This window comes from Pezoporus flaviventris, unplaced genomic scaffold, assembly GCF_033815535.1.
Source record: "Pezoporus flaviventris isolate CSIRO_AGI_PZ_B2104156 unplaced genomic scaffold, CSIRO_AGI_Pfla_v1 ptg000023l, whole genome shotgun sequence".
NCBI lineage: Eukaryota > Metazoa > Chordata > Aves > Psittaciformes > Psittacidae > Pezoporus > Pezoporus flaviventris.
Genome location: NW_026892571.1, coordinates 9,516,110 through 9,639,315, shown reverse-complemented (window position 1 = coordinate 9,639,315; position 123,206 = coordinate 9,516,110). Strand labels below are relative to the sequence as shown.

The 123,206-nt window shown below is 45.9% G+C and overlaps 2 protein-coding genes across 4 annotated transcripts; both read right to left on the bottom strand.

Moving 5' to 3' along the window:
* Positions 1–1,616: 1,616 nt before the first annotated feature.
* On the bottom strand, positions 1,617–48,535 carry STK10 (serine/threonine kinase 10). Its single transcript, XM_061456664.1, has 20 exons — positions 48,392–48,535; positions 48,135–48,309; positions 36,031–36,195; positions 21,272–21,320; positions 18,856–19,005; positions 17,494–17,566; positions 16,583–16,777; positions 15,544–15,625; positions 14,410–14,544; positions 13,332–13,874; positions 9,499–9,629; positions 7,425–7,548; positions 6,005–6,184; positions 5,686–5,778; positions 5,397–5,526; positions 4,887–5,011; positions 4,206–4,394; positions 3,773–3,898; positions 3,382–3,495; positions 1,617–3,266 (listed from the first exon to the last, which is right to left on the bottom strand). Exons 1-20 carry the CDS (start codon positions 48,484–48,486, stop codon positions 3,126–3,128), a joined length of 3,015 nt encoding a protein of 1,004 aa, XP_061312648.1. The 5' UTR covers positions 48,487–48,535; the 3' UTR covers positions 1,617–3,125.
* A 13,152-nt stretch (positions 48,536–61,687) lies between these two features.
* UBTD2 (ubiquitin domain containing 2) lies at positions 61,688–112,215 on the bottom strand. 3 transcript variants are annotated; one of them, XM_061456656.1, is made up of 3 exons: positions 112,046–112,215; positions 82,427–82,663; positions 61,688–62,259 (listed from the first exon to the last, which is right to left on the bottom strand). In XM_061456656.1, the coding sequence occupies exons 1-3, from the start codon at positions 112,113–112,115 to the stop codon at positions 61,862–61,864; spliced, it is 705 nt and encodes a 234-aa protein (XP_061312640.1). In that variant the 5' UTR covers positions 112,116–112,215; the 3' UTR covers positions 61,688–61,861. The 3 variants fall into 3 exon arrangements, with proteins under 3 accessions (XP_061312640.1, XP_061312641.1, XP_061312642.1); XM_061456657.1 differs by lacking the exon at positions 112,046–112,215 and adding an exon at positions 96,149–96,292 and having other exon boundaries at positions 82,427–82,665; XM_061456658.1 differs by lacking the exon at positions 112,046–112,215 and adding an exon at positions 94,501–94,521.
* Positions 112,216–123,206: the final 10,991 nt, after the last annotated feature.

Below are 123,206 nucleotides of genomic sequence, written 5' to 3'. Positions count from 1 at the left end.
CATAACAAAACCCCAAATCCAAGTGCTCCTCAGCTGAGGACAGAGGGAGGCATCTCCTTATCGCACCAGAGCAAGGGAGCTGAGGCATTTGTCCGGGATCTCCTGTTAAAGCCAGGCAAGCTAATTAAAAAGGAAGGAAAAAGCCACGGGTAAGTGGTTCGCACCCTTCAGATGACAGGGTGCAATACTCCCTCTTCACCAAGCAGGGTCAGCCGAGCACTGTTTTAACACACAACGAAGTCATTGAGAGAACAACTGCTTCACCCAAGGTCTACCGGAGTTCAGGTTCACAGCAAAGATGTTATTGACACCGAACTGCAGCAGAAGTGTTTCTGAAGCAACCAGCTCCATTTTAAAGAACTGAGAGTTCAGCCTTGCACAGTTCACACGCCAGAACTGGTTCTAGAGATTTCTGTCAGTCAGCAAAACCTAGAAGCAAAGCTGGTCTGAGGCCACAGCCGGTGACCAGGCAGGAAATCAGACACATGCGCAGGTTTCTCAGTCTGTTACTTTATTAGAAGGGTCTTTACATCATAGTGGTGGCCCCACTGGAGGCACTTTAAAAAAATACTAAGAAAACCTTTTTATTCAAAGCCATATTTTTTATATGGCGTCCCATCCCCTCTCAGAAATAAGCTGGGTTTATTCACGGCTCCTTCTACAGAGGAAACAACAAAAACATCCTCTTTTTAAAGGGGGGGAAATATAACCACCCTGTAAACATGACAATCAGAAGATGTGCTCCCCTGCCTTCTTCTAGGAGAGAGACATGATGCTAGGGCCCTGGCACACCCAGTGAGGGAACAGAGAATAGGGATATGGCAGGGGACAAAACCATTCCCACCCTCTGTTAGAAAAAGCAAAACTGTAGCTAGCTCCAGGCTGCAGATAAGGGGGACTGGAGAAATGGACAACTTTCCTTATGTCTGCACAACACCCAGAGAGAGCTGATACTCCCTGGGCTGGTGAAGGCAGTGAGATCACACGAAGGACAGGCACTGGGTGCTGATTTCTGTGACAACAACCACGTCTTAGAATAGCTCCAGCCTGACCCCAGTGGGACCAGGAACAAAACCACTGAGGCTGCTATAACACATTCCTAATGCAACTAAAAGGCCTAAACCAGCACATGTCCTGGTTCGGGAACAACCCTCTGTATTTGTTAATTTTACATCAGTTCCCAACGTTACATACTGAAAAGGCACAGTCAAATGCTTCTGGAGATGGCACAGGCAGTCCTTCTAGGAGGACAGGCTAGTTCCTGAAAAGCTGCTATGCAGTGTGGTTGCAAAGGCTCCCAGACATTAGATGTCCATGTAGGCTATGCTTATTAATAGATATTAATGCTGTGGATTCAGAGGAAACTTGGAATGGCCCAAATGGATGTAGTCTTGGTAGTCTGCAAGAAGCTTATAAATACATGTTATCAACTCTAAATGGGTAGCACAGTCCCCAGATAAAGAGGTGTTAAAAGACCCGGGGACTGACTCCTTCAGCTAGGTATCTAGATAGCACATCACATACCACCTTCTCCTGAAAGGTCAGTGTGTCACTAAATCAACATATGAGGCTTGAAAACAACTTTTCTTTTTCTTTTCTTTTTTTTTTTTTTCCCCTTTTTAAAAGAAGAAACATTTTTTGCTTGCTAGGGAAGCAAACCTAAACCAAACTTGTCCAAAGATCAACGGAGAGAAAAACAAGTGCTACCATACACTTTTTGGTGGTGTAAAGAAGGTGTTGTTCCGAGAGGTCTCTGTCCCCCCACCTGGGTCTGTGCTCTGGGTTGTACCCAGCATCTCAGCCAAGCACTGCCTTGTGCAGGTGGAGGACAGCAGTCCAACAGAGACACATCACCATGGAGCAGAAAGGACAGAGGGCTGGACCTGCCGCCACTTTGCCAAGTGACTTTAAGCTGAAAGTCAGGGGAATCATCTGAGAAACTGCAGCACATCTTAAAGAGATGAGACAGCAGTGGAGAAGGCGATGCTGAGAGTAAACAAGGCACAGTAACCTGTCTTTGTACCTCCTCTTCCTTTGTACACCTTGCTTCAGGACTCATTTATTCCTTCCAAATGATGCTTTGCAGCCCGTAACCCTGACTGCAGAGTGGCCAGGCTGGCTGACCCATATGGCCCACACATAGAGAACACTTCAAGTATCTCAAGCACATGTGTGACCATGGGTTCTGGCAATAACACCCCTTGGCCCCTCACTTGTCCTTACCGAAGACACATGACTGTTGTCAATATCTCACCGTGCCACCGCAGGACTGAACACCATTACAAACCTCCGCCTCTGCACATACTCATATACTTCTTTAAGAAACAAAAGCCTGCAGCCAGCTGAACAGTTTAATTATGCCATAGTCCAGCCTCCAATAAGACAGTGTTAGCTCGATGCCAGAGGGACTATGGTGCTAGTAATTATAGCAAATGAAGAAGCAGAAGCATCTTTGGAAGGATGTCCAGATGGTCCCCATTCTGCACAGTCTGTACAGGGAGGAAGAGGAAAGAAAAACCCAAACCTCTCTCCTCAAAGGCAAAAAAATATCCACATCACTGTCTCTCTCCTGAGCAAAAAAGGGGCCACAGCAGATAGAAATAGTTCTAAGGCAAGTGTTAAGGGATCACAAGGTCAAGGTTAGCCTAAGACAATGCCAAAGCTGCACTGCCCGAGACTTGTCCTTACAGAAGAGTGGGAGGAGGAGCAGCCACAGTGAAGAGAGGCTGATAACCCCTGTGCAGAGGTCAGGAGCCATCTCCCATTTCTCCTGTTCAGAGCAGTTATTGCTTCAGCCTGAGCTGACAAGCCCAGTGAGCACCAGGCTCACGTGAGAGGTGACGCATCCAGTTAACAGTGCAAATACAGACACAGAAAGGGTCCTGCACGGCTTCTCAGCCTGGAGCTGTGCTGAGCACGCCAGCTCCTGGGAAAGCCACCAAAACTTCCAGTCAGCATTCCCAGTGCAGGACAGGCCACGTTTATCCCAGACAGAGCTAGAAGACAGGAGGGTGCTCTTGTAAGAAGAGACTGCTGAGGGGGTGGATCTTCCAAGTCCAAGTTGCCCCTCTGCAGCCCAGGAGGACACAGCAAGTGCCAGCCGGTGGCCTGCCAGCTGCAGGGTGTTACAAGCTCTCTGCAGAGCTGAATGGGACGAACTTGGCATGTTTAGTTGGGGATGCTGGCGTCTGTCCATTCGCCTCCTCACTCAGCTTGAAGAACATCTCCTGCTCACGCTTCTTCTGGTTCAGCTCATCCTCCAGGGCCTTAAGCAGAAGGGAACACACATAAGAGCAGTATTTGAGATTGCACTGGAGCTACAGACACTGTCCCCTCCAACCAGCCAAGCAGAACACCCTGCTCATGTCAAAGAGGCACTACCTTCTTCCGCGGCCTCAGCTTGTCTCGCCACTCCTTCATGTGCTGGTTGTGGTTCTCATCCAGGGATTTAAGCTTCTGGGTTTCATGCTCAATCAAGAGGTGACACTTTTCATTCTAAACACAGATTAAAAAGCAGAACACCCATTAAGCATCTAGCAGTTCTAGACTTTGAATCCTGTGGTCAAACAGGACTTGCATCAGCCAGAGGCATTCAGAGCTCTGAGCTCCAGGGCACATGTAGGCACAGCCACAAAAACCTCAAGGCAGATCAAGGGGACATCATCCAGTTCACTGACTGTCCTCTGCTGCCACTTCTTATGACCCACTCCCTGTGCTGGAGCAGAAACAGCACACAGGCAGCTCAGAGAGACCGAGCCATGATGGACAGTACCTGCAGCTGCTGGAGCTCGTTCGTGTTGCTCTCACACTGGGCCTGCATGTCCTTCATCTGTGTCTCATGCTTCTGCTGCTGGTGCAGCCGCTCGGCTTTTTGCCTCTTCTCTTCCTGCTGAGCAAACTGAAAGAGAGAAAAGCAGGTGCCCATGTAGGCAGCATTGCTCTCATCTCCAAAGCTGGATAAGAGACTGGCCAGCTTGCACTGTTACACGGGAAAGAAAGAACAACCCTAAGGATGCTCCCCAACATTGGTCGTAACAGAAGCAATGCTCAAAACCACACCTGATGCCACAAAAGGCCTCCAATTCCCTGCAGTGGGTTAGAAATTCAGGACCAGTTGCCTTTTTCTAGCTTCCCTTTGCCAGGAGGCCAGCAAAGTACTTCACCCCAAACCAAGCCTCAACTTGGTGCCCTTTCCAAGACCTGACCTGTTTAATCTTCTCCCGTTGCTCAGATGCACTCCCGCTGGAGTGGATGTGAAGGCTCTTCTTGTACATGGCCATGCGTGTCTTCCCTTCGCTCCTCTGGATTTTGGGGAGCCGGGCTTTCTCCTGCTGCTGCCGAACTTTCAGCTGCTCCAACATGCGCTGGTTGTATCGCTGCATTTGCTCCCTTTCCTGCAGTGGCAGATGGATGGGTATCAGAGGCGGCCAGCAAGAAAGTGCTGAGGACACCAAAAGGAGTTTGAGATCACATCTGGAATTGCACAGTGGTGGCTGGTGACAGACAAGAGGTAAAGGGCAGCTACTGAACATGCTATGAAAGCAGAGAAGGGGCTGGAAGGGAGCAGAAATGATCGAGATGTGCCAATCTCCACTTGCTGCTCTGAGAATCCATCATTCCACATACTGGACAGTGACAGATTTCCAGAAAAGACCCCAAATTCACAACTGCTTCTTGCACATTAAATGCATGCAGCACAGAATACGTGTCCCAGGCAAGTAGGCTGACCCGAGCATTACTCTAGTCCCTTTTCACTAATAATGACCAGGTCCCTTAACTCCTAACCCACCCTTACCCACTTACAGCCTAGAAAGGAAACATCCCTTCTGGGGACACACAGGCACCTTGCTGACCAGCACTGGCATAGGAAAGTGCTAACTCTTCACCTTCTCATGCTTCCGCAGCAATTCATGCCTCTGAAGGAAATACTGGTCCTTTAGCTGCTGCTTGATGAGCTGGTGTTTCTCCTGTTGCTGAAACTCTTCGAGATCCCAGATGCACGCCTCCCGGTCTGAGGAAGGGAAAAAGGTCAGGAACGCACCCTGGCCCCTCAGCTTAGTCACACAAAGCATCCCAAGCACAAGCAATCCCTTACACACAGGAGCAGTGCAGCAGATGTGGGGGGTGATTGTTCACCTCTTGTTTTCCAAGAGAAATTGGTGGCAAACCATACTGGAGAATCACTTCTTGCAATTATGAAGCCTAATTGGTTCATATTTGTAAAGCACTTTGAAGATTAAAGCACTAAGTATTATTATTGTTAAACATTTAGACAGGATCTGGCAAGGCTGGTTTATCCAAATCCCATCCTGCCAGCTTGCAACTCTGTCACAGCATCTGCTGCGTGGGAAGGACCAGTGTTGGATAAACCCATCATTACAGCCTTTGCCACCCACCTCTCATGAGCTGCTGCTTTTTGTTCAGGCACTCGCGTTCCTTGTCGCAGATCTCTCTCTTGTTCTGGGCAGTTATATTCTTCATGGCTTGCTCCAGGTCTTCCTTCTGCTTGGCCAAAAACTCCTGTTCCTGGAAGAAAACAGCAGTAGCACCATGAGCCTTCTTTCTGCTTCAACTTGAAAAGCATCTGGTGGTGTTTTAAAAACTGCTAGTCCCTAAAAAAAGGATGTTTCTGTCTATTGTGCACTTCCCAATCTTGGAGTCATGGCAACCTTCCCTCAGCCTTACCATGGTTTGTTTTTTCTGGGCAAAGTCATCCATCTTCACCTTCATGTTCCCTTTGCGCTGCTGACGTGGCAGCTTCTCAACCTCATTCTTGACCTTTGGGAAGGGAAATGAGACTATCAGCGAGTAACTTTAGGTCAAGGACAACTCCATCAGATGTTGCTAAACAGCTGGATCTCAAGCAATACCCAAAGAAAAGCAAGAGCTTCCTGCTAAAACACCAACTGCTTCCCTCTCAAGTTCTGCTATGGAGAAATGCTGAGCCTGGAAGAAAGAGATGCAGGAAACCAGCTTTCCTCCTTCCTCCTACCCCCATTTTTACCTCCTTCTTCATCTGCTTCAGCTGTTCCAGGAATTTGACATGGTCCCGCTCCTGCTCCAGGCGAATGCGCTTGGCCTCCTCTCGCCGGCGCAGCGAGTGATCTTGTTCCATCTTCTCAATCTGCTGCTTCTGCTGTCGTTCGAGGTTCTCCAGTTCAGTGTCATAGAATTTCTTCTTTGCCTATACGGGAAGGGAACACAGGTCAACCTCAGCCTCCTCGCCTCTTCCTTCTGAGAAGTTTGTGAATTTTTTGTGGTTTTGTTTGTTCTAAAAGAAGATAAAAAAAGGGACGGAGGCTTTGCATGGACTGAGCCTCTTTACTAAACACAGAGGAAGGAAATTTCCATATAGCACCCCATGCAGCCCACAAGGCAATGCCAGCGCTAGTGTGAGCAGAAAGTGCTTCGGAACTTGTTCTACTGGTGATGCCTTTCAAGACTTCTGCTTATGTCCTGATTGGCAACATCTCACTGGGACCCATAGCCCTGGGTGAGCACCAGACAGCGAAGATCATGCAGAACAGTTCTTTCACTGCAGACAAGGATTTCCAAGTTTGAGGGCACTGCGCTCCGACAGCACCCTTGGGGCCGATCCTCCCTGTGAGCTGAAGGGATGGAGCACCTGGGTGTCAACAAGAGCAGGCTGCAAACTGCCCCAGGGAGCGGGTAAAGAAAGCAGGTTTGGGGCTTTTGCACATCACGCTGTAAGGTGAACAAGTCTCACAAATGGGAAGTGACTTGCTGAGACGGGAATTCACAGACCTGGCACGTCAAGACTGTAGGAATACAACAGAGCACACGAATGAGCTATGGCTCCCAGCCTGCTGCAAGAGGCTGTGGTTCCCAGGCACACATATGAGGTGAATTAATAAAAGGGTATTTAAAAGATGGCTCATGAAAGTGTTAAAGGGACTTGGCTACAGCATTATTTTACTTCAATGGAAGCTGCCCATGCAGGGACTAAATATGTAAGCCCAGTTTATTCAATTTACACTCAGAGACTTGCCAGAGTTCCTGCTGTCACATGCTGGCCACACTGCTTTCTTAAGGTTTTTTTTTGTGAAATACAACAGCTCTAGGAACTGTTTCTCACAGTAGCCATGAACAGATGTACAAGAAAAAGATCATTAAAGCGGGAAAGTCCGGAACAACCCTTCCCCTGCTACATCCTGCCAGCAGAGGTACTTGGCGCTTGCAAGCTGAGGGTTGCATATGCTTAATGCCCACAAAAGCCTCTGTCCTCCACAAACATCCCATGCCCCAGATCCCAGAGGGCTTCCTCAGCAGTCCTGCTCCCTCTGGACATGATGCCCCAGGACTGCTGCAACTCAGAGAGCATCACCCTGCACCAGGGTTTGCAAGGCAACTGTAGAGGAAAAGTCAAATGAGCTGATACCCAGGAGCTTCCCCCTTCCACGTACCACCATTTCTTGCTCAAAGCGCCTGAGCATCTGCTCCAGCTGCAGCTGGTGTTTGCTGTTGAGCTGGGCCTGGTTTCGGTGCTCCTCCTTCTGAAGGAGACGCAGTTCCCGCAGCTCCTGGCGCCTGTTGAGGGTTAAAATGGAGAAGGAGAGAGAAGCAGAGAGTCAGACAAGGTCAGGGGCATGTGCCCGAGTGGAGACGGCAGAATCAATAACCAGAGCACTTCAGGGGGAATGAGAGCTGTGCAGCCATCCTGTAGCACCCTGCCACTTGCACTCAGCACAGGCAGGAGGTAAATGCCAACTGACTGATGTGCTCTCAGGCTCTGTGACACTGCGAGGAAGCAGGATGCTAATTACCATAACTGCTGGCAAACCATCAACTCGCACAGGTAAGGCCTGTTAGCATTCACTGTGTGTGAAATAAGCCCTGTCAAAGCTCCTAAGGTAATTCTACATGCACTACTCCCCAGCCAGCACTGAAAACACACATTCTGCTAGCTGGGTTAGTGCACACTGGTCTTCAAAACACAGCTCAGGCCAAGCTGGTGCCGTTCTGGCCTGGCCCCTGTGCTCTGCATCCATTCTTGCTCACACCCAGGTGGCAGAAGAGGCAGATTTCCAGAATTCAGATCTGTCACAACACTGCATCATTCCCCTCATCAAGCAAAAAGGAGCCTCTGCTCAGACAGTTGCATTTGAGCCTGACACGTTTGCGCCTGGTTGAGCTGGAATATACTGATGTAGAAAAAGAACAGCAGCAGCAGTAGCTTCCCCATGCAGGATCCCCACCGTGATCTCTGCTGCCATGCATTAGCCTTACACATCAAGTACAACTCTCCCTGGGGGCTCTCCTGGGAAAAGCACTTTGGAACAATTTCTTCTTTCAAAACAAACTCAAGCCCCATTAAATCAGCTGGCACAGTATGATGTGCTCTCATCTGATCTCACCTTCAAATCCAAACCTTGGCATGTTCCAAGAAACCAGAAACAAACCCCTTAAGTGCAAATCAAGATGCGAAGAGAGTTGATTGTGCCCACTAGCTAGCCCCAGGGGAATAACTGCTCCTCCTAAAAGGTGTTCAGGGACTTGAGGCTTTCCAGCCAAAGCCTCTGTGTCTCTTCACCCACCTCACAGATGGAGAAGGCACAACTTAAAGAGAGTCCCCTTTCCAGGGATGCCACCACAGCTCGGGGTGGACCAGGAGAAAGCAGCTGTGCCTGGAAATTCCCTATATGCTAGTATGCACGTTCTCTGTGTTTGACTGGGGTTATATGCACTTCTCACACAAGAATAAGTAGCTAACGAGCTTCTATATAGATCTGATATTAGGGCCTATGAATAAGGTTGCCACAAGAACACACAGTGCTTGGGATGAATTGTATTCTCAGAGGGCCCCTCAAAGCAGCACAAGGGAACCTAGATTAGGGCATCAAGCAAAACAGTTTGTATTTTAATTATTTTAAGGGCCTTTTCATTTCAGTGCTGCTGATAGTAACCAAGGTAGAAACAGCAGCTTCTCTTCCTGAGAACAGGTCATGAGGTTTGAAAGCTGTAAGATCCACAAAGGAGTCATAAAGGCTGAAACAGGGAGGATACATTCATGAACATTAAGCGGTGCTCAAGGAGTTTACAACTCTGTTGGCCTTTCTGTCAATGAATTCTGAGGAGACGGAAGAGCAAAAGGAAGAGGAGCGTCTTGAGAACATTTCTGTGCTTATTTCCATTGAGCCAGAACACCTACAGCCCTGGAGACACATTCAGTCATCCCCAGAGGATAGAGTGAGCCACAGCACAAGCTTCTCTCTCGTCACAGCTTTGCTGCACCTTATCACCAAGATGCATACCTCATTTCTCTGCATGAAAAGAGCTCAGCTTAGTCAGTACATCAAGGCCTCTGCCAGTCAAGGAAAGGCCAAAAGAAGTGATGCCCACACTGGACAGTTGTTCTGCCCAAGGGGGATCAAGACAGAAAATAAGAGCACATTAGGTCGCTCCTGGATTTGTTTGCAGAGAAGAAAACCCTGCCCTGGCTGGTGCCCTGCCCTCCCTGCATCCCAGTGACCCACTTGCCTGAGAAACCTCATCTCTTCATCCTTCTTCTCATCCTCACTGATGATTTTCGAGGTGGTGACGCTCACCTCTACTCCATCCACCACAAACTTGCGGGTGCGCTTTAACGTCTTCTTGTGCATCCGGGAATCCTGAGTTCAGCAAGAGAGGGAAAGAAGAAACTATGCAGCAGAGCTCCCCCGCTTGTTGCATGGGGTGCAGAGCTGGAAGCTTCAGAGCAATTTTGATGCCATTGTTAATGAGGAACATAAGCAGGGAAACCACATCAAGCAAAAAACAGCAGCAGATTTGGAGCTGCCCTTCACACCACTCAGCCTTGCAATGATGCCACAGTACAGTGTGATTGCTACCCTGCAGAAACCTGACCTGGAGAAGAGGCATGTGAAAACCCTTCCTCGCCATGTCCAACTAAAGCAAAACCTGATAGGGAACACTAGGATCCTTCCTTAATTGCAGTGCTGAAAAATCCACACAACAGGAAGCTTGCAAATGGTTCATTTAAAGGCTCCTGCACTATCTGACCCACAGGTATCCCCCCATGTCCTTGCACATGTGAGGCAGGCAAGGTCCTCGCATCAGGCTGTGCTTGCAGACAAAGCCAGGGAAACAAGCCAGCCCTGCCCAAAGGCTCAGCACTCATGTCCCTCTGCTCCTCATTACAACACTCCACTAATCACAACCAGCTCTGAGCCTCTCACCATGACCTCCACAAAGCACAGCCCAGGCTCACTTACATTAGCATTGGCAGGGACAAGTGCCAGAAGCACCCATCCTCTCCCAGCAATAGCGCAGGTGGTCAGCATCCCCCTGCAGGGTCAGCAGCCCAAGCTTGGCTAAAGGACTGTGACCAGGGACTCAGTTTCTTTGGCAAAAAAACAAGGATATGAATGACTTGAATCATGCAGCCCTACAGGAAAGCACAATGGTGCAATGAGCAAAGGCTCCCTGAAGTCCTCTTGCTCTTGCAGTGATAGCCATTAGAGATATAGAAGATGTCAGAAGAGCTTCCTGTGAGCCTGCAAGGCCCAGAGCAAGCCCCTGAAAAGCTTGCTGTAACAGAGGAGTCAGAGAAGCTCTGACGGCATGCAGCCTGCCCACTGTGTAACAACAGACCACTATAGCAGTGGTTCAACCAACAGACAAATTGGTGCAAAAAGGTTTGCACGAGACCAGCCTAGGTCACAGAGGCTCTTACTGCCCCAAACTGAATTAAAACAGCTGTCTAAAACTCCTGCATTGTCCAAATGAGAAAATGCCACCACTGAGCTCTCTGTACCAACCTCTGTGCCCAATAACACCCTCACTCACTGCCTGAGCCCAGTGACCTGGGGATGTGGCAGCCCACCTGGTTCTTGGTCTCTGAGTGGTCCCCAGGTTCTTCCCCACTGTTGAACAAGCAACTCCCTGCCTTAGTCATGGAGCTACTCAAACATGGATATTAAAACAGAATTACTCATTTTCTCCTGGTCTTTTCTGTTACCCCTCAGTAGCAGGCCAGCATCCTCTCATGAACACAAGAAAATGCATTTTCAAACATTCCTGTAATGTAAATTGCTCTCCAGAGAAGAGTCTGACAAGCTGTGGTCATATGGGATGCTGACTTTGAGTGCTCACACTTCACAGCGCACATCCCAGTGCGCCTCCTCCAGCTCCCAAGGGTTTCAGCCAAAGCTGTGAAACGCCAGCACACACGCAGGTCTCACCTCAGAAAGTCAAGCTAGATACTCAAAAGGAGGAGTTCCCTCCAGAAGCAGGTGTATCTGAGAAAGTTTGGGTTACCTTTTCAAAACCCTATCCGTCTCCTTTTGCCTGAATCTGACCTTTTTCCTGCCAGCTGCAGCCTCCCAAACTCACCTGTAGATTTCCTATTCCTAATCTTCCTGAAAAAAAAAGAAAAAAGGCCTGAATACTTTTTACCAGAGGTTTAGTTTTTGGTTTTCTTCTGGACTAAACTATTAGCAACTGGAAAAAGAAAAAAGTCTGGTAATAAAAGGGTCACTTGAACTTTGCAGTTTAGCCTGTGATAAATGCATGTAATAGTTAATGTTTACAGTCAGAAATGGTTTAATTCTTTGCTGCTCCTTCTCTTGCTGTAACCTGCCTGGCGCTCTGTGCACAGAACCCAGCAGCACCAGGAACATGAGCATGGGCAGAGCAGGGGAGTTTAACCCCATGAAGCTAAGGCTGGGCAAGGAGCCTGGGTGAGGAGGGAGCAGCAGAGCCTGGTACCCCCCATGCACTCACAGCTCATTGTGCAAAGCAGAGGCTTCAGCAGAACATCTTTCCTAGAGGCCTCCAGCAGCATTGCTTCTGCAGAACAGCTCTGCTTGAATGCCTTGAATGCTTGGAGAGATGACATTTACTTTGTTCTGAGCAATACCTCTGGCTGGGGCAACTCAGACTACGACCTAACATGACCATCTCTTTGAGACTTACTCCCTGTAAAACCCATGAACTCCTTTCCCTTTCTAGGGGAGCAGCTGGGGAGAGCAACTACATGTGTGGCATCATATTCATCTTTGGCTGGCCTCAGGGAGACCAGGTAACATGGGAAAGGCAGTGATGAGGGATAAACTGCTATGCAAGAGCATTGCAGTTCCCTCATTAAGGATCCACATTAATTGCAGGCTCCTGCAGGGGATGCTGGCTCTCATGCTCACAGCAGGAGACAGAAGGGGAGGAAAGTTTTGCCAAGAATGGTTTTCTCAGCACGTTTCTATGCCGGGAAGCTATCACTCACACAGGCAATTGGATAAAGGTCTTGTGCAACACGCTACTTTGCTCCCTCAAGTCACACGTATTTCTTCTTCTGAAGCTCAGCAAATACCATTCCAGTTATTTTGCCTTTTCCTCCAAGCCATGCTGACCTGGCCGGCTCTGGCTCACAAACATTCCCAGCCTCCAGAAAGCTTTAGCAAAAGCCAAGAAGCCTGGGAAGTTTTCATGCAAGTTACTGCTGACACAAACCAGGCCAGATGTATGGCAGGTTGGAAAAATTAAGAGAGGTACTAGCCCAAATAAGCTTTCTGCTAGGGCTAGGAGAGCAACAGAGTGATGGGCAATGGATAGCTTAGGAAATCACATTTTGGGTTTCATGCTTGCCCTTGCTCCAACTGTGTATGACTGCACAAGTCAGGTGAGTGGCACGGTTACTTCACGCTTCTCAAGGACCCAAAATAACTATAGAGCATCAGACTTCAGTGGCCTGAGGTAGCAGAGGACACATCTACCTGCAGCAGCTCCATGAAGAGCTTCTCCTTCACTTGAGAACACACCATGTGCTCATGGCATAATTTAACCCAGCAGTGTGTGCTGTGCCAGCTGGAGCCCAGCTGGGACAGGCATCCCACAGACAAAGAGAGCAAACCATCAAAGGCTTTCCCTAAAGATGGGCTTCCTCCCGCCTTGCTGCCCCTATGTTTATTTGCAGAGCTCCAAGCCTGGACACTCATACTGCAAGCACCAAGTCCAGTCTTCCCAGCTATCTGGAATGTAGGCACATAGGTGTTCTTTAGCATCAGGCTGTCCTCAACCAGCCTCTGTCCTCTCCTACTTTACCTGTTCCCCACCTTCAAGCACAGGTCACACTTGGGGCATCTCATTTTCTCCTCCTGTAGTCAAAGCTCAACCCCATGTAGAGCACAACATGCTGCTTTCTCAGGAAGGAGTTTAAGGGGCTATGGCTGAAGTGTGCAAGTCCACAGCCTCTCAACGAAAGGATCTGAATTTCAGGTCTGAATTCTAGGACTTGGCTGAAAAGAGAACCTTGGTGCTTTTTAACAGGGGGTGGCTGCTCTTCCTTCTTCACACCCTCTGCCCTCCACACCACTCACCTTCGGGGAGATAGAGCCACTCTCCCTGTTGAGGGACAGGTCAGCAGACAGGGAGATGGTGAGGTCCATACTTTCAGAGGCTGAAGTGCTGCCAGAATCCGAATCCCCTTTGGACCGGCTGCCAGGGAACGGAGCTGGGGAATCCAAGCTCCCATTTGCAAGCTTTTCCTCCATTAAGGTCTCCAGGTGGCTGCTCTCTGGTCGCTCCACGATGCTCTTCCGCTCCTTGCTGCCTGGCCCAGGCTGCTTCTCCCCCTCCATTGAGTTACTGAGCCGGCTGGGCTGCAAGATGATGTCCGGCTTGCCCTGGGTGGCCGAGGTGGCAGAGCTGGCAAGGGCTTTTGTGGAGTGGTTGCTCTCCAGCTTGCCACTGTCACCGTTTATCCTTTCACTTGAGAGTTTATCGCTATGTCCATCTGTGCTCTCCTTGCCAGTCACCACAGGCCCGTTCACTGCCTTGGGCAAGGGAGATTCTGGAGGCTTCTCCCCATCGAAACTCATCTGACTTGCCTCGGAGGGGTCCCGCTTGTGCTTACCAGGGGGCTAGAAAGACAGCGAAGGGAAGGTGTTGGGTTTTGCACCACTGCTTTAACACATCTGCAAGAGCTGCAAGTCCCCATGCATCAGAGCAAAGTCACCCACAGCTAAAGAGTCACTGGGAGGAATTTTTCTCTTTCAGGACATCAGCCCTGGGATATCTTTTTCCAGGTTTGTGGTCCCAAGGACTGTGGACACTGGCTGGAGGGAAACAGCAGAGTGGGGAAGCTGCAAAACCTGCAACTTCTTAAGAGGCATCCTAGGAGTTTCCTTATCAAACACCTTTTCCCATAGCTAACTCCACCATGGATTAATCACTATCCTTTGGTACAGATGGAGGAGGTTGAAGCATGGCCCCCAACAAAGCTGCACAGGCAGCCACCAAAAAACAGCCCCTCTGTGGCCAAGAAACTGCTCCCCCCAACTCCACCAGATGGGGCCCAGAATAGCTGTAAACCAGCTTTTGGGAGCCTAGAGAAGTTAGGAGCTCCTTCCCTCATCACAGCCACAAACTTGCCAGCACGGTGCTGGGAGCGCTCACCAAGGCAGACTCCAACGAGTCGTCTTCTTCTGCTTCATCCCGACTGTCCTCGATCTCTTCCATCACCTCAGCCTTGGCCTCGGCCACCAGCTCACGCAAGGCACGGTTGCTGGTCACCTTGCTGACGAAGGGATGCTGAAAAGCCAAGCACAATGCACATGTGTGAGGTGGCCATAAAGCAGACTTTGCGAGCTTGCAGCCAAGTAAGCACATGGGGACAGCAACGGCAAGGACCACTTCCTGCTTAGAACAATCACAGAGTCCTAAAGACAAAATACTTGCCAGTGTCACCATGCTTAACCCTCAGAAGAATCAACAGATACGTGCTGCATGTATGAGGCAGAAGAAGAACAAGCACGATGCCAAGGTTAAGCACCAGCTCTGCACACAGATTCTTAAAGCATGGTGCTCTGTGAAGCTGCTTTGTCAATGTCCCCCAAACAAAATCACCAGCTGCATTTAAACAAGGGGCTTTTGCTGCAGAGGAGACGTCTCCCCTCTCCACAAGCAGGCTGAACTCCAGGGTGTAGGTCCAAGCCCAGAGTGCCACCAGCAATGGGGTAAGAGCCAGTCTGGGGGGCAAACAGAGGGGAAGGTTTGATTGAAATTGAGCTCAAATTGCTCAGCACACACAGTGAAGTGTTTGTGTTGAGCTTCAGCAAAAGGCTGGGGAGTCCCTCGGGTTCACAGGGACTGTTGCACGCTTCCTCCTGCCAACCACAGCCACTGGGGAAAAGCATCTTCCAGATTCTTGCTATTGCTCTGGAAGTGAACGGGAGGAAAGGAGCTGAATTTGAATCTGGGATAACCAGGTATAATCCAAGCTGGCTGCCACATGGGTATTTTCAGGCAGTGGGAGCCATTTTTATTCCAGCTTTTGTCCCCAGGGACTCTGCAGTTAGCTCCAAATGGAAAAAGCATTGCTGTTGCTTTTTGGAGCATTTCAGTGGCTGAAAAGCGCTATGAAATTTCTAAACAAAACAAAAACAATCTGAAACCAGCCTGGGGCCCATCAGCACCTTAGTGGGGTGGTTTAGCTCTGAATCACGCCATACACACAAGGGACACTCACAGACTGGGGCAGACACAGACACTATACACAGACCCAGCCCTGGGTCCAGGGCTGGCCCCTACCTCCAGCAGCTGGGCAGCACTGGGCCGGGTCTCTGGGTTCTTGTCCAGCGCCTTCTTCAGGAAGTCTCTGAACTCCAGGGACCTTAAAACACAGTTGTTGGTGAGAAGCTCAGAGGGAAAGGCCCTGAACACCACAGGGGTCTGCTCCATCCCTGTGCAGGTTCTGTCCCAGTCTGCAACTGGTAAGAATCATCGTTTCACTCCCAGCACGGGAAACCCTGTGCTTGGCTATTCTGATTATTTGTAGGAGAATCAGCAGTGTGGCCAAGTGAGGGACTAGATTTTGCCTTACCTGCGATGGCAACGGACAGAGAGGCTGAGCACTGGGCTCTGTGCTCCAGGGCCAAGGCACAGTTAGGAAAGGACACCAGCAGTTATCCTCCAAAGGGAGCCCAGGGGTGGAGCTGCTTGGACAAGGATGCTCCAGAACCCATCCCCACAGCTTCAAGTGTGAAAGGATGGCTGTGAAGGACCAGAAACCCCATAGGAGGGCACCCTCAGCCTGCAAAGCACAGCTCTGAGACACAGAGCATGTCCCTGATATTCTGTGCTGCTTGCTCCTGCTGGGTTTTGGTGTTGGGATCCTGCCTGCTACCTGAACTGCTGTAACAACGCTTGCGACTCCAGTGCTCTCCCAGCAGTAATCTACTGCTGGCTATTATGCAGTGGGTTTTATCATGATTAAAAGAAAAATCTGCTAGTATTTTTTAAATGGAGAAGAGACTTCCCAGACTACAGGAAAGAAATTCTAGAGCTCTCAGCCATCTCCAGGTTTAGAGGAAAATCTGCCTTTCATACAAAACCAGGATGCTTTGAAAGCAGCCAAGAGATCACCCTCATTTCAGCAGGGCTGTGGGTGAGCAGCAGCTCCCCCCGTGCTGCCTGCACATCATCACAGTGTCAGCACAGTCACAGCACAGAGCTCGATTTCTGCATTGGGTTCTCAAATTAAACAATACTGCTAGAAAAGACTGTTTTTTTTCTCTCTTGAAACACTGTAAGTTGGAAAGCAGACACTCTGCTGCCCCAAACCCCTCACCATTTGGAAGGGCAGCTGAGCGTGGGGGGGTCAGACTTGGCAATCTTCAGCAGGACTCTCATGGGGTTGAGCTCATGATGGGGTGGCTCAATCTGGGCCATTTCAATCAGCGTGATGCCCAGAGACCAGATGTCTGCCTTGTAGTCATACGGAGTGTCCTTCATGGTCTCACACATCACCACCTCCGGGGCCATCCTGCAAGGGGCAGAGCAAGGAGCAGGGATGGGACGGGTGACACCACAGACAATGTGAGGCTTGCCACAGCAATTAAATGCTTTAAATAATACACAGCATTCCATAAAATCAGCCTTTCCTCCTAGCTCTGGCTTTCAGAAGCAGCAGCATCTTTTCTAAGGGGTCCAACTCCCTCTGTCTTCCACAAACCAACCAAGACAGCCCATAGAAACCCCCAGGCCATTGACATCTGGCATGGATGTTGCTGCAGACAATAAATTAATCCTCGCTGATGCCATTCCTTCAGCAAGTCGGGTGATTTAGAGATTGTGTTTCTGGAGCGAGGAGTTGTTCCCATGTGCTTGGAGCTGCTTCAAAGCCCACTGAACCCCCCCCCGGGGGCAGGGAGCGAGGAGCACACACATGCAAGCACACGTGTGTCCTTCACTCCTCCAAGCCTGGAGCATGGTGGCCCCTCAATAGCCCAGGGCACTGCGACACAGGGCAACGCTCCCACACCACTGAGGCTGCTCACAGCCCCCTCCAGCAAGGGAAACCCTTGCACATGTGGACACTGGCCAAGACTCCTTGCTGAAATCCTCCCAGCCGTGCTTGGTGAGGCACTATGGTGCATCACATCCCAAAGGCCATCCGCTCCCTGTTTCTGAGCAAGCCTGATTTTCAGAAGAGTGAAGCTCCTCACGAACACCGGGTTTCTTAGCAAGCAGGTCACTCACCAGTAAGGGGTGCCAATGAAGGAGTCTCTCTTCTGCAACGTTTTCATGTTTTTGGCAGACACTCCAAAGTCAGCTGCAAAGAGCAGTAACATTAGATGCTGCAGGAAAACCAAAGACCCTTCTAAACCAGCACACTTGGCTGAAATGCAGGTTTAAAAGCAAATGCACATTTAAAGCAAGAACATGATACAACTTGATGCTTCCTCTAAACAGAGCATCAGAAATTAGATTTGCTTTTGGACACATAAGCACCAGGGACCTTCCCCCTCCCATGTGCTGTAAGACAGGGGCATAACAAGTCACCCTTACTGTAACCCAAACCCTACACATCTAGAGCGAAGCTGAGCTCTTTTCCACAAGCAAACAAAAGCAGAGCCGTGGCAGATTACTTTCAGGACTGCTATTTCATGGCAAAAAGTCTCACTTTACACCAGAAAAACCAAAGTGCTGTTACAGTCTTTCTTTTCCTTTCAGCCCTGCTTACAGCGGTCACTGCATGATGCCTTTCAATGAGTATGCCCCTTTTATAGAGAGCTTCTGAAGCCAACCAGACCCAAATCAAACTGGTAAGACCTGCAAAGGGTACCAAGCCCACTTCAGGTTACTTTGCTCCCCAAATTGCTACTGATGACCTCTGGAGGAGCTGTTATCCATCTGCACCCCGTTCTTAGGAACATTTCTATCTTCCCAGGCTGACTCCTGGTCTCCATCAGCACCCACAAACACATCCCAAGAGCACCCACAGCTACCAGCACCCCTCAGAGTACAAAAGGAGATCTGCATCTTTCTGACCAGTCCCTACAGACAAAGCTACCTTCTCATCCTCCAGCAGGTAGTTGGATGTCAGTTTAACTCAAGTTGCTTGGCAAAGCAACCTTTTGGCAAAACTCCCCCTGTCACCACCAGACCTGCTCTGGAGATAGGATGAATTCTTCCAGCTCCCAGCTATGTCAACTGGCACCCTGCACAGGATGCTCAGCAGGCCAAAAAGCATTAAAGTTGAGTTCAAAGAAGGATTAAACAAATTCACTAAAGGAACGTCCGTGAAGAGCATGAGCACAGCTGTGGCTCGGTGAGGCTTGGTACCCAGCTGGGTGCTAAGCACAGCACACAGCTCAACAGCAGACTGAGCCTTGCACCTCCTGCCTGAGCTCATCAGCAGCAAAGTAGCTGATGTCCCATAGGCAGGGCAGAAGGCAGAGAGCATCCCTTGATCTCCCCCATGCTTGGGTATAGCTGAACACTACTGTCCAGCTCCCAGCAGCACATGGCTGTCATTAACGTAGCATGAAACGGTCCCGCAGCTCTCCCATTGAATTCACCAAGCAAACACTTGCTGTGCTCCTGTGCAGGCCAGCTCACCGAGCTTGATGTCCCCATCCTGGGTGAGGAGCACGTTGCCTGCCTTCAGGTCACGGTGGATGATCTTCTTGCTGTGGAGGTAATGGAGGGCTTCCAACATCTGGCGGCAAATCACTTGAATCTGAGGTTCGGTCAGGCCCCGGTCTAGCTCTGTGGGGAGGAGGGAGCTGTTAACCAGGTCAGGGATTGGAGCAATGCTCCACATGAGCAGCAGGAAGGCACTTGCTATCCAGCAGACCATTTAAAAACCACTGTCCATGTGTCAAAGTCGTGGGAGACCAATGCAAATCAGCTTGTTAAGGTAATCTATTCCCTAAACCAGCACTCAGCACAATGCCTGCCTGCCTGAGGCTGCTGGTTTATAGCTCCCTCCCAGGGATGCTTGGCTGAGGCATCTGGCCCAGGAATAGCGGATAAGGAGCATGAGAGGGGGAGCCAGGCATGCCTGCAACAGGGGTCTGAACTGTAAGTTCCCTGCAATTTGGAAAAGAGGTCCCTGCAGACAAGGTGAGTCATGCCCAGTGTGGGGATGCTGCTGCCAGGAGGAGGGAGGTGAACTCAGCTGCAGGCAGCAGTAGGGCCAGACACAGGCGTGAAAAATCAGCAGCTTCATATGCAGCCATGGTGTCATCCCCTAAGGAGCTACCCCTGCCATGGAGACGCAGCATATCTCCTGGTACATGAGGGGCACACTACTTCCCAAAGCAACAAGCAATAAAATGCTCATCTACGTTATCCCTGTCCACCGCTTTCAGCTGGTATTTCAGTTAGCACCAGATACCAGCCAGCAGTTTGTACCCTGCAGTCTGTCCCTATTTCTGAAGCCACCGGTGTGACCTCCCTGCTGCGCTCTGCCCAGCCATCTTCACCACCCAAGACTACTTTCCAAAGCGACAGCTCTGCAAACCATCAAACTTCCAGATGGTTAGCATCATCCGAGCTTCCCTCCCTCCCTTTGCAGTGCAGATCCCTCCTCCAGCACAGCAGAGCAGACCAAGCCTCAGACAACTCCAGCTGCCCAAACTACACAGCCAGGATGGGGCTGATGGATGGACTCTAGCAACTGGGACAGATGCTTAACCACAGTCTGGGGGATGCTGGGTCAGCCACTTTGTTCCTCCTCTTCCTTACCAAGATCTCCCTTGCTCTGGGGGAAGCTGATGCTTTTCACTCTCCCTGGAGCACCTGGCACAAGTGAGGTACAATAGGCCACAGGTTTTGTACAAAAGATTTCAAAAGCGAACACCAGTTGCTGGTGGTGATGGGGAGGTGGAATAGGCAGCAGCTCTGAATCTACTCATACTGGGAGCATTCTTGGGGTCCTTCTCAGAGCTCCTCCTGGCCCTCATTCAGAGGGTGACAGTGCTACAGGCAGGTCACTTGCTCATGGTTTTCTATCTTCCCCCTTCCCAGGTCCTCCAGAGACCGACTGCCATGGACACAGCCCCATGGATGCTCAGGGGGATTTTCATGTCCCAAGAGGCAGGGCACCCCTCCTGAGGTTTTCCAGGGAGAAGGCATCATTTCATCCAGCACTTTGCAACAGGTACTTGTTAATGCAGTGATTTGGGCCTTTTAAATTCATTAAAGAATTTCCTAAAGGACGCACTAAGTTTCAGGGCTGAATCAAAAATGACAAATTTGTGTCCATACTTTCTCTGTAAATAAAAAGCAAGCGAGGACTTTGGAAATATCAGAGCCGAAAAGGAATAACCCCTGGGGAGAAGCAGCTCTGCCCAAGGGGCTCCAGGCAGGAAGATGTCAGAACACCACGTTCACCATGTAGATGGGATGTCACTGCCCCTAGGGTCCATAACTGCCGTGGCACCAGCCAGGGCTGTTTTGGGGAACACCTGCACACTCCCAGTCCCAGCAGCTCTATGTGGAAGGGAGGAGTTAAAAATGGGAAGATTCCTGGAATTTCTGCAAACTGCAGTTTCTTCGGACACTGCTGCCTCGCCAGATGACCGATACCATATGGAGAAGTCAGCAAGGAGATCCTGGGAGATTCATCACAACAGATTAAACATCTCAGCTCTGTTGCTCTTCCCAGGAAGCTGTGGGAACACGATCCCAAGACCCAGTGCCTCAGATAAATATTTAAAGCCATCTTTCCCCTCCAGCCAGACTCTCCCTTCTCCCCATGCCTTGTGATCTGCTGATGCCAGCAGCATTTAAATCACAAAAGGACATCAAAGTAGCTCAAGAAACACTGCAGGGCTGCCACACCTTCTACACCAGGTATGAAAAATAGGCAAGCTCATGGGAGAGAAACAGTAGCTGGAGAAGCTGGGGCACCCACGTCCACCATCCATCCATCCATAGGTTGCCCCTGAAAGCATGCCAGAAGGCTGGAAATGCCTTCAGGGCATCCCCCAAGCACGGAAAGGAGCCCAGCACCGCACACTGCACTCACCCAGCATGGTGGCATCCACCGCCCCGCCTGGGCAGAACTCAATCATGATCTGGGGAAACAAAGACAGAGGAATTAAACTCAGGTCCACATCTCTGTGAGCAAAGCTCACTGGGTAGGGAAGAGGAGACAAAAGCACTGGGTTTTTCTTCCCCACACGGCAAAGCTGTTCCTTTGCCCCACTCAGGGATGCAGAGGCTTCTGTGCTCCTCAGGACACATCCTCCCAGGCATCCCCCGCACCAACAATCACCCAAGCCCTGTGGCAGGATCCAGCACATTGCCCTCAGCAGCCATCTGGGAGGGGCAGGACTGTCCCCATCACTGCAACACCCCCAGCATCATACCTGGCCCCATACCTGGACACCCACCCTGAGCAGTCAGCTTCAGCTTCGCTTCCTCACTGTTCACATCTCTTCCCATTGCATTTTGGAGCGAGGGCTGCTCCAGAGAGCGGCCTTGCCAACAGGATGAGATAGCTGTCATAGCTGGGAGCTGACGTGGCCGCGAGAAATCAGGCAGGGTTTTCTTTGGCAAATGAAACATGGGGAGGGCTGGCAAGTCTTAATTTTGTTTTAACTTTGCTTTTTTTTCCTGCCCCCATTGCTCCATAGTTCATTGCCCTCTTGATTCTGAGCTATTTGAGGAGAAACTATGTCAATAAAGAGGTTGGGTACGTTCACCAGATTGATGCTGTTTCTCTCCCAGTGATGTGCACAGAGTTCTGCCAGTCCTGCCTGGTCCTGGCTGTCCCCCCACTGATCCTCTCTACCTTCACCTCTGCAAAAACCTCAGCCAGAGCCCAGGCTGGGGCTCGCTACCATCCACGGCTCCCCACTGCCCTCAGGGCAGGCTGCTCAGATGAACAGATTAACATCTCAAGCAGCCGGGGTTACAAGATAGAAGAGATGCTTCACCTCCCCAACAAGCTCTTCTCCTTGTCCAGGTGACACAGGACAACATACCAGAGAGGTGAAATGCTAGAGTTTATTTTGAGGACAACAACTGAGCAAACCAAAGGCAGCGTTTACCAGCACAACTCTCTAATCCCTTCAAGTGGAAGTCACGTGCAGCACTAAGCACTGGACCAGGAGCCAAGGTTCAAGCTCCCTCTTTCCCATGGTGTAAGCCTACAACTCCAGCAAACCACTTCCCACCCTTTGGATCTGCAGTTCCTACACATGGACAAGAGAAATGCTACTATCAACTTGGACCACAGCGCAAGACACAACTGCCTTGTTTCAGTGGAGAAGAGGGAGCAGGACCAGGCAGAACTGCTCTACAAGAATTGGCCCAGGAACAAGAGTCAGAAGGGAGATAATGCTGAGAAACCCAGGCAGGTTGGGCAGCATGACAGAGGCACTGTTGGAGGAAGTGGAGAAGAAGAAACCAGAGGCCAGGGCTGGGGAAGCATTTGAAGCAGGCAGATGGAGACAAGCAACTGGAAGATGTTTAAACCATTGGCAAACCAGGACAACAAATCTGCGCTGACTCTGGTTTGCTGAGGCTGCAGAAAGACAGTGCAGATCTGTCCCATGAAGTCTGACTGTCACACCTCTGCACTGCTCCGGCTGACAGAAAATCTGCCCTACAAATGATCCTGTCTCATCACTGAATCACAGTACAAGGGATTTTTCCATCTCACATGAGCAATCCTTTCCTGCTCCTGCCGCTCCAGGCACCTCAGGAACTCACCTACCCAAAGAGGGTGGCCTCCAGATTCAAGCAACAACCAGTCAGAACAGAAAGCCTGAGGGAAAGACTGGCTGTGCTACCAGGCTCAGCTCTTCAGCTTAAACAGACCCATAACCTAACAGAACCCATCTCAAATCATCTGCTAAAGTGGCCTTTGCCACCAGGGCCACTTGGGTGCTTTCACTGCTAATGCCCAGCAAGCAGCTTTACAGCCTCTGCCTCTCTGTGTCCCGCAGCTGAACAAAGTCCCCTGGCACCTCACACAGCTCCTCTTGCACAGCCTCCAGACTGAGAACCGTGATTTGCATTTTGAGGGGTGAGACGCACACAGAGCAGCCAGCTGGGGGATAGCCACATCCACAGCCTCTCAGGAGCCTCCACGCATAGATGCTGTGCCAAGGTCTCCTGCCAGGGGCATGGCTGGCACAGCCCAAATGTGCTCTGGTCAGACACACTGAGATTTTAAATGGGGAAGAGCCCAGCACAAGCAGCCTGACTCTGGACCCGTGTGGGGTGCATTTCATCTCCAAGTTTCATTTGGGTTTGCAGTCTAGCAATGAGAAAATCAGGGAAATCAGTCCATCTGAACCAGCATGACTGTGTATGTTTATGCAGGCACAGCAGGCTGCAAGCCAGGCACTGGGAATATGGGAAATATGGAAAACTTACAAATATGCATTTTCAACAAGGGCAGAGATGCCAAAGAATAATTACGGGTGCGGCCAGATTGTCTGAGCATCCAAAAACCTAATGGGCTGGTTTCAGCCCAGAAAACCTGATTTAAACAACTGCAACTGGCAATCCCATAGCTCATACACCACACACACACTTCCTTCCAGGAGCAAGTTCTGCCTGAAAAGTGTTTTACCACTGGAGCAGGTAGGAAGGCAGCAGCAGCAGTACATGGTCTCTGTGCGAGCTGGAGGATGCAGGAAGCTCACAGAGAGCAGAGGCTGTGCAGCGGGTCTGACACCCTGAGGTGGGCAGCCTGCCACTCTGGCTGCAATGAGGAATGAGTTGGGAGGATCCGAGAACAGAGCTGTTGAACAAGAGCCTGTGCATCTGTGCAGTAAGGGCTTAGGACTGTTTCCATGTGCTTTGGTATATGGGGCTGACTACTGGTGTCCCCAAACCACAGCTGGAGCAGTGACTGCTCTGGTGAGGGTCAATCTCAGCGCTGCACTTCACCTCTCTACACTGCACCGGGCTGCTGCCCATGTTGTAATTGCTGTCCCCAGCAATCCCCCTGTGACCTGCAAGACCCGGGACCCGGCACAGGGCTAGCTGAGCCACAGCAGCACCGCAAAACAGAGGTTTCACACACCCAGACCCAAAAAAGCTCCTGCCGCCTTGAGAACCAGCACGGGAAAACCAGGCGATCTCTGCCCCACTGTTGACAGCCTGAAAATGCCTCCTTCAACGCCAAGCTGGGGTATCACCTACACCTCCTCCTCCTGCTCGGGGTCCAGGCAAGGGGGGGGTCTGAGCACGCTGCGGGGTCTGCAGCGAGCAGCCTGGAACAGGGCTGGAGCAAACATCCTGTTTATAATGATTTCCTCTGCGCACGAAATCCAGGGACTTCCTTGCTGCAGGCTGCCCAGCCCCTCTGCTGCGCTGAGCTGCTGGGGGGGGGGGGGACACATGCAGCAGCAAACAGGAGTTCTCCCTCCTGCTGCCCCCTCAAAGCTGTCATAAATCCCAGGGATTAAGCACTATCAGCATTCTAGTTTTCAAAGCCCACAGGCAGCTGTAACCGTACCTCGCAGGCACATCCAAATTCACCGCTAGCTCCCATCACTGGGATGTGTGAGCAGCACAACCCTCCACCACTGCCAGAGCCCCACGGACTCAGCTCCAACATCACAGCCAAAGGAACCCAGCCAGTGTGCCTGCCGGGCTCGTTTGCAGGGCCACAAGGATGCATGAGCTGCATGCATGGGAACAGATTGGGGCAGCTGGTTTATAGACAGAAAAAGAAGCCCACTCCCACTATCTCTCAAAACCTTTGTACCACAGTTTGAGGACTGATACATATAAAATTAATATATATATATTTAATTTTATATATTTTAGTTATATATATTTTTAAAAGGACCCTTTTCTTCTATACCTTTAGCAAAACAGCTGAATAAAGAGGACTGCAAGCAGAAGCCACATAATCTTTCCCTTTCAAGACACTTTTGCATGGGCAAAATGAAACACAAGCTTAAATCTGAAAGCAAAAGTCCACTCGAGTTAAAGAGCTTTGCTGGTGACCTTGACGTTTCCCAGCGGCTCATCCTAATCCTGCCTTTAGGCACAGCAGGATTTGGAAGCATTTTGTAGCCAAAGTGGAAGCAGGGCATGCAGAGGGGGCTGGGGCTGTTTTCTGAGCTGCTCAAGTAATAAGTGACTGCCTGGGAGGAGAGGAAGCAGGGTCCAGTGAGTCTAGGGCTGCCCTGGAGAATAAATAGACATACATATGTATGAAACAGCTAAATTAAGGGCTCTTAAAGATGCAGGTCTTCAAGCTGCACCTGAGCAAGGGGGCACCATGTATTATGAGAAAGCATTACAGGACCTTGAAACTCAAGACAGCAGATTGGACCCTGTGCCAGGAGAAACCCTCCAGCAGCTCACACAAGCTGAGGGCTGGAGGGATACCAGCCCTGCAAACAAGCTAAGTACAGATTTCAGCCCAGGACAGCTTCTGGGTCTGACAAACCAGAAGCAGCATCTCCTGCCCAGGTACCGAAGTCCTCCAGGATAGGACTGAGATCCTGCTCCTCGCTCCTGCCGCCCCAGGGAGGACCAGTCCTGTCTCCTGGGTGTGTTTGAACCCCTAGAACTTTCTATACTAAAAAAGGAATAAACAAATAATAATAATAATGAAAAGCTTATCTTGAAAGGTATTTTTACCAAGCACTGCACAGTTGCCAAGGGTGGAACAGCTGATGTCCCTGAACTGAGGTTTGCAATTGAAGCCCAATTAAGAGGAGAGGACCCACCCTCGGCCAGCTCTTACTCATCCAATTGGCACGTCAGAGGGCAGAGGCCCACTAACTGTTCCCTCTGCAATAGCACTGGAGAAATGCCTCTTGCAGGCAAAAAGGGAGAGGAGGGGAGAAGAGGAAAAGCCATCAGTTTGGGAAAGCTGGGGGCTGCTCATCTCGGCACTTGTGGCCCTGGGCAGCCAGGCATTTCCCATGAGTGCAGCGGACTGCCCAGGGAGGCCACCAGGTCCCATAGGATGGAAGAGCCCTTGGCTGCCAGCCCAGTTGCTCCCAAGTCACTGGAAGGGGTGGGTGCCTGCAGGTTTTCCTGTGACTGCTGCGGATGCAGTTGCACACTGAACAGTCCAATTGCTCTGGAGGCATAGGGGTGCTACAGAGCATCATGTCATTACTACACAGATGCACACTGTGCTAAGGAACTGTAATCATCCAGCAACCTCCCTTCTCACTGAGCCCTGAGCATCAGGTCCAGTGGGAACAGGAGGCTGCCTCTGTCTACCCTCCTTGGCCCAGAACCTGCTTCAAAACTGAAGTACTTCAGCAATTTCCTCTCCTAATCTGCAGCACAGGGTTTCATTTTGCTTCTTCAAGCAGCTGCCTGCTATCAGGGAGAAAGCAACCAGTAGCATCCTGCTGTGGCGGCAGCCTCCATCACCCACATACAGCCTCATGGCCATGCCACGCTCATGGGGCAGTTTACAAGCATCCTTGTCACCCACAGTGGGAAGCGCCACTGCGGCACAGCCACAAGCTCTCCTGGCTTATATCAGCACGGAAAGACTGGGGAGATAAGTAAATGTGGTGAAGTAAACTGCGCTCCATTTAGAGTAGCTGGTGAAGAGAAATGCTCTCCAGGTTGCCTCCTTGCCAGCATCACAAGTGCCAGTTCAGTGCAGTCATGGCTGGCTGCAGGAGAAAAAGGGGGAAAGAAACCCCCTTTAGATGAACTTTACAAAGCTGCTTTTTAGGCTACAGCAAGAGAACAGGCCCTGCTTTTCTGCAGGGGGATTGCCCAAAGGAGGAAGCTCAGGTCCTCCTCCCACCGCAGCGAAACTGCGAGGTGAGAAGGCAGCCGAAGCATCATTCTGAGGCAGCACCACCTCTGGTGCAAACCACAAGGCATGAACAGCTCCCGGCGTTTCAACAAACGGCCACATTGAGTAATAGCTGCTGCCATTGCAGCTGCAGGGCCCTTCCCCTCTCCCTGCCAGCCCCAACAGTGGGACACAGGCAGGTTGGTCCCTACAGCAGAGCCCCATGGGGACAGTTCAACAACCTCCCTGCACCACGGCCACCAAGGGCAAACCTAGAGTCGCCCTTCCATGGTCGGAAATGGACCCAGCACAGCAAACGCACAGGCAGGGTCCTGGGCACTGATGGCATGAGAGACCTCGCGTCCCTTCCCCGGCACCATGGGAAGAGCCCACCTTGGGAACAGCACTCCTGTGTGCTGCCCCAACCCACCAAAACACTTCCTCACTTCCTAGTTTCATAGGGGCCAAAGCCTCCCTTCCCAGGGCAGGACCAGGAGTCCTGCAGGCCCCTCATGTATCCCACACCATGGAATCTGTAGCACAGGATGACTCTCCTGGCATCACAGGTAACGGGAAAAGCAGGGGAAGCATAAGGAAGCTGTCTAGACCTTCCCATCTGTGACAGGGTATGGAGGAGTCACAGCAAGGCAGGTCTCTTTTCCCAGCATGTGGATCATACACCGTGGGTGAGACAGGCTCCTTCCCAAGCCCTGCAGGAGCAGCAGGAAGCTGAAAACCCAGTCTCCAAGGCTTCTGGTCTCAACTTAGAGGCAGAGGAGGCATCGCAGGTCCAGGAAAGCATCTTACTACAGCCCTGAGTTGTGGTTCTGGAACAGCAGAAAGTTTCCTGCCCTGTTATCTGCAGTGGGCATTCATTAGCTACTGAACACCAGCTTTCCCATCCTGCTCTTCAGTATCCCAGCTCACCCAGCAGCCTGCTGGTGGCTATCCCATACTGCTGCTTAGCCCCATAATACATGTCATGGAAAATGACGCAGACAACAACCAGCTCTGTTGCTGAACTCTACATGTTACTGTAGCACCAAGAGGACTTCAGTAAGGTCAGGAGCATCTGTAGCAGGGGCTGAGGTGGTCCCTGAGTGGGGACAGCCCTGGTCCAGCAACACTGGCTGCAGCAAAGATGAAGTGTTACACAAAGAATACAGATGGACATTTGTCCAAAAGCACACAGGCAAATGATGGATCCAGATCTCAAGCTATACCCTAAGACCACTCTGTGCCAGAGTCACACAAGCAAAGCCCAGTCCCACATGCAAAGCAGGCACCTGGGATGCAGGCAGCAACCTCCATGTGTACCCAGAGATCCCAGAACTGCCTCCACAGCCCAGTTATGGCTTGGACACATGGCGAGACCCCCATGAAAAGCTTGTATCCTTCCCCATTATCTGTCCAAGCTCCCACCTGCACCTACCCCCCAAACACAGTGTGAAATCTAAATAGCTCTATCCCCTGTCCCTCCAAGCCCATCATGCTCCTTGGGCTGATGGGTTAAGCCCATCCTCATGCCTCCAACGAAATCTGAATGCATTTCTACCTCCCAGGGCTGAGAAAGGCACTTCAGCTTCTGAGTGACACAAACCCCAGAGGACAGAGCTGTTCTTCACTGGTGGGAAGAACACAGGGATATATTTAGGCACAGAAACCACATTTAGCCACTGTCAAGGGGCATGTCCTTTACTCCATCTGCTTGACATCTGAACCCAAGTTCTGGTGGTTAATGGTGAAGCTATGCTGCTCAGCTGGCTGCAAGAGGAGACAAGCAATACCATCAGCCCTCCCAGGAGAAGCTCCCCTCTGTCCCCCATAGCACAGACGCATGCAGGACCACAGGGGCTGGTTTTGGGGAGCACCTCCTTGGAATCAAGTGCTGTGCTGACCAGTGATTTTGTTTGCAAGCATGTTGAGTCCCTCCGTTATCTTGGCCAGCCTGCCCTGCTCCGACTGAAGTCCAAGGAGCAAGTTTACATTACTGAGCAGAGGGAGGAGGTGGATCACATTCCTACACCTACGTAACTTGGCACTTTCCACACCACCCTCCTGCCCAACACTTTTCACTCATCACATGCAAAAGGGCTGTAAGAAAAGGGGGAACAGATTACGCCAGTGTTGCTCATAAGCCAAATGGTGATTCAAAGGAAGGCTGAGCTGCTCTAGCGATTTGCTGGGGGCTGGCTGAAGACAGGGCAAGACACTACAGCAGCCTGCTATGCACTGACACACACTGTCCTTCCCAACCTCACTTCTAGAGCCCCATGAGGCCACCAACACAAGAGGGGCCAAGTACCCAAGAACCATTGCACCTGCAAGCCAACCAGGTCCACGCTCCCTGTCGCTACAGCAGCCCTCAGCACACACTGGAGAGGCCATAAAACAATACAGAACTCACCAGAAGCCTCTGTGCTGCTACAGCAGAGCACAAATGTCAACAGCTTGCCTGACATGACAAGCATGCTGTAGGTGGAAGCGAAATAATTAGTTCTCTGTAAGAGAGTGCTCCAAGCTTGCCAATTTTCCCTTGCAGACAAGGACACCATTCAGAGACTTCAAATATAATGAACTTTTTCTCCCCCCCTTTTCTGAACAAAATAACCTACAGAGAAAAATATTTGAAATTTAAAAAAGGTCTGTCCCCATAACAAGCGGGGGAAAGAAGATGCAGGGCAGCAAGTGAGGAAAGCCAAGGCTTATGGAGTTTCAGAGCAGGAAAGCTTTATCAAGAACAAAGTCAAATGACACTGCATATTCCTGTTTAAATGCAGAGTTCCTGCTGATCACAGGGAGACTGGGGATGAGGTCTTCACATCAAAATCATTCTGAGATGACAAAACATTTCCTTGAACTACCCCCTCAGGTTGGCAGAAATATTCCCATTCCTACTGAAATTTTGGCAGAACAAATCAAAATTCCTTTTAGCTTAACAAAATGGTTTTGACATTGCAAAAACCATCCTTCCCTTGCTAGAATCACACAAGGCATTCCGTTTCTTTTGACAAGGGCCGATATCTGACCTGTCTGAATTCACCATCCTGACTCACTAACCACAGGGAAGAGAATTCAAGTACACCCGTGGCCAGGGAACATAAACAGCTACGAGCTGCAGAGCAGAGAGGGTCAGCATGGCTGTGACCAGGCAGTGGTACCTGGATGCTGAGTGCTGCAGGAAGGGTTAATTACAACGTGCTCAGGCTTGCTCATGAGCTCTCCCGTCAGTGCTTGGACTCACAGCCTCACGCTCTGTGGACCAGGGACACAGGGACATCAGGAGGAAGGCCAGAACTCTGGTTTGCTATAGAAACCAGAAAAACACCCAGGCAATGGCTCCCTGCCCAGGCATGGGGCAAAGCCTTTGCTGCTTGGAGGGCTTGGACTGGGATCCTCTTCTCTCACCAAGTTAATCAGCATTTAGAGGCCACTTGGTTCACACGAGCATTTGTTACTGGATGGGCAGCAAAATGTTGAAAATCCTTTCAAATCTAAATAGCTAAAAGGAGTAAGTTTCTTCTCCAGTGGGAAGTTTTACTAACCTCAAGTGTCCCAAGTTTGTGCCAGCATCTGAAATACATGATGCATTTCAGAGGGGCAGAGCTCACTGCTGGAGTCTGCTTCAGCTCAGAGTTGGAGTTTGACCCAGGACAAGTTTCCTGATGTCTTTTATTATTAACAGCCAGCAGTTCCAACACAGCCTCAAAGCCTCACGAGGACAACTCACTGAAGGGGTGGCAAAGGACTTGATAAGTTTTCCACTCGTGCCTGGTATCTCCTCAGAAACAACTATTTGTTCTGATCATCCCCAAATTCACAACATGAGGTCGATGGATCCAGCACAAAAGATGCTATTTAACTGTTTCAGTGAGGGCTTTGAAGTCAGTGGATATCACCCCAAGCCATAAGTCTGCACAAGGCCATCCATTCCTCCCAAATGACAACTTTCAGGCTATATCTGAAATAAAGAACTTTAAACCTGCAACCTATTGCTTATTCCAGGACATCATAGGCTGAAGCTAGGTTTCAAGGCACTGTCTCTTATACATAGATAGTTCATAAGTATTCATCTATATGCAAACACCATTCCTTAGCATTTCCCTGGGTAAGCCAGCCAAGTGGGAACGTGGCTTATTGCAATACATTTCTAAAACCAAAGTTTTAAAGTGCTTTGAAAGCTGATTTGCCTATGGGCTTCTTGTCTGCTGCTTTCTTTTCATAAAACTATAGCCTCATGGTTATAACCCCTGACTGGGATTCAGCACATAAGACTTATTCCCAAGTACCATTTACCTGCTGGGTAAACTTTAGGCAAATTCTTGTCTGTGCCTCCACTCCCCCTTCTAATAACCAGGATAACAACACCAGGTCTCTTTTATAAAACATTCCATGGAGTATAGATGACAAGGGTATGTAATTCCAAGGCATTATTATTGTTTCAATAACCTTGTCTTGTAACATTACCCTCTATAAAGGATGGTAGACAAAAGGCTTCTATTCTAGTCTGCATTGTCATGTTACTACCTGTAGAAGAAGTGCTCTTGAACTTGGCTGGGCTATGGCAATTTGCCTGCTGCATAAGTCATTCTTGGTGGTTGATCAAAATCACTCCAATTCCATCCTTGCTTTAAGGGAAAGCCCCAGTTTTACCCAGAAATAACAGTTCCAGTGACTTGCCAGGGACCTGAATGCTAAAGCTCACGTTCACAAACCAGAGCAGATGTGTTGCTCTCATGCAACCCACTGCCCAGCTTTACGGCAGAGAGGAGGGCAGAAGACGACTTAGACCTCCATGCTTATCCTGCAGCAGTTCATGGGTACCAGAGCATGGCCTGGCGAGCAACACAGCGCTGCGTGCTCCTGGGGGCTCTCAGGGTACAGCCAAACCTGGCATGGGTTTAAGCTTCTGCAGTTGGGAGAAAGGAGGAATAGAACAGAAGGGGTTGCTCCTCCAGGACACTGGCTAGATGTTTAACAAAGCTCACTTTGTTTTGATGGGTCTCTCCTTCACTATGCTCAAGCACTATGCGCAGCTTGACACTTGGAAACCGCGGAGGTTCAAGCACTTCAGGGGGACATTTGGTACAAAGCCTCAGGAGCAGGAGGCCAAGCAGGAAGGGCCAGTTTAGACTGCAGCACTCCTGCCAAGTTAAATTTGAAAGGGACCCGAATAGCCCTTGAATTCCTTGGGGACAGATGACTGAGAAGCTTGGAGAGTCCTGGCCTGGAACAGCATTCACGTGAAGGGTCCCGTGTGGGCATCCAGCCACAGCTCAGGCTGCTCTCTCTGCAGCCTTCCTCTGCTAAGGAAAACCTTAGGGAATCTGGTTGGGTTATCAGCTTTCTTTATTGTTTGTTTTAAAGAAAAGGTATTTTGAACTTAAGGATTAAAAGCTGCACATGCTTTACATAGCCCAGCAGTCTAGTTCATGGGATAATGAACATTTCTTTACGATACAGGATTTTCAAGAATGCCCAAATCTCCAGTCAACATCCATATCAAAGGGGTAGCAATCCAAAACGTCCCTGGCTGAACAGGTCAGAGCCTGCCCACAGAAAATGCAAAAGGCTTTTTTGTAAGGGAAGTACAAAGACAAGCTACAAAGCTGGTGTCTATCTGCAAGCTCTACGAGTTACATACCCACACAGCAGGCTGGTGAGAAGAAACTCTAAGCTGATTAAATTAACCATCCCCAAAATGCTCTGGCAAGGCAGGGTTACCTGCATGGTGCAGCGGTTTTTGCTTTGATCTCCAGGAAATGTCTGCTTATTCAAAACCCATGTGCTATAGCAACCATGGTTTACAGAAAAGGAGGGAGGGGGAACAGAACTCCCCAGTGCTTTGCTAGGGAAGTTGTACCACCACCGAGAGAGTCCTGTGGTTAAACACCTGGGGCCAATTGACATTACAGCTAATTTCCAGAGCGTCTTGCAAACCTAAGGAGCATTGACAGGATCCTGCAGGAGGAATCCTGGGTTTCCTGCCCCACTCATCAGTGTGTTGGTTGTCTGGTGGAGATGCCCACCATCCCCCGGAGCAGAGATCTCCCACAGGAAAGCTGGGGCTCATCACTCCAGAGGATGAATCTCATCCCCAGTCATCTTATTGTCTTACTGCTCCTGTGTCTGCAAGAGGGGACACTTGGAAGCAGCAGAAGTATTCAGGAGCAGGAGATCAAAAGTTCCTCCCTTCCTTTGAGGTCTCAGTCTTCGTGTTGTTTTGGAAGGGGGGGAAAAACCAAACCAAAACAACCAACAAACCACATAGCCCTCAAGAGAGACACAACACGTAAGATCTGTTGGTTTTCTTTCTCATGTACTAATAATTATCAATGTAAATCCAGCACCACTGATTGCAAGCAACCAAACCCCATACCTTAGACATATTCATCAGTTACAAAATAGCTTAAAACGGTTCCTTTTTTAAAGCTGCATGTATACTGGGCGAGGAGGGTTTGCCTTTGTGTTTCCACACTTCTTCAGAAAAAGGGCTGTAAGATGTGGCCCAGCCACAAGGACTCAAACCAGATTCTTTTTTGTTTAATAGCATGAGATTCTCAGCTTTCCTTTGGTGCCCCCATTTCCAGCAGCTGGGATTTATGCAAAACAACATCAAATGCCACAGGGCTTATAATAAAAATCAAATAAAATCATGAAAACTCCTGCGACTGCAGTTTTGCCATCCCTGGGCTGCTTTCAACCAGCACAAGACTGCATGGCCTCTGCCATGAGCAATGAGAAGAAGATGAAAGGGGAACAGAATGAGACAGCATCTGCTGGTGAGGGCACAGCATCTCGGCAGTGTATTTATATGCTGAGGAAGATCATGCTGCATGCTGTAGTCTCACCAGTCATATTCCTGTGGACTCATTGGGGTCCTCCAAGCCCTTGCCTGTGGTTCACACTGGGGTTCTGCTCTGCCCTGTGTGAGAGCTGGGGTTCTTCAGTTTGATGCCCACCAGGTATAAAAGCATGAGGAATTTGCTGGTTTGTGCTTTCATTTCAGTGCTATGGATTCCAAAGCAGCTGCTGTGGGTTAAGAACTTCCCTTTGCACAGAAAAGTTTTCTGCTCCATAAACACTGCATGTCACCTTCTGGTTACTGAAGCACAAAGCCAAACCCTGGCACCGAGGAGCCATGAGGACCCAACGCAGCTCAGGGGGACAAGGACACTTCTGCAGCAGCAGCCACCACTGAAAACCAGGTTTCCTCACATATTTTCCTTGTTAGTTGAAGAGTCGGAGAACAGTCAACAAGGGCTGATTTAGCAACAGCCCTTCCCAGCGCTGAGCCCTTCTGTGCTGTTGGCTCAGACCAAGCTGTAAATTACTCAAAGGCAAAGAGCTCCTGCCATCCAAGAGGCTGGGCACATCTGGACCCCTTGCCAGGCTGTCTGCACAGTCCCACTCCTGCCCCTGTGTCACTTTGAACATTGTCTCTCCACACCAGGCTACAAGGACAAGGAAACCACAGGGAACAACTGACCAGACACGCACTCACAGCACACACTCAAAGCCTGAGCCACACGAAGCCAAAAGTACAGCAGAGTCCATGCACCCATCAAATGGATCATTTGCTAACGGTCCTGGAAAACACTGGCTAAAACAACCACACAAAGAAATGGTGATGGCATACGGACAAGACAAGGAACACTGGTGTTCCATTTAGATGCGAATTTTCCCCAGCAGCACCAGCGACCAAGAAGAGGAAGACTTTGAAGGAAAACCTGCTAAAAACTAGAAGCCTTCCAGAATTATAACAGCCTGACTTATTTACTTCCCTCAAAGCCAGTAAAACACTGGAGCATTAATAAGAACAGCCTGAGCAATGAAATGCAAATGCCACTCAAATAATTAAATAAAGAGAACGATCCTCCTCCCAAAACAATGGACAGAGCTGTAATATCTACCCTCACGGGAAAGCCTCATACAGGAGGCTCTTGTTCCAGCCGCTTCAAAAAGGCTTTAATTTTAGTAGGTCGGCAAGCGTATGACATTACAAAGCACTTCTTAGACAAAAGCAGAGCTGAGGAGCCCTGCAATCCATTTTCCATACAGGAAGGAAGGCAAAGCTTCCTTTTGCAGGGAGGAGGTGGAAGGGGAAAGGGGAGGGGGCTGACATTTTAGATAGGATGAACAAGGCCAGTGCAGGCCGGGCACAAAGCAGGGAGGTGAAACCAGCAGAAGAGAGTGGAATACAAACCAGCCCCACCTCTCACCCAAGCTCTGCCTGTGTTTGCCTTTTTAATTTTGCTGAGATTAGTTTTGCTGCATTTGCAACATGTCGAAGTCGTGAGTCCCCTCCTAGGAGAGATGTTTGTCTTTCACTTCCTGAGAAGTGTACATATTTACTTCATTCTTTAACGCACTCAGGGCTCGGCATCACAAATACCTAGTCTCTAGGCAACCTGCAGCCCAGCTCCCTTGAAGCAAGACAACGCATGGGAGGAAGTGCTCGGTGCTGGCTATGGCAGCCCTCTGAGCAGGATGTCACAGAGAGGCTGGGGGCTTTAGTGATGGATTTTTAAATAAGAAGGGACACCGATGCATGCTGACACTGCAAAAGGCGCTAGCTGAATAAGCACACATTGCCCAATAGAACAGTACCTCTTCTGCATTGCTTAACCAAGGAATGAACCAGACATGGATTGCATTATTCCTGTGACGGCCCTGAGGCTCAGGCCTTGGCTCTTGCCTAACAAGCAGAGACCCACAGCTCTGGCAGCTCAAGATACAAGTACAGGTCTCAAAAGCTGAGATCTCTTTTTAACCCTGGTAAGATTGCCCTGGGAGGCCATAAAGCCCGATTAAAAAGAGAAAGAAAGAGTAACAGAGCTGCTGAACGCGCCCTTTGACCCTCCTGACTTGCCAATAGCTGTAAGAAGGAGAAGAGGACCTGGCCACGAAGATGGTTTTGAAACTGATAGCATGACAGAACGGTTTGGGTTGGAAAGGACCTTAAAGCTCATCCAGCTCCAACCCCTGCCACAGGCAGAAATGTGCAGCTGTACAGGTCACACACAGCAACAGCCTCTTACCCAGAGCTTGCCATCCCAATAAAAGGCTCCCAGCAGCTTGACGATGTGCCGGTGATCGCAGGTTGCCAGTATTTCAATCTCCACCATGTAATCCTCCAGTTCATCTTCACTCTTTGTTTCAATGACTTTGGCAGCCGCTAAAGCTCCGGTTTCCTTGTTCTTGGCCTGCAAGGAAAAAAAACAGTGTGAGTACAACAAAGGCAAGAAGAGCCAGGAGCACACAGTACTCGAACAAGTCCTTCTCTCCCAGTTCATGCTCAGCTTGACTGGTACCAGCCACACCACAAGCGCAGAAACATGCAAAGTCATTTCTGTTTCCTAAACCTGCCTGTAGCTTTGCAGAGAGGATGAATGCTGTGTCAGGGCCAAAGCATCCTCTTCCCAGCCTCCTGTGCCCACACCACTTCCCATCATGCAGAGAAAGAAGCTTTTAGAAAAGGAGATGCATCCTATTGTTTGTAGCATCAGGCTCTCCAATAATATCAAAGGTGACAGTTCCAATTACTAGCAGTCTTGAGTACACAGATAATCCAGACAAATTCGAGACGGATGTATTTTGATTTCCCAGGACTGGCCAGGATTCCTGATGGTGCATATTAGTAAGCTTTTCAGATCACAGTAAGAACAATAGTACACATGCTTTCTGAGCTGCCCCCTCCATTGTACACTGTCCCTTTAACCAGCTTATTCACCAAATAAGCAGAAAACCACCAACACCTCCATGTCCAGGGGTTGGAAAACTTTTCCTGACTTTCCCTCCCCATTCCTCACACCACCACAGGTGTGTCCCAGCTTGCTGACCTCCTTCCCCCCAGACACCCCTCCCCAAGCAGCAATCTACCCAGGAAGGTGCTGCTCTGCTTGCAGGGGCCACACACCAGCAATAGGCCAGTAAATCCAGGCTGCACCGGAAGCATTTGCAGACACATTTCTTGTCACCCACTCCTCTTGTGTCCAGTCCCATATGAGGAAAAGGCAGCTGACAAAAGACTAGGCTAACAGCAAGTGCCTGTGAGCAGGGACGGAGCTGCTCCCATAGAGGACTGTTTCAGCATCATCTGCCCAGCACTGTCCATTGGCTTCTGCCAGAACAGCCAGGGCAGGTTCACATTTCGCAAATGCAATTTGTACAAATTGGTGCAAGAATCAGAAGTTTCAACAAAACCCCAAAAGGGCGTTTGCCAGACAGTCTGTGCACCAGGATGTGTCACATGCTGGTAGAGGGGGCCCCGCAGGAGCTGTTTACTCAGGAGCACCCTGCCATGCCCAGCACCACATTGAATCACCAGATCAAGGGGCAGGATAAATCCCTATACCTCACCCATTCTGCTCCCCATGGATACAGGCAAGCCCTTATGCCATGGCTGCAGTTCATTACCTGTTTTCCTTCCATCACATTCACTTTGGACTGCCTCTCCCCCAGGGAAAGAAGTCCCACTGCAGGTGCTAATAGTGCAGGAGCCGGGCAAGCTCCGGTTGTGAACTTCCTTACTGCTCTGTAGTTTATATGTCTGTGTTTGGAAAAACCTACACAGAAGTTTACAGGATTATTAATTCCTGTACACTGCAAGCTCCGGTGAACAGTTTTATATAGGTTAGGTGATAGCTTAACTGTGTACTGAGGAGTAGGCTGGGAAGGGGGGCAAGGAGTAAGGGGAAAACAACACAATGTAGTCAGGAAAGTCAAGACCCCTGAGCCTCTGCTGAGTTTTGAAGCCTTGCTGCATTCGCATGAATTGGCATCGACAGCTCTGTCTTTACCACAGGGGACAAACCCATTTCCATCTGGGCTTGCTGCCCAGTCTCAAGACAGAAGCTCATGCTGGTTTCTTTTGCTCCTGTGGTTTGTTTCTTACCATCTTACCCAGATGTCCAGAGGAGAACACACAGAGCAGGGCAGCGGGAGATGCGGAGCACAGTAAGCATTGGGAAAAGCAGAGTGCTTCCAAATCGGAGCAAGAGGTGCCCCACTCTGTTTGCTCTGCACTTACGGTGTTGGGAGAGGTCCAAGAAGGGGAAGTAAATATTGTGAGAAGAGGTGGGGCTTCCCTTGGAGGTCAGCCATCGCACGCTTCCCATTGGCAGGGTCCTGGCCAGCTCAGCCTTTCCAGGATGCTGGGGCCCTGCAGGCACCTGAAAAAGCCCAGAAGAGCATGCCCCAGTTGCCCACAGCATCATCACCTACTGAGAGGTCTGAACTGACTTGCTCTCACTCTCAAGCCTTGAGGGAGCCACTGCAGCAGCCACTCTGCCACCTCTGACCCCCTTCTGGGCTTGCTAGAGGCAAAAGTGCAGGGATGCTGGATGCTGAGCTGGAGGACATGGGTTTGCAAACCCGGCTGCAAGCTGTGGGTGAGGGAGTGACTGCAGCCCACACGTTCATTGTGGCAGACTGACCTCATTCATCATTACTAATGGGTGAGCAACCCAGCAACCCCCAGCAATCGCTTCCTGTCTAGCTACAAGCCCATGTAAGTTCTGCCTGATGTTCAGCCTTTAAAGACATCCATAAGAGAATTAGCTGCTGCCTTTCTGTATCACATTGGACAGTCCCAAATGAGAGTGTTTACCCGTCCATCTCCATTTCCTCATCCACTCTAGCAGGGGACACAGCTTGGGGATGGAAGGGAATCCCATGAGCTGCGTGAGGTGGGTTTTCACCCCAGGGGGAGAGGAGCACTGCACTGTCCCAGATCCCCTGAGACCAGCAGGCACAGGGATGTCACACCACTTGGTCACACCAGTGAAAGCAACACCACCATCTCCAAGGAGAAGTCAGCTCCGGACAACACAAACCCAGGAAGCAAGAACACGACTTCTGAAACAGCAAGCTAACAGGGGTAGGTGTGCTGCAGGCATGAGCCCTGTACTGTGCCTGCTCCTGTGATAACATCACAGGTACAACTGAGTGCCCTCACAGCACTTCCCAGAAGGGATCAAAATGACCCTTAGCCCTGAAGGATGGAAGAGAAAGGTAAAATAGGAAGGAGATCCTGGAAAATTAATCTCCTCTGGCATTGCCCACTGCAGTGTGGAGAGGAGACTGGTGGTCCCAGTCCTTTGAGAGGACCAACACTCACACATCCTGCACAGCTCCTCTGCTCCCGAGATGTCTGTAGCCAATCTGAGCCCAAACCCAGCCTGTAGCGTTTCTACCATACAAGACATAGGGAGATCCCCACCGTATGGCGTGTGCATTCCTGAACAAAGCTCAGCAAGTCACGTTTGTCACCACAAGAGCTTTGGAAATCCAAGGGGCTTCTGTCCATTTCCTCTCCATCTGTTTGTCCTCCAGCAGTGACACCAGGCTTCAGCCTCCCTGGGAATGGCAGGTGCCTGCCATCAGGCAGACGGCTGCATCACAGCCCCTCACAGCAGCCAGCCAGCTCCCGAAGCTGCTCACAGCAGGCCACATTTGTGCAGGCAGCGTCACGTTTTGGCCAAGTACGCCAGGCAGCCTCGCTGCAATTCACATCTGGTGCTTTCCTGCAGCTTCTCTGCTGGTATTTTCCTGCATACGTTGTATTACGACAGAGATATTCTTCCAGGAAGGTTTGTTGCGATCCCAAGTATGCCAAAGGCAAACGTTGCCAGCCCTCGGAGCTGGTTTCAGATATCCCTGGCATGAGATGATGCTTCAGGGTTTAAATCCCTTTCTTTATTTCTGCTTAATCCTTGTGCAATGGATGTGAATCTGCCCACAGGTGTTAGCACAAAGCAAAACACAGCCTACTCTGCCCTCAGCAAGCCAAGCTAGCAATCAGCAGCTCCGAGTCTGTGACCTGCAGGCCTGGTTGATGACCTTTACAGCAAGGGGATGCATAGTGCCAGGCTGAGAAGAGGCAGTATCTGCTGCTCACTCAGCAAGAGATGCAGAAGGGAAGGAAAGGTTTCACCAACCTCTCTGCAGCTTCACCTTTACCTGAAGGGGGATCATGCCCTCACCTTGCAGCAAGGGACATGAAAACTTCTCTCATGCTGCTTCTTGGCTTGTCTTTAAATGCCAAAAAAGGAAGAGACAATGATATGGAGGAAAGAAGAAAACCAAGAACTATCAAGAAAGCACCCTAGCACTACTCACCAACAGTTTGCAAGATGTTTGAAACGGAATCCTGCAAAATATAGGTTGAATTACAAGCCTCGAGTCTTCTGCAAACCCCAGCCTAATTACAGGGTCTCCGTCCCAGCAAAAGCCCAGGTAGAGAATGCAGAGATGGGGAGAGAGCTTCTGTTCTCGGCTTGAACACCCCCAAACGAGCAGCTTTAGGGGAATCTGTGGCATTTCACATTTTTCCAGTGAAACTTGTGGACAGGAACAAAAGACCCACCAAGATGGTGAGATTCCAAGAACAGAAACTGTTTGATGTCAGTCTATGACCTACAGCTGGCCAGTCAAAAGCACTCATCCAGTTCCATCATCTTTTAGCTCCTCCACTCCTGGGTGTTTTAATGGCATGGATAATTTGTCCCTGGAGTGCAATTTAGTACTAAAACTAAGCAAACAGAGCAGCCAGCTGCCAGCACAGTGCCCAGGATGTGCTGCTGAGCTACAGTTCCATTCATTACAGCCTTGGCATTTCAAACCTGACAAGTCCTTATGGACACTTCCAGCCTTTGTGCAAATCAATGCACTGCAGAGACCCCGTGACAGGTCTGTGCAGAAACGGGTCTGGAATGTGCATTCCACAACAGAAAACATACCCCATAAAAGTTATCCAGTAAACCACTTCCAGAAAGGAACACCACGAGCCAAGCAGGATGCAAAGCAAAGGATCTTGCTGGAGTCCTCTAGAGCAAGATGGGTGCTGGACTTGCTGTTACCAAACACACTTTGAATAGCAAGGGATAGGGGATGAACAGGATTACTCCTAGATGGCAGAGGCATAGAGAAACTGCTTATGGATCTAAGGGGTGCCTGTTCAGGTGACAGGAGAGGCTGTTTGGCTTTGTTTGTGACTCAACCTCCGAGCTATTGTGAAATCCAGATTGTGACAAATACAGGAACTATTTTAAGCCTTTAAAGCACACATTACCGGAAGGCTGGATTGTTCAGTCCTTCCTCATGCAGGATTGCTGCTGAAGGCAACGGCCAGTTTCTAGGTGAGTCAGGGGAAATCCAACATGAACTCTCACTCACTAGTGGAAAAGAGAGAGCTAGCACTGAGAGCACCTGATCTTGTCCTCTACACATGCTTGCCCACAGTATATTCCCAAGCCAAGGGACAATCCTTTTTAAGCTGGTCTGCCATATCATGTCACCATATTTTTGGTGTGAGCTACTCTTCCCCCCCTTATAAGTCTTCTCTCTGTGGCAGGAGAGCTGATGCTTCACATATCACCGAGTTACAGAAGCAGGAGTAAAAAGCCTGGTGCTTTCAGTGGACGCTGTGTTTGGGGGGGGGGGTGACAGTTCCGACTTCCCCCACCTCCCACACCACATTCCCATTGTGTGCCTTTGTATACGAGCAAGTGCTCACTTACGTATTTCTCAGGGATTACTTAAGACAATTGCCTTCCGATGCACTTTGCCCAAGCTGTCTGCATCAGTAATTGAGCTCAGAATAGACAGGCTTGAGTCAGTGCTCATGTTATTGTCCAATAATCAATGGGAGCTGAAATGAGTTCCATGCACAACAAGCTCCCTAGAGCCACTTCAGTCTGTCACCACAAGTGAACACCGGGTTGGGGTTCTTTGGAAACCCTGAATTCAGCCCTTGGCAGACCCAGTGGAGCGGTCGGTGATGAGCAGGCACAGCAGCAAGGCTGGCACAGCCCTGGTCTGGCAGCCCTGATACACACAGCAGCATTGGGTCAGGCTGAGCCAGCGCTGATGCTTTAGCAGCTGTGGCAACACTTGTGCAGCGGCAAAGGGAAGTGGAAGTGGCTTGTGAAACAAGTCAGTGTTGGCTATAAAAAACCATGCAGAAATGTCTTCCTCTGGTTTTTACAAGCTAGAGGCAAAGCAATATCACCAGAGAGCTCAAACTACAGCCAAGGACTTGTTTTCTCTGTAGACATGCCAAAACACAGTGTGACCAAAGCATGGCACAAACACCTTTTCTTGCCTTAAAAGCTCAGCACTGGTGCAGCAGAAGAGGGTGAGAAATAACAAGCCCAAGCAGCAGCACGTTAGTCAGGGAGCAGGAAAGCCCCATGCAATGCTTCAGACCTTGCACCCAAACACAGCAGCAGAGCCTGGAACAACATGAGTCTTTTTTGATGCTACACCCCACTATAGCCCACCCATAGAAACCAAGTGGCCTTCATGGTCCTGGTGTGAGCAAGAAGTGAACAAACAGCCATGCCAGGGTTGAAGAGAGTAAAGATCCACATGGATCCAACATCTTCAGACTACACAGGTCTAGAACTCAAAAGTACAAAACATCCTTCAAATCACTGGTCCCCTGGAAGCACACGGTGCTCTGAGGGAAGCCAGTGCTGTGAGTGAAGCACTCCTGCCTGGTCTTCACTCACTCAACACCACAATATTGAAAAAGAAAATTAAAATGGTAGAGGAAAACCCCATGCAGCCACTTCTGAGCTTCCTCGCAGCTTTCTGCTCCAATTTGGTACATACCGAGCTAAGGCTTGAGTGCCTACTATGCCCAAGAGCCAGGGAACACGGCTTAGGCAGTGGCAGCAGGCATGTCTGTGTCAGCCCTTTCACTTTGTGCTAGAAAAGGCCCCAGTAGAAGAATAAAGAACTGATGAGACCTTTGCTATCTCTGCAGCACCAGCCTGCCCAGGGAGGACACCCAGCAGTACTCCTGCGCTTGTCAAGAGAGAAATGCAGGGCAGGCAGCAGCTCGACAACAACAGCAAGCACTGAGGTCCAACAACAACAGCTGGTTTTGCTGGGGCACAACTCCCTGCACTGTCTCTCCCACCTACTGAAATACCACCCAAACATTTTGATTGATTGAATGAGAACATGAGCCATGGGGACACAAGCACAGGCAGGTGTCTGCACAGGAAGGGAAAAGGTCAGGAAAGTTTCCATGTGTTGGATGGGAAAAGCATTCTGTTTTGAAGAGATGACATTCAGGGGTGGAAGTGAGGTGCTTTTCTATGGCCAGGAGGCAGAAGCCAGTTAATGCAACTCCAGCAGCACTAAGCGGCAACGCTCTGCTCTTCACAAGGGCCACCCTTCCAATCCCTCATCCCAGAGACAGCACAGAGACATCGATCCTGAATGTGACTGCATTCGCCTCTCCAACAGGAGCTAAGCAGCTCCATCAGCATGGTGATGCTCAGGCCCAGCTGCTGAAGCAGATGGGCTATGTTGAGCGAGGCAGCAGTTCACTGTGCCTGTGGTTTGCAAGCACCCAGCCCTGGCAAAGCACGCTCCTGCACCACTCCTGCTGCCTTCGAGAGCCAAGCTTGTCAGCAAGGACCCATTACCTCAGTGTTTCAAAGAATATGTTTCAAGTGACTTTGCTCTTCATAGCTGAATTCCTTTTCTCCCAGGACTTGAGGCTAAGCAAGGTTGGCAGTGCTGGTGGATGGGAGGGTAGCACTGCCACCCAGGACTGGCAACCAAGCAGTATGGCAGCAAGGATGGGTTTGACCCGAGACTCATGAGGAAAACCCAAGATCTACACACAGCAGCATCCGAAAGGTGAGAAAAAGAATCTTTTTTCCAAGGAAACAGCATGTTCAAAGAAAATTAAAAAAATATTAAAAATTATGGGATGTGCTGAGCAGGGATTTTTCTAAGGAGCAACTGCCACGTGCTAGAGGGTGAAAGGCTCAAAGCCTTCATCTAAGCTTTCTCTCCCATGCTGCTGCCCACAGCTCCTGCTGTCAGCAGCATTGCCAAGCTCTGGGCCATGGCACTGAACTCATTAACAAAATATTTAGGCCATGGAGACCTATCCTCTCCCCTGCCACACACATACAGCCGTGGCTCCGCAGGGACACGCTTCACTTGGACTTCAGCACAGACAGAGCATCACATGTTTCAAAGCGAGTTTCAAGTGAACACTGAGCTTAAAGTCCAATCAGGTTTAACATTGTTGGGCCACTGCTTGCCCAGAAGAGTGGTGTCTTCCCATTCCTCTTCTCTCCCCAGCTGAAAAGTTGTAAGAAAACCCTTCAGCCATTCTAAGGGACAATGATTTAATCTTTTTCTTTTCTTTTGCTGCCATAGTTACAATCAACTCAAACTCCACCAACCCCCTTTGTTGACTTCCTCTCTTTCATTTTTTTTAAGCTAACTCAGCAGATCAGCGTCTCTCAGTGACACCCTTTCCAGGAATTACATGTTAAATCCCCCACGAATCAAACCGACAAGAGCTGTGCCCGTGTCACTGGTGCCAACTCACGCAAAGCCAGAACGGTGCAGGTTCAGCTGGTGAGCAGAGAGAGGTTTGCAGGTGACAGGGACGGTCTTGTGCCTTCAAACAGGCCCATCACTGTGAAAGCCAGGCTTATAGAGCAGCTGCACAACATTTAAAAATTAGTCTTATTACCCACATTTCAAAACAGAGCACTTACAGTCTGCAGCATGTGCAGCAGTACAGCAGTACAGCAGTAATACCACCCTCACAGATCAGATAACCCAAGCCATTATCTGAAGAAGAAATAAGAACAACAACATAAAAGGCACAGCTGTGAGGCACTGTGACATGGGGCTCAGCGATATCTCTCTGGGAACCAGCACGCGGAGCCGTTGGAAGGCAAGTTTGACTTCCCGCTGCACTGGGGGCTGCGGGCAGCGCAGCAGCCCACGCTCCCCACCCTATGAAGAGAAAGCCTTATCAGGGGCCAGCATCCCATCCGCGGGCTGGGAAGGGGAGATACCATTTCACAAGAGACATGAGCACGGCAAAACAATCCCACTATGAGAGGGGCAGCCAATCCCAAGGCTGAGCCCATGCTCTTGTAAGATCCAGTCCATCCCCTGCTAGCTCGTGAGTTCTCAATGCCCAGAAGAGCCCTGCACATCTATTCCTGCTGACAGGCACACAACCACCTGCAGCAGTAAACGCTGCACCAACTACTGGGTTTTGCAGGACTGAGATGCGATTCAGCAGCTCCGAGCAGCCAGCCCACAGCAGCCTGCACTGCTGGCTTCATGCCGAGCATCTGCATGGCCCTGAGATCAGTAGGGCTTTGCTTCACCAACACAGCTCTCTAGGGTGCTACTACCACTTCTCCCTCCCTGCACACACAAAGAAATGTTAACTGTGAACTGATAAAGCCACCACCATATATTCTATGGATTGTATCTTGGGTGTTTCTGAAGAAAGAGAAATCTGAGTTAGGAACTTGTATTTTTATAGGATCACAACCCTAGAGGTGCTGCAGCCCGCCCAGGCTAGCACACACAGGTGACAGTTCCCAACTGCTGGCCTAATGAGTGATTTAAGAGCATCAATTTAGCGAGCTTTGCATGAGGTGAGTAACAAAGTGTATTTGGCACAGAGCACGTTGCTATCTGCAGGCTGCTATTGCTTCCTTATCATACCTGCCGGACTTACCCAAACCAAGACATTAATAGAATGAGAGCTAGAAAGAAACAGTTTCTCCCCACCCCCTTCCTACTTTTCAGCTTCATTACCCTCTGCAACAAGTTTCACTGTTTCCTCATACCACCAGGGTCCTCTTTTGCTGAAAAAGGCTTTTGTACAAAACCAGGGAAATCCCAGTAGTTTCTACTGGCTGTAGGTTTCTTACGGTCTGCTGCATGCATTTCAGACTCCACTACAGATCTGGTTATTTTTAATTAATATATATTTAAATTAAGCCTGTCCTACTTTTCTTACATGCTGTGTCAAACCAGTTCAAGTTTGCTCAGCTGAGTGCATAGGGAGTCCAAGACACAGCCCCCTGACAATGTTCTGCAGGGCAATGAAACCATTACCCAGCCCAGCACCCCTTCCTCCTGCTCAAACCTGGTCTTATAATACTAAAACAAGCACATTTTTTCTTCTACCCACATCTAAATTTCTCCCAGGTCATACGCTTCAGCATACAAATCCCACTCTTTTGCACTGCTCAGGCTCTTCAGAGCAAGCATAACATATGGTATGTAGGGCAGGATGTAGGCATAGGTGGATTATATCATCTCCCTGCACTTCCGTGTGTGGGAAAGGGGCAGAGGACAGACAGGAACTTCATTCAAACATCCTGAAACTCTCACAGCCCTACAAACACTCAGAGCTGCTCTAAATGATCGCTTTTGTGTGAAAAACAAATTGACTTTAAAGGGAGTTCAAGAGAATGATTAAATCTGTTCACTGCATCTTGGCCACCTACGTTCTCCTTGCACACAGTGGGGTGTTTTGTTTGGGGCTTTTCTGGCAGCTGTGCAGAACAAGAAGGCAAGCCTCATCTTTCACATCGCCATCCTATGTGCACCAGCACCCAGGGTGGTGCTCCAGACTGAGAAGGACAGAGGAAAACAAGATGCAAGTGAAATCTTAGCATGGCAAGAAACTATGATGTCTCTGCAATAATGCTACTGGCTACTATCTAAAAATTAGGTTTTCTAGTACATGGCACCCAAATGATGGGGGATTCTTAAACAAACAAACAAAATCTTGCATGAGAACTCTTCAAAACTCAACCATGTCCATTGGCCAGCCAGGATGGAGAACAGGTTGAGAAGAGATTCAAAGAAGATGGAGGATTAAAACTTTACTAAGAAGAATAAAATAGCCCTTGATTTCTTCACAACAGTAATCCCCTATCCCCTGATAAGCCACGTTAAAACAACAGAAAAGCAGACAGTTGCCCAAATGTACTGGTTGTAGAGGAAGTCAGCTTCTGGTTATAAACATGTAGTCTTCACTGCTTTGTTTACTGCAATCCACATTCTCATTTGGGTCAAAATGGGGATCAAAGGAGATGGAAGTAGTTGGAGATGAGGAAAGGTCATTACCTGAGGGGCTGACATCCTTAGCCTACAGTATGTAAGCTTAGTCTGCTAATTGTGTTATTGTTTTGAGGCTGGAGTTAGCACCAGAGGCATTAGGATACGACAACAAAACCAAACCAGCCTCGTATAAAGTAGCTTCATTCTGAAAGTCATCCACTTCAGAGATGTTGTCCATGTTTAAATTAGACGGGATTTAAACCAGTTATTCCCCTTAAGTTTTCATTTGTCTTGTCATTAACTTCTTTCACAACAGCTACCTCCTTCGCATCATTGGATGAGAAACGTAAGCAAATATAAGCAAAGAATTATCCAGTAAAGAGTGAACGTGGCTACATGCAAAAGGGTTTCCAACACACAACACCAGCTGGTAACAGAAGTGCTGATTCCTACCAGTGCTACCTTTGGAAGGATGACTACATTAGGGATTTAAAGGTGATTTTTAGGAATTGCATTTTATTAGAAAACAGGAACCCTCACTAGAACTTCGACTCAATGGATATTTAGTGTCCATTTTTGTAGAGTTTCTACCAAATACCAATTCATTACAACAAATCCCAGGGTACTGCAGTAAAACACCTCTGCCCTGACCTGCAACGGACCAGCTCCCTTCCTGGCCTTCTCTTTCGTTACTGGTTACTCCTCAACTGTGAAAAGGCAACACCTTTGTAAGTGATCTGATGAGACCACCAAAAACCAGCTACCCAACAGCTAATTCACCACTCTCAGCCCAAATTATGCCTGTAGCGTGGGTCCCCCAAGGAGCCTGGATCCCCAATGTGCTCTTTCAGCCAGACCCTGCCAAAAGGCTCCTGTCTCGGCTGTAGCACAAGAGAGCAGAGATTTCAGAGCCGGTAACAACACGAACACCGTTGCTCTGGAGCGCAAAGGACAGCGTATTTGGCCTTGAACCCCCCACCCTTTAACACAGAGATGAAGCGTTCCTAGCAGTGGACACGGCTCCATTCTGGAGGAGCTGGGCTCCTCTGCCCGCTGTACGCTTCCCGCCGGCGAGGACCACAGGAATACAACGAGTGTCAGTCCCGGGGACTCGCAGAGCTTGGAGGCTGCCCGAGACCGCTGACTTCCAAGCACTCCTCCAGGCTTGGCAAGGACCACATCTCACAATAGCCCCGCTCTGAAAGCGGGTGACTGAAAGTGGGGAATTAAACCCGCCGTTCCCCCCCCCCCCCCCCCAACCCCGAGCCAAGCGCTGCGCTCCCACCTTGTAGACCTTGCCGAAGGCTCCGTCGCCCAGCTCCCCCAGCACCTCCCACACCTCGCCGGGGTCCAGGTCGCGGCGGACGTGCTCGTACTCCTTGGACCTCCGCTTCTCGAAGGTGGAAAGGCGCAGGATGCGGCGGAAATTAGCGAAAGCCATGCTGGAGCGGAGCGGGGACAGCGAGCAGCGGAGCGGGGACAGCGAGCAGCGGAGCGGGGACGGGAGCAGCGGAGCGGGGACGGGAGCAGCGGAGCGGGGACGGGCAGCAGCAGGGAGCCGCCTCCCGGCCCCAACTAAGTCCGAGCCGCTGCGCGCCGCAGAAGCAGGGAGCGGAACCGCCTCCAACCGCGCACATGGGGCCAGCCCCGCTCCACCTGCGGGCCCGGATGACCCCGCCCCGCACCAGCCGGCACCGCCCTCGCCCGCCCCGCACGGCCCCGGTTCGCGCGGCTCGGCCCGGTCCCGCTTGGCACAGCCGAGCCGTGGCGGGGCAGAGCACGGAGCCGTGTCCGCAGGTGGAAGCCTTGGCGACAGGGGCACGTTTCCTCCTCCTCCCGGCTCATCTCGTGTGGAAACGGCCCAACACCAACAGTTTCAAACTCCCGATAACGGCGATTTGCGGGTGTCGGCACAGCGGGTACCCGTCATGAGTTTGTTTTGGAGGAGATGGGACCCAACCGGTGTCAAGCGTGAAGGTTCTCATCATCCCCTCCCTGCCAAACCCTCGGCTCCGCTGAAAACCCGGTTTGAAATCGGGTATTCAATGGGGACACCTAGGGGAAATATCCGATGGTGCAGCCGCGCTTCGGAACGTCGGGTTTGAACCGAGGGCTTGGAGGTCAGTGTTCGTCTGCACCAGGCTCGAAGATGCCAGCCCCGCTCCCATCAGCAAGTGTTTGCTCACATACACGTGCGTGTAACACAGGCGAAACTCCGCACAGCTCTGGCTTTGAGAACACCCGGGCTAGGTGGTTTCTCATTATTTCCCCATTATATTATACCTGAGAACACAGGGACTGAGCGTTGCCTCTCCTTGTCTGTGCTGGGTTTACTGTGGTACAAATCAGCCCTCACATTTATACTGGGAGTTTCCTCGATGCTGAAGCTGGAAATGCTACTTGAAACTCCAGTTCCTGGAAATGGGTGGCTGTGTGAGAATTTCAGTTGCCTTTTTTGAGGAAAGCTTAGTGTTCCCTAATTTCTTCCCTTTTCCCCACTGAGATGTAGGAAGAACAAGGTGAGAACGTAACCCAAGTGTATCCCTGAAACAGAAGGAAGCTGAAAATGATTGAGCTCAAACCCAGGCTCTGTGGGCTTTGGATCAGATCTGATACAAGGTGTGGATTTGGAAATACACGAGTAAGAACAGAATAGAACAGAACCAGAGCAACTGCTTTCCACATTTTAATCTTGATTTTCCCACTGTTTTAGCACCCCTGATCCTGTGCACAGGCAGTCACAAGCATCCCCATTGTGTCAGCACAGGCCTCTGTGTTACCCAAGAGGAAGGAAGTGCTGACCTGACTAAAAAAAGCACTTTCCATGGTTATCGCTGCACTGGATTGGACTCATTCTGGGTTTGAAGAGAAATGGGTGATAAACATTTTATAGAGAATCCTAAAATCAACTAGATTGGAAAAGACCTTTAAGATCATCAAGTCCAACCTTTATCCCAGGACTGCCAAGTCCATCACTAAACCATGCCACTAAATCCTTATTTAAACATAACAGCAGTCCAGCTTGCTAACAGCTCTTGAACATGAAATTGGGCATTTAAAAGCAGCCATCTCCACATTGTAACTGCTGGACACAATGCACAAGGCATTGTCACATACTGGAAACTAGAAAAGCCCTGGCTAAGGGATAAAGCAAAGCCCTACAGCTGCTGTGCAGCACCTCCTCAGCACACTTCCCTACCTCCTGCCTGTGGGTCTTCAGCCTATTGCCTTGGTTGTGCAAACCCCCATGGTGCTCCAGCTTGAGTGACACCTCTTCCCATGGGATTTACCCCACTGGCAGAGATCTGAGGGGAGCAGGATCAGACCAGGCTGCAGGGACTGATTGTTCGCTGTTGGGGATGTTTGATGGAAATGTTGGATCTGGAGACTGGGCTCTTCCTCTGCACTGGAAAAGATTAAATAGGACTAAAAATAATCGCCGGTGGATCACGAGTTAAAAGTGACACCTCCAAAGGAAAAAATGGTTCTTTTTACAGTTTTTCTGTTGGAAAAGTAATTTTTTTCCTCCAGGGGTGGAGAGGAAGAGAAAACAGACAGAAAATGATGAGACCTTTAACATTGCCTTCTATGCAGAAATCACTTACGTCTCTTTCAGAAATCAGGCAATCTTACTAATGCTGTCTACTAATTCTGAACAGTACCTCTTGTCTGCCACTCTGTTTTAATTGCCTGTGCAACCTGTCTGGGAGCAGTGGGCACTGAAAGTAAAATGAATCCTGCTAATTATTGCCCTCAGCTTTGTGCAGACGATGCCCGAGAGCTCTCTGTTTTCCAGATCTGCAGTTTTATTGCTTTCTCCATTACATGACCAACCTGAAAAGGACTGCATCAGGCTGCTCTTTGACTTACTGGGCTGAAATGTGAGGCAAGGATTTGCTTTCATGAGCTCTACGCTGTGGTGTGCATCCTCCTGTCCTATGAGGTACGTCCTTGCAGGTCCTGGGATCGGTACAGGGATATCTGCACCATCCAATGCCCCTGTAAAAGGAATCAGCTCACTGGAGCTCATCTTTTCTCACTGCGTGCAAGAAGGACCCTGGGTCTGATGTGGCTGTGATGCTGCTGCACAGAAAAGGAAAGCAGGGAAACAAACAGTCCCCGTTGATACCAACCTTCCCCCAGAGGGTATAAATACACCCCTGAAGCTGTTGCCAGCTAGGAACCATCTAAACACTCCTCCCAGCTCAAGCTGTCCATCCTAGCAAGGAGTTCTCCAAAAAACAAGTCCTCATCTGTGGCTACCTCGGGGGATGAGAGCAGAGCATCTATTTTCACCCACGGGTTTTTGCTAGTGTGGTGGTGCAGCGTGCGCTGATGCCCTTTTTTTATCCTCCCCAGCATCACACACAGCTCGAGCTGGGAGAGGCTGGAACCGTTTCCGGTAAGAGCAGTGAGGAGAGCAGGCTGTGGTGAGGTGGTAAAGGGTGGTGGGGTGGTAAAGCCAGGGTTACCCCTAGAGTACAACCTTGCTCTCTGACACAACCTGCAGCTCTGCTCTGGACCAGGCTCCCAGCTGACAGCCAGCGCTTGGACATGGGGAGAAAGGAGAGGAGCCAACTGTGGGATGTAGCCCTGCAAGTCATTCTGTACATGGGAGGGATGGGAAAGGACCTCTCAAAGCAGCCTTGGAGCTGGGCTGGCTATCAGTAGGTCCACGCAGCACAGCCTGAACCAAGCCAGCAGCAGCCACGTGCTCCCGCATGGCTCAGCCTCAGGAAGCACCAGGATTCTGGTATTTCCTGCAGGCGCGACTAGCAGGAGGTCACCTTTATTCTTTGGATGCAAACACCGGTTGGTATTCCATGTATTCTTGCCAAGCAGGAAATCATTGCTTGTCATCTGTTTCTAAACCTTTCTGCCCCAAAAGAGAACCATCTTGAACAGCAGCTCGTCCACCAGAGCTGCCCTTCAGCTGCCTCATGCAGACGGGGATAAAGGGATTGATTTGAACTAGTTTGAAGCCAGAATGTTTCTCTTCAATATCCAGAAAGAAGAACTTAGGGTATTCGAGGACTCTGATATTTCTGGAGATGGGGTAAAATTAGAGAAATTACAGTCAAACCATGAAAATGCCCCTAAACTCAAAGTTAATCTTTAGGATTCATTTTGCACTGCAGCCGGAGTTTTCTTCTGTTGCCTTCAGGAGCAGGTCTTTGTAACTTACCACACAGTCTGAATTGAAACTGTTTTAACAGTCAGATAGCAATAGGAATAAATGGTTTTTCGAGGGTAAACCAGGCACCTTCCTCTGTCTGAGGAGACTGATAGACAACCAGTCATTAACAGACTGTAGACCTCTCTTCCACAGCCTCACACCGTCCTCATGACTTCAGCATGCTCCAGCAGCACACTTAGCAAGACAGTCATTAGTAACCAAGGGAGATCCCTTCTCTCTTTCTTCTCCTTTCTGCTGGTAGGGTCCCAGGTTATTGTTTTTACTGAAAATTCTCCATGTCCCACCACCAGCATCCTCTTCAATTCTTTGTTTCAGGCGATTGCATCTCTCCTGTAAGCCCTGCAGGGCTCGCAGCCTGCTTCCTGTGTGGTTTAGCAGCACAGCAAGGTATCAAAGCCTCCATCCTGAGCGCAGTTCTCTGGTGCCCTCAGAGCAGTTTCCTGGAAGGAGCTGTTTCACAGCCCCAGGTTGTGTTGATCCCATCCTTTCATCTCCAGGCTGCCTGATTAAAAGGCCAGTGTTTTGCAGGAGCAGAATGGCTGTGACAGCTCCTGCTCCCCCATCCACACCAAGCTCCAGCTGTTCCAAATCATTCCAACAACTGCAAGTCATTACAAATGGTAGAGGAACAGCCATATGCCAGGGAGGAGGTCCATCGGCCTGTAACATGCTCGGGATCAGCCGGAGGCAATACTTGGAACCAATTTCACCAGTCAGTTCGGAAACCAGAACAAGTCAAGGCAATGAGAGTCCGGACTTAAGGGTCTTTCTCTGATGTATATTGTGCAAGGCTGCCTTGCTGAACTAAGCATCTACCTCCTCTCCAAAACTAGCGACTGCACTACGGGGAATTCAAGATGTTTGCAGTCTTCTGCCTTGACAAACAACGACAACAAGAGGAAAGGGATCACAAAGAGCCTCCCAGCAGGACAGCAAGCTCCTGCCACTGCCTGTTCTGTTTTCTCCATTGCACATCACCACTCTTCTGCCCAGGAGAGCACCAGAGGCTGACATCCAGTGAAGGACTGATAATACTGGGACGTCAGCCTTGTGCCTCAAAGCTCTCTCCAGGACTAAGCCTGATGGAGCGTTACCTTGCCCCATGTACTGCAGTAGGTGTTGTCTTGGTACTTCAGACACCACCTCTCCCTGTCCCTGTGTTACACCCGGTTTAGCGAGAGCCTTTCTCCCGGGTGCTGCCATTTGGCCGCACTCAAGACACACACAAAGCAAGGCTGGGTTGGAGCGGGGAAGGCTGGGCTCTGAGGCTGGAGCCACTCACACTGGCAGCTTTGTGCTCCCATGCTCTGGGCTCAGGCAGCTCCCAGCATCCGTGCTGGCAAGGAACAGCCCAATGACAGGAAACGCTCTTTGCTTTGTTAACAAAACCACCTAATTAAGGCCATGTGGACGGAAAGCAGGAGGCAGTTTAGTTTCTCTTGTTAAATATTGACTGTTTACCCTTTGAGCACAGCAATCCAGTGAATTTATTTCCCCCTCTCACCTTACACACAGGGCATCACACCACCGAGCCTCCTCCAAACTCACTGCCATTGGAGAGCTTCCCTAATGAAGCAGCGGGCCTGCAGCATAAGGGACTAATTAGAATAGACAATTCCAGTCTCCAAGCTCACCACTGACCTCCCATGAAGGGAGGCTTGGGCATGCCTGCAGGGTGGTATCCCACCTCTGGGACCTCTGCCGCTGCTGTGAGTCCAGAGAAAATAAACTGCATGGCTGAAATCCCTATTTTCCAGGATTATCCAGAGAGAGATCATAACAAACCACTCTGCAGAGAAGAGATGAGTCCAGTGCCTTTTCCATAAGATACCTTGGCATTTTTAGCCTGGATTTGGAGGGACCAGCCACCCTGAGCTTTCAGCCAGATGCTTCCTGCAGAGTCCAGAGTGACTCTGGGGTTTTGCCCTGCTCAGGGCAGTTGCCCCAGCATAAGCAGCAGCAAAATCAGATCCACAGTTAAAGATCATTTCCCTTAGTGCTGCCCCTGGAGCCCAGAACCAGGGATTAACCCACCACTGGTCAATAGGAGCACAGACCAAGCAGGACAGGCACATGGGATGAAGCTTTAGGCAACAGAAAGCAATTAGGACTTGCAATGGGGCATGAAGTGAGGGTGCAACACCCACCACGGGGCACACTAGTCATAGCATGTTACGCAATGTCATATAGTGAGATACAGGTCAATAAAACATGACACAATACAAACATTAATTATATGTTAATTAGGAATAGAAACACTGTCATCTATATAACATAGCTCTATAAAGCATACACAGATTTCTCCCCTAATGCTGTATGCTGTAGGGTATGAAGCAGCATTTCATTGCATTGCTTGTCACATTTAAACTCTTCTGCACTTTTGATTTATAATCCAAGTCCTTTTGGGGTTTCCCTGGGGACAAGTCAGCTTGGAGTTGCCCAGCCCCCTTCATACACCAAAACATGCTGCAGCTGCATGCTAAGGACAGGTTGGTGTGGTGTGGGTAAGTACACACACATGCATCACCGAGGCAGACATCCCTCTTACTACTTGAAAGTGAACAGGCTTCCCTCAGCTAAGGGATGGGTACAGAAAGCTCATACACAGTTTTACAATCCTGGTGTCCAAGGAGATCAGCTCCAACAACTTCTGTGTCCATGCTGGGGCAGGCGGGGTCTCACGGGTCTGAACAAATGGCCACAAATAAGCCCTTGCACTGTTACTTTACATATACAGTGTATATGTAAAACACACATAAATATAATTATATATATTACTTTATAGCTATAAAACATATATAATAATACATATAAGGGTGAATATGAATAGATACAGAGATTATAGAGAGATTATAGACACACACACACGTATAAAAGGAATAAAAAATACACCCAAAAATGTATTTGCATAAAAGGAAAAAAGTTCCAGGAAAGTCACAGGCTTCTTTGTAACTCACATCACAAATTAAACAGTGAAATTATGCTTGGATTTAGAGAAAACAATTGAAATGTTTAGCTAACATTGGACCAAAGAGGCCTACAAAAAATTATTCCTACTCCTCTGATACCTTGGGTAGTTAATTAAGACTATAAAAGTGGTGACTTGAATAAAGGCAATGTCAGTTAATGTAATTATAGGAGAATGACACAGATCCATTATCTTGCACTGTCCCCAGGAGCACATCTGCAGGCAGCAGATGCTGGGCACAGTAGAGGTTGATGCTGGATATCTGAGCACATCTCCAGGCATGTCTCCATGGACTGCACATCTCTCTGCAAATTAAAACATCATCAAACACCAAAATCACTGCAAAACATGCCTCTGGGCTATCAGACAGGTAATGAAAAGGTTGTAGAGCTCCAGCTCACAATTAAAAACCCTCCTGAAGACCTTTAAGAAGAAAAGCAACACTGCATTTATTTCTTAAGGCATGGCTTTTCCAGGAGTACTTTTATTTTTTCAAATGCAGGGGAAGAGAAGTTTCTTTTTTGTCTTAAATACAGGACATTGTGTACAGCATTTCTGACAGCAGGTCATGGCGGTTTGCTCTCAATGGCAGATCTTCCCTTGGCTTAGAGAAAAATAAACCACGTAATTTAACAGTCTAAAAGAGCACCTGCTTGTGCTTTGCAGCTGATTATGTGTACACACTACTGCGCTCTGTCAACCAAGAAACAGAGGCACAACATAAAATACATAATGCATTTTAAAAGTTACCTGGTGTTCACAGCATCGTTATTATTGGCCTAGAGTTCTTCATTGACTGAAGGAGCCAGAGAGGGGGGGAACAGTTAAGAAGCATGTTTAACAACAGTATATAACAACATGTTTAACAACAGTATATATGACTCTAAAGACTTTCCCCTCTAAAAGGGGAAAAAAACAAAACAAAAAAACCCATTCATGTCACTCATCCTCGTGTTGGAACTATGTATTTTGTGTGTCAGTACCAAATCTAGCACCATATCCTGCGCAATAGGAATGCTTGTTACGTGGCACACACAAACGAGCTGCATACAAAAGGTTTTACCATAAAAATGAAGATATTTATTCAAGAAGTACAAATTTGATGGTACCAGCCATCTTTGAAAGCCATTACCATGAGGCAGAGAGGACAAAAACCAAAGTTTCTTGCTCAGAGCATATGAAAGTGTCTTACAAGTTGCCAGCTAACAGAGTCATTTCAATCATTGCTCCAAAGCCACCTCCACTTTTTCAACATTCCCTGGACTTGAGAGGCACAAATAGGGTTTCTAATAAAAGACCAGTTAGTTATTTTAATAAAGCCATCAGCTAAAATTTATGTGGGTTTAAATTTCCTTAAACTGTCTCCAGCCTTTCACTGGATTCAAATTTCCTAAAGGAAAAATGGGACTTGGGAACGAGCAGGTGCAGAATTTTTGGAGCTCAAGATAAACTAAAAGTTTTAAGGCAGGAGCCAGGATTTTGAGTTCTCTATTTGCCCCATGGCTCTGATCAAATGGTCTTTGTCTGTAAATACACAAATACAGAGTTTAGCGCATAAATACCCAGCAAGCGGTCCTGCTTGGAGGGCATGAACATCTGTTTTCATGGAGAGTCCAGTGGACACGTTTCTTAGAAGTCTCCAAGTCCACATAAGAAGCCCGCTGGTTAAAACATCTCATCTTCCAAGTAGTTGACTTTTGTAGGCTCAGTGGCATGGACTTCCCCTGGAAGGAGAGCTATAGCTCCATCTCCTATGAACAAGAGCAACACCCCACGGCTACAAGAGTACCTAAGCGGATGAAATACAGAAGAGGAGAGCCATTTGAAGAACAGAGCAATCAAAAACACTTGATGAAAGGGAAAGTCTTAAAGCAGGCAGACTTGTATATACAGTCATTAACCAACAGAAGTGTTTGTAGCTGCGGATGTAATAGCAGGACATTCATCTTCTTTGGAAGAAGACAGAAGCACAGCTGCTGGGAAGTGTAACTCCAAGGCTTCCTAGGTCAGTTCACTTGCAAGGCAGAGCACCAACATCTCAGTGGGTTTGAAGCAGATTTCTTCTTGGGGAGCTCATCCCCCCACCCAAAGCAAGTCTGCTCAAACACCTTTCTCCAACAGCTCTACATCCTGCTCCAGGAGAGCACAAGCTGCCCAAGAGCTGGCAGTCATCATCCAGGAGGGAGCCAGAATTACAGGGGGACTGGCGAAGGGCAAATGAGAAGAAGCCCCTTTCTCTAACAGAGACTACTGACATTTCAACATAACAGGAGCTGAGCAGCGCAGCGAAAAAGCCAACAGATTTTTTAATGTAAACATTCTCTGCATAAGGTGCAGGGTTTTGGATGTCTGTACAGTGACACAGAAAAGAGTTTTTAAAGTAGACATCAAGAGTCAGAAATGTAGCTACCACTTTCGTTTCTGATGAAAATAGAAATGGAGAAACGTACAGCATTCAGTCCATCAACACTTACACAGCAACAATGCTTTCAAAAATCCATGGCTAAAAGCATCCCACCATTGTAACAAAGATTCTTTTTTTAATAGTTTTTAAAATGTTTTTACATTATTTACTAACAATGGATATATATGCAGAAGCATGTCATACTACAGCAATATCTTATCAATCAGCCATCTGCTTTACCAAAGGTTATGGACATTGCCATGTGTTGCCTTGCTGCTCCAATGAACCCCCCTGTTCTCTCCTCCCCAAAGCCACTTAGGAACTTTATGTGGAAGGCAAAGAGGAGCTGGGTTTTGTTTGGTTGCTCCTGGGGGAATGTTTGTTGTGGTTGTTGTTACTACTTTTAGCACTGGGGTGTCTATTAGAAAACTCAACTTACTACACTGGTGACTCACATCATTTAGTTTTCAAAAACACTTCCCAGATGCAGAGAAGCAAAGGCTTTCAGAAAACTAAACCAGTTCTTGCAGCACAGCTACTTCAAGCTGTGTTTTCTGCACCAATAAATTGAGGGGCACAAAGAGCCAAGGTGAAACTTTTGGGAGCTGGATGCTCTGAAGGAGCAGCTGTCACTTCATGGTGGAAGATGACTGTGAACATCCATCTGCAGTGCACCAAGCAATGGATCTACAGCATCTGGGGCTTTCCTGGAGCTCTGTCGCCCCAGCAGACTGCACGTTTTTGTGTCTCTCTGCCCTTCAAGCTGTTGAGGAGTGGGGACTTTCACCGTGTTATTACTTCTGGGTCAGGCAGATGCAGCAATAAGGAGTATAAAAATCTGAATCACGTCAAACAGACGTGATTACTGTCACTAACACGGTAATAAAAAAAATGTTATCTACTGGCAACAGTCCATAGCCAGAGCTAATCAGGAATGACAGAAAGGGCTGATGGGCCTAATAAGAAGTCCTATTACTCCTCGCTTGTCTGTACTTGGCATTGCAGTTCCTGGCTGTGTGTTAAGAAACCTGTTGTGTTGCTTCAGCTATGCCCAAGACACCCCATGGTGCTGGCAGCACACCACCTGACAGGCCGAAAGGCAGCCCTGGCCATGCTGCCAGCAGCATTGAGCCCAAGCTCAACACATGCTCTCCCTGCAAAAGAAAGATGGCCACACCAGCATGCTTCCACCCATCCTTGCTGTGAGCAGCATCCACCATGTAGACCGGCACCAATCCTCACCAGGGCTGCCAGCTCAGCAGCAGTTTAACACTTGGTCAGCCTCACTCCAGCCACGCCTACTCCACTGGTCCATTAAATGAGTCTCCTCTTCCCCCTTCCCTCCCTCCTCTAGGGCATGTGGGGAGCCCCACTGTGCCCCAGGAACCCACTCGAGTCCCACAGGAGCCCCAGCCCAATCCCCTGCAGTGGTGTTTATAGCCAAGAACATCTTGCAGGACAAAGACAATGCATTTCAGAAATGGAAATCATTGTTCTCTCAAGGGAAATTGCAACTTCTAGTTATACACATGGGATATGTTACTCAACATGCTGTATGCCTGTATGCCTTCATTACCAATATTTTTTTAAGTATATGTTTTGAAACTTAGAAATCCTTCCTAATACAAATCCTGTAAAATTTGTTTCCTGTCTCCAGCAGGGTCCGTGCTCACCTGTCATTTTGTACAGAAGAGGATGAAAAGTCTTCACTTTCAAAGTATTTTATCACTGAATTTTTCCAGTTATACGTATGTGCTTAAGGGACAGGAGGGAGAGAGGAGGGGCTGTTAGAGAAAAGAGTATTTTAATGAACCCATTCTCTGTTCTACTCAAAGCCCACTCACAATTTGGCCTTCAGCTCACCTTGCTGCCCAACGTAAAAGCAATTAATATAAAACATAGTCATCTGTAATGGCATAATAAAACTGAACCTTTTCCAACTCAGAGTGGGGAGAGGGAAAGGAGGAGCTCTCCCTGACCCTACACACTGTAATCTCAAACCCAGTATAATTATCTGAATGAAAATAGAAAAAGAGAAAAATAATCAACAAAACGTATCCTTAAGAAAAGAAAGAAAAAAGGAAAATAGTTGTATGCACTGTAGTGTTCACAGTTACAGAGCTGTTAGCCTGGTTTGCTCCTCCTTCATCACAATCTCCCCCTTCCAGAAGGGCCTGCAGGGAAAGGACATCATAAAGACCATTAACACAGAGATGTAATTTATGCCTCATGGACAAGCAGTGTCTTTCTGGCATGAAACCATCCTTTGCCAGCAAAAATCCAAGAGAGCTTTGAGCTGTTTATAGACCAAGTACTTTTTTCCCTTGTGGAATGCAAAAGATCTTGGTGGCAAAAACACAGTATAGGAAATCAGATTTGTCTTAAAAGAAACCTTCTACAATAAAAGCCTTTTGTTACAGATTAGCATTTATCAGCTTTGAGTTACTCTTTTAGAAGAAAAGAAGAAAACCATGTCACTTTGTTGCTTACAAGAACAGGGAACTAATTTTCCTTTATACAGCTCTGCCACTGCACTTCAGTTATCCTGTACCAAAGTGGGTCTAAAGGAGCTGTCAGAAAACCATAGGCTTCGTACAACAAAGGGAGCAACAAGAAAGCTCTATTTATTTGGGGTAGGGTTGGAGATGCTTATCACATGTGGATCTGTTTTCCAACCATCAATGTAAATTCTGAGCCTGCTTCCACCTGCTGGGAAAGCCTCTTGATATTGTATAAGTGACCACTGATCAATTCTGGCTCTCTCCTGATGCTCATGGAGCAAGAACTCCCTTTGAGTCCCAGAAACTGAGTTTCAGGGAATTAATGAAGAAGCAAAAGTAACAAGTTTAAAATTGTCCCTGTAACCCACCAGTTTCTCTAGTCGATGAGAAAGAGCTGGGACAAATGTAGCTTCAGACTACTGATTCAGAGAGGGAAGACAGAAACCCACAAAACCAAGCTATTCACACCTGAATAGCATATTTGACTTTGGAAGGTTATTTCAAATCTGGCTGAAAAAAAACCAACCAAAACCAAAACCCAAGAAAACTAGAAATTGTGTTTAAAAGGTCTGATCTCGACCAAAGGCATTACCAGACAGGGGTGCAGAGCAGCCAAAGGAACACAGAGAGCATCTTTGAGGGAATAAGCAGTTGGATCTCTCACCCCCAAAATATGCTCTGATTCAGATTTTTGAGACTACAAAAGGATCTGTCATTTACTGACAGCGCTCCTCTTACATTCTGAAGGGAAAGCACTGGCTGTGAACCACCACTGTCACGCTCAGGGCTGTGGGTGCATGCTGGTAAGGATACCTCCAGTGGTCCTGATTAGAGAGTCACCAGGGCTAGAAGACTGCTGCTGCAAAAGACACTCACACAAAAAGCTGAAAAATGTCTGCTGTCATGTCCTCCTCACCATCTTCCAGGCTTTGTGACCTCTAGGAACTGAGCAAGGGAAGTTGCAATCCATTGCATCTGGGTGTAACTGCACTTTAACCTGGACCTACTACCTTGCCATTTGACAAAGGTGATGCACCTAACACTTAAGCACAGACCAGCACATCATTCCCCTCAGCTAGCCTGGTCACAGCTTGTTTTAATGATCCAAGTGATATACAGGAATTCAACAGGCACATGCTCAGGTGCCCATGAGCCAGTAAGCTTCAGGCTAAGTCAGTCTGGTAGCAAGTAAGTTTACAGTACAGTACAGTACATGAGAGTATACATTGACTAAGTTATTGCCTAAGGCTCCGGTGGGCTGTCTTCCCAGCTCAGGAGCCCACAATGGCACAGGACTGTGTTGCCACCTTGGAATGTACAATTGCTTGGTCTGAGCATCACCAGGAACTTGAGCCCCCAGGCCAGCTCCACTGCCCAGGGCTGGCTGTGCCTTGGCAGGGCCTGGGTAAAGCCCATGAGCTAGGTCAAACCAGAAAGGATCCCTGATAACAGGCAGCACAGGACCTACCCAGAGCAGCTGAGATTCTTGCATGAAGCGTACGTGGTGCTGATATGAAATGTTATCAACTGATGAAGGCTTTGTTTTGATTTTTAAATAAAAGTGCTCTCTGTTGCTCTGATTCCATGGATCAGGACATCACCTACAGTTTGAAGAATCGTTACATACTTGTATTGTTTAAGTGAACGACAATCTCCTCCCTCCCTCTTTTACCTCCTCTCTCTTCCCTTCCCCTTCCTGCTCTTTCCTTTGCCCTTGCCCTGTGCTGCTTGCTGTTGTGTTAAATATGAGATCAGGCAAACCCCGAAGGCCAGTTTACATATTCATATTTTGTTTTTGCAGCTCTCCATCACAGATGGAATTTTTGCTGGTCATTTCTTGGAACTAAGCCATTAGCAGGACAAACCAAAAGAAGAGAGGGCAGTAAAACAAACCCCATGACAGAGATGGAGGCTAGAAGAATCAATAAACAAGAAACAGAAATCAGTTTTCCACCGGGGTGGGATTTGCTAAGGGCTGGCTCACAATGACTTGCACCACGTAGTCCTTTGGGATTTTCAGCTCCTCCAGTTTCATTTTGTCTGCCAGTGGCCTGCCTGAGAAGAACCAGCGCTGGCTTCCGGGCTCCACTCCCTCCACTGCGTGCAGCCGCCTCTTCATGTGGTACACCGTGTCCATGCTGCGGACCATGAGTTTGAGGTCTTTGCCTGTGGACAGGCGCAAACGGAGCTGGCATTCGTGTCCTGAATTGGGTGGGGGATCAGGAATATCCAGAGTCTCCAGATCACCCTTCTCCTCTATCATGTTGATAGGTGGGGCGAGGCAGTAGACGGGAAGCTGGTACCGGTTGCCCAGTTCATCGTAACACTCTGTAAGAGCACCTTTAGGAGATAAGAGAGGGGGAAAAAGATGAGTATGAATGCATTTCACATTTAACACTGGAGCGGTCATGCTTGGAAGCACTTGCCCTACAGCTGAACCACCCGAGTGAAGAGGTCTGAATTCAGGCTTTAAAGGACTGTTACAAAAATCTTAACTTTTCATTAAAAATTGCTTCACCTTGTTTCCTTATGGAAACTTGGGGTTGAGTTAAAAGCACCTCCCCGATAAACCAGGATAAACTTCAAAAGCAGCAGGAAGAGATGAGAGAAGATGAAGCTCTCCCCATGTGACCTTTAAAAGAGGAATATTTCTCTGGGAACACAGCCCAAGGTTCAGGGAACACATGTACCCATAAAATGCTACTTGGATGAATTACATGATCCCAAACCCAAGCTCTGAATAGGCAAAATAGCAAATACCAAAGGCAAGAGACCACTGTGAATGAAAGGTTTTGTAACTTCTCAAGCATTCAAAACTTGCTGAAACGGTTTCATATAGGACCCATGTTTTAGTGAGCACTGCCAGAACAAACATGACCACCCAAGTTAGACAACTCTGCGGCTCAGTTTGGAGCACGGTGTCACCACCACAGCAACAACACCCACCCATACTTTATAGTTGCACAGCATCTGTAACTCCCATATTCAAAGCCCTGAAGTTTCAAAAGTGATTTGTATTTCTCCAGACTCCTAAGAACTTCCTTGGGATAATCTGGGTGTTCATGTTAGAGACGACTGGCCAGCTGTGTGCTGCCTTCACACGGCATTCCGTCTTACTGAAAGGGTACAACACGCACAAACAGCTCAAGAATTATAGCACTTACCGAAGTAACAAATGCAAGATGACTTTTTCCCAGTATGAGGCACACTTTATAAAGATATTTATTACCGAGATAGATAGATATGCCCTGCAAAAACAGCAGCACATTTTTCATATTTTAAGAGTTACAGAAGGCTGAAAGCAGAGCCCTGCTGCAGACAGCACAACTCACCTCTTGCAGCAAGACACGAAATCGAGATGCTGTGAAAGCCGCATCCTAAATCACAGCAGAAATCCCTTCTCACTGTGGTTAACCCCCTCCAGATATTCAACCCTCCAAGCAAACGCTTTTCCCGTTTTGAATTTACCTGCTAAAACAAACTTCCACATTTTTGCCCCTAGAGGGGGCACATTCCCTTGCAAGATCACCCATCCTTTTGTAGGCAGAAATGTTTGAAGAGGAGCCAAGTCCTTCAGCTACAGAATAAGTAAAAAACTCTTTGACTCGGCAGTTCTGCACACAACTGCTTCTTGTTAGAAACTAAGGGCGGCTCTTTGAGTTGGAGGTTTTTCATGCTGTCAGGGAGCTGTCTTAAACTTGCCTGTTTGATCAGCACAATTACTGCAATATAAAATTCTAACTCAGGGATGTACTGTTGTCACTCAGCCCACTGTGACAGCAGCATCTTGTGCTGCATCTTTCTTTTAGACAGAAGCACCCCTTTTTTAAGGATAATCTGTATGGATGAAAACACACAGAGGAAATCTCTGGCTAAAAAAATCAATGTTCTAGGTGCAGCTGCTTTTGGAGCTTTTCTGTTTGCACAGGTAGCACCAAGGCAGCTAAGCCCTGAGATTTAGTGAGAAAACAAAACAAAAGAAGAAATCCAGAAAAAAATACAATTATACCACTCACTGCAGTCCCATATCATCTATGAATTTTAGAGCTAATCAGCTTTTATCAAAACTGTATTGGATCTATACCTTCCATGGTGCTTTGTGTTATACAGACTAAAGCCCAAAGTTCCCATACTTCAGTTTTACCTTACAATGTTGGTTTCATTCTGTACGCCTGATCTATTTAGTAAATGTCACAGTATTAAATTCTGGATCACATTCATAGAAACAAATAGATGTTGTTTGCTGATAAAGAAACATCCAAACTTCAACAGCCTTTACATTTAGCCAAAGCAGCTGAACTTGTATCTGTCTTCAAAAGCCACTATCTTAAAAGAATGCTCCTACTTTAGAATAGTGTATCAAAGAGTTAATTTTAGATACCGTGGGGTAAGTTTGCTAAGGAATTTCTTCATCATTTACATCCTTGCCCAGCTGAACTAACATCAAGGTCAAAGCATATGCTATAAACACCGGATTGCTTAATCATAATCAGATAAGCAATATTAAAAAATCCTCTGAAACAGAAGCTAACTTGGAGGTCTGTCTTAAAAAAAATAAAAGACCAAAAAGAAGAACCATTTGCCAGTAAGAACAGCATAGTCCCATCCCACACTGAGGAACAGCTTATAACAAACTGTTAATGTAACACGTTACCATAAACCTCACCAGTAATCCCATTCTTCCACTCATACTGGTAAAAACACTCTGAAGACTCTCCAGTCCTTTTGCCTACTATCCAATGGCTTTCAAGACTGGATACATTGATCAAAGCATAGAAGACTACGGTTGTGAGCAGAAGAGACTTTACAATGAATCATCTCCTTACCGGTACCCTGCGCCTGTTGAAGGCCAAGTTGGAGCCCCAAGGAGGAGGCGAGATGTTGAGCTTTGCCTCCTAAGAGATATGGAGCTGTGCACACACAGTGTAGTCCTCTTCAGCCAGCTTAATTCCCACTGGGCTTTCTGAGGCTTAAGTGATCTCTGGAGAGGGTCAGGCTCTGCTACAACCTTCAAGATACTGTAAACCACAATAAACTTAAGAGCAGGATGCAAAGGGTTGTGTCACGTTGGTTCTAGTTCAAAAGCAAAATGATGGCTGTATGTGTTCACCGGAAGGCACGGTGAGCATGGAGCTATTTTAAGTGATGAGGCAAACACAAGTTATCAGAAAGGAAGAGAGAAAGTGGTTGAATTACCCATAGTCACCACAGCAAGGCCCATCTCACCAGCCAGATGGCAGCTCTTCACCAAGGCATTCACTGCAGCATCCCTTACAGAGCACAAAGCACGCAGGAAATTAAACATCCGAACTACAAAACCCTTTGTAATTTTGCTGCTATAATTGAAAACCATGTTTCTGATCCTTCCTGTGAGATACATCAGCTTGGGTCACCCAAGTTATTTAACAGGAAGGGCACTAAAAGAATGTCAAGCTTTTATGAGAAAACAGAAAAAGAGAAAGATTTTTTTTTTTTAGGTTTCCCGTTACTTAGGCAACCAAGGTCTTCACCAGCCAGTTACGGCATAGGAAAGACGCAGCCTCCCTTAAACCAGAGGAGGAAAAAGCAATGCAAACAGAGGTTTGGCAGCTCAGGCAGGCTAGAAAGAAGCCACGTAAAAGGGGCAGATTTCAAGAACAAAGCAGCAGAGGATGGGTGGCTGGCATGCAGGTCTAGGTGGAGGATTCCGTACTGGATGTGAAAAATCAAGATGTTATAAAAAGAGCTGACAATTATATTGAGGAGAGACAAATTAAGCTTATCAATAGTTCAATATATTTTCTGTATATTTAAATGCTCCTCTAGATGTTAACATGACTTTAATAAACTTGGATATGGGATATCCTGGTAGCATCATGAAGAACTGCCCTTAAGGAAAGCCAATGACACAACCAACCAACCCACCAACTCCAAACCCTAATCCCCTCCAACCTTCTAGCACTCAGAATTAAGGTGACAGGCAAGGTGCTTCGAGGATCTCACTAACCATTTTCAGGATAATTCACATTATCCTGAACATTTCCCAGTTAAAGACTTACACTTTCAACCAAACTCTTGAGTCATTTGGTACAAGTGACTGCAACACAGTTACGCAGTTAACTTTATAGGCTTAAAACAAGTCAAACAGAACAGAAGATGGTAGAATCACAGCAGATGGGAATATTTTAATATTTCAAAAGTAATATAATCTTGGAGACTGAGGAATTATGGAAAGAGCTGCAAGGCAGAGCTTCTCGTTGGTTGTTATCCAGGTAGAAAAGAGCTTGAGAGTTTCAGGCAGAAAAATAAGCAGATGTGATCATGAAGCATTTGGAATTGGAACATTTTGAAAGGAATTGCCTTGCAGGCCATAAAAACTCTGTTTTACTTAGATTATGAGGATGGTGATCTTTCTCTGGATTGGTAAAGGCAAACACTAAAAAAACAACTGGTTGAGATACTGCTTCCGCTGCTAAGCAGTTCAGAGTTTGGACTAGCAATTTAAATGACATGAAGGTAAACTTGCAAAAGTTACTGCAACCAGGCATGTATGACCACACTCATCTAAAAATGTAAAGAGTTTTAATGCATTTTAATGACATTTTGGAATTTCTTTAAAACTGCATAGATACCATTCTGTCTTTAGAAAAAGTAACAAATTTATTGTTTCTGCCTTCTGTTTCTTTAAGATTTTGGACAGTTTTGAAGAGAACTACTCAGAAACACGCAAACCCTAAGAACTGAGCAGATTCTATCTCTTCTTCCATTCCCTCAGACAGACTTGCTGCAGGAAGAGAAATTAAGATGACACAAAACAAAATCTAGCATTGCAGTGAGACTGGCTAATTTAAGGCGTTTAAGTGTCTGCGTATAACACATTTGCCCAAGGAACAGCTGGTTCATTTGGTTTTTTACTGAAAAGCTTCATTTTAAACCCAAGTTGAGCCTGGATTGCTGAACAGATTGGCAGTAGTAGAGCTTTCACCTGTACACCAGTGGTTTGAATCTAGTATAGGTCTCTAATGCCTGAAACTCATTATCAACATCAGAAAACAAGTGGGTCTTCTTCTGGGCCCTACAGTACAGCAATTCCTAGAGAGCAATGACTGAGGCAGAAAAGCTGAACTATCTCTTAATCTTTATTAGTCACCAATTCTCGGTCACAGCTGGGAAACACAGGATCTCAGAAGAAAAAAGAGACGTGTACTGACGTCAATGGCTTATGAGAGTGGTGAAGGATGACTGCTCACTACCTGAAGAGGATCAAGAGAAACAAGTGAAAACATGCAGTGGTTTGTTCCAGCTCACCTACAACCATCACGAACCGGGAGGAGTTAACAGGGAAAAAAAAAAAAGCTCTTTCACATTAAACCCCGTGTAACTCAGTAATGACTGGAACAGCTTAATGCTGCAGTTAACAACTGCAGCTCTCCCGTTTTCTGGAGGGCATCGTGTGGGAGTACTCGTGCAAGCCTGTGCCTTGCACCACGTACAGAGCACAATAAAGCAGCTATAATCATTAATGGCGTGGATGAAGCACTAGATAATAACCCACACATATAATCCCCCTCCTATGCTTCTTCCACACTAAACTTCCACAGGCTATGCAAATTTAAACTATCATAAAGCTGCTGTACAAAGCCTTTATAAAGGCAAATGCTTGTCTCCTAAGCCACAGCACAACTGCTTACACAACACAGCTCTGCTCTCATCTTCAGCCTCCCTTTGTTACAAAGAACTTACTCCAGCTCTTTAAAGAATGGGTTTTGTAGATAATGGGTGTTAAGCATTTCATAATTCTCATTTCAAATTCACTGAAAAACAGCTCTTCCATTACAGAAACATTATCGGTCTGGCTCAATTCCACAAAGGCGAACTCCCAGAGCCAGCAGGAGATCCCAGAGCTTCAGGAGCTGCTTGGTGAGCAGGGACCAGCTCACTCCTGCTTGCAGCAACTGACACAAGAGAAACAGGAATTGTTCTTGGTGCATGACAGCAAGAGAATGGAAGAGAAAAGATACCCTGCCTCTGTAATGCTCACACTGTTCTTTGGCAGGAGAACTACCTTGTAACTGGTTCACTGAATCAGCCATTGCACTGCTCATGCTCATCTCCATGCTTGGATGTTCTTTAGAGAACCTGGCTCACCCAGACTCCAAGATCACTGATAAAATAACACACATTCAGCTGCCTGAAAAGGCTCTGCAAGGCAATAACCTGAGACATGCTTTCAGGAGAGTGTTGTACTACAGATTCTTGTGGTCCCTTCCAACCTGCACGAACCTAACTAGCTGCTTTTGCTGCAATCCTATTTTAGAAAGCAAATCACAGTTGTAGTATCCAGCCAAAGATCCCCCATGTATACCTAAGTCATCCTGCTTTTGACTAAGCACACCTCACCCTAGTGCTGGGTAGGTTTGTGAACCAAGCTCGCAATCTTCATGAGTAAACCATTCTTAAACCAGTTTTGCAACTCATGGCTGCACACTAGCTCAGGGAGGAAACCCCAAACCACTACCACCGAATCAGCAGTGCCTGGTACCTACAGCAACCAGAGGTTTGCTGCCCTGCAGAGAGCAAAGCTTCCCCTCTAAGATGGAATTGTTTGTGCTCACATGCCAAAGAAACCCAGATGCATCTGAAGAACAAAGCAAGACAAGGGGTTTGAGCAGCTCCTTCTGCACTAATCCACTGGGTAAGAGGGATGTGCCGTCATTGCCCAGTCTGATGTATGTCTTGTTCGTGTGTGGTAACCAAAAGCCAATCTGTCTGCAACCATTGCTGTTTGTCAGAAACCTTTTGGTTTGGGTTGGATTTTGGGGAGAAGGGGAAGAGAAGGAGAAAGGGGTGCTTATTTTGGGAAGAGGCTGGTGCAGAAATGCAAGATGCATCACTGGGCACAGGAATCTGCTCCCTTTACCATAGGGGAGCATCAGCGTTAGTTAATTCACTAGCAGTAATTAACTAGGCTGAAGGTGAAAAATAATTAACAGTTTTCTGAAAGACATGAATTTCTGCACTAAATAAGCAAGCCACTTCTCTTCAAATTTTAGCCAGCTAGCATGTGTTCATCCCTTATTGTCCCTGCTGTGCTACAGTGGGGAGAGCAGGGTAGGGAGAGGAGAGGGAACAGCTATCATGGGAGGAGGGACAGTTGGGAAGAGAATGATCTGTGAAGGAGAATGCTTGTGGGAAAGGGGGCTCAGGGCCCTGAACCAACTCCCTCAAAATTCCTATTAAAAATCCTCACTGACGGCAACAGCAGCAGCGACAATCCCGTCAAAAGAACTGGGATCTGCAGCCCCACCATGCTCGCCTGCCAGAGAAAGAGGGGAAGCCAGAGAAAGAGAGGAAGCAGAAGATGGGAAGCAGGAGAAGAGGGGAACTACACCAGAAACCTCAACATTTGAGTAACTTACTTGCAGAACAAAGATAATTCTTCCTTAATACAGTTTTACTAGAGCACAAATACCTACAGGCTATGCAATTCAGGGGCTTTTCATCTGCTCTGGTTGTGGCAGACAACTAAGACACCCATCAGGCTGGTACACACCTCTAATCCACAACACAGCTAAGAACTGCCAGTTACTGGACCAGGGCTATGAATAACTACCAACTAAAATCAAGACAACAGCGAATTTTAACCACTACCATGGGTTCAGAGGCTGATTAACCAGCCACCAGGTCACCTCTACAACAGTAAACAGATAGCTTCCCAATCTCTTTCCTTGCAGACTTTTGCTATGATACAAACTCTAGAGCAGACCGATTCATTGGCAAGTTCTTCTTTACCCAAATAAGGTTTGATAAAGTCAATTATGTATTAATGATTGGTAGTTGTCATGTTAGCTATACAATACGTACTGCCACTTCTATATTGCTCTGTAAAACTTGGATCTAACATTGCAAGAAGGTAACAGCTTCCAAGAAACATTACATCAGGGTTCAAAGATGACAAGTTCTTTTACTAATGAAGTATTCATGTACTATTCTGCTTTGCATGTCATTAAAATAGATGCTTGTCTAGACAGGCTTCTCAGATAAAAATAAAAGATCTGGTTGGTAAAAGAGTTTCTCTGTATTCTTTTTTCATTTACAAGTTTTTGCTTTCTTTGAAGATTCACAAAGCTTTCCCTCTGCTCACCTAAAACAGACTTGTAAAAGTCTTCTGATACGTAAGCCATGACCAGGATGTTGCAGAAAGGCCACCAGAAAACACAGCATACTGGTCCTTAAGGTACAAATGCTTTATTCTTCCACAAAGCGGGAGAAGCTGACATTTGGACTGCAGAAGTTCTGTTAATCCTAAACTAGACTTCTGTATTTACAAAGACTCCATCATCCTATGAGAAGAAACATGCTTTGTGAGCATTGTTTTCAGCCTGAAGAGAAAAAAAGTCTTTGGGCCTTTTATGTAATAATCATATCCAAAACAACTATTCAGTCTTACTTTCTTCATATGACAAACTACTTTGCTATTTCCAGTTACTTCTGGAAAACAAGTAACTGCTCTGCTATTTGTATTTTACTTTAAGAGGATTTTCTTTTAGCTAAGATCAGCATGACACTAGATATCACCACTGTGGATGGACCCCTACATCATCCAGCAAATACACCAGAGCCTGCTGCACTGCTTTCCAAATAAGACAAAAGGCAAACATAGCTTCACCTTTGCTTGAGACTAATCTCATTAAGCACAATCCGCTTGCTCTTAACTGCTTGTTCTACCTTGAACCACATCTTGTAGCCACCAGAAGAAAAAGCATGTCCTTTTGCTTCTCAGGTGGAGAAGGCACAGCCTGACGGTGCTAAGAAGCCCTGCCCTACATGGGGATGCTGCATGACCACTGCCAGTGCTCTCAACCTTCAAACAATCCCCTAACCATCACAATGCCCACTCTGGGCAGCAAAATATTTGAGACTTAATCTGAGCTTGAAGTGGATATGGATAGAAATTTGGCTTGAGATAGCACTTTGACCAGGATGCATCCATGGGCAAGGAGCAAGCGAGATATCTGACAAGGCTGAGCTCCTCATTTACCGAACTGAGGTACTTTGAAAGATACCAACTCCTTCAGAAGCACCAATTTTAGGGCAAAACACTGTTAATTACAGTACCGAGCAATACCACCTCTGAAGATCACCTTTTCACACAGAAGGCATCTAGGGGGCCCTCATTGGCTTAGACTGAAATTTTCAATGAGGAATATTTTAAACACTTCATATTTCTTTTTCTCATTTTACTAGAAGACAGCAAGGGAGATGAAGCAGATACCCAGCTTCAGTGCTGTAAATGGCCAATGATGGAGAAAATGTCCACTCCTGAGAAGTATTTAATAAGCTAGACATCATGTCCTGACCACTATCAGATACCAGAAGAATATTATTCATTCAAAACAGATGTGCTACTGTCTGAAAGACCAGCAACACAGAGATCAACAAGCAGTCTGCAGCTTCTTATATGAAGAATTTTAAACATTCTCTTGTCACGAGTCCAGGTTTATTTTGTGCATTTAATGGCCATCACGTAAAGTCAGTCTTGTGGGTTTTTTTGTAGTTGTTATTCTTCCTTAAAGGAGTTAGCTGCACTTTCCTGGTCACACGTTAATGGTTAAAAAAACCAAAACGCAGGTCTGAAAACAGTGTTATACAGTCATCTTCACTGCACCCAAAAAGGCACGTTGAAACCAAAGACAGGAAGCAGACAGGCATATGCTACCAGGGGAAGAGACTTGAGAAGAGTCCAAGCAATTATGTTGATGAAACTCCCCAAAATACCTTTCGAAAAACAAGAGCAGAAGTTAAAAATATTTAAGGCAAACAACTGTAGGATGTAGCCATAAGTGGGTTTTTATTTGAAGGGTTGATAGTTTCTAACCTGCACTTAGATAAACAAATATTTCAGCCAGCCACAACTACTTTACATCCCGGTGATTTGATTCAATGCTCCATTTGAAGAAAGCATGGAAATCCAGCATCCCTCCGAAAGGATGTTGTGCATCTATTCAAAAAATATTAATCACAGCAGAAATGACAGAAAGCATCACCTTAATTTTAGCTCTGGACTGAAGAGGCTTCTGAGAAAACAGACCCTGCTTCAAGGTTAAGAGAAAGCCGGTGAAGCACAACAGCATAATGTGTCCTTCACTAGCACCACCCCGACGCATTGCATTCAGGATGGCAGAGAGAGCTTGTAATATTCATATGGAATACACATGAGCCAGCAGCTTTGGACTTACACACATCCCAGTGCTGCAAGCACTAACGAAGGCTATAAGGTAAGTAAATTAAAACAATTCCCAAATTTGAATGGGTCTCTTCATCTTGCACAGTAGCAATCTGCTTTAAAGCAGCACTAGGTGCTTCTTCCATTGCGTATACATATACTTATTCCTCTATGTCTGGGTACCAGCCCAAGCACGTTATCTTTAAGCAAATGGGAGGAAAGAGAAGGAGATCCCACATAACGATCTGGAATTTCCAAGAGAGCAGAAAACAAAATTAAGATAACAGAAAAGGGTGCACCATTACAATAAAAGCACCTCCAGCAGTGATATGCTAGCCCAATTCCAATGATTATCTCCAACTGCCTCATTGATTAGCTATTGTCATTCCCCCTCATTCTCTGCTCACAGACCTCTATGCTCAGCTGTCCACCACATGCTATGCACAGTGGTTGCAATGTGGAAAGAACATGAATATTGGCCAAACATTAATCTGACTGTTATTTGCTTCCTTGAGAATACGAGGAACACCAACCCTATAGAGAAGCTCCTGGTGGGCGCTGCAGATGTAGCCTTCTTGCATGGAATTCTCCAATTAAAAAGGAATTTATTGGCATTTCTCTAATTTTCAGGCGGGGGATCGCCTGAACAGCTCACTTTTACAAGAAGCATTTCTCTGATGAAAAATACCCTACAAAACATACAGCTTTATTTCAGCCACAAACTGCATGGTGACAACCTAGCAATATATAATACTCCAAGCATCTCTTCCTCTCACTTCTAATCACAACCCAGTGGAGCACAGTCCTCCCAGGACACAGGGGCTACACCCCAATGCTCTTCAGATACCTGGAGGCACACCCAGCCCACCAAATGGAAATTAATAATCCATTTAGTGGTGCTGTTAAAGATCACTTTAGTACATGGTATACGAGGGCTCCTCTGCAGTGCGCTGCATTTCAAAATCAATGCTGGCTTACCCTTCTCTTTCTAAAATGCATGCAAGCCACTGGCTGTGACAGTAAAGGCCCTTCATAAATGGTTCCTTCCCACCACTTCTGAGTCTGTGGACGCAGAGATGTTTTCTGAGCAGCACAACCATACTAGCAGTTGCCCAGTTCCCAGCTCCTGCTTGCTCCTGCTGCTGCAGTACCCACTGAGCTGTCCTGCTGTAGGTGCTCGCAGCTATACAGGTGGACTGGGGAACTGATAAATGTCAAAAGCAACTCAATGCTGTGGCAAAGGAGATTTTAAACCTAGAGATGTTCACTGACCCTGCTCAACATCCTGCAGCCCCATGAAGAGATGTGGAAGGGGAACAATGAGGTTGTGTAAAGGGAAGCAGGCATCTTGCTCTGCTGCTTAAAGCATTCAGGGTCTACAGCCCTGTTCGGTGTTGGGAAGCCAACTCCACTTTACCAAAGTGAGAATACACATTCTGCTTTCATACCTGAAAGAAATGCTGAACACCTCACACACTCCAAAGTCACCAGTTATCAGTAATTCCCCTGTTAGGATGTACACTCTCCCCTCCAAATACTAAGAACTCTACAGGGGAACTCGACAAAGCAGGAGCCCTATCCTGTCATACAACATTGCCTTCCTGCTCCCTTGCATCCCTCCTCTGACTCAAGCAAAAACAATCCAAGGAATTATATCAAATGAAAGAAATCAGCAACAGCTGGCTTTGCTATTTAGGAAGACTTTTATACTGCTTCACACAAAAAGAAGGGTTTCTCTTTCTCAGTTTATTTTGTGCCTTTATAGGCATCTTCAGAGTAACACTCAGCTTTCCATGGGGCCTTTTAGAGTAAAAACCGGAGCAAAGATAGGACAAAACAGAGCTGAAGAGGAAAAACAACTGCTTGTGAGACTACATCAATGCAGGATGAGGTTATTCACATTAACTCCCTGCCTCTCTCCCTAGAAAGCTTTCAAAGGGGAAATGGGGAGAGTACTCAAGAGCATTCACAAATCAAATAAAATCCAAACCAAAGGTTTCTGCAAAGCTTTCAACTCCCAGCTCCAAAGCAGTTACTATGAACGAAGGTATTTCTACTGCACTATAGTTTATAAATTAATGCTGCAAACTTGCCCTTTGTCAGTGTGACAGTAAACAAACCAATTGCTTTTAAACACCCAGGAACTGAAATACCGTGCTGTATTTTCAGCCAGGAAGAGCTGCTTTCTCACTCATATTTATAAATTGAGTATCTCCTCCCTGAAGTTCCAGTTTAAAAGAAAAATGCAGCTAAAGCTGCCAACTGTGCAACAGTCATGTGGTGAGGCTTTAGAGACTTGACAGCACTGTTAAACCAAATGACAACAGTGGTAAAAGAGAATGAGAAACAAGGCTTTAGCGAAGGTTTAAACATTTTGCAGTTTGTGTCTACAATGTGAATCCTCCATTTCTTTTCCAAAGGACAACAGAAATTGAAGCAATTGGTGTTATAATTGATTTTTGCCTTTTTAAATTTCACATGGATCAAAAGCAAAAAGTAAACAATTCTCCTGCTTTTACCAGACAGCTTACTAGTAACTGGCCAGTCTTCAACTCTGACAACTATGGAGCAAAGGGACCTGTGTAAGGACTTTGCTCATGCAGCAGGACAGCACTGCATCTGCCCTTCCACAGCACTGTGTGCTCAAGTGCCTCTCTGGAAAAAGGCATTTCTCAAGGGCAATAAGCCATCCCTCCATGCATGGCAGCTCAATGGTGGACAGAGAAAATGCCGAGAACCAGAGGCAAGAGGTGGCAGAGCAGGAGGAGATGCCATGCTGCTGGCTGTCTCCAAGCAGCCACTGGGAAGCAGGCTGAACTCAGTGTCTGCGCAGGGAGCACACAGCCTGGAGGCCACTGAAGATCCCCAACTCAGATGAAGTCTTCTCATGAAAAAGGAATTACTGTGTCTGAGCAGAAGTGAAACAGCCACAGCATTTCAGAGATTTCTCAGCAGCAGGAGGCTCTTTCTGAGGACAGGGATGGCAGAAGGAGCACATATGAAGCTGCTCCATAAAATGGAATCTGAAGATGAGTTATCTCCCCATGGCTTTGCAGGTACCCAGAGCAGGTACCCATCCAGCAGCTGGATAGTAGTATTTTTTTTAATGCTTGTCACATCCTCATGTCATGTCCATGCTTCAGAGCAATGTGCTGGTGAGACTGCAACAACTGGAGTGGCCAAAACTTGAGAGAGGCACCACTGAAGCTGGGACCACAGCCCTCATCCAGAGCATCTATCAGTGCTGCGTGCCCATGGAGGCAGGAGAATATCAAAACAGTCTGGGTACAACCTGGTAAAAGGTGGACTCAATGGATTCACTAACCATTTCAGCAAAGATAAGCCTAGGGAGGGAACTTGGTGTCAACACCTTTTAAAAAATAGATATTAATGTGTAGAAGTAAAACCAAAATACAAGCACCCTCCTAATGCGCACTCATGTTCTCAGTGCAAGCAGCAGTGAGGCTGATTCTTTGGAAGCCACCAGAAATTTCTGGGGTTTAATTCCTTACTTCTGGTATTTTTTTTTCTTAAGTAAAGAGAAAATGCTCCCCTCAGACTAAGAGCTTCTCTCTGCTGAGCAGAGTTTAGCACAAGAAAAAAACCCAATGAAGCAGAACAGCCCTCAACCAAAATTAGAAAGAATAAACCTAGTAGTGACAACCATAAGTTTTATGATACTCACTACAGATTCGAGAATTTCCTTAACTTTTACAGCCTGCATGTTCATCTCAGTGCTACTGCTGATCATATTGACAGACACACTTTGATAGTCAGACCTCCCAAAGGTTTTTTAACCTCTGGAATCTAAAATTAGACAGCCACAGTCCCCAGAATACTGGAGTTTTAGAGAGACATTAGAGAAACCTGACTGTGCATTCTGTATCCACATACAAAAGCCCATTGTTCAACAAGGTTTCATGCGTGTGTGAACAATGTAATACATTATAGGAAAAATATTTTGTCAATACCAATTAAAAAGCCTCTTCAGACAAATGAGCTACTGAGAAAGCAATTCCTACAGCCTTAACCCCTAGCAAGGCTATGTAATGGTACAGCAGCTTGCAGGAAGGGGTGGGATAAAAACCCCACAAGGATCTTGTGGCTTAACAGTTTACAGAAGCAGATTCAATTTAAATGCTAAAGATGCCATGGCAAAATTTACTGCCCAGATTCTCTCAACCACAGATTCATCAATACAACAGTGAAGTCCAGTACAACCATCACACAAGGCACTGCAAAAATCAGAGAGATTCACTTCTGGAGCTACTTATTCTACAGGATACGTACATGAAATGCTTAAGTGTTAAATGTCTACTATACAATTTTGTCATAGATACATGCAAATTGCTGTACAAATTTAAAGACTAACTCCTGAGAGCCTGCTGACTACCTTACACTGCTTCCTTTCTCATTTATGGCTGGCAGCTTGCTTTTAACAATTACTGTTTTGAGAGCCTGGAAAATCAGTGTATGAGATGGCTACACAGGATCCACTGCAGAAAGCTCATTTACAGTAGCATCCCATCACTGGCACTCCCATGCAGCACTTCTTGGATGTTAATAAAGATCAAGCATGCAACATGAGAAGCCTTAACATTCATAAAGGAGCCAGGTTTGGCAGATATCCCCATTTAACAGGTAAAAATGCCACAGCAGGTGTATTTTCTAAAAGGTGATGCACAAAGTCTGCAACAGAATAAAATCTCTAATCATTTGAATTAGAGACCATGCTTCAACTTGATTTAGAAAAACTGATTTCACTTCATGGATGGTATAAAGAACCCCTGTTCTGATATAGGACCTGGCTTTAATACAAACCAGTATATATGCCTGTGACATATAATACCTTTTATTAAATTAATACAAAGTGGCATAGCTATTAATGGCTGATACAGCCTTAAAAGGACTACTGGCACTTGGGTGCTAACTTTCCCTCTCCAGGACAGAGAGCTGCCTGGTTCCTTTTCAATAGAAGCACTGAATGCTATTTTCATCTTTTGTTCCTTTTTCTACAAAAATAAACTACCATGACCACTCCTCCCACCCCTCATTCCAAATCATACGCAACCTCAGGTGGTTTTCTTGTGCAAAGGAGGATCTGTACACCCTCTACCTTCCCTGTGTATAAGGTTGAGGCTGGTTGGGATGACTGTCCTACATTGACGGCATATACTGCTCAGCTTTCCCATTACTATTGTGTTCCTTAGCCCTGCATGGAAGAAGAAAATTGTATTTTGCTTATGGTTTGCCTCCACCACCAATACAGACTGGATTGGTGACACTGAGGACAAATGTTTTAGGCAAATCCTGTCCACCAGCACGATGTTGGTATTTACACTTTCCATGAAACTACTGCAGAAAAGAAGTTAGAGAAAGGCAAAACCTGTCAGCCTGAATTTTCCACAAACATTAGAACAATCTCAGTAAGGATGGAAACAAGGTAATAGCATCCACTGAACAAAGTTAATAAAACACCGTTGTAATAAAAGTAACATGAACAGTCTGTCAGCAGTAGGCAGCAAAGCAGCACACTGATGCCCACCATCAATAACCCATGCGCCTATTAAACACTTCTGGGCACAGGCACTCCTTCTGTTTCCAAAAAAACTTGAATAATTCTTCTTGGAGACCAACAAGAGAAGGTGAAACACCAGCTGCAGCAGGGAGCAGAACTTTTCCAGCGCTTATAGTGATTTACTTAAGTAGTATATACACCTCCTTGGGACTTCTCACACAATGAATGCAATCAGTGCTAAAAGCAACACTGACAACCTGCCAAACACACCCATGCTATGGGCTGCTGTCCTGTTCACCCATAATCATACTCTTCCATCAGCTTTAGCTGTCACCTTCTCTCCTTGTTACCTTGCACTCCCAAGGTCTTGAGCAACCACTTGAAATCCTTCACTTACAGAGAAAAATGGTCTTTTCAGCATAGCAAAGGGTCACTTTCTTTACTGAGTACAACTGAAAATGCTCACAGAATACTAAGTACTAAAATTAAATTAAACTAAACAAAAAACCCAACCCCAAACCTGACCAGTAAGGAACACATGCATCCCTGACAGCCTGTTGAACCCCAGTGCTGTACTGTGATGCAGCTGAGCACTATAGGATGGCAGGTACCTGACGTGATGCGACGTGTCCTTTCAGACACAGCAGCAGCCTCCCAAACCCCAGCGCACACAAAGGCGAGGCAGTGCAGAGGGATGCACGACTGCAGGCGCAGCCTGTAAAGCTGCTCTTTAGTGCAGGGAAACATCAGGCCTGAAGGCAGCAAATCTCACAGTGTGATATAAAGCTACAGCTGAAGAGGGAAAAAAAGAGTATTGCTGGAACTGGGGAGTTGTGTTTGGACTGGAGCGGGATAAACAGCGGAGGTGAAGCATGCTTTTCCTCTATACCACTGCTGTTGGCTTTGGTTTGGGGTTATTTTTTCATGGTTTTCTGTTGAATATTTCACCCAAGGGGGAAGAAAATGCTCTATTCACAGAAAAGAACATTTCAGTAATTTCACCTACTTTTCTCCAGCATTTAAGTTAAATACAGCCCTGCTTTTCATGATCTCAAGTATTATATGCAGTAAATGTGACAGTTCTGCTTGCATACAAAGAGCCAGCTCTGCAAGACTACTCACTGAAAAAGCATGCTGCGAGCTACAGGAACTGTATTTTAAGGCACAGAGAATTTGACTGCTCTCCAGCACAAAGCCACTGCTTAACAGAGAGGCCCTTTTATAATTCAAACAGCATTAAAAGAGTTAAATCCAATATACTGGTAACTCTGCTACAGGAAAATTAAATGTCTATCCTGAAACTTAAAAACTCCACTTAGCCCCAGACAGATTCTAATTAATACTAACTACTTTCAGGGCAAGTTCAGCTCAATACTAACAGTTGGTGCAGACCCTAATAAAATACTACACACTCCAACATTTCCTTTTTGATAGCTAATAAGTATGTAAAACTGCTCTTCATTAAATTTAAATGGACTCATTAATAAAATATTGAGGATGTGCTACTTTAAGACATCAGGAAAAAAACTATAAATTGGCGATAACGTTATTTCTATTTTTAAAACACATCCCACGGAGGCACCCAAGATAGATGAGAAGTGCTAAGCTCATCCCACAAGCTTATTTATTTATTTAATGCTTCTTATGTGCTATTTTTAACTGCAGAAGACAGCAAAAGGCATCCATTAGAAAAATTACATTGGTTAGAGCCTTCCTCACACCGGTTAAGTAAGTGAGAGACCTGGCTGAACACGGTGTTAAAAGACCTTTTTTCCCTCCCTTTCCTGTAGGTTTCTGGAATAAAAAGGCAATTTTATTTTTGCAGCATCAGCTAGGCCAGAATCTGTATCTGCAAACCTCTGTCAATCCTTACTCATTCCCTCATCCCCTCTTCCCACTCCTCCACTTCCCGCACAGTTTAATTTTGTAAGTAATACACGGCTTGAATGCATACAAATGTGCTTAGCACACAGGGACAGTTAAAATGTAGATGTATGGGTACGGTTTGGGTTTTTTAAGCCTCAGTTCTGCACAAACAAAATAAATGAGAAGTGCCATACTCTCCTACTACTGCATCATTTTGCAGAAGATCTCTTCCTTTGGGAGAGGAAAAAATTAGTTTAAAAATTTCCATTTTTTTCAGTAGAGTTCATGGAATTTATCTTAGTTGATGTTGGTTCTCCTTAGGAATCATGGTTCTTTGGTGGGCTAAGAAATCAAAGGAAGATTCCAATCCTTGTCTGTCCCATCACAAATACAAGTTTTCACGTACGAAAATGCTGCAGCTACGCTGTCAGATTATTTACTTAGAAAAAACCACTGTTGACTTAGCTTCTCCATGCCATCTTCCTAACTGGTTGCTTTCTTTGGGGAAATAGAGTATTTTGATGCGCAACCTGAGCAGCAGATTTTCCTTTTTCCTCCCATTTGCCCAAAGCCTAAACTCCACAGAGGCACTCCAGCACTTCTGAGCAGTTTCTGCCAGGGTTTCTGGTGGAGCAGAAGACAAAATTGCTCATAGACACTCAGGTACTATTTCAGGAGCCTCTGCAAGCATTTTGATTCTCATCCTAACTTTGCTACAGAAGCACAGCCTGAACTGGATGTGCAGCTGCTGCCAGGTTAACAGCTACAGACAAAACAGGTACAAAGACAAATTTCAGAGGTGACACAGGTCCCCTTGCCATGCTCCAGGTCCCCACATAAAGCCAAGGGCAGGGTGGGAGGAATGATCACCCCACGTGGGGTACAACGTTGCTCAGCAAGCTACATGGGTCAATCTAGACAGAAGCGTTAAGTCAAGTAAGCCAGGACCAAACAGTTACTGCATGTGCAGCAGCTGGATTTCTTAACAGCTATTTTCCCCTCCTTTTTAAATTTTCCACAAAGTGAGTTTTCCATAATCAAAACCACGGAGGTTTTTGGTGTCACTCCAAACAAGGACAGTTTGCTTGTTCTACCTGCCTGGAGATAAGCTCAGTTTGCTGAGAACAGGCATGACTGAACCCCATCATGGAAGGCTTTGATTCATAATCTGTTCATACATGGCACTAACAATGCTTGATGGCCAAGAAATGCTTGAATTTCTGAAAGAAGTACTTTTCTCCACAGTGGGGAGGTCACATTACAAAGGAAACTATGCAAGCAGCTGATGCACAAGGTAAGTGTCACCAGCAGAAAGTTGAAGAAAAGGCAAGTAATGCAATTTTGTGGGTACAATAATCACTACTAAACTTGAGATTCTGAATAAATACTCCAAATATTCTCTGTATTTGGAATCCTGCCAACAGAGCCTCTGATACAAGTTTGATCTCCTCACTCACTTCTGAAATATTCTCAATATTTGGCATGTGGGCCTTAGAAGGCTACAGTCTGCCAGCAGCAGGCAGGACCCCAAGCAAATTGCCTGCTGAAAAAACAAATTTAAGAGTTCACATACTTCTTTCCCCTTAAGCATTACATTCAGTTACATTAAAAGGCTAATTTCCAGGGCACGACATCCATCCTACATTCCTCAGGCTGCCCAAAGAGAAGAAATGCGAGTTCTCTGCCCAGTTTCAGATTTTTTCCTTGAAGCCAGAAACTGCTGGGACTGAAAGCCTGAAACACACTTACAAATAAGCAGTTATTCAAGAAACTAAGGAACATTATTTTCAAAACCTGGGAGTGCTGTCCTACATCCTCCCTTCTTGTGAGGAACACCGCCACACAAGTGACTTCACCTCAGAACCCAGAGACTGGGGCAGACAAACTTTCAAGCAGGCTTGAATTGCTTTAATTTTCCCACTTGAATAAAAGCCTCCTCCCCAGTTACCAGTTATTATGCCAATCGAATGAGCAGAAGCAGAGACCTGACATGTCAAACAACTTCTCTGCATGGCTTGATGCCGTAAGTTTAACGTTCTCCTTGGAAGCACTGTTCATATGTACACTTGTGCAACATGTACACCGCACACACAATGCCATCAAAATAGCCCTTTACCCGGGTCTTGCCCAATTCCATAACCACACTAACTTACAGCAGGGACATTATTTTATTCGCTCCAATGCATTTGGCCTAGAATGTGTACAGACCTCCAACAGGTCTGTCAAAGAAGAGACCCGAGATCTCCTTGACGTTGGCAGGTTCTGAAAATAACTGACAAACTCCTCTTTAGATCTACAGCTACTACAGAAACAACTGCCCTTGACAAAAACTCCCTCATTATTAGTCAAACCAGCAAAACACAAGCCTCCTTGAAAACAAACAACGATCTAGAGGATCACAATAGGTTGCCCATGAATTATGGAAAAGCCAGGTTGTGTTGCAGCACTGGAAGTTTCCACATCTCAGTGACATTTCAGAGATCCTTACTGCTCAACAGGAGTGGGGAAAAGAACATGTTAAGCCACAACTGCCAGCAGTGTTTCACACTTTAGTATTGGAAAAGACACACAGATCCCCAGACCCACCCCTTTCAAGATAAATACATCATCAACTGTGACTTCAAGAAACTGATGTCCTAGACACCACCAATATAAAAAGAAACAAACAGGCAATGTGAGTAGTCAATCCCATGAAGACTAGTTACCCCAGAAAGCAAGGTACATGATCTTCCAAATCATCCTCTTTTTTGCTTCCCAGGAGACCCAAGTCAGCACATACAGGACATCTTTTAAGCATGTCAGGAACAAGTTTGTTATTTGACTGCATACATGTCTCAATGATTTTCAGGTTAAAACCACATTTGCCTTAACCTACTGTTACACTTCTCACAGGCCACATCAATCTCAGATGAACCTACCATGTGGTAGTGTTATGTTTGCACCATCAATGATTGCTTGTGCCAGTTCGTGATCATTGCTCTCGAAAGCATGTGCAGCAGCCTTGAGGGCATCCCAAATCTCCTTGCGACCTTCGAAAGCTGGTGCTGTGTCCCAGAACTCGTCTCTCTTGCTGCGCAACTGTCCGTCCGTCATGGGGTAATCACTTTTCCATTTCGGTTTCTCTTTTTTCAAGGGCTGATTACGACCGAGAGCAACTGTTGAGGGGAGAAAGAAGAAGGGGAATCAAAAAAAGGCAATAGCACAAAATTACTGAAGTGCCCCTTGGTTATTCTGTTTAGGATCTCCTGAGCTGAAGTTCACTTTTGGGCAATCCTGATCTTTTTCCATCCTCTTCAAGGCACTGACTCCCTTCCTCTGGGCTCCAAGCTGATTTGACCTCTTTGAAAAACTGAGGGGCTACCTCCTCCTGCTTGCTTATTTCACCTTCACCCCTGAGCACCCACAGCTTCTGCCCAAGCTCCTCATCCCTCCAGCTGCGCTGTGTGTGCCTGGCTGGGAGACTCACACCCAACACAGACATCTGCCAAAGGCCACAGCCAAAGCAGTGGCACAGCGAGACACCCATTATCCCAAAACCAGGGTGCAGTGAGACCACACTGCATCTGGATCTCTGCTCTATGCTGCCAGCAATACTCCCTGCTCAATAAATGAGACAGTCTGTTAATACAAGAGTTTCAAGAGGCTAAAGACTTTTTTCATCATCTCCTTTTTTAATTAACAGTTTAATCGACAGTTTTTTAATTAAAAGATTTAACTCGGAGTAAGTATATGCAGAAAGGCAAATAAGATGCATAAAGGCTGGAACTGTCAGAGAGAAAACACTCTAAAGAATAACTCAGGAATCCATCGAGCTTTAAAAACTGGTTACCTCATTCACAATAAATGCGAAAGCATTTGTTTCATTTTAACTACAGCTGGTTTTGTGTAACAGCCAGCACTAATCACATAATGTTAGTGGATTACAACTACCTGCTCACTTTGAATTACAGCCTTGCTATGACTGTGTTAAATCCTTCTCTTCCATTTGTGTAAGGAGTTATTTCAACTTCTGTTGAAAGGAAAATGAAAAAAGAAGGGAGCAAGCTTCAGTGCACACCAGGAAGACTTTGTCTTCACCAGAGTTAAAACCCCATTTCCTTCAGCCCCCTCCTGGCAATGGAGGGGCAATTGCTGAAATTGGACCTGCAAGGACAGTACAGGGAGAGAGCAGCAACAACCCACGAAAACAGTTCTCACCCTGGAAAACCCTGAATACATAGTTTAAATGTCACCAAAGGACACAAAGTGTCCTTCAACAGTTGAACTAAATTCACGTGTGTTTGCAGCTGAAAATAAGCGGTGCCTCCATGGTCATAGAAACTGGGTGATGAGTGCAGAATGCTCCTGAAAGACAGGTAAACTACACAGGACTGAAGTCAATTAAAGACCCCATCACGTATGATGCTGGAAAGCCATCCCCTCTTATGCTCTCCATGAAGAGCCCCTGCTGTTCCAAGAAAGCAGAAGTACCCCAGCTGCCATCAGGCCAGGGAAGCACGAAGAGATGCAGTCTGTCACTTACACCCATGTTATCAGGCTGAAATATCTCTTCCAAGAATGAGACACCACAGCTGCTGCGATATCAAAGCCTGCAAAGCAAAACTGCTGCTTATCAGGTGCTCCTGGCTAGTCTGCAAGGATGGGAGAGCACCAGGACAAACACAAGGGTTTCCATTTAGCACTCTCTATTCCACGTACATCCTTAGAGATCGTAAAAAGCACTTCCTTTCTCCAGACCCCCTTATTTTTCTGGTAAGAAGTCAACAATAGCTGACAGACTTGCATCTCTCTTCAATCTTACTCCAGCATTCATTTTTGAATGGAAGAATAGTGTAATGTTTAAACATTCTTCATAGTTCTTAATGTAGACTTACACTGTACCTCTATAGTTAACTACAAAATGTATTTACGGCAAAGGGGGGGTGTGTGGGTGAGGGACATGACTGAGAAGCCTAAGTGTCAATAAATCAGAAATACTCATTTCAGATAAGCACAACATTTTGCAAAAATAGTATTTAATTCCAAGATTCCTTCTTCTTCCTTGATGGTTCCCCCTGCCCCCCCCCGCCACAGATGCACTCAGCTGTTTTCAGATAGCATCTGACAATGAGCGCTGGGTCTGAGGGTTGACCATCAGTGCCTGGTGCTACAGCAGACACTGCAGCTTAACACATGCTTTAAGGAGACCAAAACTCATATACAAGGTTTAAAACTCATGCCCTTACACAATCTGGTTTTATATGACCAAAGAACTACCCACTTAATTTCGTAACTCAGAACAACATTCAGATTTAAAAAGTCGAGACCTGAACCACCGAAAATAGGGTATTTCAAAGAACTCCTGATGGTGACATTGACAACTACATAAAGGCATGAGGCTTCTTCACATAAAAAAAACCCAGAGTTTATATTTGCACGGAAACAAAGTCAGACCATAATTAAAAGTAGCAAATGACAACTGCACAGCACACATGCAATGACTCCAGCTTTTATTCTGTTTCCCATGCAGAAATTAACAATAATAAACTTCTGAATCCTTTCAAGTGACCACAAACATTTATTGCTTTTTGTTTCCATGGGATTGCTTCCATTAGATTGCTTCCATTTGCCTTTCAAAGAAGTGCTGACCATTTAACAAATCTCAGAACAGCAAACCCAAGTGTTTACAAAACACCAAGTTTCCTGGCAAAGCCCAGCCCTCACTGGTCCAAGTCTCAGCTGAGTACACGCAAGCTGGGAGCCAACGATGGTCCAGCCCAGAACAATGGTGAAGGAGGCAGCCCAGACAAGATGGACTGCACGCATTACACAGTATATTATGAAACTGTAAAAGCATATGTGGTAAAACACTTAAACCAGGAATTGTTTCCTTTTTAGGCTTAGCAGTCAGAGCATGAACATTTCAGACAGACTGAACAGGACACTAAGAAATGTGGGTCAGTGGGCAGCTTTCCTTGCATTCTACTTCAGCTTACATCTGTTTGCATGTACATTTAGTGAACGCTAATTTATCCCACAGGGCCCTCTCTTTCTCCCCAAACATTAATTATGAAAGCAGGTTAACAGCACTTCCTGCAGTCCCCAAGCATGGCAGTGTTTCCTACACACAACCCTGCCCACCCCATATCTAGCACCACAGCAGAATTGTAACAGGCCATTTCTCTCCCTCGCTTGCCTTTTTGCCCAAGACAGCATCCCAATATATTGCTCTCCATTAGACAAGAATAGCAGCGGAGAGACTAAAGAGACAGAGATCCCAGCAACCCCAAATAACTTCTCCCTGGATATACAATCCTTCCTACAGTCAGCAGTGATGATAAACCCAGCGATAAAATCTTTTCTTTCAAGTTGGAAAGAAAGATGGTGGAAGAAAGCGACTCTACAAATGCCTCTAAAGCCAAATCCAGCCTAACAAGCCATCTATCCAAGCACTAAGCCTTTAAATGCAACTTGGCATCGCAAGTCAGTATTTAAAAAGGTCTTTAACATGTTTACCATTTATTAGAAGTGCTTCAACAATCCCCTAAAAGCTTTATACCTCCCCTGAAGAAACATTAATCTCTCTCTAGCTGTATGGATAGATGGAGCAGAAGGGATAATAAGAAACTGAAGAACCATAAAAACCCTAACATGTAAAAGGGCCGAAATCTTTCACTTTTCACCTCATGTTTTAGTCACTAAAGATAAACAAAACTATGTGAATTTCTACAATCAAAGTTTTGGACCACATTAAAGGACTTCCCCATTTCTGTAGTAAAAATGATAAAGAGTAGTCAGAAAAGCACTGAAACAACCATCAGAAGTCTGAAACGCTCTGACAGATATTTACAGAGTCAGGTTTATATTCCTCGCTTTGGAAGCAAACTAGAGCTCAAAAGAAAATGTTGAGTGCATTTAAGACTATGCACATCAGAGGCACAGCCAGCTTGCAAGATCTGGGAGAGCAAGTAACATCCACATTAATTTTTCATCTTACATCACTTCAACATAAGTAAGAAATTATTAATATCTTGCTTGAAAATATGAATAGTTTTATAAGTGCCAAGAAGGCATGTTCTCTCTGAAGCAATACTGAAAGTTGCCCATCTCAATAGACGGCAATGGTTGATATTTTTGGCAAGAGATTTATTTAGAAGGAAATATGAAGACCATTAACAGTCTACTTTTCAAAAAGAAAAAGATCAGCACATTATTGAGACTCCAAAAATAATTTAGGTTGCTCTGCCCCAGTAGCTCACAGATACTCAGATGGGGTGGTGCATCCCAAAGAGGGGCAAGAAGCTGCTGACAAGATGCAGAACCTTGCTTAACTTAAGAGCAGCCTTTCTCAGGGAGAACCACGTGGCCATACAAAGACTTTTCCTGGGCTACCAGAGTGGTTATAAAGTGATCACAGATGCTCTTTATCTGCCTGGATACTGGACTTGCTTTAAAGAGGCCTCCTTCACTGTTTCCCTCCAGTTTGAACTGCACTACTATTTACATCGTACACAGAGCACAAATACCAAATACAATTTTTAGGTCTTGCTAAGGTCCATTCATGTTAATGGCAGAAGCAATAGCTAGGGTGGTAAGAAGTCCTGATAATTACATAATGAATCTCTCTGGGCTCAACACACATAGGAGAAGAAACCCAAACCTATCAGTTAGGAACTCCTGGATGCAGCAGGAGCCAGGGTAGGAGATGGGACTGCAGTGATGCACAGATGGCTGGAGAGGCAGGTGAGCAGAGAGGCAAGTCTCGTCTGAATCCAGCATTCACCCATCCGGCACATCTGCCATCCAGGTGTCCCTACACATGTGAAATGAAAGCACTGCTCATACTCCTTTCCGTAGTCAAGCATTCCTTATTGGACTGTTCTATACCTCAAAGTGACTTAAAACCAGTGGCAGACAAGCAGTAGGCTGTTTCTGTTCCTTGGGTAAGATCTAGCAGCATATAAAGGGTTTTCTTTTCACAGGTAGAGTACCCCAGGATCCTGGAGGTAGCTAATACTGTCTGACCTACTAACCTTAGCTCCTGGAAAACTACAAAGTGTTATTTTTCAGAAGGAAAGATGTATTTCTCCAGTCCTTGCAGACTGTCTTATAACTTGGATTATGAAAGTTTGTTTCCCTTCCCCCCAGTTTCCCATCAAAGCAGTGGAATCAGTAAGGTTATCTATGCTTCTTTAGAATAAGCTTATGCAGATAAATCCAGATATTTAAATCAGTTTCTTAACAGAATGTCAAAAAAAAGTCTATGTAGATAGAACTTTTAACAGCTGTTGTGTTTGTTATGTTGCTGTCACTGTGGATCACAGTACTGCTGTCTCCTCCAAAGCAGACCAGATGAGTATGAGCAGCTGGTAACAGAAGAGTCTCAAAGCCAATATCCAGCTAAAGGATTCATAATTCCTAGTTTATACACCCATGAACTGTAGCACTCTATAATCAAATAGGATAATATTTCTGCCTCAAAGGGCTTACTGTCAAATTAAATAATGCAAATGCAACTGCTGAATGAGACACCAGAAGCTTACAGTGTCTGGAGGAGGACAGGTGGACCTCTGCTCCAGTCTTGAATTAGATTTTCCTCCTCAGTTACTGACCACACAGTAGCCCTGTAAGAGAGGCCACAGATTTGGTCCCCTCTTACAGCCCAGTTACCTCCAGCAACTGATCTAAAAACTTAAGCCTTTGGGGAAATGTCCCCTTTGTCATCAGTCAGCCTTGTGTGAGCCTTTCTCTCCCACGCCATTTCTTCAAGTATCTTTCACCTGCTTCTGAAAATAGTGTTAAGAATAAACTACTGATTTCTTCCTTTTTTCTTTGAAACAGAAGTGTATGTTGCTTGTAGCATTAGCCTTTTGCTGCTCTTGTCAGAGGTGGAAGAAACTGCCCCAGTTTGGCCAAAACGTGTGTTGGAAAAGTCTCCATGCACACACAACCCATCCAGGGCACAGAGAGCCTGGCAATGCAGTTCCCAGAATCCTAGAACGATTTAAGTTGGAAGAGACCTTAAAGCTCCTCCAGATCCAACCCCCTGCCATGGGCAGGGACACCTTCCAGTAGGCCAGGCTGCTCTAAGCCCCATCCAACCTGGCCTTGAACACTGCCAGGGATGGGGCAGCCACAGCTTCACCGGGTATCCTGTGCCAGTGCCTCACCACCCTCAGAGTAAAGGGGGCATCTGGACTGGACATGCTCCATTTTAGGACTGGAAGCCCAAAGCTACTGAACTCCATGCATTCACCAGCAGCTGCAGGACAGAGCTGCAAGAACAATGCCTTTCTGTGCTTCCATATGTCTGCACATGTTTATGAAGTCCAACACACAACAAGAAACAAGCATTGGAGAAGGCTGACATGGAGGGACCCCATGGGTCATGACTTCAGAGCAGATACAGCCAAGTGTTAGCAGATAACATCAAAACGTTTCAAAATGTTGAAATGACACTAGTATCAGGATCACGAGTTAAGAGCAGACAGACAAGTGTTAGAAGAGAACATCAACATGTTGAAATAACACTAGTATCAGGAGAATCTGGCAAGATCTGGTAATGTTTTCACTGGCCTTCTTCTTTGTTTTGTTTAGGAAAATTTCTAAAAGATGAAGACAACTGCTTAAGTGTTGAGAGATGAGAAAGATTTTGAATGAACCATGAGGAAAGGAGCAGGAGCACCCAAGAGAAGTACTGAAGAAAGGACAGAAAAATCACCAAAACCAATCTATCTGAATGGGAAAGGTTAAGATAGATTTCCAGAAACTGTTCTCAGTGGAAAAGATGGGATTTGACAACTGCCAGATTCCCAGGCTCCACGGGATAAGGACAGAAATGATAAACCATCAAGGAAACAACACAGACCAAAACTTGCAGAGGATGAGGCCAGCGAGGAGAAGGTGGCACACAGGTGCTGTTCGGTTTGCTTTAAATGCAGGCATGCACAGGTTCAACAGGGGAGCAATATCAATTTGAGTAACATCAGTGGGTGATTATTTGAAGACAGGAGAAGCTAACTAAATATTACTGAAATAGAACACATGATCCAAAATTTTGTCTTTACAATATTGTTTGCTTGTTGAGGATCATTTGCAAACAAAGTATTTTTCTAAGACAAATGAAATGCAAAACAACAGTTTACTATCCATGAAGTTTCTTTTAGTAAGTCCCAAGGGTTTCCCTCCCCACAATCAGTGAGCAGTATTCTATCAAATGAGTCTCATTTTAAATCTATTTTGCTCCAATTTCCTCATAAGGTATCTTGTAATTTGGTATCAATATCTAGATACAGCTCATCCTAATAATATTCTTTGCATCGTTTTCTAGTGTGATCCTTCCAATAGCTGAATTATAATAACAGCACTAGGGAGAAGAGTCAGTACAAAGGAGAGCTGCAGAAAAAACAGCTAAACAGTGGGAAATGCATTGCATCTAAGAAGTAGACAATTTAAATTACACTAAATAGCACAGGCTACATTAAGTAGCTGAGAAACACAGCAGGAAAATGGCAGAATATTATCTGTTTCTTTCTAGTTTTCAGCATTTTTATTTCTTAATAAGGTTACTTTTTTTGCAAGGCAGGAACAGTGTTTGGGAAAGGAAGTGTCCCAGGACAGTAGTAAAAGACTTACAAATGAAATATTTTACTGAATACTTGAATATTCCTAACAAGGAAATGAAGGAGCAGCAAGATTTCATGTGAAAACTGAAGGAAGCATCTATCAGTTCAGTCCTGAGATTATTCAAAGCAATGTAACGGACCTGTGGGCCTGAGAAAAACATGAGCTTTCCAACTGCTGTGGATGGATGGATGGATGGATGGATGGATGGATGGATGGATGGATGGATGGATGGAAAAACAATGATAGAAACTAGTTGAGTTTTAGGCTTTTTCAGGAAGGTAGACTGGGGAAGGTAAATGAACACTACAAGAAAAACTACATTTCTTTATAGAAATTCAAGTCACATGCCTTTAAACAGATGTGTAGTAAAACACCAAGCTACAGACTCAAAACCATGTTACAAAGGTGTAGCAAACCAGTTAATTTTGAGCCAGACAAGACAAACTTGTGGCGTGAAGCTTTTTAAAGCAGCAAACATAGCAAAAACAAAGCTGTGCTCAAGAAGTAAATCCATCAATATGCCTCAGGGGCTCCTTCCCCTTTCTCCTACCTGGAAAGGGCTGAAGGAGGGAAGGAGAAAAAAATTAAAGAAAACAAAACAAAAAACAGATGGAGAAGGCAGGAACCAGTGGGGACAGCAGACTGATCACCATCACTCAAAGCCAGGCTTGAACTCCTACATGAACTGCCTGCCAGACGTGACTGTGCTCATGCTAGATGATATATGCGGTCCCTCTGGGGAAAGGGGGTGCCATCAATCACTTGTGCCACCCCTACACTCAAAGCCAACCAGGCAAACAGCACTGTGAACCCCCTGACGATGCTCATCTGTGCTGGCACTAGGGATGTCACATAGGTTTGCTCAAAGCAGGAGCAGGGAATGTGCGCTCCCTGTTTCTCCAGGTCTCTCCTCAACTATTAAACAATACCTTCCTCTAAAAGGAGTTAATTACACAGAAGAAACCACAGTGAATAAAATGCAAGTTACACTGGTAATTACAGGCAGCCTTGGACAAGTCATACGTGCACAATGCTTCCCTGCCTCTCAGCATTCACAAGGCACTGAATCTTTGCCGAGTCAATCCAGAAGCTTCACAGCATGAGATATAAAACACATGAGAGGATGAGGGCGTATGAATGTGCTGGACAAAGAGATAAAATGACTCTAATTACCAGCTATTACACTGTATTTTCCATTTCTCCCATATTTTCAACAGGAACTGCAGAAGATATCAAGAGAGCTTTATATTTCCAAGCAGCTCCTCACTCATCACCCCTTACATTTCAAAGAAGACAGAAGCCAGCAGTATTGCAGCAAGAAATAAAGGCTTCAGAGTTTTGAGATCTGCTCCTTGATGGTACACCAGATCCAAACACCCCAACTCATCCCAACACACGCAGGATCTATTCAGATCACCAACAGCACTGATGGGTGCTTTGTGCTGGGACACATAGTGACAACATAGGTTGCCTTTCAGAGAAATTTAAACCATGTTTGTGTATTTTGTCTGACATGAGGTGCAATTCACATCCGAGAGCCAGCCACCAAGAGATGAACTTCAGCCTCCCATAAGTTCATGCAGGTTTTATGAGGACAATTCCACTGCTTCTGAAGCTGCAAGAGCAAGACAGCAAACCCTGACAGTTACAAACGCCCTGGCTAAGTGGTGTCAGATAGAGCAATAATGCAAACAAAGCTCTGAGACTTCAAATGCCTCAAAATTTCAAATAATATTTTTCAAAGCAAATTTTTCACACTGGTCTCCCACCAAAAGCTCAGCACTATTCCCTAGTGTTAATTCTATGGCTCTGATATTAGATTACAAAAGCTCTGTGGTTAACTCCTGAGCCCCACTTGCCCACCCAGCTTCCCACTGGAAGCACAAGCACAGTATTTCTCAATCATCTTGATTAAGCTCATGATGTAACAGCTCTTCTCCTGACAGATAAAGCCTAAGAAGCAAACACCTTTGTAGATTCACCACCTCAAATCTTTAGTGCCTCGGTCAAGGGGCAACCACAGATGAAGCAGGAACGCTGCCAGGCAGGGCCAAGGCCAGATGATGCCCATCTGTCTCTATCACACACCATCACAGGAATCTTGGAGCCACAAATTCTGCTTCCACATCCAGTAGGAAGAACAGCAGCAGCTATACTAGCTGCTCAGCATTAGCTTCTGCCTCGCAGTGTCTAGTAGTGCTGTGGTGAAACAGCTTCAAGGGACAGACGTTATCAACACAATTACTTGTCAGCACTGTTTACACTAGAATTTAAACTGCTCCTATCGCTGGTAGATGCACGTTTTCAGCTGGATGCAGAACAGGGTAAAGATTTACCTGTTCCCAAAACACAGCACGCAAGCACTGACTTAATCTGTGCGATCTATAGCGCACAACTAGGCTATCTTCCTTGGAAGCTTATGACAAGAACCATTAAGGAAACTGTCAGCAACATGAAAAATATTCTATTTGAGATAGGCTGCATAAAGTACATGCTTCTTTTGACTTCTGCAAAGCATAGCTTAAGTTAAAACTCAATCACAGCTGAGAGCTTGGCATCCACACAGTCTCTCGCATGCAAAACAAAATAAGCACAGTACGCAGACCAGCAGAGCTGGAAACAGGTCTGGAAATGCAGGGAGAAGCTGCACAGAGCTTGCCTAAAAATACCCCAAAACCAAAAGAATACTCCCCCTAAAAAAGCCCCAAACCCAGTGTTTTCTGTCCCCCATCATGAGGAACAATGCAACTAAGCAACTTCACTTTTAAAGTACTAAAACCCTCTTCTATCATCCCCTCAATTCAGTTAACAGGGAAACTTCAGACCCAACAGATAAAACCATAAAGCAGCAAGTTCCTCCAACTGGTCAACTCCATGCCAGCATATTGCGATGCAAGCACATGCCTGCTACTCCATGCCAGCAGCATAGACCAGTCTCATCTGCTACTGTGGACTTAATACAAGGTAAGATCTAATGTTCCCAGTTGCAAAGAACTCTGTCCTGGCTCAAAAGCCCCCTTCCTCCTCAATAACGTTCTCCCTCTGACCACTGCATAACAAGGATCTATTTGAACTGCTAAGGAAGGATTTAAAGACGTTTACTGCAGGCTGACATCCCTCCTGTCATAAAACTTACAATTGGAAGCGCTTCTCTGCATGCCAACAGCCAAGCTTTGAGCAAGGCACAAATCAGGGTCTGGCTCAGTGGCAGTTACACTAAAGCTCTGCTTTTTGTGTTGGCCTAAGCCATGGGAGCGGCAGAGCCAGTGCCAGCTCGTCACACAGCCACAGACCAACCACACAAGGTCATCACAAATTCTCTGAGTTCGGTTAAGTGACAGACGGGGACATCTGCTATACATCTGGTCTGCATTTAACACGCCAGGAGAACTTCCAGCACCAGTGCAATTTTCATTTAAAAAGAAAGGAAAAAGAAAAATCAAAGGCAGCCGCAGCCTTATCTTTCATCCTGCCAGAATTATAAAAAGCGTTGAGGTGATAATTCTCTTTGAACAATGCAGCCAGTTCCACCCTGATTGGGTGCAACTGCACTAAAGCCAGCCAGAAGAGCCCCCTCAGCAGACTGTTTGTGTACTCAATGATGCTGCAACTGGTGAAGACTCTCTGGGTGATGCCACTAGTGAATTTACTTTATTACAAGTAAACCCAGACTTCTGCTGCTCTTAACCCATTTACTGGGCCAGAAGGAAGGACAGCAAGGGAAGAGCTGAGGCATTTCAATGCCCCAAGAGAAACAAGTGCAGCACCACCAAGATTCAGATCTAGTTTCAACATAATTTAAAACTTTTTAGGCCACCACTGCGGCTCAGTGCTACCTACGAAAATTTTAAATCTCACAGAGATCCTAGAAATCCATAGGGATCCCCAACAGTAAAACTGCTTAGGAGGAGCTGCAGAAGTCAGCACAATTTTCAGATCCATCTCACCACAGTGCTCATTTGCGTCAGGCTTTAAAACTTTAAATTCAACACGATCTGTGTAATAAGGTGTAATGCACAAGACAGATGGCCAGTTTAATGTTCCTCATGACGCAGTCATGACGCAGGTGAGCATGGCATTCCTTTCCATGTCACTTCTGCCACATACAGCAGTCACAAGTTCCAGAACAAAATGAACAAAGAAGCTTCCAAGTTGGTAACTGTTTTTACAGTGACCAATGATTAAATGAGCTTGGCTACAGAATTTAACACCACATCTTGAATTTATTCCAGTCACAGTTACTGGCAGGGATAAAGTTTCACATTAGCCAATTAACTAAATGCACTATTACTGTATCTCAGCTACTTAAGCTCATCAGTAAATTAAAGAGCTCAGTAAAAGCTGAAAATAGGAATCTTACTTGACACACATACCAAACATACATTACCTTAATGACTTAATTTTACAGTTCCATCTTATGTTCCACAGGTGCCATTTGGAAAACTGAAAGGCAATTGCTTGGTTTGAGGAACAGGTGATGCATAAGCAAGCATTTAAAGATTTAATCTAAGAAATTTTATTTCTTAGAATGATACTTGCTGCTTTGCTAAGCTCTATTTTACAAGGTAGTTTTCCATGATAAAATTATCATTTCACACTCACTACAAGTTACTTCTGCATCAATTTTTAGATGCTTTCAACTTGGTTTAAATTTAAGAAGTGTTTTATCGTAGTCTCTAACTAAAACCTACCACTCATTTTCCCAAGGACTATACCCTGGTAACTTCCAAGAAGTGTGTCTGCCCATGCAAGCTGAACAAGGTAAACCTGCGGGCACACAGCCCTGCCAAGCACCTGCAGCTGAGACAGATGTGTAACAGTGGGATAATGCATTCTCATCACTCCTCTGATGTCAAGCTTCTTTCTGCAAAGTAATCTCTCAACTGGGTCTTAACAGTAAGCGGCAAGGTCTTCTTTAATAGCCACCAAGTCAGTCCTGCCATACACAGCACCAGTGATTTAGGAGCAGAAAGTCAAGTACTCCACTTGTTGATATGTATCCTATCTAAGGTCACACAGCAAAAACCATGAAACCACAACATCACTCCAGACTTCCCCAGAATGCGGACCTGGTCTCCTATCTACCACCAAGCCCATCTTTTGGGGATATTTGTCCTTTCTGGCAAGTTTACAGCCACAGGACAAAAAATTCCTCAAGGCCTAGTAAGAGTGAGACTTCATTTCTGAAGCAGGTTGATTAAAAACAACTCACCCAAACCCCAGACTAACACACCCCCCCCATGTTTCAGTTGCCCTTAGCATAAGAGGTTCTTCATCCACAAACAAGGTTTTTACTTGCTACAGTATTTTAACTAGCAGGAGTCATCTTCCTCTACTACTGTCCCCGGTTTCCCATTAGTAAAAAGCTCATCACAACATTACCAAATCAGGATGACCATAGAAGCTAAATGATCACATCACTGAGCTGCCAGGTACTCCCAAACAGCGAGGTACCAGAAGTAGCAGGTCCATTTTAATATTCATACATTTGACTGTGCACACTCAACTTCTACAGGGCAGAAGTCTGGCAGACTGGTGGCTTCATGCCCCAGTGAAAACCAAAAACATTCATTTACTTTTCTTCAGTCAGTATTTTCTGGATCCACAATCCAGTTAATAAACTTGAAAATTCATTCATGGAAGTACATATGCTCGCAGCCTAAGCAAATTCCATCCTTCAGTTCTATGCCATCTAAACCAAGTGGGAGGAAAAAAACAGTGGATCCAACCCTACATTTGATTTTCACCCCATGTGAAGGATAGAATCTGCCTTAAAACAATGTGCAAAGAGCCACAGAATCTAAAGCAGACTTATCTGCCTAGGTGGCTGCATTAAGTGATACAATCAAAGCAGTTACTTGCAGGAGTGGTGGGGACCCAGGAGCAGCTTATAGCAATTGTTCTGTTCTCCAGATGGAGATAACAAAACACAGGAGGAAAACAAAAACTAAACCCTAAAATGAGAGCAGTTGAGAGAGAGAAATTCTATGTTAGGACTACCTGAGAGCATGGAAACAGGATAAAGACTACCTTCTTCTGAGTAACAGCTAAGTTAGATGATTTCCCTATCATCAATCCACATATCCCATCCTGTGTCTCACAGTATATACCATTACTCTTCCGAGCCCCAAGATGCCACATCTCTTCTGGAGGCTGCTCCTCTATACTGGCAGGGTGACATCTGTTGTCCCACCTCTGGTTTCCATGGAGATTTAATTATGCACATCACAGAATCATGGAATGTTTTGGGTTGGAAGGGACCTTAAAGCTCATCTATCTCCAACCCCCTGCCACAGGTAGGGACACCTTCCGCTAGACCAGGTTGCTTAAAGCCCCTTGAAAGAAAGGCTAAAACACTCCATGAGTTGAGTTTTCCTAGTTAAAACCTGTTTCCAACTACCTTCTCCAAGGAGGAAGGTTTCAGGGAGAGAAAGAGCACCATGCAGAATCAGTGTTCATCCAAGGCTGAACAAAGCTCCCATTTATTTTCCAATACTTACAAAGGAAAAGAAATAAATCGCATCCAAGAATTAAAAAAATATATATTTCCGCTACCTATTATTCTGTACTCAGATTAAGGACTTATTTTATACTGTTTTGTCACGTACTTTAGTAAGTAATAAAAGTGTAATGGTAATAATTACATCATTAATTAGCACAATTACCACTGAATAATCCTTTTTTGGATGTTAAATGCAAATAATTTCCTCTTGTGTGGACTCTTTGTATCTGATGTATTTTGTACCATTTACTAATAATGCCCAGGCAACTTCAGAAGATCAAGCTGCCTTTTGAAAAGCACTTGTCAACCTCTCAGCTATAAGGACTCCTACCTTTGATGGAGACTTTTTGTTAAGAAAACCATATATATCCCAGAGTTAGAGACAAATATTAATATATAAGGATACCAGTACATTCTTAGGTAATTAGAAAGCTATCTTCCATCTTCCTAACCTAGAATGAAAACTATGCAAGCCTGTACTGCATCCTGAATATATATATATATATATGTATCTCTTACATATCCAGACAAAACACTACTGTTAAATGGGAGTACTTCAACAAAGTAGCCTTTAAACTACATCCTTTCAAGGCCATTTTAATCCCCTGTGGATGTACTCAGGAAAAAAAAAAATAGACCTATTATAGCCTATGGTCAAGGATTATTGATGTGATCCAACTTTAAGCATTTAGCTGAAATTGCCTGAATTATAAGCATAAACAAGGCAGCCTCCTCTGAGCAATGCTGAGCATAGATGTCAGCTTCTGCTGTGAACCTGCTTCTGCAGAAGCCTGCTACTTTCCATGAGATGGAAGGACCTTGGAGTAGGCACAGGAAACTGCCCTCTTTATTTAAATTGCTCAAATGAAAATAGATTAAAGCATCCAGAGCCTTTCCACCTTTAGCAAATTCATCTGACCTCTTTCAAAAGTCCCTGAGCACGTAAGTCTTTAGTTCTATTAATGGACTGAGCAATGCTTGCTCTGCACCAAAAGGCAGCGCTTCCAAAGGACACAACAGCACATCCCCTAAGTAACTTCTCTTCCTTTCAAGTGAAAGGATCACTACAGAACATAATTTGATTGAAAACACATTTATTTCTCAACAATTCAGAGAATACTAAAACTGGCAGTGAAGTGATTATGTTGGCAATAGTACTGGCTGTTATGTACCCACTAATAGCTGACGTAGGTCTTGACCACAGGCTCTGCTTGCCTTTTCTAAAAAGGTACTCACCATAATACTTGAAGGAGCTTATTTCTCCAGTGTCATCGTCTACTCGTAAGCAAAAGCAGTATCGCTCGTCAGGGCATGCACTTACCGCATTTTTCACAAGTTATTTAGACAAGTGCTGTTACAGCAGATTAAAGTCAGTTTATGTTGATTTGGGACTTGAAAGTTAAGTTTCTGTAGGAAAAGTCTTTGGTTCCGAGTTAAAGCAAGTATGAAACAGGCCCTCTTCTCACCCCTTTTTCTTGCTTAAAGGAAAAATAAGCCTAGCTTCAAGTTTAAGGATGAGAACTTTGGTAATTGATTGCTGGCTACAGCAGTTACCAGAAGAATATACAAAAACAACTGGATGCAAGCTCATTCCAGATTCACCCAGCTTGCTCAATTAATTACTGTGCTCTAATGAGCAAACCATGCCCATGAAGTGCTGCTTCTGCAGCTCCAATCAAGGGTGCCTCAAACACCAGATCCAGAAGAACTCGGGCTGCATTTCAGACTCCATCACAGCAAGCAAATTGTAAACATGAAATAAGCCCTTTTAGATCCCTCAGCAAACAGAATAAAAATACGAAGAAAGTATTTAGGTTTCCTTGCTTTTAAAGGCCTGTATCAAAACTAGGAATGGAAAGAAAGCATGCATCAGGGACTTCAGCAGACTGAGCAGCTGTCAGCTCAGGCCAGGCCCCAGGCAGTGATTTCATTCAACAGTAGCTTCTCTCCTGCTAACTTCAAGTTGCAGCTTTGGTTCCTAAAACTATGGCCAGTGTCCCAGACCCTCCCTATTACAGCAATATTTAGGCACTACTAGCAACAGAGGCTATTAAAATAATAATCAGAAAGGCAGTAAGAAATAGGAGACTCCTTTGCTGTGGGAAGAGTAATCTCTGTTGGGGTACATCCAAGATGAATACCAGCTACTTAGAGATGACTGGAAAAATCAAGTAGGAAGAATCTTCTTTTCATGTTCTCTTCATACTAAACCTAGAAATTTGAGCGCCAGTATTCCGAACCAACCCTATTTTTATGACAGAGCTAAAGCTAAAGTCATTTCCCCTCCCTGCAGAACAGCATTTTCCTCTTGGTTATCATAGAAGAGCTGGTATCTTCAAACTTGTTAGATACCTATACCTGCAACAGCAGGAATTGATCCAAACTGTTCCAAGCTCCTAATCCAAATTACCACTTCAAGAAAGCCATTAAAATATGTATGTTTTCAACAATCACTCTGTTTGGAAAAGCTAGACCTAGGAACATTTAAAGACTGGTCAATAACGCACCCAGTACTCATTTGACCAATCTCAGCTGTATTTCCACAGAAAGAGCAGGCTGCAATATTAACCAAACTAACCAGTCAAAACCAAACCCTGTATAATCCAAAGGTTTTAACCTGTGTAAAAGGTTAAAGGATGAGCATGAGAAAAACGCACCAGAAAATGTTCACGATGGAGTAGCATTCACTCCGGCTCCTCCTGCCAAAAAGAGCTCATGTGGGCTCATTATTTAGCATCAAAATTGACTAACACATGATAATCTCCAGTGAAATATCTTGATAGAAAGTTATTTGTTTTGTGAGAAAAAGGGTTCCTGGTTTATTAACCTTCAATATAAACAAGTGAAAGTTGAAAAGTTTCATAACAAGAATCAGAGAAGGAACAGTGCGGATACCTAAATCTGAACCGCATGGGAAAAGTTCCTTCAGTTGGAAAAAAGTCCTAGTATTAATTTACAATAATGAAATGAAACATGTGAAAGGAAGAAGAGCGACTGCACCGAGCAGCTACATGTGCGCTTTACCAGTGGGGGATGAATTCAGCTTGGAAATTTGGCAGGCAGAGCAATCAGATAGCAACAGCATACTTGAGTAGGTAAACCTGGAAAGAGTTAAAACCAGATTAAATCTGTTGGTAGAATTTCTAAGACAGAATATTCTGTTTGACACAGCACTGAACTAGGAAATACAGAAGACTTCGCCGGCACTGCCATCTTAGACTTTGTAAAACCTTGTTTAAAGCTGAATTGTCACTACATAATAAAACTTATTAAATAATACTGGGTTTTAACAGGCTTGATTATCAAACAGCAGTGCTCTCGGCATCCCTCTGGATGCAGCCTGCCAAGAGATGTTAACAAAGTAGGGCACTGGCAGGAACTGAAATGCTTCCTCCCCCACCACCAAAGTATCTATAATGTTTTCCTAATGTGTAGCTCAATGCAAATTATTACATCTTGGTAATAAGTTTCCCGCTACAATAAGATAAAATGCTAATGTCATTTCTTCCATGGTCTTGTGGCATGCCATTTTCCCTGAATATAATCATCAGAAAGAACATAATTGGAGCAAAAAAACTTCACTTGCATTCCTAAGATACACCGCCTGTCTTCTTCAGGATACATAAAGCCAAAAAAAGTACATTCTGTAAGTGAACAGGTATATAGAATGCAAAAGAAATATTCCTTTGTTTTCCAACACAGTATTTTGAAGCACCTGTGGTAAGCACTGCTTTAAGAAAGTTAATTTATAAATTCTTGAGGAAAAAGTTGCTCCCTGGGAACTGATCATGACTGGTCATGTCTTGTGACAGTTGAAGGCTGAGAATGGGGAGTATTAAAGTGCCCACCCATTCTGCATGAGTTATTGCTACTCTTAGGTGCAGCAGTTAGCTAGACCCCATCAAAGAGGGTGTTTTGTTTGGGGTTCACCAGTTAATGCACCCCCCCAGATTTCTACTCCCAGCTGGTTTGGTGAACAGCCTCCACCTGTGTCAAAAACACTTAAAAATCCTCACCAGCAGCAATAAATGATTCCTGCTATGTTAAAGATAAACAGAACCCCAAATCCTCTTTTTTCAAATGAGTGTTTTCCCCACTGCTGGGCACTGACTCTCCAAAAACCAGTGGAGAGTTTCACTTTTCAAACAGCCTAAAAAACTAGAGTGGCACTTTAATCAAAAGCCATAACCTCTCCTCCTCTTCAACTTAAACCTAATTACTAAAAGGATAAGGTTTAGGACAATTAAGTGCACAACAGACCAGTCATTCTGCTAGAAAGGGTGTGAAACTTCCCAGGAAGCCAAAGCACACACAAGTCTTGAGACTTGTCTCTATTAACACCTTATTGGACTTTGGTGGGTAAAGGACTACAAAGCCAATCAATGCAGAAGTGAAATGGTACCTTATAAAACATGGGTACCTTGGAGCATTAATTATTGCTAACTAGGCAAGGTAAAAACAACAGCAAGATGGTAAGACTCTCAAGACTTTTCCTCTGGTCAAGCTTACTTGACTTAAAATGTAAAAGGATAGTTCAGAAAATGAAGAAGTTGTTTCCACCAAACCTGTATGGGCTAGTTATGACACTGTAAACTCTTTGGGACCACAACTGTTCCTTTGCTTCAATTCATTCACAATTCATAAGCTAGCCCAACAGAGACCCAGACTACAACTTGCACTCAGGAATAGCATGATTCCAGCTGTAAGCACATGTCCCCAAAGAAATGTCATTTTAAAATCCATGAGATACACACAAAGTCACAAAACGCTGGAGTTTTCCTTTAAGTAGCGTATTTTGGTAGCATTTCTCTCTGTAAGAAACAAAAGACAGAAAAACTTTTGGAAACCTGTACTCAGACACATGGCATTATTTACATCATGATCTCTCCAAAGCGGTGGTGGCCCAGGAAGCTCTGCCACAGTTGAGAAGAACCTCATATATTTTCTAGGGGTTCATGCCATTTAGAAGAAAAAAGAAAAGATGACCCAAATACAGTTGAATTGTTTTTAGAGTTCTACAAGAAAATAATCTTTCTGTACACTGCATTGTTTTTTCTCATTTTGAGAGAAAACACTCGTTCAAAAAGCCTCTACCATGAGCCAGAATTCAAGAACTAGATTATTTATATCTCAAGGACTTTCATTTGAGTACTGCTGTGCAATACCAAACCACAATATCCATGCTCACTTGTTCTGACAATGCTGCTGCTCCTTCTTCCTCCCACAGGAGAGACTAAAATGGTGTATTTTCATCTAGTGCCATTCTGAAGGAGTTTCAGTTAAAGAAAAAAAGATGAGCCTGTAGTATTTTTGGAGCTATTTTTGTGATGTAGTATCAGTGCAGCAGCTGGAGTGTCCTGGACATGTTCAACAAACGTGCTTGTTTCAGTTGTGTTAATGCAGAGATGGGACGTTGCATTAAGTAACATCAGTGTCAGGCTATACAATGTGTGACTGATTTAAAGCACGTGATTTAATCAAGCAACGCAATTTCAATACTCATGTGGTTTTCTGTTGCAGTTCAAGTTGTTTTGGCACCAGAACTAGTTTTAGATTTGGATAAAGATACAATGGAGATGTTATCTTCCACATCTACAGATGTGAAAAACCCAACACATAAATGGCTAAGAGAACTCATCTCAAATGAGTATTTAAACCTGTTTTGGAATAATATCCAGTATTGATAAGCACTTTACGAAACATATTTTTATTTGGTGTTTGTATTTATAGCAACCCATGTTCTTTTAATATACTCCTGTAGGCACATAGCAGAAAAATACAAAAAATGCAGTCTGTTATGTATTTTCCTGAGCCAAGTCATCAACATGCAATTCACAAGTGAGTTCCATCTCTTTAAAAACAAAGTTTTAAATAGATATTTGACAGCTTTCCCCTTCTTCACCCCTCAAAGTGCTAACCCTCAGCTGGGACCTGTGAATTTACCACCCCTTCAGCAGGTTTGTTCATTACATGCACTGGACATATGTAATACACAGGCAAAGAAAGAGATCTGCTCAGCCTCAGCAAGCAGGGCACTCCTGAACAGGCAACCAGACCAAATCTGCGAACAGCAAAGGATGCTGCTACTTAGAGGTGTGAAGCACTGGAGTGCTAAGCTTCATCTGAACGTATGTTTAACTACTGCTGCCACCGAATATAGCCTCCCTGTGAATACATCCAGCAAGAGCTAGTGAAATTGTTAGTCAAATCTTCAGATAACATTTATGGTTTCCTAACTGTTTAACATATATGCTACGCTTTGCTTCCCATTAACACTTCCAAACTGCTTATTGCCCATGTCTTCTCAATCCATGCGTTAACAAACTTGGAGCATCCAGAGCTTGCAATTAGTAGAAACAGCACTTGAACCTGCACCAAAAAAACTCAAAACATGCTTCCACGTTCAGCGACATCCGTAGTGTCCCCTCCCTGCTTCCAGCATGGCCCTGAGGTCCTTCTTATTCCCTATGGGGGAGAAGGATACAGTGCAGTGACTCCTGCAAGAGAGGTTCAGAAGCATTTGGTGGTTGAGAGCCCAACTGACAGCTAAGCATTCTGCATGAAAGACCTTATTCTGACATACACAGCTTTTACTTGTATCAGAGATGAAGCAAATGCACCTGAAAACACTCTGATGGCATTAAGTCCAGCATCTATGACACAGGCAGCGCTTTTCTATACCTCTGCCAAGAAATACTTCTTGCACTTCTTGCAGTACATATGAAGTCTGTGAATTAACAATTTTTACTTAAATCATTTACCTTTTCACCAGCCAACCATTATCCTGTGATAGCCGATGTTCTATAGTAGGCTCAGGTGCTTAAGCAGCAGCATGTGGCCAAAAAACAACTGGCAGGAGAAAATGGCATTCACCAGCTGCAGGTACTATCTGCTATTTTGTAGGTACTCTTTTACAAAAAGACTGTATTTACCCATACAGACAAGAATTCATAGGAGATGATAGTTCTGTGGCAGAGAAATAAAGTGACAAAGTAAATACCATGAGAGATCCTTCTCCTGAATCCAGAGTGCCCTTGATCACAGTGTGAGAGCAGAAATTGAGCTCCATAACTGGATTTTAAAAATACAAAGGAAACAAGCTTCCAACCCCAAGCTACTGCGCTCTGCTCCCGATGCCATCTCAGGCCCCATAGTGTTCTCAAAGAGCACTCATCTCTATCGGGAAAAGGTGAAAAATGCCTTCCTGCATGACATGCTGTCTGAACTGAGAGAATTATTTATAGTTGCTGTGTTTATTTTCAATTATTAAACTGTAAGTTGTTACAAACTATAAAATGTTTATAATTTCATGGAAACTATTTTTGTTATTTATAGAAAAGCATCAATAACAGTAGAGTGAATGTATATACATAAGGATAAACTTTCCCTATTAAATAGGTGCAAAGATAACATGCAATCTGCAGCATTGTATGATACATTTCCACATTTTAGTCTCTAATCTTTTCCCCCTGGGCTGCACCTGTTCTCACTGAACACTACTGAAGCACTTCACTACCATTTGTGAAGTGACTTTTCTTTCATATTTGAGAATGTGGGAAAACCACATGATAGATCATGCTAAAATTCCCTGAACCCCCTCCCTTCTACCTAATCTTCAGCACAAGCGTGTCTATATATACATTTATATATACATATATAAGAAAAAATTCTTCTGCACATCTGACTTCCTACGGAAGCGAAGAATCATTTATTCAGAGCTGTGCCCGTCTCCTCCCATAAATGACTTCCAAGCAGGGCTTTGATTTTTTCCTTTTAAATCATGTTTGCCACTATGGAAGGAGGTGAGATGGGAAAAGAATGAAGGGAGGAGATGTTAAAGCAATCTAACACACAAGCACAGCAGCAAGGATCCCCATCCCCACCAGTATTTCTACTTTATGTAACACAATTTTCAAATGCTTTACATTAGGCCCTAATTGGTCAACTGGATGTAGAACAACTCCTGCAAATTAATAGCATGTATTAATTGCTCATGCCCTTATTACCTGCAGAACCTGCCATGCCCTTGCATCTCTCAGTACTGTGAAGTCTTGGGACGACTGGCTACTCATGTCATTTTAAGTATTTAAGGTAGCCTAAGAAACTCCAGTGCCATTCAGCATTTAAGACATAGTTTTCAATTTGCTGCAAAGGTAGGAAGCAGAACAAAACCCTTTTACGCAGTTTGCACTGCCCCATCTTTTGTCTACCTCTCAAAGAGGTTTTACACAAGCCTAATCTGAGTGTGCCAAGAGAGAAAGCTACAACCTGGCTAACAGCTGTGAGCGAGATCAGCCCAGGGTCAGCAGAAGGCAGCAAATGCAAAATGCAGGTTCCAGATGAACCTTAAATAAACCACGGTAGACATCATGCGTATTTTACCGCACACAGGTCAAGACAGTAAAATATCAAGTTACATACTACATTATAGGTATTTTCCATTGACTGTACAAGCAGTGCCATGAGCACGCATGCTGCTTTTGGATGCTTCACTTCTACTGATACTGGTAACTCAGGATGAAGCACTGAATTAGATTCTGTACTTTTCACACTGGAAACACAAACACAATGTGTTCCTTAAAAACAAACAAACAAAACCCCACCTGCACTTTTTCTGCTTCCCAAGTAGGGGAACATTTCTCTTTCTTCAGATCTTAGATGTCAGCCAGACAACGTATAGCTTGTAACATACAGTTACAGCTTCATCTACTATTGTAGATGAAGCTGTAACTGAAAACGTCAGGGTGCAAGTAAAATGTTTCATCCAACATCCAGAAATCAAGTTACTGACTTCAGCTTTTTTGTATCTCCTTGTATTCCACCTGCTTTGCAGAACAGGTCATTTCATAGACTTTCCCGTCTGATTACAGGCAATCAAGCCTCATCACTCTCACCACACTCCCATACCAAGAGATGCCAGGCACTAACGTCCCACCAGCAGGACCACCAGCTATGGCCCTGGCACTTTCCCAGTGAGAGGATCCAATGTGCCCTGCACACTCGTTCCCAACACCAGCCCTGCCAAGTCACAATACAAGTGCCAAAATCTTAGTATTGCTGTAAGCAAACAAGAGCCCATAGGCTTTCAGTAAACAAAGCAAGCAGATGCCTCTGAAAGCCCACTGTACACATGCAATGCTCACATCATCCTGGCATCCACCCAAGGTCAGCACCTTTCCACATGCTGAAATTCAGCATCACAAACTAGCAAGACAACCCTGAGAACCACCTCATCCGCCTGCTTACTCTATTTTTACTACAGTTATGATGACTACAGCTGTCTAAATGGAGCAGCTTTTAAAACTAGAATGAAGAAGATTGAGAAAGCTCAATTTCATAATGTGACTTTTGCAAAAGAAGAAACCTACACAGCTTCCAGCTGAAAATAAAACAAAAGCTGCAAACCTTCACAAGCTTCACCCGAAGCACCTGCCTGTAGGAAAGACGAAGGTGAACCAAGGACTCCTGCCTTTAAATTGCCACACACCTACTTCCTTGCTTCAACCTTGGCTGCTGAATGGCAAAACTCCCCCATGGAAATGCTCTTCCCTTTGCCAGACAGGGATGAGACCAGCCCTGGGAAGAGAAAGCTCGTGGCTGCGCACCCAGCTGTGCCTCTTCTCAGGGAACACCCCAAGGGAAGGAAAACCCAGCCCTTCCTGCTTTTTCTTTCAGAGCAGTACTTTGGCCATACTACATGGCTGGGGACACACTGGGATCTGGCTTTTCTGCATGAGAAGATAGACATATTGCACCAGCCCTGCTCAAAAAGTCATTCTGAATTCGGTGAGAAAGAACTGGGAGAACCATGAAGTACCTCCTGGCCAGTACAGAATACCTTCCTATAGCAGCCATAAGCAATTTGAATTTTTAAACAAACAAATAACTAACTTACTTAAGGACCAAGGACGGTGTTAAAGAAGTATTTGTATCAAAGGAGTCTGCATTTTAAGGCAGTGAAGCAGAGGTAGCAAGTTGGAAACAACTGCCTAAAAATGTAACTGACTTTTACACACCACAGTTGTCTACAAGAGAGGGTGAAAGTTTGAATCAAAGCCTTCAAGTATCACAGTCCTTTTTTGCTTATAAAACAGCAAAGGAGCAGTTGTATTTATTTCTCACACACAGGCTTCTGGTCAGAAGTTTTTCAGATACTTACTTTCTTTCAGGAGCTGGGTAACCAGACTGGCTGTGGCCAACTCGATCCTTCCTTGTACCTGCAAGAAGACTTGCAGGAATTGGCAAGACTTAACTATAAGGCAAATCTTTATTTCTGGCTTCAACTGTATTATAATTTGTGACTCATGAATTATATTATTCAACATTCCCATGAAAAATAATAGCTATCATATTACCTGCTGCATTAAGAGCAGATCGCTGGTTTTCAGATTTTATTCAAACAGGCAACTGATATTTTTCCATTTATCCAAAGTCTCCAAAGCACAATGAATATACAATTTATTACATTTAACAGTCAGTGAAGAAGGACATTGGTGCTTTGAACACTGAAATCCCAAATAAAGAAACTGAAACATCACTTCATCTGGAAACCAAACAAACAACTACATGAAGGAACACCAAAAAGGAAACTGAACAGTTGTGCTCATCAGCCTTTACTAACAGTGAAAGCAACCCCTTATTTCATTTCCTAAGACTTACTTGTTATCACCTGACAACAAAACCAGAGTCTGTTAGTTTACAAATGAAAAGTGACATACCATCAAAGTGATATTCCAGTAGAAAAATACTGGGGACTGAATTATCAGCCATTCTCAGCACAAGATCCACAGATTCTAAGAATCTCAATGGGGCTGTGGATGCCCAGTCTGCAGGAAACCAAGTCATTAAAGGCTCCTTTTATTACAAAGCCCTGACAAAAACCACATGTACTCTTGGGGAGCTCATGAGAGAATCAGAGCAAGTTGGAAGAGCCATGCTAAGCTTTTCTTGTTATTAAAAAGAAAAAAAAAGCCACAGCAAGACCCAGCAGCTAATGCCAGCTCTGATTTAATGAGAGTTTTGCAAAAACACATCCAGCACCATATTACAAGGTTGCATTACAAACCAGCAGGCACAACCTGACATCTACAACTACCTCCTTTAGATGGGAATAAAACCTCAGAAAGGTGCTGTGTGCAAGCACCCACCATCACAGCTTCTAACAGCCAAAAACACAATCTGGAAGTGAGAGACTCTTTGACTGTTCTGATTACAAGGGGTAGGCACCAATGCTACTAACTGCTCAGTCATGAGATGCTTGTTTAACCCCCCCCCGTGCAAGCCGTGCATAGCCCTACTGTATTAGTCCAATTGTGAGCAACAAATCTGACTAATTAATATGCAAATTCCCTTGGTCAGGCTTCCATAGAAGCACCATGAAAGCAGTAATTGTAACTTCAAATCAGACATGTGATAAGCAGCACTGCACAGCACTCTAAAGAAAATATTTAAGAAACTGTTGTCCAAAAAGCAGAGGTTGAGGACATAATCTGGCTTTCTAGAAGTTAACAAAGCTCCAGCACTGCATCAAATACTGCAGGAGGAATTTAAAGTTTTAATAATCTCCTATTCCAGCATGTCAGTCAAATGTGCAGCCCTATTTCCACTTGTCCCCATTATCACTGCTGGGTGAGAGGGGCAGCAGTAAAGAAGACAAATTTCAAACAGAATCAGCATCTTTTATAACAAAGAAGGGCGATAAGAACTCCAGCAGGCAGGCAAACGTCATGTCAGGGAGAGTGCAGCAGCAATCAGACAGCTGCAGCCAAAAGCCTTAATGTGTAATGACTTGTCATGCCCATACTTCTAGACACTGGATTTCCTGCCCTTTTGTTACTCCACACAAATAACTGTCTCACTGAACTTTACCAAGACGAAGTAATAGGCAACTTCTAACAGGGGTAAGAGTTTGCCAGAAGAAAATGAATGGCTTCATATTTCTCCTTTCCCTTCCTACTGCTCCCCTCCAAGGAAAGAAAAGAAGTATGATTCCTCCAGAAAGGACTTGCCCGTGGGGATAGCAAGTTGAAAATCCAAGTTCTCCTGGTTTTGCTGAACTGAACATACCTGATAAGCTATTAAACCTTATGTAAAGGAACAAGTGCAGAGTTTTCCAGCAGTTTCCTCCAAACCTAGTGCTTTTCCAAAAAGCAAACATGCCTGAAGAAATCATGTAACATGTAAGCGGCCAGAGAACAACTACTTCTCTGCCAGACTCATCATCCTGCAGAAAAGTCTCCTTTGACTAGGCACAGTAAGAAGAGGTATGGTGCTCAGCTCCTAAAAGTTTGGAATATCAGATGGTAGACAGCAGAGCTAAAGAGATGAGGGGAGGAAAGCATGTGTCTATAAATCACCTAACAATCATCTTATATTCTTCCTTGTATCTCCTTTAATCCATCTCACCATCCAGATACCCACCCACCACAACACGCTCTCATGGTACCAAGCACCAAGACAGGAACTTTTTCTGCAATACAACAAGCAACATTCCATTGAAACAAAAACCTGCTAAAAAGAGCAGTGATAATGAAACAGCTGGTGCCAATCTGCAAAGACCATTTAATTTCCAGCAGGATGGGCAGAGCAGCATCTGTTTAATTCTGGGTAAGAAACAGATGACTCCTGCTTCGGTCAATGCAAACAGAAACATGCAGTAAGCTGCTACACCCATAGGAGAGCTGGTATTTCTGATTATCTCAGTCTTACAGAGACACACATGAGTATATGCAACAGCTCTCTGGATACATGCAAGCATCCTGACCTTGACACATACCAATAGTTAGAATACAAAGGACACGCAGGTGGTCGGGGCATGCTGTCAGCTTTGCTGAGCAGCAGAGAAGTATCAGGAAGTGTCAGTGACTGACAAACAGACCTAAGAGAATACTGGGATGTGACAAATCCTCATCTTGACTCCAGTGATACAATTGAGCAGGATTTCATCAGTCCCCAGAGCACCGTAATAGACTTTGAGATCTGTATGAATTTAACTTGAGATCCAGCTCCCACTTTCACACAGCATCAAGCACTGCTATTGTCATCTAATCAACCTCTTGACCGCTCCTAATTCTCCATGAAACTTTTCCATTCTGGGGGAAAGAAAAAGCCTCCCCAGAATAAGTCCATCACTGGCACTGCTCTGATTAGAACAGAGACTTTTGTTCCAAAACACCTTCCTGAGATTTATAAATGGTCTGGCCCTGCTCCCTGACAGCAATCTGAAGGTGAATACACCAGACTAGGTCACAGCCCAGGAGCTGGAGGAAATGAGCCTTATACGGGAAACAGGATTAAATCACCTTTCTGTACAGTCTCCAAATCATGTTCACTTGCGCTTCAGCTGGTTCAGTTACTGATGTTTCAAGACACAAGCTCCCTTGAGAGAGTAAGTCAGATTTCATACTTGGCATGGGCACATTTGCAGAATTTGTAAAGCTAAGAATTAGTGCAGACTGGACTTGGCTATCTCAGGAGTCAGACTTATAAAAGATATTCTGAGGCTCTTCCAGCTTAACCTACACCCCCTTTTTTTCTTGTTGAGAGGCAGGCACAGATACATAACGTCACAAAACAGGCTATTGCACACTGTACCCGATTGTTTAAGACAGTCCTAAGAAGCCTATAATTCAACTGAAATTTCATCACTTCTCACTTCAGCAAGACAACCTTAAGGAACATTATCCTTAGAGCATGAATCAACATGAGCCAGCTGACATACATTTCACATCTACTGCATCTTGAAAAACCAGGCTGCTGTTCTAATGCACCAAGCACAATAGATTATTTAACCCCAAAGCAGCAGCAGCGTGTCGTGCCGTGCAAACACCAAGCAGGAATGTGCTCCCACTAAGTCCATCCAGGATGGTACTCTGCCGACAACTTGGATGGAGACAGCCCACCTCATGCACTGCTACTGGGTGTGCAATAAGGCTATTTTACAGTATCAGACAAACTCTGGTAGCTCCTATCTCATTCATTCAATATCACAGGCAAGATAAGAGTGAGGAAATTAAACTGAGGCTATTTCTGTGACATGATCTCACCTCGTAACACCTAGCTAGTGAAGCAGGTCTCACAACAAACAGCATAGCTTTTAATGCTATTTTTTGATCGAGATTTTTTAAGAATGTGGCGATTTCTGTTTCTTTTTCCTTGACTTCTAGTATGGTGTGGTCCTCTCTGCACTGACACCCCTGCATTTTTTACTGGTTTAGGTAAGTCGGCTTGGTACAAATGCTTTTTAGATAACTCACTTCTTCCTTTTATTTTTTATAATAGAGGAAAAGAATAAAGACTCATACTAGCCAAAGTTATAGAATTCTTTTTAATGACAATGATGTGATTAAATCCTACAGTTCTTAGCAGCTGGACACTGGCATCCCTATGAACTATGTATCCAGCATTAATCAGCAGGTGGTCGCTTCAGATATTAATCATAAGCAGTGCTTGTGTTTTTTTCACAGTGTGGAATAACAGCAAAGTCACTGGTCTAACAGAATACCCATCAGCTGGGGCATCTGTAATAAAGCCAGAATCATAATGTTCCACAAGGCACAGGGGGGAAATGTAGCCCTTGATGAGCAATTCTCAACCTGAAATCTGTGGCCTCTGCACATGTAAGGACTACTTATAAGTCAAATGTCCTGTGGGTAGGCTGACTTTAAGTGACAATAATGCACACACAGCTCAGCTGGAGAACATCAGGGGTCCACAAACCCAAGAACGCTGAGAAAGCAATCATTCAGGCATTTAGGTAGAGAAAAACAGAAGGGTAAGGGCCGCTTGCACTGCAGCAGTGTTTCCACATAAGCTCACCAAGTAGGTGTGCTCTTGCACACAAGTGAGAACATGCTGCTCCAGCATCTGAAGTCGCTGGAAATTGATTACTTAGCATGGGCGATTTAGGCTGGCAGAAAGAATCCATCTTTCTTAGAATAAGAATAAAAATAAACCCCAACCCCGCAGCAGTGCCAGGATCTAAGTTATCTGAATAATTATTTTCTGCACGCCACAAAGAGACGAGCCCAAGGACAACAAAGTTTAGCAGCCCCAGGCAGGCCCTTGCCCCAGCCCGTCCATCATTTCATCAGCCGCCTGCCCTCGGGCCGTGCCGCGGAGCCCCCACACACCCGGGGCAGCATCCGCCGGGGCTGCGCCCACCCTGCGCCCCTCCGAGGTCCCGCACACCGCCGCCGCCCCGGGAAAGTTGCGGCCCCGGCGGCCGCGCTGGTGAGAGGGTGGGAACCGGGCGCGGCGCCCCGAGGCCGGCGAGCGCAGCGCTGCTCCCCCGCCTGACACCAGCCCCGGGCCCGTCCCCACCGCAGGCCCCGGCCCGCAGCACCCGCCCCGGGGTCCCCCCACAATGTCGGGGGCGACCCGCCCGACCTCCCCCGCCCAGCCCAGCCCATCCCCGGGGCCCGGCGCTCACCTCCGGTGCCGTCCGAGTTCTCGTTGAGGCTGCCCGAGGAGTCGTGGTGGGAGCCCACACACCCGCCCATGGGGCCCGCCCGGCCCGCAGACCCGCCGCCGAGCCGCCCCCCCACCCCCCTCCCCCTGTAGCCGAGCTCCGCCGCCGGCCGGGCAGGCGCGATGGCTCCGGAGCCGCCTCTTCGGTCTGCAACACCGCCCCCGAGGCGCGTCCTCCTCCCGCCGCCAGGCTCCGCCTCCGGTCCGCCCCGGCCCGACCCCGGGCTCGACCCGGTCCACGGCTCCTGTCCGGGTTCGAACCGGGTGCGGTTGGCAGCCACCTCGCCTGGTTTTAGGTCGCTGCAACGCGCAGGCCGGGACGGGCCTGGCTGCGGCCCGGTGCCGCCAAGCCCGAGGCCGTCCCTCGCCTGCCGGGTGGCGGCCGCCCCGCGGGGCAGGGCGAAGCCCCGGTGGAAGTTGGCGGGCGGCTCTGGGGCGCTGTGACCGGCCCCGCCGCAGGGGCTGGGCCGGGTCGGGTCCGCTCGCTGTCCCCGGCGCAGCGCGGACGAGGGAGTAGGGCGAGGGCGGCGGGCTTTGTGTGTGGGATGCGGGGCCAGCCCTCGCCGCTGCGGGGCCAGCTGCACCGCAGCTGGCAGGCTCGGGGTGCAGGGGTTGGGCGAGCCGGGTACGCCGGGCTCGGGTAGCCAGATGGGTTTGTTTGTTCTTACGGTGGAGACCGGGGCTTTCCCGTACTGTGTATGAATGTGTCTGCACATGAAAGTACACGCACATTCCGGGTTAAATCTGCCCCCCATTACTCATACAGCTACCTCTCTACATACTGTCCATTTAAATGGTAATAAAACTAAGCGAAATGAGTGCTGCTTGGTCAATCAACGTCTTCTACTCTGAAAAGTTTGACTTACGTGCACCTAATGCCTAGAGGGGTTATCTTACTTCAGTAGCAATCTTGCATGGGTTCAGGGAGTCACAGCTCATACACTCCACAAATGCACTGTAGCTCTTTCAAACAAGCAGCAAAAAGTCCGAACATTGAAAAAATGGAAGCAGACAGTGCAAAAAATAAAGCATGGTAACAGACTGTGCTCCGGGTTCCCCACATGCTCTGCTATACATGGCAGCTTAATGTTCTGATACGCAAAACAGCAGAAAACAAAACACAAGCTGAGCATATTTTAACTCCTTAAAGATGACATTGCAAACGTATTTTTTAGAGTTAAAATAGCATAGCTGTTTGTAAAGCTCACAGTCACCACAGCGAAAGGAGCTGACGGACAAATCTGGTGTTCTATCATTAATTTTCCCACATAATCTTCATACCAAAAGACCAGCCGGCCTTTGGGAAGGCACTTGTGTTGATAATTAAAATCCCAAATGTATGAGAGAAGCTGAGTGGCAAATGCCGAGCACTTCATCATCTGAGAGCAAAATGACTTGGCACTTTATGGTTGGCTTTATGGGCTCAAATAGGAAGGTCAGGACTGGTAAGAAAACCAAAGGAAGGATCACTGGAGTCTGAACACGTGCACAATTACATCAAGAAAAGCAAAAACTTCTTTTCTGTGCAGACATTAAATGTGATAGAGGAAACACAGAGCTCAGTTGTTCTAGTTTTCTTCACAGATTGTATTGGAGAGCCTGAACATACACAGGTACAATCAAAGGTACATCAGGGGTATTTGTTTTTTTACTTTGGATCGAACGTAATTTGTTCAAAATTGTAGGAATACAGAAGAAAGTTAAGGATGTTTCAAATTGTCATGAGAGTAGGTGTTGATGTGGGTATATTGTCATCAGAGCATGATAATTCTATGGAGAAAGCATGACTTTAGTTTTCTCATGCACACATTGTGTGTAAGTTATATGTATGTATTTGTGCGTGTATAAACACTTGAGATGGACCTAAGTCAGTATTTACAGCCTGATCCCATGTGTCAGGATGTACTTGCAATGCACCACTGAAGTACAGGAGACAAACCAAGACTTTTCTAAATGCATTATTTCTTTTGAAGATTATGTTCCTCCTCAAACTAATTTTCACAAGAGGCAAGGACTGAGCTTTGCAATCAGTTTCTGCACTCTAATCTTGGCTTTGCCCTAGATACCCACTGTGGCCTTGGACAAGTCCCATAACCTCGGCAGCTCTATTTCTATCAGTAGATTAATGTTTGTCTACATATCTCTTGGGGGTATGGCTAAGATTAATTAATTCTTACTCTTGATTACTTGCTAACTGCCTGCAATGTGTGGGATGTAAAACACTTTGAAGATCAGACGTGTCATTTCACAAATTAAGTGGTGCAATGAATTGACTAGTCCATATAGGTACAGCTACCCTATAAGATTCAAAATTATTCTTTGTGGGTCATAAACCCTACAGTGCTAACAGCTAAAGGATCTTCTTTTGGCACAAGATGCTACTGGACTGTATGTTGTAGCAGGAGGCCCAGAGCAATGGGGTTTGTGACCAAGGAGTGCAGCATGTAAAAAAACCCTAAGTGGACCTACATATGCGTTGTGAGGGTTATTTCCCATCTATTCCTATACATGAAAATATTTTGTGTACTTCATCAGTACACAAAACTCTCAAACTGGGATCTCACTGTTTTCTCGCAGTCAATGGTGGTGAGTTTTGCCATCACATGATGATACAGAATGACAAATCCCTGTTCTCTGATGATTCAGCTTTGCGTGGGAACAAGAATGAGATGCTGAAATTGCACCAGTACTGAAACTTCTGTCGCAGGCATCAACATTTTGATTTTTATCAGTCCCACCCAGGACTGTAGTATCAAAGTCTTATCATTATAAGTGAAAGTCTACCCAGCTCTCTCTCGTCCTGCTTTGACAGATGGGAAAGGGAGACACAAGAGGTGAGGTTATTTGCTAGAGGTCCCGCAGGAAGCAGAAGCAGGAAAGAACCATGGAGTCCAACCACCATGTGCGAAGCCCATCTTCCTCTTCAGAGAGGCTGAAGAAATTTAGCAGGTTGCTGTTTTCAGATTTACTTCCACATGGCTCTCTCTCTGAAAGTTAATGAAGCTGTAGCCTCATTTTCACAGGCGACATGGTGGAGGTTTCCCTGCCTCCATGTGATGCACAGCACCTATATTTAAATGTGCTTTTGAGGAACACTGGCTTCTATTCCAAAATTCCCACCAGTGACTTTTAGGCTGACTCCAAGCTAATATAATCCGTCTCTTAGAAAGCCATAGCAAAGCAACTCTTATCAGTCTGCACCACCTAGAGACCACAAAGTGTGTCGAAATGATGTTAAAACCAGACGGTTTGTTTTCCTGGAATGAACAAGGGAAAGAAATCCACTGCACAGAGGGATCCTTGTGGTTGAGGAACCCCGTCAGACATCAGGACATCCAGAGCTGGCCAAGTATAAACAGAATGCACGTCTGCCTAGTCCTGCTTGTGTCCCCTCTGTGCCCTCTGGTAGTGCATGTCCTTCAGCACATCTCCAGGAGCACAAACGCATTGCTCCAAATGCCTTGGCACACACCTCTGCTTCTGAAAATGCTGGGATGAGAAGTTTGAGCTTCTGCGGGAAATTTCATCGATCAGAATGTGTATTCCTGTGAAGAGCAGGTTACATTTCTCTCCTGACCTCTGCAGAGCCCCACGCCTACTCCTGTGGACTCCTTTGGCAGGCTCTTTGTGTCTTCTGTGTTAATAACAGAAGGAACGGTGATGCTTCAGTTTTCTTTTATACATTTCTGCAAAGCTATGTGGTTTCTATCCTCAATTGCTGTAGAAAAGGGGTTACTGGAAAGGCTAAAAATCCCGATTTAATGTACAGCATCAGAGATGACGGTAAGAATCTCCAGGTGTGGTCGATTCTACAGCAGGATTCCACAAAATCCCCCAAAATATTGCTTGCTGCCAGTTTCACTTTGCAGGAGTCCCAGATGCTCAGAGCACACCAGTCTGTGGAGGAAAGACCCATTTTTCATCAAGCATTCCAGCGCTGATGTTATTTTATGGGGACAGTGGAAATATTTTACTTTTTAGCCTGAAAACCTTGAAAATGGATAAATGAATCAGTCCAGAGTTTAATCAGATTATTTTGCACTTCACTCACATCTTTAAAACCAGAACTTTGTGAAGTTATGTTTCTCAAACACTGAGTTTCTGTGGAAAAAGAGTTGTTCTAACTTCAGGCTACAGGTGTATAAGCAATTCCACTACAAGTTCAATTTCTTGTCTGGACTGGAAATCAAGAACTCACAAATTCATTTTTTAACTGTGTAGAGGGACCATGTATCTTAAAGTATTAACTGTTGGCCAGCAGGTACCATTGTGACAGACACACATGAAGGCAGCTGGCAAGTGAGCTGTCGACTTTCATTTTCTGTTTCATGACAGCTTTATTGCTGTTTCTCCTTTAAACATGCTTCCCATTTTTCATCAATTCTGAATTCTGCAAGCTGTTCTGAAAGCAGGGGATTTTTAACCTACTGTCTCAAACAGCTCCTGTCTACTTAAATTCTCTGAATAACAGATATTATTGCTTTGACACATCAGGGAGGTTTTTCTAGTGGTCAAAATACACATTTAAACCGACAACAAAAAAATAGCCTTGACTATTAAATAAGAAAAGTGAAACACTGCTTCCCTCCTGTGGTGACCTCCCTGACTGCACACTGAAACTGTACGGACGAAATAAATTGCACATTTTAAGTGATATTCTTATTATTATGATGATGATGATGACATTTGAAGAGTAATGCTTTCTTGCTGATCTGCAGCCAAGCAGTCATTCACATCCCGCTGTTATTGTTATAGCACTGGATTTAATATGCTATTTCAAAGCCAAATGGTGCTGTTGAAGCACACGAAGTGCCAGCTCTTGCTAATCGGCTGCCATAGAACTTTATCTCATTACAATCTGCTGTTTGTGGACAAGTTCTCCTCTTTCAGCTGCACTTGAATTGATTCTCTGCCTGGGTGGGTACAGAAGTGTTATGTGTCAGTGTGCTAAATAATGAAGAGGATTAGTGGCAGCGGGACAAAGGGAGGAGATGTGGATGAGGGCCCCGAGCCTACCTGCAAACTGTTTTACAGGCTGCTGGGTCACTGAGCCAGCACAGAAGGACAGGCCACGCTAAGGGCTATGCTATTACCATTCCTGCGTTTGCTACTAATATGAATATTGTATTAGTATCTGGAGGGCTCACTCAGGATCCCATATCTCTACCTGGAAGAACACTGAAGTTTTAAAGGAAAGACATGGGGCTGTAGGATGTGGTTTACTTTAGAAAAGGAACATGGCAGGGGCAGGATAAAAATGCCTATGGTTATGAATAAGTGAGAAGAAATGGGGCAAAAGGTTTGGATTTCCCTTTTTCCTTTTTTTGTCATATAAGAATGAAGGCATGCACTAGTAATGGTGACAGGATAAGTCAGGGCTGATTAAGGAACATTTTTTTTCATGGAGGATGCAATTGAGTAGAGTGGAAGAAAGAAATGCATAACATCCAGGACCATTGCTTCTGTCTTGGCTTTGTGCTAATCGCAAAAATTCCTCTGGGAAAGAAGTTGGGGAGTTCTCTTGTTCCTGGGTTTTAGCTCTTCTTCCCAAATGCAGAGCATCTGAAATCAAAGAGCTATTTCGTAGACAGAATATACATACAGCCTTCTCACAAAGGACTGACAACTGGGTTCATTTGAGGTGAAATCACACAGTTTTTGGCGGGAGGAGGAGGGGGTTGGAAAAGGAATGATGCTACCTCCTGTCAAAATGCTTTTGATAAAATTAAAGCTGAGCCAGATGGTAATGGTACAGGCTAATGTTACCATATGGCAGGATCAGTCATGCAAGAAATATGCTACTTGAAGGAACATATGAAACTGATAGATGTTAATATTCCAAATATTTGAGATTTGCATCTTGGACATTCTCATGGGCTGTGAAACTGGAAGAAAATGCATGTGCTCAGGAAGTGCTTGCTTGGACTGCAGTTGCACTCCGGTGGGATACTCGTTCCTCCTCCACTTTCCTCAGGAGTAGGAAACATCTGGCCAAGCTCTTACTTTGCTCTCCCTGCTCAGCGCTGGGTCACATCACGTCACAGCAGTGTGTGTGTCTAGGCAGGTGCCTATGCAGAAGGGAAATGGAGTCAGGGAAAGGAATAAGGTCTCACTACACACACAAGGCAGGGACACCAGCACTGCCAGTCACTACCTGTTTGCAGGACATCCGGAGGAGAGGCACCAGGGCCACAGCCACAGGGTCAGGGCCTCCCACACCATCCCTACAGCTGCGAAGGGGAGGGGGAGAGGGTGAGGGGTGAATAAGCATAAGCATAAGCCCTAGACCTGTTCATTTCTATCAGTCACACAGAGAAAACCAGATCACAACAGTGACAATGGTAGATATCACCAGCCAGATGCTACCAACAGAAGAGGAATGATACAACCGCTCAGCTCTCAGATTCTTGCCAGCTTTTAGTTTCTAATGGTGCCATGCACTATTCAGAGGTGAAATATTTTAATATTTTTTATATGACTGAGCTTTGCAGGGAAAGTGGAAGAAACCCTCCAACTGAACAAGATCGCTGGCATGGCAGGGTACATTCACACTGAACTGTTGGATGACTTTGCCTGGGTGTGTGTCAAAAGCTTGTCTCATCACTGTTGCCATTGAGGAGAAGCTTATTTCATAGATACTGTAACACTATTGAGTTGGTGGAATTGTATCAGGGATGATAAACTTGGCTGAAAACCTGTTTTGAACTTCTGATGATATTAAAAAACCCAGTAACGACAACAAGAGATTTTGGCTCATGACAACTGTTGTTTGTCCCCTATGATGTATAATGCCTTGGGATTTAGAATAGCATCCTATTGTTATATTTCCAATAAACAAAGAGGCAGTTTCTCCTCCTGCCTTATTAGATAGTCTTTGTATGAATCAAGGAGAATAACACATCTGTGTGAGATGGAGCACAGTGTAAAACTCTCATTGGTGTGCCCTGGTGGAGACGTGGCCTCCAGTGCGTGTGAGGAGCCCAGTGAGGCACACACAGAACCAACTTTAAAGCTCCTTGAATGTAGATAAAGAAGTGTTGCTTTAATTTCCACTTCAGCACTCTGCACTCTTCAGCAATTTCCAGCAATTTGAGCTGAAGGGATGCAGGGATTAGAGCGAACCTCAAAGGAAGCCAGTTCAGCAGAAGTGGTGCTAAGGAGTGATCTCCAGTATTTCTACCAGGAAACCTCCTCCTTTCTGTTACTGTTAGCACCACAGCCTGGATTCATGTCACCTCTCATCACACTTGCAATAGGTGATAGGAAAAACATTAAGAGATGGGAAAGTGTTTTAAATATTTATATTAGTAAGTGGGAGCATTGTATTACTGGCTCTGGAAACATGAAAGGCCTCTTAAACTTGTGCTGCAAGATCTAAAAAGAAACATCTTTTTGGAAATGGTAAATTGCCATTCCTGAGGCTTCCTCTGTCTTTTGCCTTAACCAGCGTTCAGTGCTAGGCACAAGGCTGAACTGAGTGAGTATGGGGAGCTCCGTCCTTTGGGGCTGGGCAGTCCAAGGTTGGAAGACTCATGGGCACACGGCACACTGCCCACAGTACTGCTGTCCTGAGAGTAAAACTGCCTTAGGTGAAAAGGGGATCACTTCTGTTGTTCAACATTAGTTTTTTTTCACCACTTTACCTCCCCCTAAAAAATTACTTTGTAATGAATAAAGCCTGGAAAAAGCAATATTTTTTTTGCAAAAAATAATGTGAACCTCTACCAGCTCTGTCACTGTCAACAGATCTGTACACAGCAGCAATTTCTAGGTTAACCATTGCAATAAGGAAAGAAATACTCTGCACACAGGCAGAAGCGATGAAGTAATTGGTATCATCATCCTTTCAGCAATGCTTTGTTTGTTATTTCTCATTTTGTGTTCGTACATTCGATTTTTCTTGCCTAAGCATGGTCTTTTGCATTTGTTCTCTTTGGTTTTCAGCTTACAGATTTCATCCCATTATCTAGATCAATTTGAATTCAGAGCCTGTCTTCCTTATTGTTTACAATAGCTCCCAGCTTATAAAACTGTATTATCTTTCCTATCATACAAATCAGTTATTAATTGACATGATGAACAAACCAGGCTCCTCTGTCCCCACTTGAAATTGCTTGTTTGGGAATTGGGGCTTTTTTTCTCCTGCTTATGCACCCAAATTATGGTGATTTTGTTTATGTTCTCATTTTGCTCACATGCCCCTAATTTGCTCAGGACACTGTCATGTAATACTGAGTACACAATCTTTTTACAGTCAGGATATATCACATCTGCTTCTCCTTTGTCCAACAGGCCTGTTATTCTATCAGAGGAGGAAATTAGATTGATTTGATGTGATTTGTTCTTGAGAAATCCATGCTGGCTTTTTCTTGTCATTTTATTATCTTCAAGGTGTTTATATTGATTGTTTAATAATTTGTTCCAGTATCTTTCCAAGAAATAGAGTTAGGCAGGCTGGATAACTCCTGGGGCCTCTTTTTCTCCTTTTTAAAGTCAGGGCACTGCTTGTTTCTCCTGTCCCTTGGGGCCTGCCACCATTGCTTCTCAGAGATACTCACTAATGCATTAGAAATTTCCTTGGCTGGTTCACAACTGCTTTGGGATGAATTCAATTAGCTCTGCTGACTTAAGGACATCCACACATTTCCTGAGGTTGTCTTCCCTTATTCTAGCCTGCATGTGCAGCTCCTTTCTAGCCCAGGCACCAGGTGATGCTTTGTGTGAGGGAGGAGACCATGATGAAGCAAAGCAGCATCTATCCAAAATGGAACCCAGGCACGGATGGGCATGTGGTACCCAGGCAGGGAGCTGGGAAGTCTTGATCTCCACAGCGCAGACACGGTCTGGCTGATCATAACGAACCTCTGAGCTGCTTTACCCATACCTGCTCATTTCAATAAATGTTGCCTCTCGTGCAGATCTACAGAAAAAGTGAGGCAGTGGTTTTGGAGCAATTATCTCTAAAATTCATGCTGCCAAACAGAGATTATTTCCTGATCACGTTTGCTCATCTGAACTGCAGAATACTATTGCAAGGCTACTGAATTATTGTTTTGTGATGCATTGTGAAACTCTCTAAAATGTTGGTTATACACCCAACAGTTACGTGAGGACATCTGTGACCCATGTAAAGATGCAGATGCATTCAAGAGTTTCTGGCAGTTTTGGACTCGCAAAGGTAACTTTGAAAAGGGATTGGAATAGCACAGACCATCCGCTGCGCTGGGGACTTTGATACTCTTCTCTTGCTGAGTCAGTCATGGTCCAGATGATAGCTCATGTCCTTGGGCTCTTGTTTTCCCATGTCACGGCTCGCAAGAAGACCCAGGTATTTTCTGCATCGTTATTTGGGTACATTTTTTGCACAGGTCTGAACCCAGCGAACTCATGTGAGTGCAGCTTTACAAATACAAGAGATCCCACTGGTGCCAAAGGCAGAGGCACAGTCGTGATGATACGAATATGTGGGACACTCAACATCTTTGTTTGGGTAGTGCAGCTGGTTACACTGGACCACAGGAGCATTGGGACATCTGACTTATACATGAAAGTGTTAGTTATCATTGGCCAGATAGGTGGGGAAAGCATGGTGTAAGCTTGAAATTTCCAAGTAATTTATTTCATTTATTAACTCTCAAACTGTTAGGAATACATTTACAAGGTCTGGGAATAAGAGTGAGCAAGATTAGGTCATGCTCATACCTTTTACAACAACTCAGGTTTTTATTAAATTTCTATCCAGGAGGAGACTTTATGCTGATGAAATTATTTGAGGAAGTATTAAAAAGAACCATAAAAATCTAAATTACATTCAGTGCAGCAGAAAGAGGAGGGTTTATGAGGTCTGCTAAGAAGCATTTATCACCTGGAAACACACCACAGTTAGCAAAATCCAGTTTGCTTTTAATTTAACTGCTCGAGAGTGACTGGATGACTTTTTGTTAATACTGAAATTACCCAAAGCAGTAACAGAGCATTGCGCACATTTCACTAAGCTTCAGACCACTAGGGTGAGCCAGACTATAGCCAATGCCAACTGTTAGGTCGTGTGAAATGGAAATGACAAATCAGATCATGAGATTCGTAGCAAATATGTCAAAACATGTGATTAGAGCTCATGTCCATCATCTCAGGACTAGGGCACTTCGGTTTTCCCCTTGTCCTAGGGGCTTTCAAGTACAGCATACTTGAAAGTCTCCACCTCTGATGAACTGCTGAGATGGTTCCTACAAGTGCTTTGGAAATCCTGCCCTCTTTGTGCATGTTGGCTGCCCAGCATCATTCCTTTTGTGCCCTAGGGCTCCCAAGGTGCTAAATTTCATTCTTTGTCTAGGGAGCTCTCTAGTTCCATATGCAACTGTGCCAGAAAAATATCATCTTTTAAAAGGTTTTAACACAGTTCTTAGCTAAGCTAAGTATGAGGGAAAAAATCCTACCCACCAAAGTGTCCTCTTTGCCACCTCAGTCTGGGGTGGATATGAAGTGCTGTGCTTGGGAGTTAATGTGGAGAGTAAATGAGGAACACTTCAGTTTAGATTTGGAGTCAACTGCCCTATGTAAGAGCGTGGTTTTGTAGCTGGTGTAGGGAGAAATCTAAGTCACCCAGCTGTAATCCAGCTCTGATTTAGAATTTGCATTATGGCAGCGAGTTCACACTGAGCCAGGACTTACATCGCCTGCCTTTGGCTAGTACAAGCACACAGTTGGCAGTCCCCTTATAAAGAACCAGCCTTGTCCACTGTCAGGATGATCTGTGCTAAATCAAGTTTGGGAAATAGATGGAGAAACTCAATGGTACTAAAAAGATATTCTCGCCCTTGGCCAGCTCCTGTTCCCTATGTCGTGTGATGTGATTCATATGTGTGTGGTGTGAGCATGTGCTCCTGGGGTCCGTGACCCAGCATGGGTGTCTGACACTGTGGCAACGAGTGTTGGGGGCTTTATCCCTTGCTGACACTAGGGATGCATCTGACCAGCTGCCTCTGAAAGACAGCTCCCTCTCCTTAGACATCTACATGCCTGATTTCATGGGAAGACGTGGTAGCGACAAATATGAAGCAATTAAAATGCATAAAGTAACCAGTGCCTCTTGCTCCTCATTTTTCTGTGCTGGCTGTCTTGGT

What these genes read in the sequence shown, in the direction of transcription:
- UBTD2 (XM_061456656.1), bottom strand. Translation starts at nt 112,115, where the DNA reads ATGGGCGGGTGTGTGGGCTCCCACCACGACTCCTCGGGCAGCCTCAAC. An exon ending in GAACTCGGACGGCACCGGAG is followed by an intron (nt 82,664 to 112,045) that starts GTGAGCGCCGGG and finishes TCCCCTCAACAG; the next exon opens with TTGCTCTCGGTCGTAATCAG. An exon ending in AAACATAACACTACCACATG is followed by an intron (nt 62,260 to 82,426) that starts GTAGGTTCATCT and finishes TATCTCCTAAAG; the next exon opens with GTGCTCTTACAGAGTGTTAC.
- STK10 (XM_061456664.1), bottom strand. Translation starts at nt 48,486, where the DNA reads ATGTGCGCGGTTGGAGGCGGTTCCGCTCCCTGCTTCTGCGGCGCGCAG. An exon ending in GCTTTGAGCAAGAAATGGTG is followed by an intron (nt 6,185 to 7,424) that starts GTACGTGGAAGG and finishes CTTCCCGTATAG; the next exon opens with GCAAAGAAGAAATTCTATGA. An exon ending in TGCTGCGGAAGCATGAGAAG is followed by an intron (nt 4,395 to 4,886) that starts GTGAAGAGTTAG and finishes CTGCCACTGCAG; the next exon opens with GAAAGGGAGCAAATGCAGCG.